Source organism: Rhinichthys klamathensis, unplaced genomic scaffold (assembly GCF_029890125.1).
Source record: "Rhinichthys klamathensis goyatoka isolate OS25496 unplaced genomic scaffold, OSU_Roscu_1.1 h1tg000104l_1, whole genome shotgun sequence".
Taxonomy (NCBI): Eukaryota; Metazoa; Chordata; class Actinopteri; order Cypriniformes; family Leuciscidae; genus Rhinichthys; species Rhinichthys klamathensis.
The window spans coordinates 739,343-862,100 of NW_026606643.1; the positions used below are offsets into that span (position 1 = coordinate 739,343).

The 122,758-nt window shown below is 38.1% G+C and overlaps 4 protein-coding genes across 7 annotated transcripts; 1 reads left to right on the forward strand and 3 right to left on the reverse strand.

Moving 5' to 3' along the window:
* Positions 1 to 33,920: 33,920 nt before the first annotated feature.
* On the reverse strand, positions 33,921 to 63,703 carry igsf9a (immunoglobulin superfamily, member 9a). Of its 2 annotated transcripts, none has more exons than XM_056253258.1 (21): positions 63,445 to 63,703; positions 58,117 to 58,201; positions 57,178 to 57,372; positions 48,787 to 48,936; positions 47,619 to 47,770; positions 46,935 to 47,052; positions 46,097 to 46,238; positions 45,857 to 46,002; positions 45,319 to 45,461; positions 44,908 to 45,048; positions 44,419 to 44,535; positions 43,767 to 43,917; positions 43,300 to 43,411; positions 42,782 to 42,969; positions 40,455 to 40,672; positions 40,247 to 40,331; positions 39,899 to 40,066; positions 39,713 to 39,749; positions 37,409 to 39,613; positions 35,805 to 35,986; positions 33,921 to 35,472 (listed from the first exon to the last, which is right to left on the reverse strand). In XM_056253258.1, exons 2-21 carry the CDS (start codon positions 58,172 to 58,174, stop codon positions 35,315 to 35,317), a joined length of 4,866 nt encoding a protein of 1,621 aa, XP_056109233.1. In that variant the 5' UTR covers positions 58,175 to 58,201; positions 63,445 to 63,703; the 3' UTR covers positions 33,921 to 35,314. The 2 variants fall into 2 exon arrangements, with proteins under 2 accessions (XP_056109233.1, XP_056109232.1); XM_056253257.1 differs by having other exon boundaries at positions 37,409 to 39,616.
* A 5,279-nt stretch (positions 63,704 to 68,982) lies between these two features.
* Positions 68,983 to 72,179, reverse strand: tmem230a (transmembrane protein 230a). Its single transcript, XM_056253238.1, has 4 exons — positions 72,022 to 72,179; positions 71,305 to 71,505; positions 69,642 to 69,764; positions 68,983 to 69,563 (listed from the first exon to the last, which is right to left on the reverse strand). Exons 2-4 carry the CDS (start codon positions 71,401 to 71,403, stop codon positions 69,423 to 69,425), a joined length of 363 nt encoding a protein of 120 aa, XP_056109213.1. The 5' UTR covers positions 71,404 to 71,505; positions 72,022 to 72,179; the 3' UTR covers positions 68,983 to 69,422.
* A 5,159-nt stretch (positions 72,180 to 77,338) lies between these two features.
* Positions 77,339 to 83,486, forward strand: adra1ab (adrenoceptor alpha 1Ab). Its single transcript, XM_056253259.1, has 2 exons — positions 77,339 to 78,273; positions 83,017 to 83,486. The coding sequence occupies exons 1-2, from the start codon at positions 77,382 to 77,384 to the stop codon at positions 83,433 to 83,435; spliced, it is 1,311 nt and encodes a 436-aa protein (XP_056109234.1). The 5' UTR covers positions 77,339 to 77,381; the 3' UTR covers positions 83,436 to 83,486.
* An 8,156-nt stretch (positions 83,487 to 91,642) lies between these two features.
* On the reverse strand, positions 91,643 to 118,759 carry dpysl2b (dihydropyrimidinase like 2b). Of its 3 annotated transcripts, XM_056253260.1 has the most exons (15): positions 118,706 to 118,759; positions 117,868 to 118,136; positions 106,941 to 107,029; positions 105,903 to 106,087; positions 103,852 to 104,016; positions 103,625 to 103,686; positions 101,250 to 101,330; positions 100,698 to 100,766; positions 100,467 to 100,587; positions 99,910 to 100,066; positions 97,679 to 97,820; positions 97,313 to 97,483; positions 93,895 to 94,074; positions 92,629 to 92,794; positions 91,643 to 92,386 (listed from the first exon to the last, which is right to left on the reverse strand). In XM_056253260.1, the coding sequence occupies exons 2-15, from the start codon at positions 118,117 to 118,119 to the stop codon at positions 92,295 to 92,297; spliced, it is 1,932 nt and encodes a 643-aa protein (XP_056109235.1). In that variant the 5' UTR covers positions 118,120 to 118,136; positions 118,706 to 118,759; the 3' UTR covers positions 91,643 to 92,294. The 3 variants fall into 3 exon arrangements, with proteins under 3 accessions (XP_056109235.1, XP_056109237.1, XP_056109238.1); XM_056253262.1 differs by lacking the exon at positions 118,706 to 118,759 and having other exon boundaries at positions 117,868 to 118,180; XM_056253263.1 differs by lacking the exons at positions 117,868 to 118,136; positions 118,706 to 118,759 and adding an exon at positions 114,243 to 114,529.
* Between the last annotated feature and the right edge of the window lie 3,999 nt (positions 118,760 to 122,758).

Here is a 122,758-nt window from a genome sequence, read left to right on the forward strand (position 1 = left end):
TTAAAATGTTTACCCTATTCACCTGTAGTGTCTCGCCTTAAACATGCATAATTCATGTAACATGTACAGACATTTTTCAGGGACTGTTGAATTGTCTGACATGCTCTGGTTCCCATGACAACAACCTGTCACAGGAAGTGCTAACTTGTGATGTCACTTTGTAAACAAACCAGCCTAGGTGGCTACGTTAACCTAGCATCCCTCCAGCTTACGCTAAGCTACGCTAAGCTAACCTAGCATCCATCCAGCTTAGGCTAAGCTAAATAATAACTTCTACAGTTAGCAGTTAGCATAATTTTCTTGAGCCCTTAATCACCGCTTGTGTTCACACAAGGCAAAGTATTCTAAAATACTTTCCGTAACACCAGTTAGGGTTTCTAATTATTCACTTCCCATGGTTTTGATCACGTTTATCCCCTTCTGCTTTAAAAAAAAAAAAAAAAAAAAAAATATTTGCTCTTCTTTAAGTTTTTTTTTTGTTGTTCATTTCTTCGACTTGAATAATAATAGCAGTCAGTTATTCCGTCATCTATATGCTTTAATTTAATTTCCTCTCTTATTCAAATGTGGTTCCAGTCCCCATAGGGCCCAGAAAGGAAACAGAGACACCTGTACTTGTGATTGTGTTTATTTTCAACAAGCGCACTCATTTTTGTGACCCTGAAACACAAGTATTTCAGCACTTCACTAGGGCACAACTATAGTCCAGAGAATTGATAATAAGCATTATTCGAATAGGACAGCTGTCCTTTTTCCCCCTATCATTCACTTCGTCAAGCCGTAGTGACCCACTAGTTAAGTCCAGAGAAATAATTTCGTCTTAAGACAATTAAGTCTTGGCCTCCTAACATCCACAGCTAAGATAAGGATACAAGACACACTTCACTAGCTAGCCACACGTGAAACGCCTAGCTTTATGCTACATACCTAGTGAACCCGTTAAACCGTGGTTCTGAACTTTTAGGGTCATGCATTAGTCTCTCCCCACAAGTGTGACAAAAGTCACAGAGCCCCTGCTTCACCTGACCTTAACCTTTCAGCTTACCAAAGACTATGACAAAACAATGGACACTATGAGAAACCACCTCTTATCCCCTCCAACCACCCACGGACGCCGTCTGCAAAAACCGACGACCGGTGCTTCAGCCAACCTGCGTCAACAAGCACATGCTGCGTGCACTAAACAACATTCAGCGTTCTGCACCTGATGCCATCACCGCGCCACAGCTTGTGATGCCACAGTGCAAAAGGGGGGTAATGCCAATGTATGCCGCTGCACGCCGCAGCACCAGAGACACTTGCAAGACACCGAAGCAAGTGGCATACCGGCGAAATTTTTCCTCCCTTTCTCTCTTTCTCTCTCCCTTTCACTTTTACCAGGATGCTGCTGTGCCTCCAGCCAACCAGAGGGCAACCGCACTCGGACATCTCACCAGGTCTGGCACCAGGACTCCTTTTCTGCCGGACCCGCACTCAGAAAGTGAATGTGCCACCTGATCCTTACAACGCCTACAGAACACACTACCCCAGCGTAACAACACAATACAGCTGGGTAGGTGCCGATGGACAAAGGACTCCCGCACTCACGCTGAGACCGTGGTTGAACACATGCTCAAGCAACTTGAGAAAATGACTGTCACGAGCACTCACAACAGAGTGCATCCCTGCAGACCATCGACAAGACACTGAAGGGAACTGTGGTAACTTTCAACACTCACAGCGTTGAACCCCATGCACTCCAACACTCACTCCATGAAACAGCTGTTTACTGTCTTCCAGAATGACTTTGCTCAAACTCAGCTGGTAACAGCCCTGATGACAAACCTGCTGCAGGGGGTGAACTCCTCCATCGACAGCCTCGCCAGGGGTAGAATTCCACCGCACCTGATACCCTTAAGCCTCGTGAAAACCGTGCTGGCGTCCGCCATCACCACGCCACGAGTACAAATACACCTTTCCTACTCTCTGGGTAGTGCCATCCCTCTCTGCGCCGACTACAAGCAGAGAAGTTGGGGGGTTTTCTCTTGAACTTGCCCATCATAGAGTCAAGCCGAATCTACCGGCTCAAGAACATTGTCAAGGTCAGATTTTGAAAAGTAACATTCACATCAAGATCCACACGCCGGACGGGGTTGACTGCAACGACGGCAACACAAAGCCGTCCTAAGCTCCGAACCCGTACGTGTGCACATTGACCAAAGAAATTCACTATCTCTGCCCTAACAAGCCTCTCCTCAGAGACAACACTGACGGAATCTGCGGGCTGCAGATCAGCGACACCCGCTGCCCTGCCGAAGCCAAGCTACGCACTCAAGGCATCAAGACCCAAGCAGAGAGTGTAAGTGACAGGCGGCTCGCTAACACTCCTGTGCGCACAGCTGCACTCACTTACGACCAGAATGACACCGACACCTGTGTCACCTCGCTCCACTAGAGCCTGTGAATCCAAGCACCGGAAAGTGCCATCCTTCACCTTGACGACCTGGCATGGTACCATCTTCCATGCAAAGAGTACAAATTAAAACTGGAAATCCCATCCTTCTCCAGGTACCACACTTTCACCCTAACTCCAGAACGGGAGTTGTGGTTTGCGAAAGGGGGGTGATCCCAGCTAATTGACATTGCTCCTATCGACACAGCTCTCCAAGCTTTGTCTCGACTACCCATTCTGACTACCTCACCTGTTGTCCAAGCCTGGACCGCAGCCGACACTGCACGGTGTACCTCTATGGTAGTCAGACACACCCTGACACTGGGCTTGACCTTCATCCTATACAGGAGACTCAACGAGATACAAACATCTTCAGCCAAGCTCACGAAAGGTTTCGGACGAAACCCGCAAAAAGGGGGTGCCAAGTCAGAGACCAGGCCAGAGGCAGCTTCGAACCTCATAGAGCTGAATCCTCAGCCCTAATAACCACCTGCTGCATGAGTCATGATTCACCTGCCATCCGTCCATTGTGATGATTGTTGTCCGATTAAGTCCACACAGGGACTTCATCAGACAAAAAGGGGGACTGTAAGGACTGGGCTAAAAGGGTGAATCTGAATAACTAAATACATCCTGCTAAAGACCCAAAAAGACTGAATGCAACACACACACACACACTCTCTCTCTCAGGAATGGCCAGAGTCATAAAATGCTTGAAACATTCCATGCCCTCCCCCATCTCTGCAAGAGAGATAACAGAACTCTAACACACACACACACGAACCAACACACACACACACATAATGGACCTTTACATTACACGCATAAAACGAGCCATTACCAATTGTATACGATATATTCCTGTATGTCTGTGTGTTTCCCAGTCCATGGTAGTTTAGAAATGATCTCCTAGCGTATCAGTGAAACTCTTGAGAGTTTAAAAGTTATGTATTAAGATGTATCTTCATATTCCAATTATGTGTAAATGTTGTGTTTGGTACCGTTTTAATTATCTCGTTCCAACTGATTTGGTCAGATACAGAAGATTACAGTAAAATGTATGTTTTCTATGTTTTTATCATCTTGTGGAATGATTCTGACAAATTCTGACTGGTCATAAAAGAGGCGGACACGGCCATAGTTTAACTTTGACAAGACAAAGAGAATTTGGCCGCCAAAAGTTTCGTTGAATGTCATTGGCCAGTTCGCACCTCAGAGGTGTGGACTCCAGTTCCTCTAAAGAGGACTGAACCTCCCTCTGGATTCTCTCTTCCTCCCGTGTCCTTGTGTCATGATGTAACGTCTCGCCTCCGGGCGAGTTCTTCGCCTTTCTTTTATTTGTTTCTAGTTTAGTTTGTGTTTTTCAGTTGTAGATAAGTCTCTGTGTTTAATTCCAATCGATGATTGAAAAGAAAACCCCGTGACATATCTCTTCAGCAAATCCATCTACAAGGGACCTTTAAACGAGCGCGCGCTCGCTTTGAAGGAGAAACACGCGCACGTGACCGCGTGACGCGCCGGACCGAGCGAAGCACGCGCTTCTTCGCCAGCCATGCACAGATGGAACATTAACTCCTCGTGATTCCTCCGTTCTACGAAGTGAAACGAACTCAGCCGAACTATTTTCCTTTGGTAATGTTACCCCAAAGACTGTGAACCTCCGTTCAACACGCGCGCCAAGCAGCCCACGTGACGCTTCCTCACACACAAAGGACTCAGCTCACGCGGCCGGACAGGGCCGTACAGGAATGCCTCGACACAGAGAGAGACCATAACATAAGTTGATTGCAAGTATAATCTCTTTATAGAGCTTCTAAGAAGTTTTAAGATGATGTTTCGTGTTGTAATCGGAGAGGTGAATGTCTTCCTGCCAATGAAATTCTCCCAATTTCTCTGTTCTCTCTCTCCCCATCCCCTTTCCTCTCTCTCTTACTCGCTCACGCGTGTACGTTATCCATTGTCCAAACTTTATGCATTTCTCGTTCATTGATGTCTTATTGTATTGTTCATTGTTGTCTATGTGTTTGTAAATACATATATCCCATGTAACCGTAGTAAATACATAAGTAGTCATGCCTCTATTAAATTAATTATATATTCATTAGATTGATGTGCTGTCTCTTTGCTCAATTTCAAGTCACTTAAGTGCCAAAGGTCTAACTTATGCTACAAGCTTTACGAATTAAAGATACTTTAAAGAGTAACGTTATGTGTTGATAGGGCGGGAAACCCAATTCTTCTGGCCAGAGAATTGCGTTTCCTGAAATCCTATAAAGTAAGATGATATTGTGGATCCCACAAATATTATCCTGACAATTGAGCTAATTCATTTTACCTGTTTGTGAAACATGGTCCGTGTAATTAACTACAATCAACTTGTGGTTAATTTCCGGGATTCACACGTATGCATGCAGGTAAAATGACAGATCCTCCCTTAGAGGGAGATTAAATTTAATGTAAGACTGATCTAATCCAAGCATGTATGAATAATTATTAATTACCAATTATTAATTATGATATGCAAATTCCCCACGGATTAGATCCGCCCTGAATCCTTACAACGTGATCATCGCGATCATTTGTCGTTAGAAAAAAATAAAACCCATGAAATTATATTCATATGACATGCTGAAATATATGTGACCGATCACGGAAACTAGGGACACAAGTCGGTTCTTCGGCATTTTGAGTTATTCATAGATTCTGAAAGTGTAGTCTCCAAGCTTTCCAACGATGTGTAACACGTGGAAATCTGATAATATTTGGAGAAGTTGTGGCCATTTGAAGGTAGGAACTCAAAAAAGGTAAAATGGGAGAAAACGGCCTCAAAAGATTGTGCATTCTCACCTCTCTCTCCTGCTGGGAGTGACAATAGGGCTCATTTACATCTCATTTAGATAAGCCATACCCCCTGTAAAGCTCCCCCTGTGCTTTACAGCTTTTTTTTCTTTCCTGAGCTAGCTAATAACAATAGGTAGGTATGGGAAGGTCTAAACAGACTAAACATGAGATAACATGTACGTGTTCTTAGAATTAAAACAAAACGACAAACTTTAATGCTTAATGCAAACTCACCCCCAGGACCGGCGAATGCACTTCTGCCGCTCTAGGCGAAAAACAATTGTGCTGCCCCTCTATTTGCAACGTTTACCAGCAACAACACACAAAGACCAATATGCCATATACATATAACGCAAAACCAGCAACAACACACAAAGACCAATAAGCCATAGGCCTACATATAACGCAAATAGTGCGCAACGCGCGTGTGCCCAAAATGTCAACAATATTAAAGTTTATGCAGGAGGTAAATGCCTGCTGGCATTTTTCTTTAAGCAGTCATTACAGGAATTTTCCAAATAATCATATTTCCTCCTCAGATTACTGTTGCAAATCTCTTTACACCACTTTCTTATGTGCGTATACACACACAAATGAAATGTCCGCAAGCACATTATATCATCAGCAGGTTCAGCATCTTAAATAACGACTAGAGAGCAAATGAAGCTCAACTTACGTTTCAGAAACGCGCACGGCAGGCCTTCATCGCAGCAAAGGTCTTAACTGCATCCTCTATTTCGATTCTCTGTGCCAGTTCATGTTCTATGGAGATTGTTGCCAGTCCATTAAGTCTGTTCCCTGTTCACAAAACGTTCCCCATTCAAAGCAATCGGGACATCACATATGAAACAGTTAGCCACCGCTGTCAGCGAGCCGAGCCGCCGTATTCAAGCACCGAGGGCGCGCGCGCCGCGCCCATACCTCCGGTTCAGTTTCCCGAGCCCACAAAGTGCGGCGAAAACATTTTCGGTGTAACTGCCACGCTTCAGCTCGTCTGCGACAATCTTTGCGGCGTCCATCTTCATTGAATTTTGATATCAGATAGAGCCGGCCAGAGCGCTGCATATTAAGTAGCCACGCTGTTGGGGGGCGGGGGCAAAAGCGCCGGCGGCTATTCAGTATGGAAATACACACAGACAATGACACGCCCCTACTGCATGCTAGAATCTCCGAAAAACAAGCCGATTTCAACCTCAAAATGTACGCTTTTAAATATACCAATACTGTTATCTCAAACATGTAGAGGCTTCTTCATGATCTCAACTAACAGATTCTGCAAAAAAGCGGAAATCACCAATTTTGGAAAAAAACGCTTCTTTCTCATTTTGCTCGCAAGTTGTGCTGCCGACTTGTGTCCCTGGTTTCCGTGACGGGTCACATATGCCACTGTACCTGGGATGAAGACATTTCAGACAAGACGCAAGCAGAACACCTGCATGTGACCTCCTCCTACAGTGTTCAGGGCTATCGTGGTTGTCAACAATTGCACGTGCATGTAGGATGACAGAGTTTACGACAGTAGTAGAGGTCTAGAGGACAATACTGTTTCCCAACTGTAGGGGGACCCCACCCCGAGAGCAAAAGTAACCTGGTGTTACTTTAAAAGCTGCCGCATGCCTCCCAAGACAAAGTAAAACAATTAGAATCATTGACGTTGTTATTGTTTGTAAATATTTCTACAATGGATCTTTGTCTCTCCTTTAATTAAATAACTTAGTTGAAGTTCTCCTAATGACTGCTACTAGACACACCATGAATCATAAAATAAAAAATCAAGTAAATCAGTAATATTGTGAAATTATTTTACAATTTAAAAGAAGTGTGTTTAAAAGAACACGCCACCGTTTTTTGAAATAGGGGTTAATCATCATCTCCTCTACATTTAGATAGGTGGGCAAACGCATTTTTGTCTCACTGCATGCATTGTCTCACGGCACGGATCCACTTTTGCTACACAACTGAAGCGTGGTGTTGCGGCGCCTCCCCTCATTTGTACGTTGATGGGCGTTCCTCAAGTTTAACGCAATGGGCGTGGTTTTGAGCCAGCGGGGAATGTTGTGTTTTTAAAACATTTGCTCGAAACCAACCTATCTTCTTCCCTCTTGAATTTTGAAATTTGTGATGTGTATAAATATGGATTTCGTTGAGCAGTCATTAATCGAAAACAGAGAAGGATGTACCTATAGGACAACAAAGATGGGTCATATAGATTTGGAAATGCTGCAACCGCCACAATTAATTTCTCCTCCATTTTCGCTACTCAGAACTAAAGTTTCCTGAGCATTTTTGATGTAGGACGTCTAGAACAAAGGACCCAGCGAGAGACTTTCAGGGGCTGTAAAACCTCTTAACCGGCATGGGCCCGCCGGCGGGCCCATTTGCCATTGCATGTTTAAAACAATAATATCTTAGTAAAAACCTAAAGTAATATTGCCAAACTATATATCATTTGAAAGCTTAAAATCTCTAGTTTTCATATTTGGTGGCTGTTATCTAAAATATATTACAGAGGAGCAGAAATTTATCAATTTGCAACAAGAATATTTCATATTCATTAGGAGTATTTAGGCCTTTATTTTGAAATAACAATAAACATGAAAAATCATGAAAGATTGGTAGAAACCTCAGTTTGTTTTCATGCCATGAGTTCAAAAGATAACACTAATTCCATTTTATGAGAAAAAAAGGTCTGAAAATGTTTTAAATATAAAGAAAAATGTATGGATTCTCAATTTGTAATGCGGCTGCGAGCTATAACGCTATAACGTAGTCTTTATGCATTTATTAGAGGTTTAATTCAAATCAAATACTGCCAAACCACCCATACTACTTCTGAATAGGATGTCTACTTCATAAATTGTATGAAAATTATGGAAATACATTGTTCAGATCACTCAAAACATATGAAAATGGAGGCGCCCTTATATGGGCAGTAATGGAGTCTGGTGTTCACCTAGTGAAAAAGTTGGGTACTGCGCCCGAATAAAATCTTACTGAAAGCTCATTTTTTGAGATATCAAGCTAAAATTTGGAATACAACTTGTTCAGATATTTGACTTTAATTTTCTTGCAGTTTTAGAGTAAAATATATTTTGTAATATATATATTTTATATAAAATATTAATCATTATATTTTTACATTACACAATTTCATAAACTCAAACTTATATAACTTTTTTTCTGTTTCATTTTTTACAATTTCTAGACTTCTACAATAATCTGGAAAATGTCTTCTTTAAAACAAGACCAGCCATAGGTCTATATTCCAAAGCATTCCTGAATTACAACCATTTAAGTTTGGATAGTGATTTTTATGTCTATGCAAAAAAAGGGGGGGTGCCAGTTAACAGGCTAACACAACACCATTTTCAACTAAAAACGGAAAACTTTTTTTTGATGGCCGTTCATTTACACGACAATGGCGTTTTGGGAGCCTAAAAATGCAAACTTTTGAAAACATGTTTCAAAGTGCAAGTTTAAAAAAAAAACGTATATTTGTGAAAACGGAGACAGAGGCGCATGCATATCACGTGTTCAATCTAAAGGCACTTAGTGTATCTTAAAGTGACATCGCCAACTACTGGCCTGGCATGAATACAGTGTTTTTAGTTGTTCTGGCGGATCCATGTGAACGGGGATCGCTTTGACAGCATTCTCATAAGAAAAACTTGCATCGATGTCGTGTAAACGTACCCTCAGTCTAATTCTCCACTTTTATTCAAAACGATTTGCAGAATGGACCTTGTTTGTATCATCAAATAACTTTTTAGCATTATCATTATCAGAAAGCACTCCTTGGGAGGAGTAAAAGTGCAGTGCTGGGATTTCTTGTCCATTAGCATAACTAGTGATTTTATTTATGATATGATGAAGTAGTCAATTTATCTCATAAGAATATACTGTAAGTGTAAGCACTAAAAATTACCAGTGATAAAATTAGCCCTTAGCAGAGGAGTTTCACTTAATGAATAGGCTTACGATACAGAGCTTTCTTCCAGCTATCTTTAAAGAATGTACTGCACTTTGCCTCAAGCAATTATTTTTCCCAAGATGCTGCCATCTAGAATTGCACTCCAAATTACAGGTATGCATTCGGAGGTTAAAGTGTATCCCATCATTCAACCCTTACACACACTGAGTTAAATTAACAACTACGCAGACAACAGCGCCGTAAACTCACATCTGCTGTAGTTCTTCTCCAACCGCAAACTCCATTGCCCCATATGCAAATGACTCCGATTATGTAAATGTTTCTAAATATGACAACTATTCAGAGAAGAGACAATTAAAGTAGCATCGCTTTATGGAATCAAGCTCTGTGTAACTGGAGCCAAGACACACGGGGAACGTTTTACTCTGCGTGGGCCTTCCTGTTATTTAATGCATCGTTCTCTGCATGAGACTAGGTTTATGTTACTTCACACAATTTATAATAATGTCAAATGAGATTGTTGAAGAAAACAAAGAAGAGGTCAGCCAATGTCATTTTAAAAGGTGGGGGGAAAATTCAGTGTTTGTGAGAATATTATAGTCCTTGCATTCTTTTGAAAAAAATAATCCATTTAATCATACTGTAGATATATCACTCTCCCACATGTAGTGGAAAGATATTTTATTAATCAAAAAAGGTTTAGCAACATCTCACTATTAAAATTAGATGCTGACAATTAACAGCTGGTGTTACCGTGGTAACAAGTGGGGGAATAGAGTGTAACTTTGCTGCAGACTTTCTGGAAAAGCACTACTACCCAAATGTTTCGTTGTACATATACAGTTTCATAATATGGACAGAGATTATCGCTGCAGAGAGCTAAAGCTGTAAATGTCAACACAAACACAAGCAGCTTCACAGAGAAGACAACGTTTTGCCTTGTGGCTTTAAAGTTTCAAGTGCAGAGAAGACTGGGGGGTTTTGTCACATTGGGGAATTGTCACAAGAACTAGCCTATATCTTTAAGCATCTAGTTGGAAAAAAAAGATATTTATCCATTATGTCATCCAAATTAAAACTTAAGTGTCATGTTTTTGATCTTGGATGAACACAATAAAACCACACTGATACATTCAGAAAAGCCACATAGGCTAAATAAAGTAATTATGGTAGATTTTCATGCGCGAGCAGTCGGTGTTTGTGTTTGAAAGCTCCGTCGAATCAATTCATTAATCCTTGATTTTCTTTTTTACCACTCATTTATAAACAAGCACTTTCTATTTTTATATCATGGGAACTTATCCTCGATACTATTCCTTATAAAAAACAATCGGATTGCTTTGATATCGCTACTTAGACCCAACTTTGCGAATCTCGGCTACTAGCCTTTAGTCCGCTAGCATTTCACGCGTGGCCTCGCGCCTATTGACCGTCTGATTTACACCCGTTTCACTGAAAGGATACAGGTTATATCCAGCATTTCAGTCCTAAATTACTAGTGATATTGGTAGTATCACTACTAATCTACTGTTCATCTGTTATGGCGAACATATCAGATGTGTGTCTAACGTTACCTCTGAGTGCAGGTGAGGACACATTCGAACTCATTTCGGTACGATTGGAGCTTGAATCGGTGGAGAAACAGATCCGTGGTCTGCTAGAGAGGCAAGCCGAGCTGCGGGATCGGCGATCAGCGCTTGAAACGTCACGCGCCGATGCACACAAGTCAGTGGTTAGTAACTTTTTGACTCCGACTTCGTCCACTCCGTGCGTTTCTCTGCCCAGGAGGACGCGATCATCTCTGGCATCATTCACTCCGGCACCAACCCAACACCATGGACCCTGGGTGATCCCACAGCGGAAGACACGAGCCAGGACCAGAGCAAGAACCTCTCCGCCCCTCCCGGTCTTCGAGATCTCCACCCGGAACCGCTTCTCCCCTCTTCGCGAGTCGGAACGCGACGACGCCGTGATCATCGGCACTTCCATGGTCCGTCATGTCCGTGCTACCTCAGGTAAGGGTAAGGTGCGCACTCACTGCCTTCCTGGTGCTCGTGTACTTGATGTCGCCGCACAGGTTCCCGAGATCCTGAACGGTGAAGAGCGCGTCGGAGCTGTGGTGCTTCACGCTGGAACAAACGATATCAGGCTGCGGCAGACGGAGGTTCTGAAGAAGGACTACAGGAGCCTGATCGAGGCGGTACGCAGCACAGCGCCTGAGGCAACGATCATCGTGTCTGGACCGCTTCCCACGTACCGACAAGGACAGGAAAGGTTCAGTAGATTATTTGCACTTAATGAATGGTTAATGTCATTGTGTAATGAACAAAAACTGCTCTTTGTAAATAATTGGAATCTGTTCTGGGAGCGACCTAGGCTCTACCGTGCTGATGGCCTGCACCCCAGCAGAATCGGAGCGGCTGTTCTGTCGGACAACATCTCCAAGACGTTACACACCGTATGACTAGAAAATCAAATTCCAAATCACAGTCTTTGCTGTGCCAATTTAATTGATATAAGTAGTGTAGAATATTATATAGAAACTGTGTCTATTCCTCGTTTAGTGAGGCCAAATAATAAATCCACTGTAGGATCTAGGAAAAATCTTATTGTAATTAAACCTGAAAATCTAAATATCAGTGAACAAAAACAATTTCTAAAACTAGGTCTTCTAAACATTAGATCGCTCACACCTAAGGCGGTTATTGTAAATGAAATGGTCACAGATAATAGCTTCGATGTACTTTGCCTTACTGAAACCTGGCTTAAACCAAACGAGTATTTCGGTCTAAATGAGTCTACCCCGCCAGGATACTGTTATAAGCATGAGCCCCGTCTGATCGGTCGTGGCGGCGGTGTTGCAACAATCTATAGAGATATTCTTAATGTAACTCAGAAAACAGGTCACAGGTTTAATTCGTTTGAAGTACTGATGCTAAACGTTGCGCTCTTAGATGTAAGAAATAAATCCCTATTATCTCTAGCCTTGGCTACTGTATATAGACCTCCAGGACCATATGCTGATTTTCTAAAAGAGTTTGCAGACTTTCTCTCAGATCTATTGGTCAATGCCGATAAAGCAATAATTGTTGGAGATTTTAACATACACGTAGATAACACAAACGATGCGTTAGGGACTGCGTTTACAGATTTATTAAACTCCTTTGGGGTCAAGCAGAATGTCAGTGGTCCCACTCATCGTCTAAATCATACACTAGATTTAATTATATCATACGGAACCAATCCAACCGATATAGATATTATACCGCAAAGTGACGATCTCACCGATCATCACATGGTAACTTGTATAATACGCACTGCTGAAATTTGTCATGTTGCGCCACGTTATAGACCAGGCAGAACAATCCTTCCGACCACTATAGACAGATTCTCAAATAGCCTACCTGATCTATCTCAGCTGCTCAGTGAACCCAAACAAACAGATGAACTAGAGGAAATGACTAGCAGTTTGAGCACCATTTTCTCTAGTACATTAGATATTGTTGCACCAATTAGATCAAAAAAGGTTAGAGAGAAAACTAAAGCACCATGGTACAACAGTGCTACGCATGCTATCAAGAGAGAAACTCGTAACCTAGAGCGTAAATGGAAACAAACTAATTTAGAGGTCTTTAGAATCGCGTGGAAAGACAGTATGTCTCGTTATAAAAAAGCTCTAAAAGCAGCCAGGGCTGAGCATCCCCGCAAACTAATAGAAAATAACCAAAATAATCCAAGGTTTTTATTTAACACCGTGGCTAGACTAACAAATAAACAGACATCACCCGAGCAAATTATTCCGTTACAGTATAGCTGTAATGATTTTATGAACTACTTCAATGAGAAAATAGAAAGCATCCGAAACACAATTGTAAATGTACAATCCTCTATGCTGTCTTATGATTCAGCCTCAATTATCGCCCCTCAAGAACAACTACACCGCTTTACAACTATAGGACAGGAAGAGCTAAATAAACTTATCATTGTATCTAAACCAACAACATGTTTATTAGATCCAATACCAACTAAATTTCTGAAAGAAGTGTTACCTGTAGTGGAAGAGCCTCTTCTTAATATTATTAACTCGTCTTTATCTTTAGGTCATGTTCCAAAAATATTCAAGCTGGCAGTAATAAAACCTCTCATTAAGAAACCGCAATTAGATCCAAATAACTTAGCAAATTACAGACCGATTTCAAATCTTCCATTTATGTCTAAAATACTAGAAAAGATTGTGTCCGCTCAATTGTGCTCTTTCATGCAAGAAAATGAGATATATGAAAAATTTCAGTCAGGATTCAGACCGCATCATAGCACAGAAACTGCGCTAGTTAAAATTACAAATGATTTACTTTTAGCTTCTGACCAAGGCTGCATCTCAATACTAGTTCTACTCGATCTTAGTGCTGCGTTTGACACTATCGATCATAAAATACTCTTGGATCGACTACAAAACTACACTGGTGTTCAGGGACAGGCATTAAGCTGGTTCAGATCGTATTTATCAGACCGTTACCATTTTGTTTGTTTAAATGGGGAAAAATCGAAGATAACGTCAGTAGACTATGGAGTGCCGCAAGGATCGGTGTTAGGCCCTCTGCTATTCTCAATATATATGCTGCCACTTGGTAATATTATAAGAAAACATGGAATTAATTTCCACTGTTATGCCGATGACACTCAATTATATATTTCATCACGGCCAGATGAAAACACTAACTCATCAAAATTGACAGAGTGTCTTAAAGATATAAAATGCTGGATGACGCATAATTTCCTGCTACTAAATCCAGATAAAACGGAGGTATTACTTGTTGGTCCAAAAAACTATCCACAAAACCACTTACAATACAACTTTAATATAGAAGGATGTCCTGTTACTTTATCCTCTACGGTAAAAGACCTGGGAGTTATACTAGACCACAACTTGTCTTTCGAAAATCATATTTCATATGTTACAAGAACGGCCTTTTTCCATCTTAGAAACATTGCTAAATTACGTAACATGCTATCTGTTTCCGATGCAGAAAAGTTAGTTCATGCATTCATGACCTCGAGACTAGATTACTGTAATGCTTTATTAGCCGGTTGTCCTGCATCCTCAATAAACAAGCTACAGTTAGTGCAAAATGCAGCCGCTAGAGTTCTTACTAGGTCAAGAAAATATGATCATATAACACCAATTTTATCATCTCTACACTGGTTACCTATCAAGTTCCGTATCAATTACAAAGTACTATTACTGACATATAAAGCCCTAAATGGTTTAGCTCCTGTGTATTTAATGGACCTTCTATCGCCCTACAATCCATCGCGTTCTTTAAGATCACTAAATTCGAGGCTTCTAGTCATTCCTAGGATATCTAAGTCCACTAAAGGAGGGAGGGCGTTCTCACATTTAGCTCCTAAACTCTGGAATAGCCTTCCTGATATTGTTCGAGGCTCAGACTCGCTGTCCCAGTTTAAAACTAGATTAAAGACGCATCTCTTTAGCCAAGCATTCACATAATGCTTACCTTTTATTATACTGCTGAATCAGATCAAATGCATTTAATACTATAAAACTTGAAGAGACTGTAGGTTATCTGTATAGGTTGCATAGTATTTGCAGTCATTACGTTCCTGTGTATATTGCGTGAATGACGGGTGGTTGGGCAGATATTGTGTTGCGGTAGGTAGTATGCCATACGGAACCGTTGTCCACTGAAACTGCCTATTCACGCACCAGTGGGGCTCGACAGCCTTAGTCAACGGGTTGGCGCGTATGGTTGGGTTGCGGAGAGATTGTGAGATTGTGGTTAGGTCTCAGCAGCAGGAGGGACGTAGAGGTCAGTAAGCTGGGCTGAGTTGAGTGGGGGGACGGAGGGGGGTGATTTTGGGACGCAAGAGTCACTGTCTTCATGTTTTGTCTTTTACGCCTGTGTTATGGAAATCATCATTATGAACAGCAGCTACGCTAATTATTTTCCCTTTGCTTTTCTGCTGTTATCTCGGGACGCGAGTCCCGAGAAAATGGCGTTCGTCAGCTCCAGTTTGTATCCAGCCTCTCACCGAGACTTCAGATGCTCCAATCACAAAGCCTATGAAGTGACGACTCAACACGGGCGATATGGACTCTCTATGGTGGACGGCACTGATCCTCAACAACTCGTCTTAAGACCGGCGTGCATACTTGGACTTCCAAAAAATACTCTAAATGTTCCAATCCAATCTGACTTGTAATGCTGCCCGAATCATGCACTGTTCCTTCATTGGCCAGAGGAGAACTGTCCCCCCGACTGAGTCTGGTTTCTCCCAAGGTTTTTTTCTCCATTCTGTCACCTGATGGAGTTTTGGTTCCTTGCCACTGTTGCCTTGGCTTTTGGCTTGCTTAGTTGGGGACATTTAATATTCAATAATATTATTGATCTGCCTTACTTAAGGTGGACGTTGACGCAATTTCTTTTAGAAACAAACTTTGTTATATTGTTTTTGTTATATTGTTTTCATGTTATCACTGTGAAGCGCTTTGATACAATCTGTATTGTAAAAAGCGCTATATAAATAAAGGTGACTTGACTTGACTTGACTAGATTTTAACCGAAAGTTTGAAGTAGCCTGTTTAACAGGACAAGGGTATTTCCATGTTAAAGTTGTTTTACTTTTGAATTTGTCCTGAAAAGCCATAAACTGTCTTTAATAAGCTGTTCAATGGCTGGGCCTCTTTGTGACAACATGCCCCTTACAAGTCATGTTCACACAGCAGCGGAATATGGTTGTCAGACCAGAGTAGCCTAGGCTACTTTATGGCTACATTTACGTTGACACACATTTTGGTTTTTAACGAGATTAACAATTGGATTTTATAACCGAAGTGAGTGACATTTCCAGTAAACCTGTGGCCGCCTTTCCACTATCTCCGACAAACGAAGCCGCGTGGAGTTCTGACCATAGGCCTATACGTTTGCGGAAATTTCGGATACGATCTGAGCTTCGGATGCGTTGAAATATTTGAACTGCAATCAGTAATGCGAAAGTCACTCTTCCCTGTTCACCCGCGTGTCTCGTGTGTGTTGCGTCATCTTTAGTTTCGGTAACTCACAGAAACAAAGTGCAATATAACTGTATGTGTACTTTCTTACCTGTCGATTAAAACACATGCGAGAGTCTCTGTCAAGTCCAGGTTTGTCGCGAAGCTCTCTCCATCCTGAAAACGTCACAGCAATATTGATCCTTCTCTGTTTTTCCCAAAGCCCGCTTACCTCAGTTGATGGATGGTGAACCATGATGACTGAACGACACAACAGCGGCGGTGCTACTATCATAGAAATATATATATATATATATTTTTTTTTTAAGTAAATAAATAAACATGTATTTTTATTCGTTTTAATATATATTTTTTTACAGTCTATGGTTTTAATCATGGTTTTTTTTATTTATTTATTTTTTATTTATTTTTTTTTATTGAAGAAATGTTTTACAGTAGTGCAAATATACATTTCTTAGAAATATAGAACATTTCCAAAAAAGCATCTATTATACATTCAAAGGATACAGAACAAAAAAAAAAAAAAAAAAAAAAACACAATACATAAATAAATTAAAATAAATTTAAATTAAAAAAAAAACGGCAGAGATATAGCTCATGGAACATGAAGGATCTGATCATATTTTTTCAGAAAAGACGTACATTTTCTATTATCGATTGTTCTTAATGATTTGATTAAATAATTGACTTCACAAAGGAAATCATTAAAAGAAGGAATTTTCTTACGAAACTTTTGCTTGTGAAAGTAAAATTTTGCCACAATGATAAGAAAGTTAACAGTAGACTCTAAAGATTTGTTAGGGTTTTCAAAACGACAAATTACATCCTTTAACCCTTTAAGTGTCACCCCCCTTTTTTTGAATATACATGAAAATGCACATTTCGAACTTAAATGGTTGTAATTCAAGAATGCTTTGGAATATAGACGTAAGATTGGTCTTGTTTTAAAGAAGACATTTGGCAGATTCTTGTAGAAGTGAAATAAATTAAGAAAGTGAAATAGAAAAAAAGTTATAGAAGTTTGAGTTTATGAAAATGTACAATGTAAAAAATTTAATTATTCATATTTTATATAAAATATATATTTTCAAAACCTGGGCGACTCTAAAACTGCAAAAAAAATCAAAGCCAAAAATCTGAACAAGTTGTGTTTCAAATTTTAGGTTGATATCTCAAAAAATGAGCTTTCAGTAAGATTTTGTTTGGGCGCAGTACCAAACTTTTTCACTAGATGACAACCAGACTCCATTACTGCCCATATAAGGGCGCCTCCATTTCCATATGTGTTTTGAATGATATGAACCATTATTTCCACAATTTTCATACAATTTATGAAGTAGACATCCTATTCAGAAGTAATATGAGAAGTTTGGCAGATTTTGATATGATTTCAACCTCTAAGAAACATAAAAAGAACACGCATGTGCGTTTTAGCTTCCTGCCACATCATATAATTTTTTTCTTTATATATAAAAAAAAATTCAGACCTTTTTTTTTTAATAATTGAATGGATGCTATCTTTTGAACTCTTGGAATGAAAACAAACTGAGGTTTCTACCCTTCTTTCATGATTTTTCATGTTCATCACTATTTCAAAATAAAGGTCTAAGAGTATGAAAATATTATTGTTGCAAATTGATAAATTACGGCTCCTCTGTAATTTATTTTGAAAATCAATCACCAAATATGGAAACTAGAGATTGTAAGCTTTCAAATGATATATAGTTTGTCAAGATTAGTTTAGGTTTAGTATAGGATATTACTGTTTTAAAAATGTAAAGGATTTGGGCCCACCGGTGGGCCCGTGACACTTAAGGGGTTAAGCATAGATTACTAATCACATTAACTTTCGAAAAACAATAAGTACTTAAATCATTCCAGAAAATTGAAGAAACATTACAAGAAAAAAACAAATGACAGACGTCTTCAACTTCATTATTACAGAAGGTGCATACCTCAGCTACATCACAGTATTTGGATAAATGCGCGTTACAAGGGTATATATTATGCAAAATTTTAAAGTGCACTTCTCTCATTTTATTGGGTATACAATATTTAAATGGTAGTAACCATGTTTTCCTCCACTGAATGTTATCTATTATAGAATTCCAAAAGAATTTTCCTTTTGGAGTACATAGATTTCTAGATTGAGAGAGTTGACGAATACGTTTATTATTACAATCTTTACTTAAAAGTGAAACACCACCCAAAAATAACAAGGATAAATGTTTAGAACATGCCTCATAGGTAAGGGAAGCTTTCATCAGACATAATAAACCACTCGGAATAGCCTTTGTAACAGAGTTAAATTCTTTAAACGGGACAGGATATTGGTAGATATTCATAAAACTCTCATAGGATAACAAATCACCGTTAGAGTTGAATAGATCTGCAATAAAAATTATGTTTTTATTAAACCATTTCTCAAGAAAGAGTGATCTATTTCTAATTTTAACATCTGAATTATTCCATAAGATGGTTTTATGGGGGGAAAAGTTGTGGTTGTAAACCAATTTCCAGGCTAACAGAGCTTGTTGATGAAAACTAGCCAATTTAATGGGTAATTTACCAGTGGAGTAATTACATTTCATCAAAAAAGAAAGGCCACTATCATAGAAATAGACATAGATTCTCTTTGATGGCTTATGTATATAGCGCCGCCCGCTAATGAGAGATCTATGTACATATCTATGGTTTACTCAAGCGGAAACCAAGGATAGCGCGGATATTAGGCTACGTCACCAAAGGCGACAATGACAAGGGACGAGCCATTATTTAAAACTGGAATTTCTCTGGATTTACAAATCCTTGGGAACATTTGGGATAATGTAAGTGCACAACTGTGTGAAATATATCACACTGTGAAAGTGTTTTTTATATATATATTTTATTACAAAAATCTTAAAGGCACAATATGTACGATTTTTTCGCCACAAGAGGGCGCAGTTTTCAACAATAACAAAGACGTAGGTTGATGACGCAGTGATGAGCTGAATGATGGGACTTGCTGTCAAGCTGATGGATCTAATAAATGTTTATGGATAAGTGCAAACATTCATCTTTTTTAACATTACTGTGGTATGAAGCAGGTCTTGATTGCTAAAGAGACAGATATCCCACGCGAGTCCCGCAGATATAAAGGAATAAGGACATTTAATTCTACCGAACTACCCACAAGTGCTGGATTACTCACACAGGTCAGTTTATTAGACGAATTAAACTTGTGAGGTAACGCAGCGCTGCTTCACTTGGTCTACGTTACACTATCACACTAAACGTCATGTGTGTTGAAAGTTATAATGTTATGTTATACTACGTGTTAGTTCGTTTGCTATACGAAATGTCTGGTTACGTATGTAACCCTCGTTCCCTGAAAGGAGGGAACGGAGAAGTAGTCGACGTGTCTACTGATTGGCATCTTCGAGTATTGTTAAAACGAGCCAATGCACATTGGCGTGCGTGATCTGCATCTCACACTCCGCCCCGCGGGTATAAATACGGAAGTGGATGCACGCACCAGTTGTTTTTCACTGAGGAGCCGAGTGAAGCCCGGAGTCAGCGGTGGTCCAGCAATAGTGGCGACGGGACTACGTCAGGGAGATACATACGTAACCGAGACGTTCCCTTTCAGTCGCTCACGTTCGACGTAGTCGACGTGTCGACTGATTGGGATCCCAATAAAAACGCCACCTAGTGCTGCCACCTTCCAGTGCCTAGACAAAGCCTTCTGATCCCCCCGCATTATTGAGGCGGAGAAGGGATAGGGCTTAGGCCAGGGAAGTCACTGCTGTTCCGCAAGACCCACTCAGTTAGACTTGGAACGCTGGGAAAGCGTGCCCTATCGAAGGAGGGAGGGACGCTACGGAAGCCACATCCTGCCCGAAGGGAGGTAACGTGGAAATACACATATGAACTGAGCAGAGACCGGGCAGTACAACATATGGAATGTCACTGGGATGGCTCCAGCCTATAACAGGGGGGAGACTCAGCCGGACAGTGATGGCAGAAGAACTCTGCCAAGGGAAAGACACGGGCTCGCCGCAGGGAGCCGTACCGTGGAAGAATACACATTTGGGATCGCCGTAGGGATCACAACATATGGACCCAGCCTAGCACAAGTTCCACCAGTGCATACGAGTGGTAGGCCTAGCATCGGACGCTCCGCCACGTCCAATGCCGCAGGGGTGTGGAGGAACTCAACAGGGTTCGGTAAGGGGAACTCAACTGGAGCAAGAATGGCGCACGTATCCAGTCCATAGGAGGGGAGTGGCGCAGCAAGCCGACACTTCGAGCAGGGCTTACGGTGTTGACTGGCTTCTATGTGAAGAGAGCACATGGGAAGCACCTGGCTCGACACGTAGGCTATAGAATCTAGCGAACGTGTTAGGTGTCGCCCAGCCCGCAGCTCTACAAACATCTGTCAGCGAGGCACCCTGCGCCAACGCCCAGGAAGCGGCTACACTCCGAGTGTAGTGAGCTCGCAGTCTGGGGGGACAAGGTTCACCTTGGGAGTAGGGGTGGGAATCTTTGGTCACCTCACGATCCGATCCGATTCCGATTCCGATTCTGGGAGTCACGATCCGATTCCAGAACGATTCTTTATCTACCTTCCAAATTATTAATTCATTAGTTTACATAAGTAATTAAGTACTTTTTAAAAAATAATTACAAATTAATTTGTTTTTATTAAAACAGTTGTATGTTAAGAATGTTAAACTAATATAACTAATATAACAAATAATAAAGAGGAGCATAGAAAAATATAAAAAACAACAAACAAAAAGTGCTTTCAGTAGCCTATAGATGATCTGAACGTTTTCCATTCAAGAACTGTGAGTGATTTTTCTTCATCTTTACTGTTGTTTTTTACTATGACATCATAGACTGCGGGAGATCTATTAAGCTGCATTCACGCACGCATCTCTTTTGAAGTAAAAGAAGTAATGCGGTGTGTCCTGTCCGTTTAATCCCTTAAGACATAACTGGCTGTGTTTACGTTAATTTTGCACAAGTACATTAAACCACTACACGGAGTCGCACAGCCGCATGCGCGAGCAGTCTCACAAACAAAGCGCGCGTCAGCATTTGAAATTGAAAGCAGCCTTCTGTTAGTGAGGTTCATATTTTAAATATATAAGTCCACTGCATTCCAAACCACATAAATGATGACTTCGTAGAGCATTTGTAAGGAAAATACCGACGGGCGAGACAGCACACTTCAAGTGTAACATCAAAGAAAGCGCGCGTCTCTCACAGCGTATCCTGTGCAATGAAGCCTGTGAATGTCCTTGTAATTCGCTTCAACCTATCCGAACTTTATGAAAGATTATTTTACGGAAGGTTCGAGTGGTGTATGTGTGTGAGGAATTGGAAGCAAATACGGGTGTTTCTAAAGTCAACTCAACGTCATCGCACATCTGGTTAAAAACTAAGCTCAGAATCGATTCTGGAATTCTCAGAATCGATTCAGAATCGTTGGAGAGAGAATCGCGATGCATCGATGGATCGATTTTTTCTCCCACCCCTACTTGGGAGTCATACGCCAAGATGATGGCATCCACTATCCAGTGGGCCAACCTCTGCTTGGAGACAGCCTTTCCCTTCTGCTGGCCTCTGTAACAGACGAAGAGCTGATCTGAGGACCTGAGGCTTTGCATTCTGTCCACATATAACTGCAAGGAGCGGACGGGACAGAGAAAAGCCAGGGCTGGGTCTGCCTCCTCCGGGGGCAGCGCTTGCAGATTCACTACCTGGTCCCGGAAGGGAGTGGTAGGAACCTTGGGCACATATCCAGGCCGGGGTCTCAGAACAACGTGAGAGTTAGCCGGCCCGAATTCCAGGCACGATTCGTCGACCGAAAATGTGTGCAGGTCCCCTACCCTCTTGATGGAGGCCAACGCAAGCAGGAGAACTGTTTTTAAAGATAGGATTTTTAACTCAGCTGCCTGCAGAGGCTCAAAGGGAGGTCTCTGCAGTGCGGTCAGCACCAGAGAAAGGTCCCAAGAGGGTACAGAGGGGGGGCGAGGTGGATTCAGTCTCCTCGCTCCCCTCAGGAACCTGACGACCAGGTCGTGCTTTCCCATGGATCTCCCATCCACTGCATCGTGATGTGCGGCAATAGAGTCAACAAACACTTTGAGGGTGGAGGGAGACAGCCCTCGCTCCAACCCATCTTGCAGGAAAGAAAGCACAGAACCGATCGAACACCTTCGGGGGTCTTCTCGGTGAGAAGAACACCAGTCAACAAACAGGTTCCACTTCAGTGCGTAAGCATGCCTCGTAGAGGGTGCTCTCGCAGAAGCGATGGTGTCTACGACAGATTGAGGTAGACCACCTAGAACCTCCGCGTCCCGTCCAGGGACCAGCATGGAGTCTCCAGAGGTCTGGACGCGGGTGCCATACGGTGCCCTGTCCCTGAGAGAGAAGGTCCTCCCTCAGAGGAATGGGCCAGGGAGGGGCTGTCGAGAGGAGCACAAGTTCGGAGAACCAGGTCCGGTTGGGCCAATAAGGGGCAACTAGCAAGACCTGCTCCTCTTCCTCCCTGACTTTGCACAGTAGCTGTGCAATAAGGCTCACTGGGGGAAACGCATACTTGCGGAGGCCCCGGGGCCAGCTGTGTGCCAGTGCATACGAGCCGAGGGTGCCCTCGGTCAGGGAGTAAAACAACTGGCAATGGGACGAGTCCGGAGAGGCAAACAGATCTATCTGTGCGGCCCCGAAGTAGTCCCAGATCAGCTGGACCGCCTGGGGATGGAGTCTCCACTCTCCCTGGGCCACAGGCTGTCGTGAGAGCTCGTCGGCGGCACGATTGAGCAGGCCGGGAATATAAGTGGCGCAAAGCGACCTCAGATGATTCTGATTCCATAGGAGGAGATGGCAGGCGAGTTGCGATATACGACTGGAGCGTAGACCACCTTGATGGTTGATGTACGCAACGGTCGCAGTGTTGTCCGAACGGACCAGTACATGCTTGCCGAGCAGCGGCATTTTGAGGCATTTCAAAGCAAGGTGTACTGCAAACAACTCGAGGCAATTGATGTGCCAATGCACATGGGGGCCCGTCCAGATCCCCGCTACTGCATGCCCGTTGTACGTGGCCCCCCTGCCGGTGCTGGAGGCATCTGTGGAGACCACAGCATGCCTGAAAGACAAGGACCCGGCTCGGAAGGCCCAGGGGCGGCCCGAAGCAGGGTCTGAGTGAGCGGAGCAACACACAAGGCAACAGGGGATGCGTGGGAAGGCGGATGGCCGGGTCCTCGAACGCATCATGCTGCCAGCTGGCGAACAAGAGGGGGCTGAGGGTTGCAAGGCTGATCCACAGGGTCGCACACCGCCAGCCTCACTCTCTTGGGACCCAGGAATGGAGGTATTTGCTCTTCTGACAATTTGGGTACCACTGGACTCTGGGGAGCCAGTGGCGGAACGGCAACCATCTGAAGAGCTCGTCCCCCCATCCCTGGCTGGCCTGTCTCAGGGACGCTTTGTCTTACGCTTGCCACCTGGTTCGGCAGCGCCTGAGACAGGCTGGGTCGGCATGCCTGCGGCTTGCTCCATGCTGAGGCCTGGGTGAAGGCTGCTGCGGGACCTCAGCAGGAGCAGAAGCAGCGGCAGGGGGACGCCCTCGGTGACGAGCAGGCAGAGGAACTGCCACCGGTGGCGGGGTGAAGGCAGCAGCTGGCCGCCGGGGCAGGATGTGTCGGATGGCCTCCGTCTGCGCTTGAGCAGCAGAGAACTGTTGGGCGTAGTTCTCCACCGCGTCGCCGAAAAGCCCAACCTGGGAAATTGGGGAGTCCAGGAACCGAACCCTGTCCGCATCCGCCATATCAACCAGGCTGAGCCAACGATGGCGCTCCTGGCCCACCAGGGTGGACATCGGTAGACCGATCGCGCAGGCCGCAACGCTCGTGCTCCGGAGAGCCAAGTCGGTTGCGGTGCGGAGCTCACTCATGAGCGCACGGTCTAGGCTACCCTCTTGCATGTCCATGAGTACTTTGGCCTGATAGACCTGTAGCAACGCCATGGCATGCAAAGAGGAAGCGGCTTTCCCACAAGCTTTGTAAGCTCTGTCCATAAGAACAGACGAGAGCTCACAGGCCTGGGGGGGGGGACGAGGATGTAGCGGCCATAGATATATGGTGTGCCATATACACAGGTGTGCCACGACAGACCGCTCCACAGGAGGGATCACCTCGTAACCCTTCACCACTCCTCTGTCAAGGGTAGTGAGGGGGGAGGGGCTCTCTAGGCAGTTTTCGGCAGTGAAAGGTGTGGTCCACGACCTAGTAAGCTCTCCATGCATTTCAGGAAAGAAAGGAACTGGGGCGGCGGGCTGAGAACAGCACGGCCCGCCCCGAGAAACCAATCATCCAACCGAGACTGAGCGGGACACGGTGGAGGGTTCCACTCGAGCCCGACAGCCTCAGCGGCCCGTTTCAGCATAGCTGACAGCTCTGGATCTGGCTTGGGCAACATTACACTCCCCAAAAGGGAAATAACGCAGCGAGTCGTCATCTCCATAGATCAGCTCACCCTCCGATGCTGCAATCGACATCCTGTCCTCTGGAGAAACCCTGGATGAAACGTCTGGTCGATCCATTACAGATGGACCAGCGCGCTCAACAGAGCACTCCACCGGCTGCGGTGTAATGGAGGAGTGAGGAGCCCACAGGGAAAGAGACCTCCATCACTATCCTCCGATCCCCCATCCCACACGGCACCCGGGGGTGGGTCATGGTAATTGGGACTCGCGCTTCGTGGACGAAGGCGAGTCTCGATCTTAACACTGAGACAGTCATATTCCCGCAATGAGAACATGAGCCATCCACAAAAGCTGCTTCAGCGTGCTGTAAGCCCAAACAACATGATGCAACAATTGTGACCGTCAGAGGGGGACAGGGAACGACTGCATCCAGAAACGTACGGGTGGAATGACATCTTGAAAAAGATGCAAACGCACCCGTGTTTGCTTTTTCAGGATTTGAAAACTCTCACCAGTGCCGGAGCACACAGGGGAATGAGCGTGGCAACACTGACAGGGATGGTGCAGCCTGTACCAGTGAAGCACTCACTCTCTTTGCCCTCAACCGGCCGTCAGACAAACAAACACACAAACAGAAATTTGATGCTGTTAAAACAGCAGTTGAGAGCTCAGAGAGCTCGCGACCACCGCTGTACTCGCGCTGTAAACCACCAGCACCGGGCGAGCCTTCCTGAAGAAGCGCCGACACACTCGCTCGTTGTAATAAACAACACTCTTCAGAGACTTCGACATGAAGACCGATCGGCTCCGAAGCGAAAGACAACTGGTGCGTGCATCCACTTCCGTATTTATACCCGCGGCGCGGGGCGGAGTGTGAGATGCAGATCTCGCACGCCAATGTCGTTTTAACAATACTCGAAGATGAAAGGCTCCCTAAGCGTGATCCCAATCAGTCAACACGTCGACTACGTCGAACGTGAGTGACTGAAAGGGAACTAGCAGTAAGCTAGATCAACATTAGAATAACATACTGACCATATTCTAACATTTCATCATGTTGAGCTAACGTTATATAACATTGATTTGTTTTATGTACATTTGCTCACCTGTCTAATAAAGCTGTCAAGTCGTGACTCGTGAAGCTCTGTCAAGTCCAAGTTAGTCGCGGACCTGGAGCTCTCGGCATCTCAAAAACGGCACGCTGATATTGATCCTCATTTTAGTTCTCCTTGTTTGTCCCAAAGTCTGCTTGTCATGGTCTATGTTTGAAAGAAACAAGAACTGCGTGCCCCTAAACGTTACTCACTACGCAGTTGTCCACGTCTGTCGCCATGGTTACGTCATGGCTATGGCAGTATGAACGGAAACCGAGGATAGCGCGGATATTGCGTCATTGACAGGCGACATTTTTTTTACGGGACGGCCACTTATTTAAAATTGGAATTTCTCTGAAATAAAAAATCTTTGGAGACTTTTGGGATATTGTAAGTACACAACTGCAGGAAATATCACACTGTGCAAGTGAGTTTTGGATATTTTATCAAATTCTTACATATTGTACCTTTAAATCTATGTTACTCATGCAGGTGTTATGGAGTTGCTATACGCGGTGGAAGCCCATTTACGACAAATAAGAAAACAAAATCATGCTTTTGGTAAATAATTATTATTTTATGTCATAATTATGACCTTTCTAATCGACTTAGTGTGTAATAATTATGACTAGGGCTGTCAAATGATTAATCGTGATTAATCACATCCAAAATAAAAGTTTTTTTTACATAATATATGTGGGTGCACTGTGTATAATTATTTTATATATATAAATACACACACATGCTTGTATATATTTAAGAAATATTTTCATGTATATACTGTATATAGATTTATATATAATTTATATTATATATAAATATAAATATTTTATATATAAATAATATTTTTTTCTTAAATATACATGCATGTGTGTGTATTTATATATATACAAAATAATTATACACAGTGCACCCACATATATTATGTAAAAAAAACTTTTATTTTGGATGTGATTAATCACGATTAATCATTTGACAGCCCTAATTATGACCTTTGTTAATATTCATCTACGTAAACATAATGTGTAGATGTGATATGATATGATGTAAAATTTCCTCTCGAGACCCACTCTCTTGTTTGTGATCCATTTCTAATTATTTTATTGTAGAATGTATGCATAAAGTAGTTGACATGAGCACAGTAAATGCATAAATTGAACACGCAAGTCACAAGTGCACGACCACAATCTAACTGGTATAACTTCTCCAGGGACGAGGTCACTCGTGATGAGATCAATCACAGCACATGCACTGCGACGGCCAAACAAGGGGCGAGGGGGGCTTTGCATTGAGATCCCACTCAGAAGACATGTAGGCCAACCTCTCTCTGAAACAATCCGGCTGTGGGACCGAAATAGAGAAAAGACTGGAGGGAAAGGTACACCCACAGGATAGTAGGCTATTGTCGCTTACTTTTTGGGCTGGCATGTGTGCCAGTCCCTTGTGGCTCCGTGGGAAATGATGGGTAAAGAATGGAGGTGACAGAGAGGACTATGGTGGTACGCAATAGCCATCCGTCATGTGTGCCAGTAGATCTGACGTGCAGCGGAGGAATCATGGACAGCATTGGGATGTCAACAGACTGAGAAAACAACAGCGATAATGAGATATCATTGTTCACCGACAGGCTAAGACTTGTGTAGGAGTGCAGGCGACTTATTTCTAGTAGCCAAATCTCTATTCAAATCATCTGTATTTTTAATTCTCACGTTACTATGGGGACCTAGACATAAAGAGAGAATAAAAGGTTTTTATTTTTTTTTACAGCATATCACTCCATGAAGGAAGCTGAAGCATGAGGTGTCAATGAACTAACAAGATATATATATATTTTTTGGTTAAAATTATTAGCTAACATATAAGCCTATATATGTATGCATGTATGTGTGTGCGGGTGTGTGTGTGTGTGTGTGTGTGTGTGTGTGTATATATATATAAGGTCTACTGTCAATAATTATAGTTTTCTTTTAGTTCATTCTGCAAAGCCTTCAATGTAGCAAGCAATATAAAATTAAATCCAAAAGCACCTCTGTCTAGGGCTGAATGTATAATGTATTTTGCAGACTGTATTTACTTTAGTTTTAATTAGTCTGAATTTGTGTGTTCTGTTCATTTGTTTGTGTAATGCATGTAGTCTAAAACATCTGTGGTTCTCCTAAAAGTAAAACTTTTTTGGAAGGTGATAGAGAATGTGCCGGAAACAAATGGATCAGTTTATTTTACTGCACCGATTAACCAAAGATTTTACAATCCCTTTGGAAATGAAGCTCAACTCATTAGCATAAAAAAACATTCACCTTCATATGTCCATTCAGACACCGGCTGTCATTTCAGGTCTTCTCAACTTCTTCTTCAATCAAGATGCTATAATAATTGATTATATTATATATTATAATAAAAGTTGACACTTTATTTTACAGTGTGTTACATGTGCTGTAAATTATGCATAATTACATGCAACTAACCCTAAACCAAACCCTATTGCAATTAAAATAATACAATTATTATTATATTGCATCTTGATTATACATGAACTGAAAGATTTTCCACTATTCCTTCAAGAGAGTTCATAACACAAACTGACTTCATGCATTCATAATTTCAGTCTTCATTTTGTAGAATTCTGTTACACTGTACTTACAGCTGTGAACTTAATGTATATATATAACAATATACATAATCAAGATGGAATAATAGTAGTGGCATTGACTAAGACTTACACTTTTTCCCTTAAAATAATAATATAAAAAGACTATACAGGTACATGCCGTTTTGAAGAAGAGTGTTCAAATAACACAAACTGACTTCATAAATTCATCATTTCTCAGTTCCAAATCTGTATAATATTCTGTCACACTACACTTACAGCCTGTGAACTTAATTTACCTCTGTTATGAATTTCTCATATTTCTAGGCATATCTCAATATGCACCTGTTCTCACTCCTCAAGATTATGATTGTTACCAAAAATTAAGGTCAACTTGAAAAGAACCGAATAACCTTTAAATAATTTGGCCTCGATTCTTGCTGCAATTTAATACAGTGAAAAAAGATTCATTGCAACAGAGCAACCGACCTTCCTCCAGCAATATACTCACATACTCCGCTCACTTAAAAAGTATATAGTCTGTCTTTACTTATTTATATGCAGTACCAATTCATTCTTTCAACCCTTTGCAAGCAGTCAGGATCTCAATAAGTTATCAGAGGTGCGTCTGGATCTGCTAGATGTATATGTGATGCAGTTTCTGTATTTCTGTGAATCAAATAGTCATTGAATAAGGTTTGTTATCATCAGAAACAGACGGACTGTCATTCTCCAACCCTATTTAATCAGCCAAGCCACAGGATACCAGGACCCGGATGCCCCATACTGGGAGCCAATCTTTTCCAGCTTTAGCTACAAAACTCAGGAAGGAGAATATTGACATGGAAGTAACTATATTTGGATTTATAGAGGCAGTTTCACAGACTTCCGCAAGTCTGGCTCTTGACCAGAGTTACAATAGAGTCGCACTGCAAAGTTCTTCACAGCCTTGAAATAAACTTCACGTAAGTATGCGAGGAAATTATGCCTCAAGATATTCATAGCTGTTCATCTGTTCATTCATACATACTTCACTCAACATAATCAACATGAAGACGCACTTACAGTACAGAGGCAATTCTGCATGAAAAGTGAATAAAAATAAATAAATATAACAGAATGTTAATTCACACTGCTCAGACTATATTTTATGTCTTACAATATACCATATGCATACTTGACACAAGATGATTTAGAAAAGACCCAAGGCAGCTCTGAAAAGAATAATTACAATGAGCCATATGGTGAACGGTTCTACACCTCGGCGAACACTTTCACAAAGGCAAAAAATGGAGAGACAGCAAGACATTTTCCCAATCAAAATGTTTAATGAAGGTCTGACCTGATTTCACGCTGTCTTTTTGTGGTTGGACTATAAAATCTGCCTATTCCTGCTGCGGTAGCTACTTACCTGACAGCTTTTAAGAATGATTGACATAATCACACTTAGCTGTCTCAGTCAATCAAACGATCTGTCTGGAGACATCATACTAAGTGGTACAATTCAAGCTTTTGTTCCTGTTTCTAATTTGGTCTCTTTGCTTATGAAGTCAGGAGGTATGTCAAGATCAATGGAATGGATTGGGCTGGAACGTTATTACGTTTAAGGCAAGGATGCTAGATATTCACCAGGATTATCATATTTAACTAAAACTAAAACCATTAAAAAATGTTAGTTTAAAAAAAAAATGAAGGTACATTATGTAACTTTTGGCCATCTAGGGGTTAAAAAAACTACATGCATTGCGGAAAAAACAAACATTGTTTTGGTTGTGCTTCGGCTCTGCGTGACTGTGTGGATGAATATGGTTATGCTTATTAAACATTCAATATTGGCTTAGGAGATTGTAGCTGCGTCCCAAATCAGAGGCTGCATCCTTCGAAGGCAGCATTGTGTCACAGTGGCGCGACGAAGGCTGTCCCAATTCGAAGGCTCCTCCGTAGGCTAGAACATCTCACTAAACCACGCGCTGTCCGACATTCGCAGCCTTTGAAGTCCACGTCCTTCATCTCCTTCTTCCACGTCCTTCATCTACAAAAAGCCAATCCCATGTTGATTCTCAACGAGCACTGTCGCATTCTCTTTTTCTCAACAGATTCTCCTCTGTTCAGTATTTTTTTTTTTAAACAGGCGGTTCCAGGAGGTTCGAAATTTAGCTGGTCCATGTCAACCTTTCTCGCTAACTAACCTATGCCCCTCCCACACCATACACGTGTCAAAGTAGCCGGAGCAACTTCTCTCTATTTACGCAAGGGACAGTAACGTATGTACGCAATTTCCCGCGAAAACCATCCCGACAGGTCTAAAATATAAACGCTAGGCTTACCATAGTGAATCAGGGTAAGACAAAAACACGTTTTGGAAGAAGGATTGATGATATATTTACTCATTGTTTGAATTTTGTAAATTTTGAACAAAAAAAGTTACATAGTGTACCTTTAACTGAAATAAAATTAAGGGCCCTATCATACACCCGGTGCAATGCGGCACCTGGCGTTGACGCAAGTGTTTTTTTGCTAGTTTCAGCCTGACGCAGTTATCATTTTCACATCCTGCGCCACGTTGTTTAAATAGCAAATGCATTTGTGTCTATTTGTGCACCCATGGGCGTGCTGGTCTAAAAACGTGGTGTGTTCAGGGGCATTGTTGGTGCATTGCTATTTTGAGTCAACTGAAAAAGACTGCGCCATTGACCATCTGAAACCTGGTCTAAAGTCAATGGCGCAGTACTATTATTTTTTTGTTATTTAAAGGGCGCATTAGTTATATGCTTATTACACACACAGGGCCGTGCAGCAGCACACAAACTAGCCAAATATTAAAATAAAAAGATTACAATGTAAAAGATTATTATTGTGTACATAAAGATATGGTGGAATCCGACTTGTCCCATAGATGGTTTAAGACGCACACGAGCAGATCCGTTTCCTCTCTGGAGACGCATTCAGTCTTTCCGCTTGCAAATTCTGCCATGTAAATAGCAACCCGCCATGACGCGAGCGCAACTGGCTTTTAAAGGGAATGGGAGATGAGACTCGGATTGGTTTACTGCACATTCCGCCCAAAACACACCCATTACTCATTAAGAGAAAAGAGACAACCCCGCCGACCATTTTTCCCGTCGTTAAATAGCAAAAGTGGTTTCGGACATGCCCTAAGTGCTTTAGACTATGCGCTTAGATCGTTAAAATAGGGTCCAAAATATTAAAAAACTTTCACTTTAAAAATGTATTTAAAAAAACTTAGACATAATTTTATTTTATTTTTTATTTATTATCTTCATGATAAGTAACACTGCTATAACTGTATAATCTGCTCAGCTAGAGAATACACTAAAGTGTACATAAAAAATAAAACAAATTGCTTTACAAGTTAGTCAGATAGTCTTTTCCTGTCTAAGTGGGCAGTTCTTGTCCAAAAGAAGCCGTAAAGTAGACTAAACTATGCCTTAGGTCTAAAGTCTGGCAGCGCAGAACTTTTTCTGGATATGACCCAATACAAAGTCGCCACAGTAATTTATTCTGCACTGGATCAATATGTGAATGGCCAGAGGGAAAGAAACAACTTCCTGAACACCTTGATTGCTTTCTTTTTTTCCTGATGCAGGCAGAAAGACCCACTCTAGAGCCACTTACAGTCTGCCTATGAATGATGTGTCACAATGTGATTGGATAATCAGTAAGGGCTATTAGGGCACAGAGAGGAAATGGCAAATGGCCCCTTTAGTGACATATTGCATTTAGGTCAACATGACCGCAAAAGGCCAGGGTAAGAACAAATCAAATCTCACATAAGAATTTGTGAATGCGTCATGTCACTGGAAGGATCTCTACATACTGAAATGAGATGATCTTTGAAACTTGCAAATAATGCAGCATTTTAAATGGATAGTTCACCCAAAAACGAAAACTCTATGTACTCGCAGCATGTTGTTCCAAACACGTATAACTTTAATTTTTTTGCAGGACAACAAAAATAAATTGTTGAAGACGATTTTTTATTCTCTTATCCATGGAATAACAATGAGGACAGAAGTTTTAATAAAAAGGAACAAAAAGTTCCATTTAAAAAAACAATTAAATTAGACTTGGAAATAGATCAAAATTAAGTTTTATTTACTGATTCTCGAATTCAACTCACTGATTAAGTGATCTGGAGAGGAAGATTATCAATGAATAGAGATTATAAAGGTATAGTTCACCCAAAAATTCTGTCATTATTTACTCACCCTCATGTTGTTCCAAACCTGTATAGATTTATTTCTTCTGCTGAACTCAAAAGAAGATATTTTGAAGAATCTTGGTAACCAAACAGTTGATGGACCCCATTGGCTTCCATAGTATGGTAAAGAAAAAAAAATACTATGGAAGTCAATGGGGTCCATTAATTGTTTGGTTACCAAGATTCTTCAAAATATCTTCTTTTGTGTTCACCAGAAGAAATAAACTCATAGAGGTTTGGAACAACTTGAATTTTTGGGTGAACTATCCCTCTCGGAAAACCTTGACTTCAGAAGACTTGACATACAGTATAACAGCTCATTTATGGAACATTTTAAGATAATTTTATGACTTTTTTGCATCATTTGTGAAGATTGAAAGCTTCAGTCCCCATTTGTTGTAATTGCACAGAAAATATCGATCAGCACAGAATTTATCCTTTTTGTGTTTCACTGAAAAAAAGTCAAAGTGGTTTAACGACATGAGGGTGAGTAAATAATGACTGCATTTTTATGTTTGGGTGATGTAGTGCAATATGCATGTGTGAAGTACGTGAATGGAAAAGTATTCCTTTCACAATGACTCTTTTTAGATGGTGTTTCTGGCACACGTTTGAAGGAGAGGTCTTTAGTCATTTTGTGTGTGGTTAATTATTAATGTTATATACAAGTCATGCATACTAATTATGAGTGCCATATTACACTGAATATAGACAAAGATGGACTAGAAGAAGTGGAAAAGTTGTTTGAGAGAAATGCAGTATGCATGTTTTTTTTGGACACATCTCTGCTTTTCACCTCAGCTGTGATTAATGCAGCATGTGGCATTGCTAGAAGCTTTAGATAATGATGGAGGCTGTGCACCTTATGTTCAGTGCACATGCTAATGTGACCGCCTGTAACCTGTCAGGATTTCACAGTCCACTCAATCACTAAACGAGAGTTCACAAATGGAAAAAAGTGCATATCTTGCTGCTCAACGGAAAAAGAAAAAAAATAGAGAGAAATAAAGTGATTTGGCTTCCACAGCTCACAACATTCAGATGAAAAGTTGTGGTCAGAATTATCAATAATGGCAATAACTCTTCCTTTCCTTAAATGTCAGAATTTCCTACAGAGGCTTATATATATATATATATAAAGAATTATATAATAAAAATTAAATGTTTAAAGAACGCTTGCATTGCTTTTAAGTTTTTTAATTCAGAAAAAAGAGGCTATTTGTGAAAGTGCAGCACATCCTAGTGGATATAGAGGAACTCAACTCACTTTTGGCTTTGTAGTATCTACACACCAACAAAAAAATATATATTTTGTTGTCTTTAATCAATATATAAATCCACATACATGAAATAAAACACATAATTTGATAAAGTAACAAAAATGTAAGTACAAATTGTTTCCAAAAACATAATAATAGGGTTGCAAACAATTGGACCAATCCTCATTTTCTACAAAGAAAAGGACCTTTATTTGTACAGTCTTGTTTGAATAGGCTTTGATTAAAAAGCTAAAAGATAGCAATTAATTACATATAGACATATTTGGAAAGATACCATATTCAATGAATTTTCTCAGTAGGCAGTAGAGGCAAAGACATTTCATACTGGCAGAAAATTAAGACTAGTGGAATTTATGTCAGTGCAATTACTGTATAGTGTTTTCTAGCATGCTGACCAATAAAAGCATATAGAGTAGAATTTAATTGCTCTAAAATATTTTGATTATTTAAAAAAAGTGGATCTGTGAAATGTTTGGTTAAACTGTAAACAGTTCAGCTCTGTTTGTTAATGTAACTTTGTATTGGCAGACTCATTAGCGGCCAGACTACAGGGCGCAGTTATACGTAATTAACTCCTGTGACCTGCAGTGAATTTAATAATTTCTTCAGTTGCACTCTGAAAGAGAATCCGTTTATTAGGTTCCTCCATGTATGAGGTAGGTATGAGTGGGTGGAGTATGCATGCATGCAGGACCAATGATTGTCAAGAAAACAGTTTCTCCCAAAGCATTACTCCAATCACATTTAAATGCATCTCCAATTTGCTTGACAACTTGAAGGTATAGCTAACAATTATACTTTTTTCAGCATTCTGTTTCACATGATAAAATATTCCTATAACCGTGCATAAAAGGGCTTTGATGAGGTTTTTAAATCATAATGTGCTCTTACTGTCAAAATAGGAATTAAAGAACAATCAAACGGCACTCCAAAAATAAAATTTGAAAGGGGCTCATTGTAACAGCTTTAACATTTTTATTTCAAATTCAGTTTCATCAGCAACAGAGAGTCCTGTATTATTTATTTCCCCTTTGATTTGCAACTCCAGCACATAATATAAGATTTTTAGACTACATTTCTCTTGACTGGGGTCTGGTCCATCCTTCAGATAATGTAATTTCCATTAGTTGGAGATAGGAGTGTGCGTTCTTAGGTTCCAGTGTGCTTGAGTGGTCCTGAGACGTCTAATTAATTGTGACACCCTGTGTCCCCTGTTATTCTGACCATTAAGATCTGTGTTGAGGGGAACCATGCTGTGTCCAATCCAGATTCGAGAACATACAAACATTTGGCTACAGTTTTGACAAACAAATCTAAACATCTTAAGTGTATCAACACAATTTCGGACTACTTAAGTCTGGGGCTAAAATAAAAACAGTGCAGGCTGATCAGCATGAATGGTGTACCTACTGTTAGTAATCAGAAAAGCACAGTGTTGGGCTCTGGGTTTGGGAATGATGTGAAGCTCTTCCGAATCTCATGAGCAAGGAGTGATTCTTGTTCACAGTGAGGAGGAAGAATCCTTGGAAGTTCAAAGAGTGGAACAGATTCCTTCAAACCAGCCGGAGGGTAAAGACCTTGGGTCAAAAAGACAATGGAGATGAATGAAACCATAAAGAACAATTTTTTTCCGATTTTTTGAACTGGTCTTCATAATTTGACTTTCACAGTCAAAAAGAGTTGCATTATTTCCAAGGTACAGTTATGTTGTATTATATAATGATTAGCATATTCATATAACATTGTATTTGCATGGTACACCAAGGTGTGTTAAAGAACACCATGGTAGTGCCATGGTACATGCCCACAAAACCATGGTATTGCCAATGTAACATGTCCAACAAAAAATGTAGTTAGTGAAGGAACAACTTTTTACCAAGTTACAATACAAAACAAGCATTTCTCTTACTTTTTTGTTTCAGGCCTAAATCTGGCCTGCCATCATCTTTGGTAGTTCTGCCCAGCTTCCCTTGACCTTGAAGATCTCTTCGAAGACCTGCCTTGCTCATGGACACTTTGGGGTCCACAGGATGCATTTGGACGTAAGTAGAGTCCCACTCATAAATCTCATCCACAGAGCCTCTTCTAGATCTAAAGTCAGAAGATAAAGTAATGTGCAATGTCGTTGAGTCTAATGTGACACATGAATTCCCTTGCATAAATCCACTGGGGCATTGGGACAAGTGCATGGTACCATGTCAAAAAACATATTATTACTATTGAAAATCCCCCCCATGGTATTACCATGGTCTTGCCGGTCCCACTTTATATTAAGTGGCCCTAATACCAGTGAACTTACATGGTTACTAGATATGTACTTAGTATGTAACTACAGTGTAAATACACATTGGTACATAGTATTTACAACTGTAATATTTGTGTAACTACACATATGTAACAACCCACGGAAAGGTATGTGTAAGTACAAATGTGTAACAGGACATTGGTAACAACACTTTTTCCACTACAGTAAGTACACATGTGTAACAGGCATTATGTAACTACATTTTGTAACAATTGTATTCACACAAGTTGTTCCACTTCCACACGCAGTCTTCCATACTGTAGTTACCAGTTAAGAACACACTGAAACCATGATGATTCCTATGTGTATACCATGTATACTATATGACCGGCAGGACTTATGTTGAATTACAGCTAAAGTTTTCCCTTGTGGTACCAGTGTACTTACATGGTAACTCCTCAGGAACTCTGCACTTGATACAATGTGTTAAACTGTCATAACTTACATGTATTATGCAAAACCCAAACCTCTGTGCAACTGTACTAACAGTGTACTTACATGGTAACTCCTCAGGAACTGCCCACTTAATATAAAGTGTAAAATGGTCATAACTTACTGTGTATTATGCAAAACCCAAACCTCTGTGCAACTGTACTAACAGTGTACTTACATGGTAACTCCTCAGGAACTGTCCACTTAATATAAAGTGTAAAATGGTCATAACTTACTGTGTATTATGCAAGTATATGGTAAAAAATGTATATAGTAAATACATGGTATACACATAGGAATCATCATGGTTTCAGTGTGTTCTTAACTGGTAACTACAGTATGGAAGACTGCGTGTGGAAGTGGAACAACTTGTGTGAATACATATTGTTGTTACAAAATGTAGTTACATAATGCCTGTTACACATGTGTACTTACTGTAGTGGAAAAAGTGTTGTTACCAATGTCCTGTTACACATTTGTACTTACACATACCTTTCCGTGGGTTGTTACATATGTGTAGTTACACAAATATTACAGTTGTAAATACTATGTACCAATGTGTATTTACACTGTAGTTACATACTAAGTACATATCTAGTAACCATGTAAGTTCACAGGTATTAGGGCCACTTAATATAAAGTGGGACCAAAAAGACTGTTATCATTGCAGATCCCATGGTACTTTTTGTAATAAAATTACCCATTATAATCTAAAATCCTTCAAAACCACTTTTAAGATAAATATATAAAGAAAGAAAAAGAAAAGCCAGTATCACCTTTCAGGCCCCTGTAGAGCTGCCTCATCTCTGTCACTGTCCTCTGTGGTCTCTGGTGAGCTGGTGAGAGGGGGGCTGAGAGAAAACTGCCTGCTGTTAGGGGTATCCATGCTGCCTCTGCCACTGCTTTGGCTTGCATAACTTCTATAACTTCCCTCTGTCTCTGAACTCTTCCTGTATCTGTTAATTTCCACATCCACCTCCTGCCCATTTTCAACTTCCTCCCCTCTTTCCACCTCTTGGCTCTGGCTCTGTCTTCCAGATGGCAAGGCTGACAGAGAGGGGCCATAAGACAGAGGCCGGCTAGAACCCCCTGGAGATAATAAGGCAGTATGGGTGCTATGTCCTGATACTAGGTTTTTGCTGGATTTTGAGTCATTGATGGAGCCATCATGAGATTTAGAGGCCGGAAGATGGTGATCTTGCGTTTGACTTTCTGAAGGCACAGATGAATCTGTTTGCAATTTGGGACTTTTAGGCTTATCTGCCACAGAGTTGGGTCTGCACGGAAAGGGGGACATTGTAGAATCTCGACTAAGTATCAGCGAATCTACCCAGGCATCAGGGGTCAAAAAATGGTCCTTGAATAATTTAGAGTCTAAACTATGCATGCTCTTGTGCCGATTCCAATTGTTTGGCCCAGGACTCTTTGTCTTCCTAGGCATTGTTCCAGAGACATTCATTGTAGATACAGTTTTGCTTGACCAATTGTTCAACTTCTCCTGCTTTCTTGTTCTCACATGTCCTGACTCTTCTGATCTGTCCTTTTCAAGCTCTGATAACCTGGGTCTGTCATAGTCTAGAGTCTCATAACTGTGGTCCAACCCCAGTATGGACCTTGAATATGGAGACTGGCTCTCAAGATCGGGTCCATCCACACTCATCTCTGAATTATCAGTAATTGGAATCATCTGTCTAGTGCTTCTTTCTATAGCCCGCTCCTGCTGATCATCTAAGGATGAACAAAAATGTGTGTCAAAATAATGTTGCCTTCTGCTAGAGGTCCTATGGGCTCTATGTTCTACAGCAGTTTGGGTCTTTTCCAAATTGTAGTTTAAGGGTTCATCCATTACACGACCAAAACTTGAATCAACAGGCGTCCTGCTTCGTCTTCGGTCCCATGTTTGGGATTTTTGGTGTTCCCCTCTGTCTAGACTTCGAGACCGTTGGTAGTTGGATCTCTGGATGGAATGATAACCTTGTTGATTCTGCCTATACTTGCTATCCTTTCCATAAGAGGTATGTAGGGGCACCAAGCTTGCAGAAGAAATCCTGTGTCTTTCTTCCCACGGAATGCAAGAGGCAGCTCTTCCCTTCAAAATGCTGGTTTTCTCAGATAAAATGCCTTGTCTTATGGCTTGGTAGTTAATCTGAGGTGTTGAAGTTTCTTGAGTTTTCCAGATTTTTCCATACTCATCATCTGTCTCATTTTCAGATGGATTTCGATCAACAGTGAACTTGCGCAGTTCTCTTTCAAGCTCCTCTCTCTCACGAGCCAAAGTCAAACAGCGACTTAGGTTTCCTTGTTCCCTCTCGTGCTCCATCTGCAAAACGAGGGTACTGGCCGCAGAGTGGTTGGTACCTTGTTTCAGGGACCGTTGACCCAGAGTACTTTCTGAATGGGGATAGAGAAAAGATCCACTGCTATCTGACGAAAGACTTGTCTGGTCTGGTCCATTCAAGATCTCTTGCTCCCGAATGGGCATGTAATGGCCATTTAACGAAAGGTGCTTAGCCATAGCTCGTGTTCTGCTGGAAGAAGGAATATCTGATCTAAAAGGTGGAAGATCCACCGAAAGGACAAAGGGTGGCTTTTTTCTTTCATCTATGTAGGATCTCAAAGACTGGGATTTCTGAATTTTGAAGCTCTTGTTTCCATCTGATGACCGATGGGAGTTTTGACTTGGGTTTCTCTTAATCTGAGAACTGACAATGTTGTCATCTTCAAGAGCATGGACAATAAAGCGTCCATCTGGGCCTCTGTGGATGAACTCCACAGAGGACACAGGGGCAAGCGATGCCCGTTGGAGATGGCTCTCAGGGAGGGAATGGTGGGATGGAGGGTTAGCTTGAGGCAGGAGATGTTGGCGCTGGGCATGACAATCACTGCGACTGGACTTGTCAAGGGAGGAGTGATTGGAAGAGGAGGAAGTGTAGGAGAGTGGACGAGCTGGTAGGAGCCTTTGCTTCATGGTGTTGTCTGGGCTGCTAAGGTCACGGATAAGAATTTAGTACATTCTACAATGAATGGAAACATTTTGGACAAAGAAAAAGGGTTTTGAGAGGTGATTGTGGTGCACTTACTTTACAGAAGGGTTGTTTTTTATTGCAGGAGGGAGATCTGATAAGGGAACCAATTTTACAATGGAATGAGTGTCAGGATAATTGAACATGCATGAAAGGTAATTTCAGGAGTGAGAGCATCCTCTAAGGAGGATTGAGGCAGACTTTAAAAACAGTTCTAAGCGGTTCAAAGTGTTGTTTCTTTACCCTTGATATTCTGCCTGCGCCTTCGGCCCCTTTTGTAAAAAATGAAACAAACTATTGCCAGGGTCAGGATAAGGGCAAGGCAAAGTAGTCCCACTCCACCCATGACACCAGCCATTAGCCTATCAGGAAAGTCTAGGAGGCGGGAACTGGCTGGGTGCTTATTCATTCCTGTGGAGCCCAAAGAAAGTGTAACATTTAATGGTTGGATGGGTTGAAACAGTTCCAGGTTTTCTTGAAAATAGTTTGTGTAAATAGTGTTGTGTAAATTGCAATTATTAAATTCTAACATTTTCTTTAGAAAATATAACAGGCCGGGGAACAAAACATGGGAATGTGTGAAGCACTGACCGATGGTGGAGACACTGATTGATGGACCGGGCATGCTCAGCTGATCTCCATGCCGAGAAAGAAGCCTCAGTTCATACTTGCAGTCCTTCAGAGAGTAATACACCATGAGGAAATGACAAAATAAGGATGAAAGAAAAGGAAGAAAGGGTTGCATTTATCAAAAATGACAAGCTGACTGATTCATGAAAATGTCTTCGAGAATATTTACCTTACATAACCCCTGAAGAAAGATCTGACTCTCAACTGGGCTAATGTCCTCTTTCAGATTAACCCATTCCCCACCCTCAAGGCGTGACTGTATGATAAAACTGTCAATGGGTGGAGACTGGGACTGTGGTGCTGACCACCACAGAAAAATTCCCTCTGAACTCTTATTGACTGAGAGATTTGTAGGGGGTTCCAGCTTGGCCACAACAGGAAGTGCATCTGTAGAAAAATATTAAATAAGGGAGAGATTGAAATGAATAGCTTGTTTTTATTCAATTATCCACAGTGGGTAACATAAACACAGATGGTGTATTAATTTAAGTCGCCATGAGGTAGCCAACACACAGGCTAATTGTTTTAAAGATTAATAAAATCAAAAATAGATTTTTTTGGCTTTTATACCATATCTATTCGCTTTGATTATGCTAATGTACTCCTAAAAGTTGACTAAATTAATAAAAAAATGAGGAGGTAGTCATATTAAAATTTGCAGGCTTTCTCTTCTTTCTATAAACAATATTTGTCCAACAAAATGCCATTCCCTAATGCCACATGCCACCTAATAGCAACATAATTTAGCAAATCATGGTCATAAAAAGTAGGCTGGTTAAAGGGGTCATATAATGGTACATGCACTTTTAAGTTGATTGTACTGAAATGTGTGTTGGCAGTGCCTGTACACAACCATCATATAATGATAAAAATCCATCCAGTGTTTTTTTTTTAATCTCCTTATATGTTATCCCGCCTCAAATCAAGCCGTTCGACCGTGTGACGTCACACGCTCGGACGCCCCTCCCACGATTGTTGATTGACAGCAGCGTTTCAACACAGACCCTCCTTCGCTCGTGAGCGAGCTGTCAATCATAGTCTGCGCGGACCGGCGCAGTCATTGTTGATATGCTGGAGCACTGTCTATGAGCAGAATGGCGTCTAAGTTTAGTTTAGTTTAGTTTAGTTCCTTTGTTGTCCACAAGTGGAAATTTGTCTTTGGCTTACACCACACACAAGGACATCACAAACATAAAAATATACATAAAATAAAAACAGTAACATTCCCATGCAGCTATACATAGCTTACATATCCACCCCTACTCATATTCATATCTTCTCAGCATTTAAAATTCGAATAGCAGTTGGCACAAATGACATCTGGTGCACATTTTTACTCGCCCTAGGTTGTCTAAACCTTCTCCTCGATGGAAGCAACTGAAAGCTAGAGTGTAAGGGATGAGAGGAATCCTCTATAATAACCCATGCCTTTTCTTTAACTTTCAATAAATATATCTCATTCAATTGTCTTTGTGTCTTACCTACGATTGCGCTAGCTACGTTAACCACCCTAGACAATTTCTGCTTGGATTTAACAGTCAGAACTCCATACCACATAGTCATATTAAAAGACATAACACTCTCTACAAGATTCTTATAAACCATTTCTAAAATATTTTTGCTCACACTAAAGTGTTTTAGCCTCCGAATAAGATGCAATCTCTGCATTGCCTTTTTAAAAACATGATCCACATTTACAGCAAAACTCAAATTACTATCTATGAATGTTCCCAGGTAAGCGATTGTGGTGTTCTGTTCTTGGGTGCAATAACGAACACAGCAGTCATTTTAATGTTCCTAAATCCGAACCGCTGAAGACGCAGTGGCTGAGTTTGTTTTCGAAGGGAATATTCCCCACGAGCAACGTCAATGCTTTCATGTTTGCGCGAATCATTTCTCAGCAGACTGCTTCATAAACGAGGGTCAGTATGAGCTGGTTTTGCTAAGAAGCTGCACCTGAATAAAGGATCAGTACCAACTATTCATGTTCCTGCTGAACCTCCAGAAGAACTGAAGTGAGTGTAACGTTTTATTAATCTTTATATGAATATTTATATTAATCTTTGCAAATCGCTTGCACGCTTCACAATGAATGCGTCTAAGGTTTACACTCAGGGTACATTACGGCATGTTTTCTATGTACGACGTTCTCAATATAATTCATAATCCCACGTTTATAATGAACAACGCGTTATGGTTATTGTGTTATTGTGTTACAAACGGTGTACGCACAGAACAGAGGGGCGGAGTGAGCAAAGCTCATTATCATTTAAAGTCATATGCACTGAAACGGCGTGCTGAAAACTGAGCTTTTTTTGACCAGGTAAAATAAGTGTTTTCTTGCAATACTAATGAGAATTTTTAATTAAAGTATATTACAAACTTTTAATTTAGACCCTAAAGAATCATATTAGCTTGTACAAAAATGGCATTATATGACCCCTTTAACTCATTTCATAGGGTTTTTAGAGTTTCTTATACACAGCTAATGTTTACCCATAGTTGTGATGGTGGTGATCTCACTGAAGGGTCCAGTGCCAATTTTGTTTTGAGCCATGACACTGAACTGGTACTCAGTGGCAGGAAGAAGATTGGTGACCAACAGACTATTCTCAGTAGAGAGGTCTGAGAAAGACAACCACTCTTGCTTTTCCTCTATCCTTACTGCTGACACCTGCTTATACCTGGAAAAAGAATGCTCTCATGAGTTTTTCAAAACAGACTTATGAAGACAGACAGGCATAAACCATCCAGTGAAAACTTGGCTACTAACTTAGCTAAAAAAAATTCTGAAGCATGGAATTATCTCAACTATTTTTACAGTACAATTCTAGCAAACAAATAGCAATGTAGCATGACAAAATGCTACATGACTTTTGTATTGTGCATGCAGCTTTGCAACTTTGCATTGTATAAATTTAACAGACAAATACTGCTCTTATTACAATATTATCTGAAAGACTACATTTCAATTTTTTTCTTCCCAACATTTACAATGATAAACAAACACCAACCAGACAGTGAATTTCTGGGTATATCCTCCATCAAAGCCAGCCACCCAGGAGACATTGGCCTGGTTAATTCCTGGGATCACAGATACTGACGACACTGCATGAGGACTTGTACCTGTGAAACAGAACGATGAGCATAAAACAAGATATGTGTGACATGAAGTGTGACAAATGTGTGACACATGACGACAGCAAGTTCAGAACTACTCAGGACTACTCAGCTACAAGGCAAGATTCCCTTTAGGGCTTTTATTTGGCTGAAATGTAATGCTTTGTATTCTTCTTAACCATGTAATAATTCCTGTGTTTTAATATTTCTTGTGATGTAAACACTTTCTTTGTTCTTTTTTTTTTTTACAATTAGAAGAAGTCTGTGAGTAATTCTTACTGTTACAGTAAACATCACACGAGCATAAGAATGGCCTAAGGGTTGCATGTGGTAGTGCTGACCCAGATGCTTCTAGACTTACCGAGCACAAAGACCGTTGTTCTGATGGATACAGTAGCCACTCGGTTGGTGGAGCTGCACTCCCACTCCCCCTGGTGGTCTTTACTGAGAGGATGTAAAATGAGGGAGCCATTCACTGCTACAGTGAACAGTGAGCGAGAGGCTGTACCAACCTAAGAGGAGCAGTGCCATAATCAAGCATATAATAAGATTAAACACCCATTTTAATGAAAAAATTATTTCCAGCTGTAATGGGGTGCATTATAATATTTGTAGAAAATTTAAATTCTCAGTTTTTGTGAATAGGATTTATGCTATGATTTTACATGTTAATCAACACAGTTTCATATAAGCAATTGTAATATATTGCTGCTGAACATTATATTATACCTTTCAACATGACATAAATGTTCTGGGTTAAATGTGTTTAGCTCAATCAACAACATCTGTGGTACATTGATACTGTAAACAGTCTTTCTACTGATTAGAAATTATCACAGATGTACTTATTTTACTTTAATTACACATATAATATAAATAACTGAAAAAGGGTAACATTTGTTTATTGTAAATACTGTTCTTTTGTGTGTGATCAAAAAATATGGTATCATATCTTCACTCTGACAGGCGATGGCCATGGGATTTGTGCTAGAGAAGATTGTAATGACAATCACCTTTTTCCAGCTGACTTTTGGAGCAGGGCTACCATCCATCTGGCATGGAATAACAAGCATTCTCCCCACATCCTGTCTGTACTCCTTACGAGGTGAAACTTTAAATGACGGAGGATCCTAAAAGATGAAAACACAAAGTTTAAGGCTCCTAAATTATAGCTCAAAAACTCACACTGACCATATTTCATTTTATTTCCATAGCATTCCACCACTGTTTTTCCCCCAACAACAATGTAAGACAGCTGTCTAATTTGTATTTGTAAAAACTGTTTATATATACATATATATACATATATATATAAAACACTAGAGGAGGACATTCGGCCCTCACAAGTATAGCCATTCCTGTACACACACACACACACACACACACACACAAACATACATGTGTGTGGTTCAGGTAAACCCTACATTATGGGGACAAAATGTCAAAGATGGTGATGCTTGTGATTTGAAGAAAAAAAATGACAACACTCAGTAAAGCCCCACCTGTAGTATAACAGTGCTGGGCTCAGACTGGCCCATTGTCCCAAAGCTATTGTAGGGTGTACACGCGTATACACCTGCAGCGTCATCATTAGCTGTTGCTATGACGATAGAGCCTTCTGAGGTCAGTGTCCATCCAGGATACTGTTGAAAGAATTTCACAGAGTAATTTTTTTAAATAATGTTCTGGAGAGATGTGAGGTCTTTCTAAAGTACGTCATTAAGTGTAAGTATAAGTGTAAGCACAGCTTGGTGTCACCAAATCAAAATCAATATGTCAAGCATTAGTGGTTCAGAGAGAAAAAGCACTTTGGGAAGCACTTAGAAGTAGCAGTGTGCTTATACAAATGTACATATAAAAGGTTAAAAAGTTTTTTGTATGTATAGTGAAAAAAGCAACTAACAGTTACTCACCATGTCTAAGTCAACCGGTTTGCCATCTTTGATCCAGTCTACATGTGATAATGGTGGTTCAGCTCTGACGGGGCACGCAATGACACCCCTCATGCCAGTGGGGAGGAAGGTCAGACTGGGCATCTGCATCACCTGTGCTGGGTCTGTTAAACAAGAACACAGTTATCAATAAGAATTACTATAGGGTCATATGTACCCAAGTATTCATATATATATATATTATTTTTAAGAATGGGGTTGGTAAGATTGATTAATGCTTTTGAAAGAAGCACCAAGGGGGCACGTGGTTGTGGTTTAAACTAAATGTTTGTCATTTTTCACAAAATATTGCACATGTGAAATGAAGATGAAAATTCAAATTCAATAACATCACCTGGATGTGCTACATCTCATGTATACATCATTTTGAGTATAATCGTTGAATTTAGTGCACTTTATAGTTAAATTAGGGTTATACTAGTGTAGGAAATATTATACAAGTGCAGGCAAATCCACATTCATTATTCTCATTTTGCAGCATGACATTTGAAACACTTACGCTGCACAGTGAGTATGGCTGAGGCAGAGGGGGACACATGAAGTCCATTAGTGGGCATGCAGGTGTAGTTCCCTGAATCCGCTGGAGTCAAACGTGATATGAGTAGTGTACCGTCCACTATGATCTTAACACGAGACTTCAGAGACCTAAAACGAACACACAGATGAATAATACATAAGCTACCCGTTTCCGTAAATATTAAGAGAAATGTTGACAGTTTTAGAACAGAACAGAACTCACTCAATGTGGTGAATGTCTTCTCCTTGTCTTTGCCACACATAGGTCATGTTGGGTGGGTCAGCCTCAGCCTGGCACTTCAACTTGGCATCCTGGGACATGTTGAGAACAGTGTCGGTTGGAGGGATTACGATCACCGGAGGGCCTATTGTTAGAAAAATACATAACATTACATAATTCAAAATGAAGAAAAATACTTTCACCTGCTTCTCCTTGTGATAAAAAGTACATTTTAGCATGCTTTTAAACAGAGTCTTTAATATTGAAATAATATACTTAAGTGCAAACTGAATGTAATGTTTCTGAATGTTTCCAGACAATAATGTTTTATCACTTTATTTCCTGGTAATTAAACCCATGACTTGGCACCATACTGTACTCTTTGAGCTACAGACCCTTGTGACAGAGAAGTGCACTTAAATGTAATATAATGCAACAGCACCACTAGATGGCAGAGATTGCACATTCATTTAGAAAAGCTTACAGTTGACATTTAGAAAATAATGGAATGAGCCAAGGGGCTTAGAAACCATCATAATTAAGGAGAAACTAAACCCCTCCCTCTTTTTTGGGCAATAGTCATATTTTTAAATGCTCCAAACAAACCTCTGCCAATCAGTTACATGGCAGTCGATCAAATAAATGTACGATCTGTAAGAAGTAATCCTATCATGGCTTGCGTTCACTTACCTGATTTCCTCCAAATCAGTTACTATCACTGGGCAAATGTTATGCCACGTAATCAATATTAATAATAATGATAAAGATTGATGACAAAGATTTATTCTGGTCTTCCCAACACTTTTCAGATTGTTCTAATCAAACATCAATGCTGACTTACCAATGACTTTGACCTTTGTGATGTGAGTTACATTTCCTTCAGTGTTGGAGGCGTGACACTGATACTGGCCAGATGTTTCTCTGCTTAGAGCCTGGAAAGACACACTTCCATTCATGATCTGTAGGATTAAAATAAGAGATATCAATCAATCAATCAAGATATATGTTGAGATATGAGAGAGTTTGGGAAAGCCTGGAAGAGAGAGTAGAGTGTAACCGTATTCTAGATTTTATCCATTGCATTTAGGAATTTAAGCCAATGAAATCAAAATGTAAGTTTTGTGGTTCTTAATCCATGTCCGTTAAAAAAAAGGTCAAAGTGAATATAGTTTTAAAAGTTGACAAAACAAACTTCTTTCTTTTCCACAAAATAGATAAAAAATGCAGATGACTCATGTTGTCTGCAAGGGTGTATACATATTTTTGTCCAATCAAATGCACTATAGAATGAGCAATAGCAAGTAGCAAATCATAATTTTTTCCCAGGCTGTTATGTGAAGTAAAGGTTATTGGCAATTTAAAAAAAAAAAAAAGGACAGGCATTTTGATATGTCCCCACCCCAACTTTCAGTAGGAAATACATCAACACAGGGAAGATAACAGCATTCATGTCAACCTTTTTCATGGACATTTTTAAGTGCAAAATCAGATCATGTGATCATGTTAACTAGTTAGAAATTCCCACCTTTACTTTGTTTTGAGGTTTTATTGGTCCTCCATCTTTAGACCAGGTTATTGTAGGCTGTGGATTCCCCCGGGCAGCACACTTCAGGGTTACTGATCTTCCTACAAATACTTCAATGGCAGGAGGTGAGGTTTCCGTAAGCACAGGAGGTGCTAGACATGAAAGTAAGCAAAACAGTCACAACCTTTCAAAGGATGGCGAAGTTTCATTAATGATCAAATGTGATGCTATGAAGAGCGAAAATATTCTCCAAGACAGAATATATTTTAAAATGTAATTTATTCCTGTGATCAAAGGTGAATTTTCAGCATCATTAGTCCAGTCTTCAGTAGCACATGATCCTTCAGAAATAATTCTAATATTCTGAGTTGATGGTCAAGAAATATTTCTTATTATTATCAATGTTAAAATCAGTAGTGCTTCCAAATATTTTTTATTTTTTTATTTTTTTAGAAACCATTATACTTTTTTCAGGATTCTTTGATCAATAGAAAGTTAAAAGAAAAAATATTTATTTAAAAATAGAAATCTGCTGTAAGATTCTAAATGTGTTACATATTTTAAGAAAAAAATATATTACCGGTACCCCTTTTTATTAGCAGTTCGTAGCTAAGTACCAATTCAAAATGCTAATCTGATTAAACTAATTAAAATTATGAGTAGCTTGTAGCTTGGTAAAGTTTTAAAGTACAGTCCTCAGCGCTAGTCATACTTTATCAACTTTTTCTTTTTTTGCTTTAATGAAAGGCACAGTGTAGTCAAGCCAGGCCTGTAAGATATGCTCTTTCTGCTTGGCGTCCTGTGGCTCAAACAATTGACAAGTTGAAAACCGAGCCGAATATGAGCACAGGCCTCAGATGGCTTGTTTAATCTGGTCTGAGTGTCAGAGAACGGCCTTAAGGTGTGGCGACAGAGACCGAGCTGCTTCTGGAACAGGTGCACAGAGCACTGTCTGTAACAGGTGCATGAAAAGAGGCTGGGTTGTGTATTCATTCATTGTTCACTGCATGTTTGAATGAAGTCATGGGATGAGCATAATGGCATTGTGTCACTGGTCTGACATAAAGAGAAATGCTTTGATGGTTCAGATTCAGACTGCTTGTAAAATTGGATATCCTTTCTTACAATAAATAATTCAGGCCTTCTCACTGGATATGGTGAGTCTCACCTGTAACGAAGAGTAGAGTCCAGCTCCCGTTGCTTCCAGCCTCATCTGTGGTTTTGTCTAGCGGGAGGATCCGGCACTCATACCAGCCTTCATCCTCTAGGAAAAGCCCTGTGATCTGCAGTGATGTTCCCCTGATAAGTGACACTCGACCTGGGCATGATCAGGAGAGGGAAGGGTCCGAGAACCAATGACAAACTTGTACAAAACAAAAGTAGTGCATATTTGTTGCAGACAATATTTTTCAAATATTATTTCAATTATCAACAAGCTACAAGGAAAGCTAAATATAAAATTAAAAAATAAAAATAAAATGAAAGTGAGTGCATTTGTGCATTCGTGTTTGATTTTTTTAATTAGTTTATTTTTATGAGTATTATTAGTTTTCATATTATTATTTTTATTTGGATATATTAAAAGTAAATTGAAATTAAGTTCACAATTAAAAAGAAAAAATACACTTGCCATTTTGAGTTTGTACAAAAATGCAAAGCATATACGCTGTAGATATAATATTATACACTATTTTAATAATTCAGCAAGCTACAAGAAAACAAGCTAAATATAAAATAGGTAGATTTAAAGTGAGTACATTTTAAATGTGATTTTAATGATGTTTATATATGAGCATTATTAGTTTTTATGTTAGTATTATTTTTATTCATATTCATTATAAGTACATTTAAATTAAGTTCACAATTGTATTATCAATTTAAATGAAACATGTAACATACACTTGGTATTTGTGAGTTTGTACAAAACAAATGCAACGCGTACATATTCTGTAGTAGACATAATATCAATTATACTATTTATTTCAACAATTATTTATTTCAACAATTACCACAAGCTACAAGAAAAAATATAAATATTAAACAAAATTTGCAACTGTTGAAGTGTAAGCACATGTAAATGCTTTTGCTTTTAACTAAACAAAGTTTGAATATTTTATTATTTTGTTGTAGTCCATTTAAATGAAGTTTACAATTTAATTTTCAATTTAAATAAAAAAATGTACAACTATTAAAAACACAAGTCATTGAGAGTTTGAACAAATGAAGTATATTGGTTTCAGACTTAAGATTTTTAAATTAAATCAAATTTATTTCAATAAAATATAATAGTTTTACAGAAAATGTTGTTTAAATATAATAAACAAATTAAAAATCTAAAATACCCGTTGAACATTTAAGTGTTCAATATAGAACCTATTTCAGTTGGACAAGGCTCGGATAGACTGAGTGTTTAGTCTAGATCTTTTTAGCATTTGAAACTCTATCTCTCAGTTGCCAGGTGACTGCGCCCCATAGCGACGGTGTTTGCTGACTCACCCCTCCCTCCCTCCTCTTTCTTCTCTCTCTCTTTATCTCGCTTTCATTCAACCAAATGAGCTTTTCAAAGACTTGTTTGTTTCTCAAAATCTATAATCATTTAAAGAGACCAGCGGTCAAAATCTTCACCACAGGAGCCACATCAAAGATAAAACTGACTTAAACTGAAAATCCATCATCTGCAAACACGTGTGCGGCCGATGCATGGTGTACAGCTATGATGTATTTATGAAAATAGGCGGTGACAGCGATCATTAACTGAGCTCCCAAGAGGAGAGACTGTGGAAACAGAACTGGGCATGAGATAACAGCTGAGAGCATCATGGTCCATCCGCGCCTGTTTATTTTACCCACATGGAAGCCAGAGGTCACGGAAAAAGGGACACGGACACCGTCACAAGGGATTTGGGATATATAACCTGTTCCTGTCCAGCCCAAACACCCACAAGCCAGAACTAAAATGCTGCCATGGTACCTGCTGCCAGTGGTGTGGATTTGAATTTAGTTGCCGTGGTGACAGGGATTAAAATCAGTTCGGGGGCGGAGCTTAGAAGGAATTTAAATTCTCAAGTTACTCAATACTACTGAAAAAAAGCTGAGGAGAAAAGCTGAGTTTAATTTCAAAATTTAAGACAACAATGTGACGAAAAACAGCTATAATAGTATTGAATTCCAAAGCTGCCAAAATAATAAATAAATAAATACATAAAATATATAACATATTTATTGATAATAAAATTGATAATAACATATTTATTTATGTTTTTTACATTTCTTTGTATATTTTATGTATTTATTATTTTGGCAGCTTCCATATAGTAGCAGGGAAATCACAAATGGAAAGACAAAATAACTTGAATGAGATCATTTTAGTATCTCTATGTTTCTCCAAGAGAGCAATGAGGTTAAATGGAGAGCAAACTGAGACGTCTCTCGCTTCACAGATTTGTCTCCTGAGAAAAAGATCATGGGTAAACACTCCTTCTCTAGATAAACAAGTCTCCTCTAGACTTTCTGAAGAGATCTTAATAATGTCTCACACTCTTTGCATTCGAAAAAAGATTTTAATATGAACTCAAATATTTCTCCTCAAATTCTTTCCAGATTAAATGTTCAGTTATGCTATCCATATATGTTATAGCGCTACACTTAATGTCAATTTATGTCATTTTTATTTCTCCTAAGCAACTAATGGGGGGAAATCTGATACTTACATAAAACATAATAGAGAACTTAGTCCTCACCTCTGAAAAGGCAAAAAAATATTATCTGTGTGTTTTCACCTGTTTCCTGGTTCAGCAAAGATTCATTTGGAGTTTCACATGCAAGTATTAACTCACTTGTTTACTTATGACTTACTAACCATTTCCCACTAAGCAGATCACAGCCGAACAAACACACGCTCGCTCCGTTGCTTAGTCGACGCCGAGTCAAATCTCAGGAGAAACTAATATTAGACTCCTTATTGTATGTAGCAACATATGCTGTCATTTGTATCTATTTGCTTTATCATCTGAAACCAATGTTAGAACAGGTTTATGCTGTAGAAATACAATTATTTTAAGAGGTTTAAGAAAAATAATGTTTAAAAAGAAATACGCTGGCCTGGAAGAATGACCTGTAATAAAGTCCATTTGAGTAACACTAGTCACCAATTCCACCTATTCAAATTTAAAAAGGTTTGCTAGTTGCAGGTTCAATTCAACCAGTCTAATGACTTGAGGCTATGAAACTTGGAGTCTAAATCCTATCCGCTGCCTTGTATCCCAGAGACATTGTGTCACCTCTTGGCACAGGTTTCCCAGGTAGGGACTCTCCAGTTTCAGCTCAGGAAAGCGAGGGTCGGGTTTCACACCATAGTCATCGTCTGTTTTCTTTTTATTGTGTTTCAAGACACTGTTATCTTTTGAAATTTGAATCATCATGACAGGCTACTGGGAAGCTGCTTGGTTTGATCCAGCCAATGGGCTTTGGAAATAGCGTGCTGCTCATTAGGAAGGTTTTTGAATGCTAGTAGACGAGGGGGATGGGTGGTCATTTGGAATAGAGAGCTTCACTCTTCACTGCAATCTGTAGATCTCGTCTACTTCGTGAAGTAATCTTATGATATCACAAATTCCACCACTGCAAGAGGCCAACGCAATTTTAGGTTTCTAGAAAGATGAGTGTTTTGTTGAGTGTGCCAATTTTACACAGAGTGGACACATGAGACACTATCCCAGCCAACAAAAACATGTTCTAAGAACGTTTTGCTAAGGTCTGTTATTTCTGTTCTCTGAACGTTTAAAACGTTGAGTTTTTAAATTATTCTAAAAATGTTTGTTTTTTCTTGGTTATACGAAGGTTAAAGGTACAATGTGTAGGATTTTTGCAGTAAATATCCAAAAACCACTAGGCCAATGTTATATATTTTGTTTAGTTGATTACTTACAATATCCCCAATGTTTCCAACTATTTGTAAATCGTGAGAAAATTGCGATTTTAACCAAGGAAACGGGACGTGTGACCAGGGGTGAGGAGTCGCCAGTCAATGGCGTCATATCCACGTTACCCTCGGTTTCCGCTCATACTGCCATAGTAACCATGGCGACATACGTGGACAACAGGGTTATGCTTATCAGGACGCTCATGCTGTTGTTGTTTTGTTCAAACATTATGGACCATGGCAAGCAGACTTTGAGACAAAAAGAGGACTAAAACGAAGATCAAAATCTTTCGAGATGCCGAGAGCTCCACGTCCGCGACTAACTTGCATGTACTTTATTAGACAGGTGATTAAATGTACATAAAACTAATCAATGTTATTTAGTTCAACATGATGAAATGTTAGAATATGATCCATACAAACTACTGACAGCCGACAAACAACCTAACTAACAACATTCAACACACTCAAATGCCGTTTAGTGTGATAGTGTAACTGTTAGAGCAAGTGAAACAGCGCTGCGTTACCTCAAGTTTAATTCGTCTAATAAACTGACCTGTGTGAGTATTAATTCAGCACTTGCGTGTAGTTCGGTAGAATGAAATGTCCCTATTCCTTAATATCCGCGGGACTCGCATTGCGTGACGCTGGTATACGTCTCTTATTAGCAACCGCACCCTGCTTCACACCACAGTCATGTTAAAAACATCACTGTATTCACGCATCCATAAAAGATCCATCGGCTTGACGACAAGATTCATAATTCCGCTTAATGCTTTGCGTCATCGATATACGCCTTTGTTATTGTAAGAGGTTAGCTACCCCTGGTGGCGAAAAATCCTACATATTGTACCTTTAAGGGAACATTCCATTTTATCATTTTGCAAACATTATGGGAACGTTACATTTGAACGTTCTCTGAACATTCTGTGACATTTAAAAGAAATTATAAATAATGATTTTGTGCTAAAGATTTGAGAACATTATTAAAGACCAGATAACTATCTATTAACGTTACTGGAAGAACGTTTGTTCATAACTTTGGGAGAACCTTGCAGGAATGATCTCTGTTAGCTGGGATATAGCCTAAGGCAATGAAATTCACTCCAAGCTCACCCTTCACCTCTTCCCATGCTTCCCCCTCAACCCCACCTGCGGTTTGGCACCGCTCAAAAAGTCCCGGCTTTACACCTTTTGTTTCTTTTCTTTGTTCCACATCACATAAAGCGACATTTGTGACGCCCTCTAACCTTTATTCGGCTGTTGGTATACATGAAGCCATTCATTCCCGCCTTTAGTTTACTTGAACAAATGTGAATAAAATGATATTCAGTGGCGTTCAGTCTCATATGAGCAACAAAACACTAAAACATGCTAAAAATGTGGAGTCGTTATTAATCGAGCATTTGCCTATAAACAATAGCTTGTTTTTTTGTTTTTTGTTGTTGCTTAAAATTAGATACAATTTGCTTACAAATCATTGCTCGTCACACAAGAAAATGAGTTTGAAAACAAATCTCTTTGTAATCCATTGCTTGTCACATAATTCACTAATAAACAATTGATTATTGCAAGAGCAAATTCATGTATCAAAACTATTGCTTGTTAAATTTGCTTATTGTCACAGTCAGTTCAGTTTGTTTTGTTTTCATTCAGTCACATGTGTTTCCTTTGTCTAGTTTCCCGCCAATTATGTGTTGTCATGGTTATTGATATGATTAGTACTCTTAGTTCAGCTGTGTCTCCTTATTAACCTTGTTTTTTACCACTACTTAAGTTCCGTTGGTCCCTCAGTTCATTGTCGGTTGTTGTCTGTGCACTAGCACACTGTTTCGTATGTTGGCTTGTTATTCTCAGTTCATAATAAATCTTATGTTCTTTTATAATCATCTTCGTCTTCTGTGGATCTAAGCGTTACACTTATTAAGTGTTGCAAATTCATTTAAAAGATGTTGTTTGTTGTTGCACATCACATTTGAGCATGAACTGTTGCATTTTGCACAAGTAAACAAATCCACTTAGAAACTTTTGCTGGTCGCACAAATAAATTATTTTTAAAAATCACTAAACTGTTAATCAATTATTATTGTCGCACAAATATATATTTTTTAAATCACTTATAAACTGTTGCTTGTTGCACACATAAAAAAAATCACTTATAAACTGTTGCTTGTTGCACAAATAAAAAATCACTTATGAACTGTTGCTTGTCATACAAGTAAACAAATTTACTTATGAATTGTTGCTTTTCACACATGTAAAATGATTCACAATTCTTTATACATTAGCATATAATCCATTGCTTGTTGCATAGTTAAATGAATTTGGTTATAAACCAAGTTATAAGTTGACTTTTTCAGGTTTTGCTGATGCTCAATAGGTTTGCATTCCATCGCCTGGGCAACATCGCGATGAACAGGTGCAGTGCTGTCTTCGAGAATTTGTTTAATTGCAAAGGGACACACTGCGTTCATGCATAAACTGCAGGGTTGAACCTGTCATCCGTGGAAGGTGAGGACTAATCCAAGCACAGAAACTTGCAGTGTTACCGAGGCAGCCTCTTTCTTTCTATGTTAGAGCCATTATCTTTTAAAGAACGGGGGGAAAAAGGTATTTTCAGCCATTGAAAGACTTTTCCCTGTAGACACCCTTTGTATTCCAGCTCCAAAAGACACAATAGGGACTTCTGCAATGAGAGGGGGAGAAACTAGCAGGTCCCACAGAACACACAAAAGAGCAGAGTTACTGTAAGATGAGACACGCTATGACCGAAGTGGCACTCAGGAGTACAAATTACGAAAGAGGTGAGAGACACCGCATTGTGGATAGTAGGATGTGGTTTGCAATACGGCAAGTCCGGTTCAGTAGCCGTTTCGAAATTCAATTTTCACACGATATTTATCCACTGTTCCATACCTGTCCCAATTCAGAGGTCTTAAAAGTTTTGATTAACAACATAAAAATTAAAATCTAACATCAAAATGTCAATAAAATCAGGTGAACTGATATTCAATTAATTATAGAAATGAATCCAGTCCAGTCCAGTATATATATATATATATATATACTGTATATATAATTGTTTGTACAATAAGACTTCTAGGGCCAGATTTACTAAACAGGTAAATTAAAACATGCGAATTAAATAACACGCAGCCGGATAATTTCCATAATGACCAACACAATCTACCAGTTAGCGTCTGGTTTTAGACATGCTTTTTTTGGGGCGTTACATAATGCCGCAAATACCAGTACATTAACGAGCGCAAACCTTAGTAAATCATTTAAATACTCTCCTCCCATAAATTCTGCATCTGACTGGGAAACTCCTACAAATGCATATGCCATAAAGTCAGCCGCAAAAATAACCCTATCCACACCCTTTCATCGCTAATTTTTCACTGCGTGTCTTTAGTTTGTAACGCCCAAAGAGGACCATAGAGTATTTAAGCTAGCAAAGCTTAATGAATATGATACTGATGTCTCTATAATTTTTTTTTTTTAATTCTCAATTTTAGCCATTAAGTATAAGCATTCAGCATTAGAGTATAATTGAAAGCCATCATTTTTTTTACATTTATTAGGCATCAAATAATATAACAACTTTTTAAGTGAACTTAAAACAATCTTCACATAAACCCATTACAATAAATTTCACATTTACCTGCCCTCCAATATATCGGGGCTATTTTTTTTTCTATTGACCCAGTCAGACCGGTTCAGATTTTTACTTACCCAGTCAAAATGCACTTTTGTTTTCATTGTTTCATAAAAAAGTTATTGTTTTCATTGTTTTTGACCCATGTCACCTTGTAAATAGTGCTTTAAGATTTTCAGACAGGTCTAACAGGTAGGATATATACAGAAATTGAATAAAATTATCAAGCACTTCACTGTCTTCACTGCATAAATTATGAATTAAATATAGATTCATCCTGATAGGTTTATTAGGCTGCTATCACTTTACGACCTGAAGCACATGATGGATCTGACGCACATCCTATTTTCTCACAAGTCTTTACGTACATTTAAACCTTCATTTAACCCATTTAACTGTGCTTGCGAGGATACATTTTTGCATAATTATGTGTTTTTGTCCATTCAAGCGCTGCCTCAAGCCGCTTTCTGTGCGCACGTGTGTGTGTGTGTGTGATGATTAACACGACAATTTTGACAGCACTAGTTAAAACATGCTAGCAATGTGCTAAAACATGCTAGCAACATGGTAAAACATGTTAGCAATGTTTTAATTGATGCTAGCAACATGCTAAAACATGCTAATTCATGTTACTAACATGCTAAAACATGCAATCAAAATGTAAAATAATGCTAGACACATGCTAAGACATGCTAACAACATGATAAACATGTTAGGAAGCGTATAAAACATTCTAACTTTCAGACAAGGCTTTGTCAAGCCAACATCAATATATATCTTTATATCTCATAATTTGGACTTGTCTTCTCAAAATTACAAAAAATAGTCAGAATTATGACATAAAAAGTCACAATTACCCTTTTTCTTTTCTTTTACCAACTTCGAAATATTTTTGATGCATGGTTGCAAAAATGCCAACCTTTTTCATATGCCTAAGGTTGCTGACCCCTGCAATAAGCTCTCAGCATTAAGGCACTTACCATCATAGTTGGGATGCACTCGAAGATTGTTCACTCCGAAGTGCATGAGGATGGGGATATCGTAGTCCTGACGCACCCACTCTATGACGTGCTGAGGGGCAGTGCTGCCCTTGTCCGGGGCTGGTAGACTGCATGTCAACACAGCAGTGTCCCCTTTCTTGGCACGGACGTGGGCTTCAGCTGCACTTGTGTGAACTAAAATGATGAGAAAATATTTGTACATTTTGTAAGTAAAAATACAAGTTGTGACTATTGTAAGTATAATATATACAACATATTATTTAGATACAGAAATATACTAATATATACTAATACAAATAAATATAGTGCTCTTCACGTGTCGGTCAAATTTTTTAAAAATGTTTTGTTTCAATGAAATGAATTTACTATATTTTAGTTTGATGATGTTTTTATTTAATATTTTGTATTTTTAGGGGATTTTATGGTACTAAATTAGATACAATCCATTTATTCACTTTTTAAGACCAGACCTGAAAACATTCACGTTTTACTCTAAAAGTGCAAGAAAATCAAAGCCTTATATCAAAGCAAGTTGTGTTCCATATTTGATTTTGTTTGGCCACAGTACCAAAAGTTTGCACTATATGAAATTTATCTCCCATTAATTTCCAATGCTGTCACAAGGAGTACACGCGAGGAGTACAAGTGTGACAATTTTTTTCAGGACCATTTAACCTTTTTTAATCATGTCCATGATTATTTTTGTGTGTGTGTGTGTGTGTTCACATACTAACTGTCAAAACCTTTACCAAGTTTCGTACCACTCTGATAAAGTAAATTATTCTAAAAAAAAAAAAAAAAAAAAAAAAACGTAACATTTTTCAATCAAAAATGACCAAAGAACACCAGAGGTTTAAACCAGTGACTTTGATCCTGCATGTTTGTGCGTATATCAAGTAGTTACTGTAAAATACTCACTGAATAGGGACAGTACTGCAACAATGACTTCCAATAGAGGAAGGTTCTTCAGTAGCATGATGGGTATTCATACAGATTCACATACCTACAAAACATCAAACATACAAGATCAGACAACAGGCAAACAAACCTCAACCACCGTGAAAGCATACAGTATGTCACAAAAATCACCACACCTCTTTTGCTTTGCCTGTTTCTATAATCTCAGAGGACACAGGAGGATTATGGGATCTTATGGACGGATTATATTGTATATATAACCACAGTAAATTAGCGCAACAACACATCTGCATTGAACTAATTAATTCATTAATAAACTTAAACTGAAAAATGAGATCCATACGCTATGACTCAATCTCCAGTATGACATGTGAGGCCTTCAGCTCTAGAGAGATTAAATACACTGTAACTACTGAAACAGCCTCTCGTTTATTACCAATCTATGCTAAATTAAACATTTGCATTGTTTAATTTTAAAACCACTTTGAATCTTTGAAACTATTCGGTAATCTTAATGAATTTATTAACTTATTAAAGTAAATGTATATTTATAATACATTTCTGACGCAATATTTTTTTTATCTGATGGTGTTGACTGATATTCTAAACATACAAATGCATGTCACACACACTGCAGGAAACTGGTCACTGCTTAACATGTCATGTCAACTTTTATATATATATATATATATATATATATATATATATATATAGTTAACCTGTGCAAAGATGACTTTACAGTATACCATCAATAATGGCTATGTGGGTAGACAGGAAGTTGCAAGACGACTGATAAAACGCCTTCAGAGAACATACACAACTGCAGCCGAATGTCATTGAGTCATCAGTCTAACATTTGGTAAATCATTAACACATCAGGAAGCATTAGGTCTGTTAGGTGCCTCTGTAAATACTAAAGCGTGTGATTCGTGCGAAGGGTAAAGCTAGCACTCCACTTAGCTCACTGTGAGCCTGTGCTACGTACCAGCGCACAATGCAAACTCCCGCTCATTACCCCCTGTGTGCAATGAGCGAGAGCCATTCTTAAAGACTGCTGAATGGGGTCCAAAGACAATCCCACAGGTCACACGTTTCTCACCGCACACTCAGCTACCAGTCTGTTCACTATTCAGCGTCTATTCAGCGATTCAGAAACCTTGTGGAACAAAAATCTGAGAACTTAAGTAATTAAGTCGTACGTTTTTGTACATTGCAAAATGAATGCACCACATAAGCTCTATGGGATGCTGATAAACCGGTTCTTCTCTGACTGGTAGGCTGGTAAAAGCTGGTAGGTCAGCGTTCTTCTGCTATGGTTTGCTGCCTTCTAAGGGTAGACACCCAGCTAACAGGGAACGGTTCTCACAACTTAGGCTAATGTCCTAGCAAGGTTCTCTCAAAGTTTTGAACGTTCTTCCAGTAATGTTAATAGAACATTTGTTCAAAGTTATCTGGCCTTTAATAACATTCTCAAAACATAAGCGCAAACGTTGTTCATGGGACGTTTTTTCTGAAATATTTTAGTTGGACGTTCATCTAAGACATTTGTTTAAATATTAAATAAATGTTGATGCTACTTACTACTTGTTTCAGAACGTTCAGAAACGATCCCATGTTTGAAAAATGATAAAATGGAACATTCCCATTCATGTTTTCTCTAAGGTTCACGTAACCAAGAAAAGACGTTTTTAAAATATTTCAAATCTTGTCGTTTTGAACATTCAGAAAACACTTAGAAATACCGTTTTCATATCTTCATGGGAGCATTAGCAACTCCTTCTAAGAACATATTTTTGTTAGCTGGGCAACACCATCCCAGCTAGACCAAAGTCCTACATAAATTACCAAGCACACAAAAGCTGTCTTTTTGATTTACTGTTTTACTGTAGTTTCAATAACCAACAGTAAAATCCTATTTATTAACCTTTGGGGGCAAGGGTTAGAGTACTTGGCCATTAAAAATAACCAGGAAACAAACGTTGTATTATACTGTTTTATGTCTATAAAGACACCAAACTGGGACCATATTGTGGGTTATGCTAATTCCAGGCACTGAAAGAGTTGAGTCGTCCATTCATTCTTGGCTTTTACAAAGGATGGGTGAAACTCACGTCACATATTTCTCTCAGTCCATAAATCTGGCTGTGTTGTGAAGGAACTGGGCCAAATCGAGCGTGAAAGCTAAATATAGTCCACTCATTCTAAGCTTAACCTTAATGTGAAAGGATAAGCAGTCATTTGATTATTCATATCTGACCTATTCTGCAAACAAGTAAATGAAGATGACAATAACACTCAGAAATTTAGTTTAATCAAGTTGGCTGTAAATATGTTATAACATCAGATAAAGGAGTGTTAGGCCAAATTTTTATTGTATGACTGGGGTCAATTTGATCTTAAGTCAACAAGAAATCAAAATTGACACTTTTGTAACTTGTGTTTTCCAGTCTTATTGTGTAAAGTTTATTTATCTTACGTTATTACAAATAAATAACACAAATGTTTTTTTTAATGGGTTTTTGGTTAAATTACTGAACTAAGGTTTGTGGTGAGCACAGGTTCAAGATATTTTCACACTTTATTCTACAACATAAAAATACATCGGTAATACCTCTTTTTTGAAGATTTTACTTGTCTTGTAAAATAAGGTTGCTGATGAGAGGTTAAATGGGAGAGTACAAAGATTGTCAGAACATCAAACGTCATCAGGACGAACAGGTAAACTCATCTACACAATACAGTCCGCTTTCATAGCCTCATTGTGCTTATAATCACACTTGACTATTTACTTGAACTTTCAGTGAAAATGCTTTTAAACAAAGAGCGAAAGAGTTGTCAGAAACTTAGTGATGGTGACGTCATGCGACCGTGGTGTAGTTCGCTTATAGTCTACGTTTAGCTTTTGACGTCTGCTGATTGTTTTTACAATTCAAAATTCATAAAAGCTGTCTTATCATAATGAACAAACATGTAAGAATCATAAACTTTTGTTGGTCGTAGAGCATATTTTCTGCAATAATCCAAAACTCTTATTGGGTTTTAGTCGTGGGAAATCAGGGTGATGCGAACTTCTAGGATGGTCTATTGTCATCACTCTAGCGCTCTACATAACGCCCAATTTTGACATTTAAATTCCCAATTTATATCCCATATTATGAAAGTAAAATGAGATTCAAAGGGTGATTCATCATGACTTTAAATGAGGCCAAAGATGCAACAAAACCTCACATGATTGTGCTCCTTTGAGATGTGGCAAAGCAATAAACTAACTCGAGCTTCAAAGAAGCAAAGCAAACATTGTAAAGGACGAAACAAACAAGAGACGTTCACACTAGTAACCTGCAAGAGAACTACTAAAGCCTTTAAAACAGTAGTCATGTCATACTGTGAAAGTGAGCTCTATATTTACAAAAGCATTTGTTCATTAGAGCAAATAAACAGATCAGCTGTAGCAGCTGGAGCTGAAACTCCGAGGCTCAGAGCAGATTCCCTGCTGACGAACTCACGGATTTAATCAGACAAATGGACTAACATCGATTTGTAGAGGTCAGAAATGTTAACCCACTTTCCTTATTTTACAAAGCTACCAACAATACCCCTTTTATGAACCGAACAGATGATGTAGCCAGATGTGCACTTTAAAAACAATTGCAAACTCATTTTAGAATGATAATAGAGATTTAGCTGCCATAGATGGATTGTTTTGGTTGTATTATAAACCAGTTAAAATGATCTAAAAATGAAAGAAATGAGATCACTGTTTGTGTAAGGAAACATTTTCAGTGAAGCCAAAAGTTGACCATGAATTTGTCAGTCACCAACATGCAAATGTCCCACCGTGGCGCCAACACAAACAAAACCTTTCCAGTGACAGGAAAAAAGCATGCAGATTGTTAATGTGTCAAACAATCAGCCATTTGGTGAAGAGAGAAAGCGCCATATCCATGACAGTGTTGATTACAGATTATCATTTTCCAAAAAAGTGATAGTCATTTACAACATTGTGTATGCAAGGAAGCATCATAATCCATACATTGCATGGTGCTGTGCATGAAAGCTCAGTGATTCATGAGAACTGGGATCCGAGTGTAATCCAGGATAATCTGGCTGCAGTGAGCCTGGGATAAAGTGACTGATTAATATCACAGTAAATAAAAGCGATGCCTCTCTGACCGGTGTATATACTCTGTGGTATACTGGTGAATTTGACTACATTAAGCATGTGACTCACTCTGAATCTACGCGTGAGTCACACTGGGCTAACTCTGACAAAAAGGAAAATCCATTGTCACAACCTTTGTTTACACTCAATATTGATTATTTACACTCAGGAAAGTTTGATCAATAGACGCTTAATGAACTTCAGTAATGGCAATACAAGAGGGGAAAGTGATTAAATGTCTATAGTATGGTGTGTTGTAGAAGAACAGGTCAGAAATGTAAGGTTCATTAGATTTACAGATTTCTAGCCTAAGCCTGTTTTGGATTTTGTAAGACTCCATGTTGGGAAGATAATGGCATTTTGTTTGCCCTAACTTGACCTGCCCCCACACTTGGACCCTTGCAGGGGCAACAAACCACTTTCATTCCTCCACGCTGAACTGCAACTGGCAGTCAACTGCTAGATAAATACCCCACTTTTTAAACAAACACAAATAGCATAGCCAATGCAGCATAAAAATATTGCAGGCAATGTACACACATCTTAAGTTTGGCAAATGAACATGATCCTGTGCATAAGGCTATATAAAAATAGACAGACAGACAGACAGACAGACAGATAGATAGATAGATAGATAGATAGATAGATAGATAGATAGATAGATAGATAGATAGATAGATAGATAGATAGATAGATAGATAGATAGATAGATAGATAGATAGATAAACTGATTGATTGATTGATTGATTATTTGGATGTTCATCTGTTTTTTTTAAATGTTAGACTTTATTTTTTTTTTTAAGTTAACTTAACATTCTGAAACGTTCCCATAATGTTGACTGTTCCCGTAACGTTCGCATAACCAAGAAAAAAATATTGGACGTTTTAAATTCAGGGAACATTTAAAAAATAACGCTTTTATAACTTATTGTGAACATGAGCAAAACATTATTTGAACATATTTTTGTTAGCTGTGTAAGCGCTTAAAGATACAGCGATTCTTAGGCTATAGGCTACTCTGAATTAAATAACGCTGTTGCCACTTATTACACAAACACCACAATTATGTCAATTACATTTTAATCTAGAAATGTTTCTTCTTTCCTATCTATCTTAGAAAATGAAACTTGTAACAAACTAAACTGTTTTGTGTATAGGCTACTCACCTGTATCACTTCATGTATCAGCTGTAAGCAGCGCTGTTTTGCCTTGATGACGGAAAATACCACGAAGACAATTATTCCAAAAGTAAGAAATTATATTCTCTCATGCGTTAATTCCACATCACAATCAATTCTCAAGTGCAATTTAAGAAACTCTGCGAGTAGTATATTATCTTCCTCTTATTTCTATGAATGAGGTGAAGAAAACAAGAGCATAAACTTTGTCTCTATGGGAGGTTTGAGCTCGCGCATCAGCGCACCTCTCGCGTTGAGTTCACTCCTCCCGCTGCTGTTTAATCAAACTAATGCTGTGCGCATGCGCAGAGAGCACGCGGTCCAGCAGGAACAAAAAAAAATGGGAAATGGGAAATGGGAAATGGGAAAAAGGAAAGGGGGGGGAGGGGGGGGGGGGGACGTTTTAATTGCTCTAAAGGAACTCTTCAAATGTTTTTAACTTTTAATACAGAAATAAAAAACTAGTGATGTGTGCAATTATTCATGAGCCATACATTTATAGCCTACTGACATAAGGTATTTCACTAGATAACTCTCATAATACCGAGGTGTGTCTGTTGTACTTTGGTCCAGATTCTGATCTTGTTTGTCATCTGGGCACACGTAAATCACTCCCGAGCCTGCAAGCACCCAGGAAACTGATGAACAATGACGGTGACAATGAACGATGTTTGTAGTGTGGGTTGGATCAAATATGGCCTATTAGTGAAAAAAATGCAATTTGTGTTGCCATGAATTTCAGTGATGATAATGTATAGAGTTGTATGAATAATACAAACATACCCAACACTTTATGCTTTACCTGCATTGAAAATCATAGGATCATAACCCAATAAATGTTGTCTACTTATGAACAATGTTTAATTATTACCATTATTAATTATCATCACCATCAATATTAATAGGCTAATCCTTATTATTGTTGTTATTAATATCATTATTATTATTATTAGATTATGTCAAATTTCTTAAAGGGAGAGGGCCAATTAACTGTTTGGTTACGGACGTTCTTCAAAATATCTTCTTTTGTGTTCAGCAGGAGAAAGAAGCTCGCACAGGTTTGGAACAACTTGAGGGTGAGTAAATGATGACAGAAATGTTCATTTTTGGGTGAACTATACCTTTAAAATCATTTACTTTATATGCGCCTTGACGAGCTCACTACCCCCAAGGGCCTTTAAATTTGACCAGGCCAAATGCTCCTTGTTACATGCGGTATAAAAATTAGTTTTTTAAACCTGGTATTTTAAATCGTCTATTGTGGAGAGCAGGGACAGTTGCAACATGGCTTATTTCTCCAATCAGGAATGACATCAAATATTAATGTTACACATGCTCAGTTAGCCTCTTCCTTCCTGGAAGAAAGCTGCCACATGTGACTATTCCTTCTGCAAAACAAATACATTTAAAGTTAAAAAAGTATTTTTTAATGATCAGAATGTTTTGTCATACTGTCTAAACTGTTTGCGTGAAGCATTAAAAGTCATATTTTAATCTGTGTTTTCTTAGCTTCTAGGGATAGCTAGTATGTGTCAAAGCTGTTGTGTCGAGCTAACATAGCAAGTTTTATCATGGCTGTCAGTACTGGGACAGTTGCAACATCAATGTAAAACCTTGCCATAACATAAAATGATAATTTTATGTATTAATAAAGAATCCCTTTTAATTGTCAGGTATCTCCCCCTTTTATTTTAGCAAACAGTTTTTATTTAAGTACCAATTTTTCGGCACAACAAGTAGCCTTATTTGTCAAGGTCTGTTTTCAGTATGACACAAGAGAGGAAATGCACAACAGATAGGAGTGTCCTGTCCTGATGGTAGCAGAAAACACAGCGAAGCATAAAGGCACGACACTATGACTTTGCCATTTGTCAAATAACCTTGCATATAACACACACATATATATATATATATGTATATATATATATATATATATATATATATATATATATATATATATATATCCGTAAAAAAATAGGGCACAATGTAGGCCTACTGTATTAATTTAAAAGAATTTTTCATAGTTATTTTTTACTAGTGTTTTACCTGTTTTTGACTTTTGAACTTCATTGCGTTGTATTATAGGGTTAACGGAAATGTATGTAAATTATTGGACAATGTCCGGGTATAAGCTGCCAGTATTTTTTTTTTTTACGGATTTAATATATACATATAGCCTATATAAATAATATATTCCACCATTCACTTAAACACATAAGTTCACAAAGCTTTCACAGAAGTATTATTAAAAGTTAATGTTGATTTTGTTTTAATATATATATTGTAGTTTAAATGTATTGTAATAATCTACCAAAACCTGATTGTTACTTTTCACTATTCACCCTTTTAGTCTTTGGCTTTATACAGCCAATTTAACTTAGTGAAGTTAAACAAGACTGTATGTGCACAAGTAAAATTAATATATTTTAAAATGATGTTAAAGAAAGATTTTATTACATTTTAATGAATGTTACAACTGCCCATTTGGGTGTACTGCAACCTGTTATTGGGTGAGTAGCAGCAATTTCCCTCAGTCTATTGAAGTAGGCTATACATTGTACAGCAGTGTGGGTGGGTAGCTGATATGTGGGTATATTGTATTCAAATTTCGGCTTTCCAAAACAAACAGTCTTTGAGAAAGTCAAGGAAACTCAAATCCACACTGTACGCTTTATGAGATGAAACACTATTTTGAAGGCCCCCTAGCGGTAGACAGCTTGATATGCCGTAAAAACACTTGAACCTATTTACCAGTAGAGGACAGTAAAGTTCTTGTTTTTTCTCTTCAGGACAGTGCAGCGACATTACTACTATTGCAGCGGCGCTACACTACTGCATAAACGTTTTTATATTAGTACGCAACAACGTTTCGAACAGGAGTATTCTACATTGATGTCCCCATTACATTGTTGAATTCAGCAAGTCACAGAACCGAAAGTAGGGTACAGCTCATTTCATTGTGGGATATACAGGCAGGACCCATTTCCTTATCTTCTGTTAGCCTACTTCACATTGTGGCAAATGCAGAAAGTCATCCATATATTCTATGGATAGAAAAATACTATATACTGCAAGAATACAATAAGACCAAAAGGGAAGGTAGTAGCCTACACCACAGTGTTATTAAAGTTAACAAACTAAAACTGAAACAAATGTCAATAACTGTTAATAATAAATGTTAACTGAAATAAAATATATATATAAATTATAATAATATATACTATATACTAAAAATAATACTAAATTACTAATACTAAAATTAAAATGTAAAATATAAAAATCGAATTCATAATATTAATAAAAAATACAATAATGATAATAAAATAACACTGGTACACCATTCTAACCTACCTATACCTATGAGCCAAAACATCATGACCACCTGCCTAAAATGCTGTTGGTCTTCTGCATGCTGCCAAAACCACGCCGACCCGCCAAGGCGGACTCTACAAGATCCCTGAAGGTGTATCTGGCATCAAGACGTTCAGCAGCAGATCCTTCAAGTCCTGTAGGTTGTGAGGTGGAGCTGTTGTGGATCAAACTTGTTGGTCCAGCACATCCCACAGATCAATTGGATTTAGATCTGGGGAATTAGGAGGCCAGGGCAAAACCTTGAACTCTTCATTATGTTCCTCAAACCAATCCTGAACAATGAGTGTCAGGTTGAAAAAAGGGCCACCAGGGAACACCCTTGCACAGAGCATCACACTCCCTCCATCCACCGATTTGTCGTGATCCCACAGTGTATCACTTTCCCAGGTAAACGGTGCACACGTACACGGCTGTCCACTTGATGTAAAAGAAAACAAGACTCGTTGGACCAGACGACTGCTCCGAGGTCCAGTTCTGATGCTGGCATGCTCATTGTAGGCGCTTTCGACGGTGGACAAGGGTCATCACCTGATTGGTCTGAAGCTATGCAGCCCCATACACAGCAGAGTGAGACATTCTGTGTGTTGTGACACATTCCTCCCATAACCTTCATTCACATTTTGTGTACATTTGACCCAGTCACCTTGCCATAAAAATTGCCCTTGTCAAAGTCATTATATCTTTATTACTGTCTCCTGCATCCAACAAGATTACAAAGACTGATTGTTTACTTACCATCTAATCTGCCCAGACCTTATTATGTGGCCTTGTTAGGAGATGATCAATGATTACCAGTCAAAAGTTTGGAAATATTACTATTTGTAATGTTTTTGAAATTAGTCTTTTATGCTCATCAAAGCTGCATTTATTTGATCAAAAATACAGAAAAAATTAATATTGCGAAATATTATTTCAATTTAAAATAATGGTTTTGTATTTTAATATAGCCTACTTTAAAATATAATTTATTTATGTGATGCAAAGCTGAATATTTATCAGCCATTCAGTGTCACACGATCCTTCAGAAATCCTTCTAATATGATGATTTGCTGCTCAGTTATTATCAATGTTGGAAACAGTTGTGTGGTATTTTTTTTGGAACCTGTGATACTTGTTTCAGGATTCGTTGATGAATAAAAAGTTAACAAGAACCGCATTTATTCAAAATAGAAATATTTTCTAACAATATAAATCTTCACTATCACTTTTTATCCATTTAAATCATCCTTGCTGAATAAAATCAGTAATTTCTTTTAAAAAAAAAAATTAAAATCACTGACCCCAAACTTTTGAACGGTTGTTACAAAATGTGTCTTGTAAATAAATGCTGTTCTTTATTATTTATTTATTTATTTTACTTTATATTCATCAAAGAATCCTGCAGGTTATAAAAAAAATATTAAGCAGCACAACTGTTTCCAATATTAATAATAAATCATCATATTAGAATTATTTCTGAAGGATCATGTGACACTGAATGGCAGATAAAAATGCAGCTTTGCATCACAGACATACATACTTTAAAGTATATTAAAATAGAAAAACTATTTTAAATTGTAATAATATTTCACATTACTGTTTTTTCAAATAAATGCAGGATTGATGAGTAATATATATATATATATACAGTATACAGACTGTAATTCTGTCACTTTCAACCTTTTCAAAGAATATTAATATTTGAATTTAAAATATTGAATTACTTTATCCTTCTAATTTACCTTCTGATGTCCTCACAACACTTTTTGCTCCCTCAAAATAAAGCAGCACAAGAAGGTGAACATCAATACTTCATTCAGTCATTTTCAAACCAAATAGATGGCTGAATAAAACCAGTTTATTCCACAAAACAATACTACCACAGCAACTTAACTACACTGCAGCAAAACCTTGGACACATGACCTCCGTCTTTATTTTTACTATTATCCACATTTTAAAATAATGGCAAAGTAAGTTAAAACTACAAATTAATACGTGGAAGTATGGGAACACAAACAGAAGTGGAAAATGTAAGCAAAAAAGTGAAACAAATCATGATTATGTTTAATTATTGCAGCTACTACACTGTTGTGAATATGTAGATGTATATTAGATGCTTTTTGAATGATTTTCTTCACTTCCCAGGCTAAACTTATCCAGGTAAAAAAAAGAAAAAAAGAAAAAGAAAATGTGTATATTTTTATCAATTTACATTTGTGTACAAAATTATCTCATTTAAAATATAAATTGTGTCCAACCGTTTCACTGATAGTGTATATACAGTAAATAACAGATTCTCCATTACAGGAAACATACATTTCTAGTTTTTAAAATTATACTTCTTTAAACAGTTGTACAAAAGCTAGGAAAATATCAGCATATTTCTTGTTGGCCTTTTACGTATTTAGCTAAATAAATACTCTTAATATTGCACTTCATTTTTTTCTTTTGGTAAAATAAAGATATTCAGCTCAATAAAGCTCAGCCAAGCCACTGTGTGCCACGGTTTCTCTCCTAGAGAGACTTATAGTCAATGAATGTCTGAAGGCAAATCATGCATAACAGCAGCAGAAAAACACACAGAAGTAACAGCATTTAGTATGACTAGATCCGTTTAGTTATCAAAGTCTGGGATGTCATCGTAAGAATAACCACGGTAACCCTTGGAAGCATAATAAGCGATCCGCAAATGATAGAATCCAGGAAGAAAGATCAGTACGCCGATGATGAGGACTGGAATTGTGCGATCTGGGTGCTACAAAAACACCATAAATTACTGTCAAACATAGCGACTGACAGATACAATTACAATACCGCAGTTTTGTCTACTCACCGTGACATTAATGTATCCCGCCAAAAGAAGTGATCCAATAATTATCAATACAGAGCCAATCAGAAATAGGAATGTTGCCAGGGCAATGGCCTTGTAGGGGACTTTAGGTGGGGTTTTCTTGAACTATAAAACAGTGTTTCATTTAATACAACATGACACAATAGTATGTAATACCATTTACAGTCATGTGAAAAAGAAATTATATGGTTTTACATACCAGGGCAGAATACCAATCAGCTGGTAGCAGGTCTTAAAATTAGGTAAATACAACCCAGATGAACAACAACTTGATATATTACACCTTGTCATTATTTATTTAGCAAAAACTAGGCCAAAATGGAGAAGCCATGTGTGACAAACTAACTTTGTTAACCTTACAGCTTCCATAGGAATTAAGAGTGTAAGTAGCAGTCAGGAGCTGATAATCAAAGGTCTTTGATTTATTGATAATCAGCAAGTGTGATCAACTCTATAAGTTTTTTCAGTTTGCTGGTCTGGAGCCTCCAGGTGTGTATTAAAACACAATGCCAAGGAGGAAAGACCTTAGCAATGATCTTAGAGAAGCTATTGTTGCTGCCATCAATCTGGGAAGGGTTATACGGCCATTTCCAAACAATTTGAAGTCCATTATTCTACAGTGAGGAAGATAATTCACAAGTGGAAAACATTCAAGACAGTTGCCAATCTTCCCTGTTGTGGACGTCCCAGCAAATTCACCCCAGGGTCATGACAGTGCAATGCTTAGAGAAACTGCAAAAAACCCAAGAGCTACACCTCAGACTCTACAGGCCTCAGTTAACATGTTAAATGTTAAAGTTCATGGCAGTAGAATTAGAAAAAGACTGAACTAAAACCACAAGACTTGTGAAACAATGTCTTTTAGACAGACGAGACCAAAGTGGAGATGTTAAGCTACAATGCACAGCGCCACATTTGGCAAAAACCAAACAGAGCATATCAGCACAAACACCTCATTCCAACTGTCCATCATGCTGATGGAGGGATGATGATTTTTGGCTTGTTTTGCAGCCACAGGACCAGGGCACCTTGCAGTCATTGAGTCGACCATTAACTCCTCTGTATGCCAAAGTATTCAAGAGTCAAATGTGAGGCCATCTGTCCGACAGCTAAAGCTTGGCCGATATTGGGTCATGCAACAATGATCAAAAACACACTAGCACAATGGCTGAAGAAAAAAGAATCAAGGTGTTTGAATGGCCTAGTCAAAGTCCAGACGTCACCGGGCTGAAATGTAGCGGCAGGACCTTAAGAGAGCTGCATAAACAAATTTCCCGCAAACATCAATGAACTGAAGCAACGTTGTAAAGAAGTGTGGGCCAGAATTCTTCCACAACGATGTGAGAGAAAATGATTACTTCAACTTATTGCTGCTAAAAGTGGCTCTACAAGCTATTAAATCATGGGGTGTTCTTAGTTTTTCACACATGGCTTCTCCATTTCGTCTTTATTTTTGTAAAATAAATAATGACACAGTGTAATATGTCATGTGTTGTTGTTCATCTGAGGCTGTGTTTACCTGATTTAAAGACCTGCTAACGACCAGATGGTTTTTTTATGCCCTAATCCGCAAATCAAAAATTCAAAGAGGGTGTACTTTCTTTTTCACATGACTGTAGATATTTTCTGCATCAAGTTTTCTCACCTGTAGATCAATGTAGCCTTCATCACTATCTGCCAGCTTGGAGTATTTCACCTTATTGTTCGGAGCAGCACTGGCTGTGTTGTTTCGTGTCGCAATCATGATGTATAGATTTGTTGGCACTTGAGGATGATGATGAGGATGAAAAGCAGCAAACTATACTGAGACTATCTGAGAGTGCATCCGCTCCTGGCGTGGTTTATTCTGGGAGACCAGAAAGAATGTTCTAACTCTCATAACAAATGCAACACATTTAGTTCAGCATAAAAGTCATGTTGGATTAGCTTCCTTTCATTTGAAATTACACATAAATTCAAATACACAACAGTCATTTGATAGCATCCTGGTGATATAGTCTATTATCTCAAGATAGATAATAATTTAATACCAGCTATTATATGGTTATTTAATAACCCCAAAGGGTTATTTATGCAGTCTGTGTAATCTTGTATTGCGGTTTCAGACTTCATCTGCGTTATACTCTGAAAAAAATTATAATGTGTAGGATTCACTTTAAGCAATTCTTACAAAATAAAATGCTAGTAAATTTCACAAACAGACAGCAAGTAACACGTTGAATTAAACGTGAAATTTTGAAGTAGAAAGACTGACATTGCATTTTCTTGTAAAATGTACTCCAATAATCTTTGTTTCATGTACAACTTCGAAAAATATTTTTTTACAGTGTTGATCAGTTTGTAGAAACGTTCATGTACTCACCAGCTAATACAAAGTCGTGCCTATAGGCCTATATTATTTCACTAAAGACAAAATAACCAAAGACACTGCGTTGTTTTATGTCGTTTCGAATAGACGACCTGAATTTTGATCTGCTACTGCCACAGCACAACAGAAACTTAGTTTTTTCCCCCTGAACACACTAACTACTTGTCCCTCTGTGGACATTGTTTACTTCCTTATTCCCATTCCAACATGCGCGCGCGCAGGAAAGAAGACCAGCGGCAGCCAATAGCAACTGGTCTTCTGCAAATGACAGAATATCAACGAGTAAAATAATTAAGTTACAGATTTTGCCATTTACTTTAAAAGAACGACATATGAAATCGATTTTAAACATTATATTATTGAAATAAATAATTACAATTAATAAATAGGCATGCATCAGACGTGAAATAAATAAACAAATGAATGAATAGGATAAATGGCTAACGTTAAATGAATTTAAATTTGAATACAGTGCATCAGTAAAACAACTAAATTTAAAACCAGTCAATAAATGTGCATCAATTATATTTATTTTGACTGTTAAAATACTTCAAAGACAAACATACACAAAACAAAACATAAACAAACAAATAAAATAAAATAAATGACTCAGTTATTACTCAAAATGACCTGTTTTTATCTAGATTAGATTTAATAATAATAATGATAATAATATATTAATAATAATAATAAATTACATTGATCAAATTAAATTTACCACACACTGCTCGTCAGATTAAATTAATTGAAATTTGAAGTGCTTTGAAAATCAGTGCAGTTCTCCACAAACACCAGCTCCCAGTAGGCTACACTAAATTACCAATAAGTCACGCTTTTTTGTCCATTTGGAATAATTTGACATTACCTGCTGGTTCAGAATGATATTGCTGAGCAGAGTTCAGTGAGTTCAACGAGACTCTCAGTGCTCAAGTACCAATTCATCTTCACAGAGGTGGAACTTGCTTTTTCAAATCAGTCAGGAATTGCTTGTGACATATTTATTTATTTAGATATTTTTCCCAAATATTATTTATTTAATTTTATATTCATAAACATAACTTTTATGATATTAACAGTGATATGATATTACAGTGACAATAAGCACTATGACAGCAATGTGCTGGTATTTTTTGATTATTCTAATATTCTGTAATGGATCCGTTGGATTGGATTTGTGTTCTACAGGCCAATACACTTTTCAAGTGCTAAACCTCATTCATCTGATCTGTTGGTTGTTAGCTTCCTTTTCCCCTCCATATTCTTTATGGTTTTTGCAACTGCTGACGTTGGCTGGCTTCCAGAGTAACCCTACAACAAAACAATGAAGAACCCTTAACATTCGCAGCACGTCTTGAGACTGCAGCTTTGAGGCAAGTGCTTCAATAGCTTAAAGTGACAACAAAGGAGGATATGAACGCCAACATATTTAAATTCAATGCAAGCAATCCATCATGCTTGCATTAAACTTTTGCATAAAGTTCTGTTTTTAATGCACGACAAGGGGAATATGAAGAACATAAGAAAGAAAACAAACAATTGATTCATGCTATTGATCAAAAGCTCATGGACATTAGATGAATAAGAGTTGCTCTATGATGTATGTAGCCAATAAATAAATAAATCTCATTCTTCTGAGAAAGAAGGTGCACATGTTCATTTCTTTGTTTTTGGAGAGAAATATTAAATTAAAATTGTGTTCTTATTTACTCTTTCTCCCATGTCATTCTAAACCATGATATTCTGTCTTTTGTGGGACACAAAAGTAGATGTTTTGAAGAATGTTCATTCTGCCCTTTTCCAATCAATGAAAGTGGATGTGCACCAGGAGCTGGCAATGGACAGTTTTAATCACACAGTTTTTTGTTGTTGTTGACATTCACTTTCATTACCAATGCTGATGAATTGCACCTTCACAAATTGCTCAGTTTCATATCAAACCAACATCTAGTCTTAAAGGCCCACCAAAAAAAAGTAGTTTTTAGTTTTAATACTTTTTTTTTGTCAGTTCAGATCTATTGTTATTAAAAAATAAATGAACATGTACAAAAATACTTTGACTTAGTGAGAAATGTCTAAGTAGAAAGCACAAAAAAAAAATCATAATTAGTAGCCTACATTGATTATTATTTAATTAAAAAACTTTTTATAGTTTGAAAATACAAATAATGATTGTATAGTAGGCTACTTTGTAATTGATGTTTACACAATTTGAAGTTTTTAGAATCATTAAATCTAAATTTGTGAGGAAAATAGTAGGCTATAGCAGATTTTTTTCCCAAACATTTTTAAAACAACGATACAGAGAGTATATTAAGGGTACATTCCTCCTTTTTACCATCTGTTAATGAGAGAGAGCGAGAGAGAGAGAGAGAGAGAGAGAGAGAGAGAGAGAGAGAGAGAGAGAGAGAGAGAGAGAGAGAGAGAGAGAGAGGTATGGTGGAAGTGAGTAGCCTGGGATGTTGGCACAAACAGTATTGCATCCCATCAGATTCCTCATCAGACTCGTGTTATTTGTTTTCTCAAAGATCACGAAACGAATGGAAATAAAACTCAATCATTTTTTCCAATGTTGCTCTGGATGATGGTAAGTGTGTACATTTTTTAAAGGATGTTTAGTCGGAATGATGAAACCTCAGCAATAAAAAAAAAGTTAATGTATTGATTATAATTGCGAACGCAGCATGCGATTGACAGACGCAATTATTATTATGGAATCATAAGAACATGTTTCTCTTACCGAAGAGCTTTTAATTAATCGATTTAAAAGTGAAATTGTTGTCTATTAAGCTATTTAGTGTAGCAGTGTGTTGGTGTATAATTTGCCGAATTTCCGAGACAATTAGGCTAGCCTTGAAGTTTTAAGTCATAGTCTAATTACACAAATGCTGTAATGTTGTAGCCAGGCTATATACATCAAGCGTCTCGTTCAAACGGTCTTAACTAATTGAATCCCCATATTTTCCCAGATGAGTGAGAGAACATGTATTTCACTCCTTGAATAGTCGAAGTTTATTCCTGGTCAATTGAAAAAAGTTGCCCAATAAAGAAAGTTTCAAACAACAAAGTAATAATTTAATAGTTGCCTATCAGACATATAAGAAACCAAAATTAATGAATATTTCATTTTTCATTTCATTTTGCTATTTAATGATTTTATAACGTGTGTCAATCCATTATTCAAAATGGGGCTCACACAAATGTGACTGATATGTCTTGTGATCATGAGCAATGCAACTTATTTTATTCAATATTACACATGTAGCCTATCATATGGTATTGTGTGTGTGTATACTATCCTGTTTTATGGAGCTTTAACACAGACATCGTCTTTCAGAGGCGCCAACTGGAATCATGTGACTTTACAGCAGTCATGTACAAATGTTGACATCAAATCAAGTCAATCTGAATTGTGTTACCATGTTTTTTGGTGTAGCTTTTGTGTAACAATTGAACACAAAAAAGCTGACATACATTTAGACAAGGGTCAACTACAACAACTTACCTTTTACAGTTATGTTGTTCTTGCTCCATTAATTCTTTTTAAATTTAGCTTCAGTGTCAGTTTCCATTGTGACAACTTACCCCCTTAAATGTCTTTGATTCTAACAAAAATACAGGAAGCGGTTTGCTCCAGTTACATAATTTGCCATTCATTACACTGTATAATAATAAAACCATTATCCATAAGATTTTGGGCACTGTATATTTTGGCCCATAGCCAGTGGATCACCAGATGATATACAAACTCTGAGTCAGCACACACCCAAATGAAAAAAAAAAAAGAAATACCTTGAGTCTTTTGTTTTATCATACATTTATAGTTTTAATGTATTTATCTAGGTTTTGTTTGTACGCACAAGGCATATTTATTTCCAACATGCCATGGGTTGTTGAAATATTGCTCTTGCCAAGATATGGATGTCAGTATTGCTGTGTCTATAAATCTATCCATACATTTCCTCAAGCTTTACTTAATCAACTTGAAAGCCTTTTTTTATATCAGTTTTGGCATCTCACCTTGAATTGCATTTCTTAAGGTTTTTTGAACAGGAAAAGAATCACTACCGCATGAAATGCTTTTGAGACATAGCTCTGCTTCAGTGAAAGATTTGGCCTGTATGTGAGCTTCTGCAGTTATAGTTCACTAGAACAAATTGACAAATAGATGAGTCCTAAAAGGCTTTTGTGAATTGAGTCTGCATTGTGGCAAAACTACTACACCAAAACAATTCACAGAATACTAACTTGAAGAACCAAGCACTTTTCCATCTCATTACATAATGCATTATGAATCAGTCATACAGAGCCGTAAGTGGTTCACAGCCAGATACTGAGATATGTTTTATGATAACATTTATTTTAGCTGAATTGTGAGGCCATGCAGCTGAATTGTGATCCCCTCACTGACTGCATGCAAAAGCAAACATACCGTACACAATCTGCCCCAGTCAATCTATATGGTTCATTTGAATGAGCCAGTGAATCAGTCTGAACAGAACATACTAATTAAGATATCGACTGAATGATATGTCATTATTGAAGCCATAAACTCAATAAGAACCATAATTGCTCATTAAGAATTACAAATTTGCAAACAATAAAACTGAAATGTGGTTCTTATGAATCAATCAGTCAAATTGAATCATTAAAACTGACTGGTGAATCTGAATAGAACACAATTGGTCTCAATCTTGGACTGAATCATTCACACTGATTAGTGAATAATTCTGAATGAATCACGTCTGAACCCGTGTCCGAAATCGCATAGCTACTGTCTGAGGTACTACATTTGAATAAGAATTTCTTCTTCAGGTTATTCTGCCTGACTCAAGCCAAGAACCATTACTGTTTTATTTGTACTTTTGGAAAGCAATGCTAAAATGCTAATTCATAAGTTTAGTGAAACTGAAATCACTTTAGTTATACTTATGGGTTGTTAATATCAACTTGTAGTTAAGGATAGATACAGAACATGTATGCACAAAAAATGGTGGAGATAAAAATGGTAAAAAATAAAAATAGAATTGATTTAAGATGGGTTAGCATAAGTCAGATTGCTTGCTGGGGCTGGTGCAAAAACAAAATCATGTCAGAAACACTGCTTATAATCTGTTTTTTTCTTTTTAAGGTTGCAAGATCATAAAAACTATGATGGCTGATGGCTAAGATCAAAAGTCATACCTGAGAAACTTAAATGGCACACGAATGTCCTCAAGTGTGACTGCTATGGCTACTGAAGCATGTTGGAGTTGAAACCACAAAACATGTTAAAAGTCATGGATGGTTATCATCTGCACAACATGTTACTGCAGTTTGCTACTCAAACTTAACTTCGTAACTTGCATAGAGACGTCATGACCAACGTGTTTCCAGCAGAAGATAACATAAGTTCAACCTTTTTTCCTGAGAATTGTCCCAACTGCACTGCGATACCTTCGTTTGAAATAGATCTCACAAAGACACTGGCTTTGGGCCTGGTGCTGATGCTCTTCATAATTTTCGGTGTGATGGGTAACATCCTGGTCATCCTCTCCGTGGCCTGCCATCGCAACTTTCGTTCCGTGACGCATTATTTTATCGCCAATCTGGCCGTTGCAGACCTGCTTCTGAGCTCTGTGGTGATCCCGTTCTCCGCTGCATCTGAAGCCTTGGGACGCTGGGTATTCGGCCGCCATTTCTGTAATGCCTGGACCGCGCTTGACGTGCTTTGCTGTACGGCGTCCATCCTCAGCCTCTGCGTGATCTCTGTGGATCGCTACATCGCCGTCAGTTACCCACTGCAGTACCCTTCCTGGGCTACGAGTCGAAGGGCACTGGCGGCAGTGGCGGCTCTCTGGGCCCTTTCGGCTGCCATCTCTGTAGGCCCACTGTTTGGATGGAGGGATCCAATGCCGGAGGACGAGTCCGTGTGCAGAGTTAACGAAGAGCCGGGGTACGCCATCTTCTCCGCTGCATGCTCTTTCTACGTGCCGTTGGCGGTGATTTTGGCAATGTACTGTAGGGTGTACGTGGTGGCCCGGCGGAAGACTCGTTCCATGAGTAAGAGCAGGCAGAAGAATGGGTTGACGGAGCACGGAGTAACCCTGCGGATTCACTGTCGTAAGGAGGAACCCGTCCACTTGAAGCACTCGCACTTCACCTTCATGATTAAGTTCTTCCAGGAGAAGAAGGCGGCCAAGACTCTGGGGATTGTGGTGGGCTGTTTCGTGCTCTGCTGGCTGCCTTTTTTCCTAGTGTTGCCCATAAGTGAGTACTTGACATGTATGTGAACACACAGCAAAGCCCATCCAAAAAACAAAAACAAATCTTAAATATAATTTAAATTAAAGTGCCCCAATTATGCATTTTTAAAGGTTTCTAAATTTGCTTTGGAAGTCTTCTACAACAGCATTCAAGTTAAAAAAACACTTTCATTTTCTCATAATATACACTGTAGCATCACTTTGTTTCTCACAGTGTCTGAAACGGTTCGATAAAGGATTCAGTCTTTCTAAACCCCTCCTTTCCGAGAGCTTCCTCTGCTCTGATTGGTCAGATGGACCAGTCTGTTGTTATTGGTCTACCGCTTACAATGAAATCAGAAACAAAAAATCCATTACCATGTCTAAATTTCAGCTCCAGAGCTTCCTCAGCACTTGATGCACAGTGATAAGTAGGCAAGTTTTATTTTAAGTACAACAATGGTGTCGGTTTTACCATATCAATTTAAGTCCGTGTCCTCATCCTTTGGAAGTGCAAAGTGGATTTGCTTTCGCAGCGTGTTTTAACATGTCGACAACATGAACCAAACTCTTCGAGGCCTCAGCTACAACTACAGTGTTTGAGGGACGGTCCTTCCAGTTAGTAAAGACCATAGGCGAGCATTATGCAAATTTGTTACAAACCTACAGTATGTAGGTTAGACTTAAAGGGATAGTTCACCCAAAAATGAAAATTAAGTCATTAATTACTCACCCTCATGTTGTTCCAACCCCGTAAGACCTTCGTTCATCTTCGGAACACAAATGAAGATATTTGTGATTAAATTTGAGAGCTGGATCACTGCTACATAGGCTTCCTAAGGGAGTGAAACTTGACGGCCCAGAAAGTCATTGAAGAAAATGTTTAAATATTCCTTGTGACTACAGTGGCTCAACTATAAGTTTATCAAGCGACGAGAATACTTTTTGTGCGGAAAAAACAACAAAAATAACGACTTTATTCGACTATTCCTTTTCTTCCTTGTGGGCCTGAGACGAGAGTTCAAGAGATTTCCACGACGCATGCGCGAGAACTGAACAAGAAGTAGTAGAAGAAGAACGTCCTCTTCTCAGTTCTCGCGCATGCGTCGTGGAAATCTCTTGAACTCTCGAAAAAAATAAATACAAACTCATGCTGTGTCAATCACGTTTACACACTGCCTCCGAAACTATTGTCCGTCATACAAAATATTTGAATCGGTCTAATTTTCTGCGTTTTTTCGCGTTTGTTGCAAGAATTTTGAGAGGTGTTTTGACAATTTAGAGCCACCGAATGACGAATACGGAAAAAACGGACCTTTAGACTTCTTAATTGCCCTCAAAGTCTAAATCCCGTCTGGCTAGCGATCTTACCATAATGTTTATGCGTTAGGTCAGTAGGCGGAGAGCAGGGGTTCTTTTGCGGCTGTTCGACCACTTTCACCCATATGAGTGTTTACGCTACGAAAGCAATCCGGTTGAATGCGTTTTCGACTACCTCTGGAAGTGGTCGAAAGTGGACAAGCTCAAACCGTTTTAGACCCCGTTTACACCTGTATTTAGCTTCGTGCACTTGTGATCCGATCGACAAAAACACATCTTAATACCAGATGTAAACAGGGCCTATATGCCAGGACTGATGCGGCATATTCCTCTAAACTAGCTCCTTGTGCAAGGGTGTCCCATTCAGAGCTGAGATACTGTTCTCCCTCCATACTTGCACAGACTTTATCTCCGACTTAATTCCACTGATCTATGGTTTGTAAGATGGAATAAGAATCCAAGGTGTGGAGATGGTGAGGCTTTAGGGTATATGCATTTGAAAAGTTGGTATAAAACTTGATCTAAAGTGTTCTCCCCTCTTGTAGCAAAATGCACATTGTTATAAAACGACCCGATGCCCCCATTGGGTAAATGTTATCTTGCTGGGCACTGGGCATGGAAACAATATCACCGGTGGAGTGGCGTTTGATTTGTAAGCTCTGATGGTTAACAGTTCCAGTCGATCGTAGGATTTCCGTGCATCGGTTCCACACATATACGAAAACACAAGTAAGCATAATAGATAAAAAAGACTGCTGCTACTAGGAAAGCGCCAAGCCGCTGCATGTGTATGCGCCGCCATCTTCATTCGGTTCATGCAGGAAGTAATGCTGCATCCCAATTCACCTACTTATAGTACGCTCTAAAAGTATGTACTCTTTTTGTCAAGAAAAAGTAGATACTTTTGAGTGTGTTGCAGAAGAGTAGATAAGCTTTGGGACATACTATCACGTCATACAATTGCGTCTTTAACGGTTGCTCTCCGTCGCAGTAAACCGACCTGTCAATCATCTTTTCAAAGTTAAAATCCTCCACATTTCATTTAATTTCCTACCGTATCAGAGAGAAATGCAGTAGCACAAAGATCTGCAGTCGCGGGTCTTTCATGCGGAGAATTAATGCATAATGATAAGGATCTTTATACAAGTCCACATTGTTATTGCAGATGAAATATAACACGGATGACATTAAACAAATATTTTTTTTACTGTTGGTTGCGCATATCTGCCATGTTTTGTAGTTTTGTAACACTTTTTACTCGTGTTTGTAGTTCTCCAAAGCGCAATGGGTCATGGGCAATATTAGCCTTTTTAGTGAGCACGGATCCACACTTCGAAAATTTACCGGAAAAAGTAGACCATCCGGGGACTTTTGACATACTCTTTTCAACATACTATGCTTTGGGACACACTTATTCTAATCTCACATACTATTTAGGATGGATAGTACATTGGGATGCAGGGTAAGACTGGAATTACTGGTGACTCATTTCAGGCAGTTCTTCTTCCTCTTCTTCTTCTTTTGGTTTTAATCAAGGGGGTAATCCATCGACCGGAAGTTGAAGCCGGCCGGGTGCCGCCATGTTGTAGCAGAACTTCACTTGCGTTAGCATTTCCATTGACTCCCATTCATTTTTGCGTCACTTTGACAGCGAATAACTTTACATCTGAGGCGTTTAAAGACTCCATTTGTCCATCATTTATTTCTAAAGAAACACGACAATGTATAAAGGGCTCCATTACCTTCTATGTTACATTATGGCCCCGTAGAAACAGATTTAGTAAAAATAGGCTAACGATTGCGTCATAACCACTCGACTCTCTGTCGCGCTGTACAGAAGTTACCGTACAGACAGGAGGAGAAGCTCGCAGGCAATCGGGGGGACGTCCCGTCAAGGGAGAAGCCCATAGATAATGAGTCCATAAAAGCAACGGAATTCTTACTCCTGCTCACTCACGCCAAAGAACTCTTTGCTCAAGTTCCCCGTCTCTGCAAGATTAACGTTGGCAGTTTTCACGCACAGCTACTAGAAGATTAACGTCTGTCAGACAGGTTGCTCACGTCATCAAGCTTAGTTTGAGTCGGTCTGAGTCTGCGCGTCAGGAACGGAAGTTCTCAAAAATCGCTAAAAGTGGGCTTCAACTGTCTCAACTGAGTTCCAATGAGATCGCTCTGTCCATTTCTTTTACTGTCTATGGTTTTAATGACAGTTGGCAAACCAAACTTTAAGGTGCATTACCGCCATCTACTGGACTGGAGCGTTGGCAGCAGATTGACATGGGGAAAAATCATAAGAAAAAGCATAATAGGGGCACTTTAAGGTAAAATGTTCTTATTTTGTTTTGTTTTTGCATTTTGGTCACAACACACGACTTTGATTTGGTTGGACAATTTTTTTTCAATGTTTTGTTTAAATAATTTGTTTTACTTCAAAATAATGATAAAAGATTATGCCAAACTACTTAATTGAATGTGCCCATTTGAATATGTGAAAGTACGAATGAGATTTGAGAGCTAATGCAGAGGGGAGATTATCGTAAATATACACGGCCGAAAATGAGATTATTTGAATAACTTAAATCTTGGTCTATTTCTGACACAAATGTGTTGTATGGCTTCAGCAGAAATGTAATACATTAGTGTCATTTTTAGTGCTCGGCTGCTTCATCCTCATTCATTTTCATTACTCTGAAAAGAAAAGGTTTCAAAATAAAGTACATATTTATAACAACATATGGGCGAGTAAATGATGACACAACTTTTGGGTGAACCCAACTTGCAATAACTCAGAGAACATATATGTGCTAACTAATGCTCTGAATAAGGCATGTGTAACGAGCGTATTTGATAGACACGTTGGTTTCAAGCGAAACACATTTTAGATGTTATGCTTTCATTTATATTTTATTATTCTCACACGTTTCAAAACAACCCAAGGTTCTCCCACACTATGACTCTATGCATAAACAACATTGACATAATTCTTGCAGGTCCCTTTGAAATTGCTTTTAAATGAGCTTGTTTACAACGAAAGAATGAATCATGAAAGAAAGAGAAAGTATTGCAGACTGTTTTGACCCTGATAGTCATAGAACACACTTATGCTAAACAGCAGTTCAGAAAACGAAATATTTTGAATGTATTCCAAATGTATTTGCAGGCGAATCTGTAGCATTTGCTCTTACATTTAATGTTTTATGGAAATACAGCTTATTTATCTGCCTTTCTGCTTAGTAATTGGACAGCTAAGACGCTATTATCATTTGTGCGTCTGGTTCAAAGCTTTCAGAATACTAAGAAATGCGCACATCAAAGCAAAGCCATTGGAAATATGAAACACCCGAAACCATTTGACCTGCCGTCTTGGAGTGACCTTATGAATGAAGCTGGAGGTCTCTTGCCGCATAGCCTATAGTAATTTTGTCTTTTCTTATTTGTGTCCCCAAAGGCTCAATTTTCCCATCTCACAGACCCCCGGACACTGTCTTCAAAATTACTTTCTGGCTGGGCTACTTCAACAGCTGCCTCAACCCCATCATCTACCCGTGTTTCAGCCAGGAGTTCAATAAGGCATTCCAGAACGTTCTCCGTGGCCGCTGCCTCAGCAGAACGCACAAGACCTGGAGCCCTCCGGCCTCTTGTCGAGACCCTACGAACCTGCATGGACCCAAATCTCCACAGGGTTTACCATCTAGATTTACTGACTCCTGGAGGACTACTAATGAATCTCCTTCTGCTGTGATACTGAATGAGTCCTCATTTACTGAACATGCACATAGCAACAGTGCTCTGAATTCACCTGACACATCTCTGACTCTGAAAGTTCATCAAGTTTCCATTTGCAAGATGGAAGGTGAGGCTCTATGAAATATTTCTGAAAGAATGAAAAGGCAACCTTTGTACGGTATTTTACAAAGACATTACTGTGGAATTGAACAAGACATTGCCAAGGATCTGGCAAGATTTTGTATACAGGAGCGCCACCTTGTGGCAACATCTATAATATGCAGCTGCACTTCTGTTAAGTGTAAAACTGTGAGGATTCATACATTTGGAGTGTAAAAATCCAGCTTGGTAAATGCAATGATTGTTGACAGAGCCATTTGAAACAGCTTATTTTTGTTGTTGTTAGGGGGGGTTTTTTTGTATTGTTTTGTAAAAAAAATTCATAAAACTTGTGAAGGTCTTCAAAACTTGTGCTTTTAAAAATACAAATACACACATTTGAGTTAAAGAAAATGTGAAAAAATTTGTGTTTTGCATTGTTTTTCATAAAATCTTAAAAAACTGAACATTTAAATCTAAAAAAAGTTCATAAAGTCTTAAAGGTTTCTTCAAATGGTTGGTTAACACTTTACAATAAGGTTTCATTTGTTAGCATTAGTTAACAGCCTACATTAGTTAGCATGAACTATCTCTAAATATGATACTTATACAGCATTGTTAAACCCTTTCATGCATGAACCACAGTCATGTTTTTTCCCCCAGTGTTTTTATTGCTCTAATCATGAAAAACAAGATTTTATTTTTTTAATACACATATTTTTCAAAGAGATTTTCAGATGTCCACTTGAGTGGACTGTATTGGTTTTATCTGAAGAGAAACTGTATAATACAGTAATAGCACAGTTATACTGTGTGGATTTAACAAAGCAATGAATAAAATGTTATAAAATCATGTGAAAACTATCAAATATATACAAAAAACTGAAAACTGGCAATCAGGTGTTTTCAAAAGTCATCTGAAGTGAGCAGTGTGTAGTAGCGCTTTGCAAGTAACATGCATTACATGATCAGATTATCAGAGCTCTGCCCTGGCAGCTTTGTCTGTTCTGTCTTTGTTAACCCTCTGGGGTCCTTCATTTCAGAGTCACACTCAGGACCTTCGGGTCCAAATGCGCCGGAAGGGTGGGATTAATATTTATTAAAAAAAAATCATCTTTTTTTTTTTTTACTTGTTTTTTATAATATTTTTTCTTTTCTTTTTTGGTGTTTTGAGATAATTTCAAAAATAAAAATGATTTATAATTAATATTAATGCAATAATTATGACCCATTTTTTCCCCATTGAATATAATAGAAATTAAAAAAATATATATATTTTTTTTTTTTTTTTTTTTTAAAGCTGTATTTCATTTTAGAGTCAAGCCTAGGCCTCATGAAAGCAATTTTTGAAATGAGATGGATGCCATCTGGTGGACAAACTGAGCATTTTAAAAATTCAAAAACCCATATGTAATCTGAATTTATTAGTGTGTATGTGTATAAAAGTGTGTTTGTGTGTGTGTGTGTGTGTGTGTGTGTGTGTGTGTGTGTGTGTGTGTGTGTGTGGATGTGTCTGTTTTGCACTCTTGATGTTTTATAGATTCACCCCTTCACTGTTGTGTGCTTTTTTTCTGGATCGTGGCTGATTTGTAGTTTGTACGCACAAAATAACTCTGTATTTTCACATTTTTGCCAATTTCCCATTCATTTCCTATGCGGGTCCATTTGGACCCGAAGGTCCTGAGTGTGACTATTTTTTTTACAACCACTTAGACTATTCAAATCCTGTCCCCAATTTTTTGGGGTGTTCATATGCCAAGTACCAACAAAGTCACCAAATTTCGGACCATTCCGATAAAGCAATGATTTAAAAATAAAAAAAAATTAAATGCTTCGGGTCCATTTGGGCCGAAGGACCCCAGAGGGTTAAATGTTTCCATGTGTTTTGTGCTTGAGCACATGGCTTATTCTCTGTTTATATTGGCCATGTGCTCCCCTTGTCTTGCCTCCTTGTTTCCCTTTACCACAGGGGCGTAATTTGTGGGGGGGATGGGGGGGATATAACCCCCCCAATATTTAAATCTATGCATTACAACCCCCCCCATTATTTATACCATGATCCCAATATCAGGAGGCATACCCAAACTTCAACCCCCCCAATGTTCAAACCAAATCTACGCCCTTGGGGCGCACACTCGTTTAGTCCTTGTCTAGACCTCGTTTCTCTAATTGTACTCACCTGGTCCTCGTGTGCTCTACTCCCTTTATATTGTGCTTCCTTGCTTCATGTCTCTGCTGGATTGTGATGCGTTTATGTCATAGACTTGTCTCAATTCTTATCCGGATGTTGTTGTCTCTAGAGTTCTCAGTAGTTACTGGTATCCTTGCAGTTCTTGCTTTTGGTTAACTTTTTAGTTAGTTACCTTGGCTTTTTCTTTGATTTTATTATTTAGCCTGGGTTTACACTGATTTATGCTTAGCTTTCTCTAGTTATTTGTTTTGGCTGTTGTTTTGTTCTTTTCCTTAGATTTTATAGGAGTAGTTTATCAGTAACTTTATTCTAGTTTTTTGCTCTGCCTTGTACGTATTTGACGTTTGAGTGTCTTGAATGTTCTTGTTGTGTCTTGTTTCTCCCGTGTGTTGGAGTCCCACCCTGTCCAGCCCGAGACTCCACAGACTGCTGGTATGCTGGCTTGCTGGCTGCTTAATCTTGTGCCCATCTCCTTTCCAAACATTTGTTGTGGGACTGTTCACCTGTTGCACATTGATTCCCGTTTTGTCAAATAAACATTCACTGCTCATCTCTGCGCTTGGGTCCTATTATTACCAGTGACTCCCTGACACTTACTTTTTAGATGTAACGAGTAAAGTAATGCATTACAAGTAACGCGCATTAAGTAATCAGATTTTTGATGGAACGAGTAAAGTAACGCATTACAAGTCGTGCATTATGTAATCAGATGTCTTTTTGATGATACAAGTAAAACAATGCACTACAGGTAACATGGATTATGTAATTGGATTACATTTTGATGATATGAGTAAAGTAATGCATTACAAGTAACATGGATTATGTAATCAGATTACTTTTTGACGATATGCGTAAACGCATTACAAGTAACATGCATTATGTAATCCGATTTCTTTTTTGATGATATGAGTAAAGTAATGCATTACAAGTAACATGCATTATGTAATCGGATTACTTTTTGATGTAACTGCAAATTACAATCTAATGAAACAAATACATTTACTTACAGCCAAAAAAAAGTTACTGCAGATAAAGTATTTTCTAGAACAACAGTCACAGTAATAGTACAAATAGCTGAAATATAGCTTGATGCATGATGCCCAATTTAGTGGACATATGATTAATCAGACTTTGTTCCCAAACTTGATGTTACACTTTTTTCTTTTTTTTTTACCTGCATTAATCTCAGAAATTCTGAGTCAGAATGGATGGATATTCCGTAGCAACTTGGCATTTCTGACTGGAAGTCGGCCATCTTGGTTTGGAGAAAACAAAAATTCCACATACAGAGGCTTGCCACTTGGTGACAGTGTGTAGGATGATGCACTAGTGTCCACTATAGAGGTTGATGTGCAACTGTGCCATCAAAACCCGTGCATATGCAAAAAATGGCTTTTTAATTAGCTGTCCACTAGTGACCTCTATGCGTCAAAGGCTTAATCTTAGGTAATGTTAATTTCATTTACAAATACATTATTAAAATAAAAAGTTGTATCTGTTAACATTAATTAATGCACTGTGAGCTAACATGAACAAACAATAATTGATTGTATTTTAACTAACATCAAAAAAGGTTAATAAGTAATGTAACATAATGCTCTAATGTTAACTGAGACCCCAGAATTCTTTTTTTAATATTTTTTTTATATTGTGTTTTAATTGGAAACTTTTGAACCCACTGTATATAGGCTATATATATATATATATATATATATATATATATGACGATGATGTTGAATCACTAGTAGTGTTTCTGCAGTTTACAACAATACTTGGATTGAAATATTAGCCTATGCCTTTGGTCATATTGATGATAATATTAAAAGACTCAGTAATGTTAGATTCATTTGTCTGCTTTAACATGGTCTTTGCTGGTTTCCTGATATGTTTCATATTGTGCATATTGCTGAAAATCAAAGAAAGAGTAGAGAAAATATTTCCTTTCTCCCCCTTTTATTAATTTTCCATTTTTGTAACATCACCATCCAAGGGATTAGACACTTTTCAGCGCAAGCGAACATCCTCAAACAGCACAGCCAACAGTATAAACACCAGTACACAACAGATTCACTTCTGGACTGGGGTTAATGGGGAAAGAGAGGGGCGGGACTAGAAATCATTGGCAACCTCAGACTGAACCATCTTTCAGCTCCCATCTGCATTTTACATAGATTACATACCACGCATAGAAGAACATTCAAGCACACATAGCAAAGTGTGTGTGTGTGTGTGTGTGTGTATTAGTGCCAACAGCTGCTCTGGGATCAGAGGAAATGCTCATGGCATGTTTTATTTGAACTCTTGCATATGTTCAAGATGTCTCAAGGAAAAGACTTGCAAAACTCACATAGGACAATTCTGTTCTCAATTTATGCCATATTTCCACACCATACAAATAAAATAATTAGCTTAATATGTTTGTCTTGTTTTTTTTTAAATAAACATCATTAATTAAACTAGCCATTAAGTTCAATTGAGAAGCAAAATTGTGGAAAAATAATAAAGTACGCTTGAATGTGAAAAATACACACTGGCAAACCATACACATAACATTGTTCAGGTTAAAAACGAAATAAAAACGGTCCATGATGTGTGGAGGAAAAAAAAAAAACTTAATTCAATACTCCCTTATAACTTTAGCCTAACTCAGTTTTCCTTCTCCAATATTTGTGCTCCTGTGTAACAGATGTTTAACAAGAGAAAAATACCAAATAGGATTTTTTTTTTTTGCTGTCTCTCAAACTATCAATCCAGAGAAAAACGTGCCACCAAGAAAGGCACACAACAGATTCTGACAGCTTCTCTTTTGGAAAAGTGGGTACTACTGTACATATAATGGTTTGTGTTGCACTGTAATCACAACATAGTTGAAGTGTCCAGCCATTCGATGTTGTTTTAATAGCACCAAGCTCAGAAGGGTTGCTATAGGGCATATGCTTCCGATGTGTAATGTGTTGCCATCACAAATAAAAGAGTCGTCATAGTAACAGTAGAAAGGCAATGAGGTCAGCAAGAAACGAACAAGAAACAGGAAGAGCGAAAACAATAATAACAGTCATGAGGTGATGACTAGCAGATATACTTTATGAGGCCAGTGACCCCTCTCACCGCCATCATTAATACATAAGTCCATGTGAACAGAATGAATCATTAACCTCGCGTCACCCTCTATTTGAGATACACATTCATTCCAACAGAAAGACAGTCTCGCGGTGCAACAACAACGCTTTTTTTGCCAAACATTTGTGTTCTTTCGTAAAAAGTATTGTGTTCCCCTAGATACTTTCAAGGAGAAACACAAGTTTTGTTAGCAAATTTTCTTGGGGGAACGCAAAATTTTCAGTTTTCCCTCGTACTTCATATTATTAATATTACTAAGTTTTCTCTGAGGAACAAAAGTTTTGCAAAAATGAATTCAAAAGCATTGAACATATTTTGCCTCCCATGTCCCTTTAGGCCGGGGCTCAGTAGTTCCCTCACTTTGGAACAAACAATTGTGTGTCTTTGAGTACACACTAAGCATATAACAACTAAGCAGCAGTGAATATGCAAGGTTAGACCTTGCCAGTGCTGGAATGAAGTGGAGCTTGTGTGTGTCTGTGTGTGTTTCTCTGTGTTGAGTCATAGAGGAAAAGGCAAGCAATGGAGAATGATGATACAGGCCAAGATTTTGCTGATGTGCATGAGGGAAAAGAAAACAGCTGGAGGACAGGTTTAGTAAATGAAAAAACAGATTATACAAGAAAAGTTCCGCCATTGCGTGTCGAGATTTAAGAAAGGCACATTAAAACCAATTAAAGCCTTTTTATTACTGCGTTTTACTTGTATACTATGCCTCCTTCGTCTGGGCTGAACAAGGTTCAGCACCATCCACAAAAAGTGGATTATCGTTACGGTTAAAAAACCCATAAAATTAAAATGACAGTTTTGTGGTGTTTAGTGTTCATTCTAATGTACTCATATGTTAGCAGATAAACATTTAAAATGTACAGTCTTTCTCTTCATATAAAATTATCCAGAAATATTGATGACTCATCTTGCACTACACATTTGTGTCCTATATCAAATGCACTCTAGAATGAGAATGTCCCTCCCACAATACCACACAACCGACTAGCATTAGCAAATACCATAAGTAATGGCTGTGATGTACCCTAAAGCCATTTAAAATAAAATAAAAACATGATATTTCCATGTGTTAAGCCAAACTTCATGTTTCAATAGGAAATGTCAAACACAGGAAAAGAAAACTGATAACACAAGGCTATCAGCTAACCTAGCGAGCTAGCTTCTTAATGCATTGCCCTTTGTGCTTTTAGGGCATGTTTTCAGACCAACTTGAATGAAAAACAAACAGATTAACAGAAAATTTCTTTCATTCTTTGATAAAAAAAAAAAAACCAACAACACTAAAACATGGAGCTGCCATGTTCAACACAGCTGTTGAAAATCACTTTTAACTTACTCGGTTTTATTTTAATGATATTATGACAGTATGTAGCATTTTACTACAGCACTAAAATGGATGTCGACATGAAGAATGGCGCTGACAACTCGTACTCAGAAAAGCCTTTCAAAAGCACTATGACGAGTTAAGAGAAAAAACCTGGCACCTTTTCATCGGTTTAACCGGCTATTTTACATTTAAGAGTTCAGAGAAAAATCTGGCACCTTTGTATCGGTTAACCGGCTATTTTACATTTAACAGCCTTTCAGTTGTTTCAAACAAAAAACACGAACAAGCTCTTGCAGCAGCACTCGGCGTTATAAGTCCATCTCCGGCACAGCTTGGAGTTAAAGATACAAAAAAGACACATTAGCGTAAGGTCTGCGATATCACATTTGTTGACATAAGACATTTGCGGCATAACCACTCAATATCGTAAAATCTAACGACGCACAAGGCGTATTCGTACTGCGCAGCAACCAAACCTACAGAAACATCCGTCTGGGTTTTTCTGGCCCTCAAGCCAAAAGTATACTTCGGTTTTTACGCATAAGCATAGGTAAATATCATCACATAAACGTCAGCAGCATAGTACGCGAGCAGCTTGATTTTTGTAAACTATAGTGTACTCTATAAGCTCAGCTAGCATGGGTTTTGATTTTAAAAAAAAAAGATGATTAATTTGTCCACAAGGTGGCAACACTGGCCCTCGTCGTTGTTTCATAGCGGAAAAAGAAACGTGCATGGGGATTAAGCGTTTGTGAGAGAGATTAAGAAATTCTACTTTAAACGAGTGAAAAAAAAACGTTTTTAATAACATTTACGTTCATAACTTCGATGAGAAATAGCAGACACTGGACAAGGATGACACATTCTAAGTGGCCGTTCACACAGAACGCGTTTTTCCATTCCACTGCGCTATTTTTCTTAGTTTTTCTATGTAAACAAGTGCTAGACGGAGTGTTTGACCGTTTTGCTCGCGTCTCGCACACGACACTGCGTTTTAAAAACACGCCGCTTAAGTTAAAAGAAGTTCAACTTTTAAAAAACAAGTCTTGAGACCTTGCGGGTTTTTTTTACCATTCAACTGCCGGCGTCTCACGTTTTTCAAAGCAGTGAACCGGCCCTAATGCGCATGTATATTCGCGCACACTCGCTACTTGTTCGGCTGTACGCATGTCAAAAATGTAAGTATACTTTAGGCTCTAGTGCATTAGGAAATTGTTACTAATTTCACAGCGCCACATCCACTTTGTTGTTTATAAGAGATGTAACAGCCTTAACCCCAACACCTGCTAAATTCTCAATAATCCTCAGAGAAACAGCCCTCTATTTCTTCACGGCCAAATACAACCTTGACTTTATCCTATTCTTAACCTTTTAGAATTAAAGCAGCTTGTGCACAAAAAAAAAAGAGAAAAGATTGAGTTTCTTTTGGAATGAGGACAAGACAAGGAACATTTCCAGCTAGAATAACTTGTGGTCCTCTCTTATTTTCTCTAACATTGCTAAGATGCTTGTTTTTTACATGGGGTTTCTTCTTCAATAACATTAACATTGTTAATTAAATATCTCTGGTTGTAGAACAAAACATGGTTTTTAATTAGCAACCACTGGAAAAGCTTTCTTTTATTGACTGGTACAGAAATTAATCGCATTGAATGCCACGGAAAGGGCGGAATACGGTCAGGTGTTCATTGATGTAAACTGATTGTTTGAGTTAAAAAAAAAAACTTAATAAAAAAAAGCCTAAAAATATAGACATTCCTAATGTAATAAAAGTCCTTATAGACTTTTTGCCACAAACAATGACACAAGAAACCCAGTACTCTAACCCTTGCCTTGTTAATAAGTAACAATGATAAACAGCTTCTCTAGTACACACACTTGATCCCTCCGATTTCAAAAAGCAAATAAAGTTAAATACAAAAATAATAACATGACTCATGGTGGGTAGAAAGTACAGTATAAAAATCATACAATCAGAAGTGCTCAAATGTGGATGTTACATGTTTCCTTTCTTCACATGAGGCAAATACTTTTTTTTTTTTTGAATACTTTTTCTTTAGGAAGTGGTGTAGGGTTGGGAAAAGAATAGGGAAAAGGGCGAGAGCTCGGGGGTTGGGAGAGTAGGGAGTGAAGAATCATGGGCCCTGTGGAGGGTTCGGTTCTTGATTTGACACGGTGGTTTCAGCAAACCCCTCCGTTTATAGACATCCCTCCCCCCAACCCACTGTTCTCCTGTCGGCTGGAGGACAGGGGTCTAGCCCAGGCTGGTGATGTTGGCCCTGCCACCAGGGGGCGCAACGATGCGCTGGGTGTTGCGGCGGGGGAGGTTGTCGTCAACCTGAGCGCCTGAAACGGATAAATCAAAAGGAAATCACCTTATGATGCATATATATTTTACATGATGACACTGTTCCTGTGAAAAAGTGGATAATATATTTAAGTAAATTATATAAAACAACAAGTATCTCGCTAATATTAAAATTTAAAATAAAATAATAAAACTTAAAATAGAATACTACAAGTGAATTTAGGTACTGATATGTCATGCATCTCAATTGATTTCTAATTGATAACCTTGCGATGCTCACCAGAGAGACTGAAGCCAGACTGGTGCAGGTTGCGGACCGGTTGACCGGGCTGCTTGGCAGGAGAGGTCTTGGCAGAGGAAGCAGGGGTCACAGCTTTGGGCGTCACTGAGACTTCACAGACCGGCCCGTCGTAGAGACCCCGTGGGACGCCCCTCAGTTCAGCAAGCTAAGAAACAATGGTGCATGATAATATAGGTAAAACACTGATAACCTAAAACATTTAGAAAACCACAAACAGTTAACCTTTAATAAGCATAAGTGGCATTTATATTGAAAGGCAAAATATACTAATTTATGAATAAGTATATTTACAGAATAAGCATATAGGTAATGTATGTAGGTAATCACTGCGTGCTGATATATGCCATATATGTACGGCTACGAGTGTGATATTGTTTGACGGCACAAGTGAGTAAATAATTAAGAAACAACAACGGAGTGTCTTTAAAAACCCTCTTTTGTGCAGAACTACTTCCTTCCGCCACGGATTCAAATCTCAAAAATTCAGATTTTCATCACAGGAATAAATTACATTTTAAAATATATTAAAATAGAAATCAGTCATTTTAAATTGTAAAAAGAATTCACAATATTACTTTTAAATAAATGCATACATAATGCATAGATGCTCTCTCTCTCTATATATATATACACACACACACATATATATATATATATATATATATATATATATATATACGTATACTGTATATGCCATACACCCACTGCGGGTCAAAACTTTGAAATAATTACAATGTTTTTAATGTTTTACAAAGAAGTCTTTTATGAATACCAAGGGTGTATTTAATTGATCAAAAACACAGTAGACAATTAATATTGTGAAATATTATTACAATTTAAATTAATGTAAATATTACAAATTAATGTAAATATAAACATTTTCCTTATTATCAATGTTGAAGACATCGATGCTAGAATATTTTTATGGTATAATATTCTATAAAAATTATATTGTAATATTTTAAAAAATCATATAATAATAATAATAATAATGATGGATGCATATTAATCACACACACACACACATATATATATATATATATATATATATATATATACACAAACACACACACACACACACACACACACACACAGAAAATCAATAATTATAATAATTGTATACAATTAATAACAATAAAAGTAATAATAATAATAAACGGTATCAATATGGTCACCGGCAGATTGTGTATCTATAGATTTCAGATTAGAAAACCTGATTAAAAAACACGTTGACCAAAAACTCACCCTGCTGCGAGCCTTTATCCTCTTGTAGACATAGTCAGGGAAAGGCTTACGGCTCACGTAGCGTCCAGATCCCTCTGTGGTGTGGAGATTTCCCTCCTCCAGTACGATCTTTCCCTGGCTGATGACCACCAGGGGCACCCCGCGCACCTCGGTTCCCTCGAAGATGTTGTACTCCACTGCCTGGAAAACAAGAAGCAACGGCATGACACTGCATGTCGAAACGCCGTTTCGGGATCAGGATCAGCACACAAATTAAAACCATGCTGATGATTTGAAGACATTCCCGACGTCATTTGCACAAACTCTGCTCTCCTTGAGGGATAGTTATGTTGCATTGCTCTAAAATTCCTTCCACATACTAAAGCATGATATTCCGGTAAAAATGGAGGTGATTATGATATCCCATGTTTGAAATCATTATTGATCCTTTCAGAAAGCTATTTAAAACAATATGTTGAGGACAAGATGTCAGAACTCAGAACAGACCATATTTGCAGCCCACCTGTTTAGAACGGTTGAAGAAATACAGTACAAAGAAAACGCAGAATGTTGGAAATGAGAGGGAGTGAATGAGGGAGGAAGTACTGTATATTAAAGTTTACAGGGTGTGTGTGTGTGTGTGTGTGCTGGCACGTGTGAACACCCTTCGGAAGGCTACTGGCGCTTTGCTAAAAGCAATACAGAATGTCCCACAAGACCTAAAAACAGCATGAGGTTATTCAGTGAATCTGATAATCAACACACACACATGCTCAAACACCAAGCGGTTGCCTACGGTCCAGAATACACACACACACACTCAGGATTTTGTCTTGTTTTCCAGTACTGTCCCTGAGAAGCAGAACTGTGTAAATATTAAGCGGTCACCACCATTCAAAAGTTCAGGGTCTGTAAGATTTTAAAAGTTTTTAGAACTTGAAGTCTCTAATGCTCACAAAGATTTATTTGAATTATAAATCTTTTGTAACACTGTAAAAAAAGCTTTACTTTTATTCCATTTGACGCGTCCTTGCTGAATAAAAGTAAATATTTCTTTATAACAATCGTACTGACCCCAAACTTTTGAATGGTAGCGTTTTTTTTAGCAAATATATATCTTAAATTAAATTCTATTATTTTTCTGTTTTTGCCATTGGGAAAAAATTCGTACAATATTTAGTGAGGTTTAGGCTTAAAACAAGAAAAAAAAATCTATTCACAAATTAAAATAAAGCTAGCTTGAAGTCCAGATTTTTTTTTCTAAAACAAGTATATTTTATATTATTAAATAGTATATATTAAATTACATATTGTTCATTTATTAATAATATAAAATAAATATATTAAACTATAAATTAAATGTATTAATATATTATTAATGTTATTATTAATTATACCTATAATATATATATATATATATATATATATAAAATGTATATTACATGCATATAATATATTTAAAAATTTAACACAAATCTTTATTTTAGGATGTTTAGATATATTGTTAAATATAAATTCCACTAGACAAAAGAACACAACCCTCTAAGGTCAATGTGTTTTAAGCTCATGAACACAAATAGAAGACGTTAAAAAAGATCCTCATGGCATCCTGCACACTGTTACGCCTCCAAACCAGGAGGGAGACATCAATTACCCAGGCAGAGCTCAGGATGACATCACTCGCATGAGTAACATGCCCACGCCCAACATTTGGTCAGCACAACCAATGTTCTACGGTCAGGACTGCAAACCAAATCCTTAAAAACACAACTTTGCTCACTGGTTAACTATACTGAGGCACATACATTTGATGCCATCAAATCACATAAACACAATCAATCAATAATGTGCATTAATGAGTCACAGTAAGACCAGGAACATGTGTTAGGAAAGTAAATAGGGTCTATTTTGATGTCTAAAACTTTCTGAGTGTTTGGCATGGAAATGGATATGACAATGTTGTTATGTTTGGTCTTGGCGGAATAGATCTGCTACGCTGCTGCTGTTATTATTGCTGCTGCTGCAGAGCAAATACAGGACTTGCTACTGCCAATACATTCACGACACGCTGCTGTTAGACATGCTGCTGCTGTACAATATAGCATATATGAATTACCCGTAGCAGATTTATACAGGTGGAGCTGGGGAAGGTGGAGGGTTTCTGAAAGCATGCTGCAACTGCTACAGCAAATGCTGACCAAGTATTTGAAGGTTGAGCAGCGAGTTCATTGGCTGCTGATACAGCAGGAACCAATCATCTGTGCCCTATAATCAGGGTGCGATTTGCCGGGGGGGATGCGTGGGATTTCCCCCTTTCTGGTCAAAGTATCCCTGCCTCTGCTTAATTATTTTTATCCCCGGTGGGGATAAATTTATCCCCCCCTCAAAGTGATCAGTGCTACTACACTAATGGCGAGACGGATCACAAAACTTATCACGGGTCCGTGGTTTGATTAAAGTCAATTTTATTTTAAAATGCGCTCCTTCGGCTGGCTCTGGTATAGCGGCCGCAGCCTCTCTGTAATCACCTCTCTGCAGACTTGCTCAATGTCCCGCCCACGGCGCGATCTGATTGGTTACTCCTCACGAGTAATAGCCTATCAACACTTGCGAGAATGGGCAGTAGAGCTGTGTGTCGGAGGCGTTTAGCGCGGTAGACGCGAACTGACACAGATGATGCATCTGTCTTTTCTATCATTTCACTGTAGCTCAGCATCGCGATGTAACGTTAACGTTGTTACTTTAACAGTTGTACAACTTTTCTACTGTGATGGTTTAACTTTGCAATCGATCCATGGTTCAGCAGACTGATAGAAGTAGCCTAGCCTAAACTAAGTAAAGCGCTGTAATGTGAACTGTCAGTGCGATAGAACAATAAAATTCGAAATGGACCACCCACTGGAAAGCTGCGGATTTTCCCACAGGAAAGCAGAAAAAGACTGTTTTCCTAGTATGACGAGGCCTACACTATAGCCTATTTATGTTTAAGTTGACACTACGTTGTGCCATTTAATTTTGCCATTCATAAATAAGTCTTTTGACATGTCAAGCCGAGTGGCACTATCCATGGTACTGGGAGGGGGATTTAATTCTTAGGCTACGTGTTTTTCGTTGTGCGTGATCACAGTTCATATATAAGCTATTAGAGTAAAACATATTGCGATAGGCTACTTCATGAGTTAATAAGAAAAAAGATTTTACAATTCCTGCAAATGCAGTGATGAAGTTCATGTTCTCATGATTTATTTTTATGAATAAAACTTTTTCAAAACATCCCCCCCTCTGTTTTTTTCACAAATCGCACCCTGCCTATAATGATGTGATTGCAAGCAGATTGAGTTAAGGACCTATCAGCCTGCGCCAACCACCATTTCATGACCGAACTTTGTATTTCACGTTGGTTTTAAACACACATGACATTGCTGACAGCAGAACTCACCAGATTGTGGCTCTTCGCGGAGATGATTTTTGTCACATCAGGCTCCCACAGAACCAGATCAGCATCTGAGCCCACAGCAATGCGGCCCTTACGTGGGTACAAGTTGAAGATTTTAGCGGCGTTGGTGCTGGTGACGGCCACAAACTGATTTTCATCCATTTTTCCAGTTACCTACGAAGGACAGGGACCACAGGGAGAGATTTGTCTTGTTTGTGTCCACTTGAGTGTGCTTGTCTGCTCAGCTCGGACTATTTAGACTCACATGACTACTGACTGATTTTGTTTATATGATGGAAGGAAGAGTAGATGCTGCACTGTGGAAGCTTGTAACTCCTTACTGTTTGCAGACTAGTATTTCTGTCTCACCACACATTTGTCCCAGATGATGGACATCCTTTCCTCAGTGCCGTTGGTTCCTTCAGGGATGAGGGTGAAGTCGTCTTTACCCACAGCTCTCTGGGCGGTGTTAAAGGTGCAGTGAGCGCTTCCTGTTACCTGCAGATCCCCACTATAAAGAAACAAATTCTGTTAGGACAAAACAAATGGGTCTCTTCTACAAACAGTTCCATTTATATACTAAGCAAACCCTTTCCACACTTGAGTTGTCTTTAAAGACCCCCTGTGGTGAAAATCAAGTTTTGAATGTTGTTTATGTGTCTATGTGGTGTTTTTAATATGCTTTAAAGAGTCATGAAACCATAAACAACATTTTCTGATATTTTAACAGAGGTATGTGTGTTGAACATCATTGAAGACTATGTTAGCATCTGTTAGATTTAATTGTAGGGGATATATTTTTTTTTAGTTTCTTAACGGTATTTTCATCTTCCGGGTTTAAAATGTACATTGTGTCCACGCCACAGGTTGTAACTGGCAGTGCACTATAGAGCTTCGATGGCGCATCGGTGTCTCATAATTATTCACCAGACTGAGTTTTGTGGGGCTAATTAGCATATTCATTATTCTTCATATAAATGAAGCAAGGGTGTACAGTTACACTCAAGCTATTTTAAGGCATGAAGACATTTTTTTTTCACAGGAAAAAAAAATGTTTAAATATGTCATTTTGGTGATCAAAGAGGAGTTTTAAAGGATAAAATGATTCACTACAGAGGGACTTTAAAAAAATCTGTCTAAAAAACGGACTAAAAAACCCACCAGAGTGAAAAAAATTACATTGTTTTGTCCTCAGTGCCTCAGAACTAATTTAGATACTTTTTAGTTGTGATCATGTCTCAATCCACATTCTATTCACCATTATTCACCATATAGTTTTTTTATTAAAAAAAAAATTGGTGCTTTGACCACTACAGTATATTACTATTTTTATAATTATTATTATATTGCTAACAATAAATATTAATTTAATAATAATAATAATAATATGTGATTTATTATTTTATCATTTATTATCTTCTTCTTATTATTATTATTATTATTGTTATCATTTGTATCATTAAACTATATCAATAATAATAATAATAATGTGACTAAGAATTATTATATATTTATTATTATTATTATTTTTAAACATTTATAAAATATAATAATAATTCTTAGTCACATTATTATTATTTATTATTATTTTAATATGATCTTTATAATAAAACAAAATAATTTAATAATAATAATTAGTATTATTGTTATTTAATTAACAAAAAATCTTATAATTTATTATATTGTTATTATTGTTATTATTATCATTTGCATCATTATATTTGTAACAATAACAATTAAATGATACAATATGAATTGTATAATATAGCATATAATAATTCATTCCTTACTTTAAATATTTTTAGTAGTTTTGGTATTCAATATTATCATTATTATTAGTAGTATAATTATTATTATTATTAATGATGCTGATTGTTATTATTATTTTAATAAATATTTAAAATGATACAATTATTGTGTCCTTTTATAATCACTTTGAATATAAACTTTTATATACATTTTGTATATTCAATTTAATAATTTAAAATAATGATAATGGTAACACTTTACAATAAGGTTCATTGTTTAACATTAGTAAAAGTATTGACTAACAATGAGCAATACATTTGTTGCTGTATTTGTTCATCTTTGTTAATGTTAGTTTACAGCTGTTCATTGTTTGTTCATGTTAGTTCATAGTGCATTAACTATTGTTAACATATACAACCTTTGATTTTAATAACGTATTAGTAAATGTTGGAATTAATATTAACGAAGATTAATAAATGCTGAATAAGTATTGTTCATTCTTAGTTCATGTTAACTAATGTAGTTAACTAATGTTAGCCAATGAACCTCATTGTAAAGTGTTACCATGATAATTATAATAATGTAATAATTTTATTATTATTTCTAAAATTTGATGCAGCATTAAAAGTAAACCACACTGCAGACTTAAACTGAACTGTACTCAGGCCACTTTCTGAGTTGGTCTGAGTTCAGTTCGCTTCATTTGGAACTTACACACAGTTTTTTTAACCGCTCTCAGACCCAATAAATGAAGTTAATTTCTCAAGGTACACTTAGGGCTTTACAACCAAAACAAAACAAATCAAATCATAAATCCATCCTAAAAATGAACAGACATTAAGTGATCTTACCATGACAGCAGTGAGTTGAGATAGTCCGGTGTGGTGGGATCTGGACTCAAGGGTGGGGACGTGACATAGGCGGCGGCCTTGGCCCAGTTCTTGCTCCAATAGTGTGAGCCGTCCGTGCCAAGACTTGCTGTGATTGGCTCTCCATAGACTACGGTGCCTAAATGGTTCAAAGATACTGATTTAGGAACAGCATATATAATTTCACTCTAATTCCCTTGCCTAATTCTGGAGCCTAACCACTATGATGTCATTTCTAGCGGTCTAGCCAAGAACAGCTGAGTCATAGCATACTGATTTTTCTTTTTTTTTATTGCACTACTGCAGTGCATCCCTGCTCATAAAACCTGCCTTGCTTGTCCAGTCTAATAATACCTCATTTTAATGGCGCGGACAGAGTGGGATTAGATCAAACCACCTCAGAATGTTCTTCCATTTTGGTAATTCAACCTTGAATGTTTCAGAATGGGTCAGTTGATAACTTGATTAAATCAAAGGCAGCCCAATCCTTGAGTCGCCATATTTAGTTTTATATTGCGGTATATTATTTTGCATCACACCTTTTTTCCTGGCCTGGGCGATGACATCAGCAGCACTTTTGCTCATCACCTTGGTGACGTAAAGAGGGCAGTTGGTCTGATTGGCCACTGTTACAGAGCGGTTGACTGCTTCCGCCTCCACCTAAATGATCCATAAAACCAGTTCAATACAAAGGTTTTCTTCTACGAAACTATGTTTCCTTCTGATGACAAAATGGAAAATATCTGTTCCCAGTATTCACTGCCATTCACCTCCTCTGGACGACTGAGGACATGTCCCTCAGGTCCAGTGATCCCCAACTCGAAGATCCTGCGCTGCTCCTGTTGAAAGAAAGAAAGAAAGAAAGAAAGAAAGAAAGAAAGAAAGAAAGAAAGAAAGAAAGAAAGAAAGAAAGAAAGAAAAAAAAAAAGAAAGAAAGAAAGAAAGAAAGAAAGAAAGAGAGCGGGATGGGGAGATAAGAGTAGCATGAGATCACCGAATCTTTAAATAATCATGTCATAGTCTCAATGTATACTGTATACATTAAAAAACAATACATTTTATCTCCACAACCAAACTTTGTCCTCATTACAAAGAGTTTGCTTATCTTCATAATGATAAATACACACAACCCTGAGCCAAAAGTCATCTGCAATTAATTATATCGACCTCATGTAGGAATATTTGCTTTGGGTTTGCTCGCCAATATAAAGTCTGAGTGTTCATTGTGGAACATATGTTTTGATTTAACATCGCCAAGCAGTTTATTGTTGATAGTAACTCTGAGTAATGGAGCTCAGTGCTGGACTCTCTGAAGATCTCACCTCGGCTATGATGTCTCCGTTCTCAGCATGGACCTGAGCGATGGCCCCGAGGTCCCGAATCACACTCAACACTTCGTAGATCTGCACAGAAACACACATTTGACCTCACTCAAGAATGAACGCCAAATATGACAGAAGCATGCTTAAAACTAGATTATTAGTTTTAAGATTATTAAAAGATAATTCAAGCATCATTTGTTTATAAATTGCCAAGGGACTCTATTTAGACATACTTTTCTAATTTTTGCACAATTCTCAATGAGAATTAGAACATAAACACCCAACCCCAAGAAACTTGGCACTGTGCCCCCTAAAACTGTGATGGTAACAGATGGAAGACTTTTTTTTTTTCATTTTTAAAAACATTTTAAATGCATAATTCCATGATTTATCAACCCTGAGAGAAATCATGGCATCTGTGGCACATCATGCTTCAACGTACTTCAAAAATACTATGGTTTTACTATGGTACATGTCCAAAATCGTGGTAATACCTAGTGCATAGTTAGGGTTAAACTACAAAAGTCACATTAAACGGCAAAATAAACTAATAAAATCCAATGTAATTCAAAACCTTAGTAATACCATGGTATATTTTGTAAGTGTATAGTCAGGATTTTCCAAAAGACTAAAAGTCACATTAAACTGAACGAATGAATGAATGAATGAACGAATGAATGATTGAACGAACGAATGAACGAACGAACTTTAAAATACCATGGTTTATGGTATGTTTAAACTTTAAAGTATGTCCAAAACCATAGAAATAGTAATGCCATGGTCACATTAAACTGCAAACTTAAAAATAAATGAAATGAATAAATGAACAAACAAATGTGCTTAAAAAAATACTATGGTTTGACCATGGTACATTTATAATGCATAGTCAGGCTTTTTATCCAGAAAAGAAAAGTCAAGTTAAACTGCACACTCAAAAAACAAACAAACAAACAAATAAATAAATGAACCAATGTACTTAAAGCTGCAGTCCGTATCTTTTCCTCTTTGTCGCCATCTCTCTGTTCGAAATCTGTAACTGCAGTGATTCGCGGAATTATCATCTTTACGTGGGTTGTAAATCGGCATGAAACAGCGCGGATGAACACAGTGTTTTGAGGCGAGTGCTGCTGTCAGTCACCGCGCTGTGTGGATACTGTCATACAGAATCTCAGATTCACTTTTTGAAAGTTTGACCAACATAAGAATTTTCATAAGAAAATGTCTTCTGAACAAGTAAGTAACATCCATTTTTGTGCTGACCAACTAAGGGGGAAAAAGCATTCGACATGATAAGCTTCGTTAGATTTAATCAACGCGATTTAACGTTACAGCAACCGTGCAAATTATAGCCTACTTTGTTCTCAAATTGTTCATGTTAACAATATCAGCATTGCGTGACTAATGTTAAATTTAATGTGTTTTATGGTTACCTGCGTAGTTCAGAATTCATATTCTCCATAATAGCAAAACGAGAAAGGCACAACAAAGGAAACTCCATAACTGTGTGAATTAAGAAAACGTACTGTTACACGATTGAACTATTGAAATGTCTTACTTGTTCAGCAGAAAAAAGCCGTCTCTTCTTCCGTTTTGAACCCCTTCAAAACACGGAGTTCACGCACTTTTCAAAAGCCCCGCCGATGTTTAAATCCTTGTGTTCGCATGAGACGGTTTCTTTCTCTTTCTCTAGCCACCTTAAATCCGAAGTACGAAGTCTTTTGGGTTTTATAACTGCTGAATCTCCAGTTGACACTGATGATTGTTGTTTGGATCTTTCTGGATGCCATAAGTTTAATCATGTAAAGTGCTGCGAGAAAAGCCTATACATCTAAACATCTCGTCACGCGCAGTATAGCCGGCTAGCCGAAACTCCTTCTTTATGTGTACGGATGTGACGTAATGACGCAAAGACATGCTCGAATTTCCCGCGGAAACCCACCAGTACCACTGGAATTAAAATCATTATTACAAGCTAACCGTTTTGAATCTAGCTATGGCAAGCAGATAGTTTTGACCACTGGCAGAATAAGTTTTTTTTAATATAATTATTTTGGATTATTTTTAACTTAAAAAAGTTACGGACTGGAGCTTTAAAACAATACCATGATACCATAGTATATTTACAAAACAATGCTAATACCATCCTTTCTTTGGGCCATTAAGGTGTTTTGCATTTTAAAAACGTTCCTGACAATTTAGCAACATTGTCTTTATGTTCCTGTATCTTATTGGTCCAAAAAAAAAGTAACTTTCTTATCTTTAAATTCTCTCTTTTTTTTATTCCGTGGTTTTATATGACCTGGGTATGTTTTTGACAGGTTTCATGAGATCCTACAAGACAAGTAAATATGTGCAACTCACGGAGGAAGTCATACCTGGGAATCAGTGAGCTGGAAAACGTCTTTGTAAGCCAGGTAGACGAGGAAAGAGTTAATGCCTGCACACAAAGACGGGGTATGAAATTACAGAGGGAAATGTCGGTGAGACATTAGGTGAAACAGCGCAGCAGCAGAATTCCTGACCGATGGAGTAAACGCTAACTCTGGTGGGTTTGTACAGCAGATACAGATGTTCACATAAGGGATTTCTGGCAGTGCTTTACCGTGATCTTTGACGAGCGTCTCCATGTCCTCTTGAATACCCTTGTGCCATTCGGTGATGTCCACGTGAAGGGAATAGTCGCAGCACGCTTTGCTGTCCGCCCATTCCCGCCACTGATTGAAGGCTGAGATCAAACTCGTCCCGGGTTCAGGCACCACATGATCGACTGTTCACAAACACACAGTGGTAAGGCAGATATTAAAGAGCTCCTACAGAATCAGATTAAAGAGCACTTTAATCAGTTAAGTAATGCCGCTCTGAGCTGAAATGAGGACAAACAGAGACATGAAAACAATCTCTTGTACTATTTTAAGCACACTGTCTCCATCCGGTCTGCCATTCTGACACACACTAAATGATGGCTGCATCATAAACGATACAGCGACTCTTTGATAACACTAATGAAAAAGTATAACAAAGTTATTGGATAGCAGGTCTAACCAAAGCTTAACTGTGTTAATCTGTATTAAGACCATAGGAACCACAGGCAAATTGGAGAAAGTGTGAGTGGTGCTTGCTAGAGCATTACTAGATGGTTGCTATGGCACTGTCATGGTTGCTAGGGTGTTGCTTACTGGCCCAAGTTTCTGCGATTTTCTGGTCCCTGAATATTAGCAGTTGCTAAGGTGTTCTAAGTAGTGTTTAAAGGATTACTATGCATTTGCTCAGGGGTTGTAGGTGGTTGCTATGGTTTTGTGGGTGGTTGCTATTGTATTGTTGGTTGCTTCAAGGGCAGTGATAAGGCATTACTATACATTTGCTCAGGTGTTATGGGTGGTTGCCAGGGTGTTGCTATGGTGTTGTGGGTGATTGCTAGGCATTTGTTGGCGGTTGTTATGGGATTGGGCCTTAAACAATCTTGTCCCTAGATATTAGCAGTTGCTAAGGTGTTTTGAGTAGTGTTTAAAGCATTACCATGCATTTGCTCAGGAGCTGTGGGTGGTTGCCAGGGTGTTGCTAGGTGGTTGCTATGATAAGGTTATGTTGGTGGTTGCTAAAGTATTAATATGTGGTTGATAGGTGTATGCTATTGGATTGTTGGTGTCTTCCAGGGCAGTGATAGGTCATTCCTATGCATTTGCTCATGTGTTGTGGGTGGTTTCCAGTATGGTGTATAGTGGTTGCTGTGGTATTGTGGGTGGTTGCCAGGGCGCTGCTAAGTGGTTACTTTAGTGTTGTGGGTGGTTTCTAGAGTGTTGGTAGGTCATTAAGGGTGGTTGATTTAGGGCATTGTTTACTAGCCCAAGTCGCTTAGATTTTCGGGTCCATAGATATTAGTGGTTGCTAAGGTGTTTTGAGTAGTGCTAAAAGTGTTAAAGTGATGATACACAGGGCAACTTTTTGAGCAATGTTGCGGGGTAATCTTGCCGAGTGATTGTTGCTTGGGCACTTTCATGTTGAAAATGGGCAATAAATTTCTATCTGGATAATTTAAATCGGTCGTGGGCCCTGTGTCTCATCTGGTTGCCCGTTGACGCCAACATTGCCCAGCAATATTGCTCAAAAAGTTGTCCTGCGTATCATCACCTTTACTATTTGTTTGCTCGCGTGTTGTGGGTGGTCGCCAGGGCATTGCTAATGAATTACTACATAGTTGTTATGATGTTGTGGGCAGTAATGTGTTACTAACACGTTACAATAATAACATTACATTTTGCAGTGACAAACGAATTACTAATATGATTACTGGAATGATATTACAGTTACCATCCATAAAACAGCTTGTTTCCTTCAATGGCGGGGAAATAGTTAATGAGGCGGGGGTGGGGGATGGCGTGGGTTGGCTTAAGGCCCTGCAACCGACCAAAGGGGATGGAGTATAAATAAACTAATATTACTTTTAAAAAGAGTAATGAGAAATAAACAAAGTTTTTGGGGAACAAGCCCAACAATGGTTGTAGGTTATTGTTGGGGCATTTCTTGTTGGTTGCTATGGCATCGCTAAGTGGTTGCTATGATGTTCTATATGGTTACTATGCACACAGTATGCAGTCTGATCTCAAGTCAGTTTCTCTGTCAAACTCAGCATACTGAGGACAGTTTGACACGTACTGATCATGGTGGTTCCTCCAGCCAGAGCAGCGCGGGTGCCTTGGTAGAAGTCATCTGCAGAAGTCATGCCCCTGTCAGGCATCTGGAAGCGTGTGTGCACATCAATGCCACCTGGCATCACCATACGCCCATGGGCATCGATGGTTTTCACCCCACCGGGCACTATCAGATTTTCTCCAATTTGCCTGTGAGTGAGAGTGAGATATGAAAAGTTATACAATTGGATGAATCTTAATTTAATTTCAAAACCCAAATTTAAAGAGCTATTTCATTATCTCATTATGTGTCATGTGATATAAAGGCACATTTTGTACACACTAACCTCATAACCTCAGACTGCTGAAAGATCTATCTATCTATCTATCTATCTATCTATCTATCTATCTATCTATCTATCTATCTATCTATCTATCTATCTATCTATCTATCTATCTATCTATCTATCTGTCTATCTATCTATCTGTCTGTCTGTCTGTCTGTCTGTCTATCTATATGTATGTCTGTCTGTCTGTCTGTCTGTCTGTCTGTCTTTCTATCTGTCTGTCTGTCTATCTATCTATCTATCTATCTATCTATCTATCTATCTATCTATCTATCTATCTATCTATCTATCTATCTATCTATCTATCTATCTGTCTGTCTGTCTGTCTGTCTGTCTGTCTATTTATTCAATTTTCAATTTCAAATTAGCTTTATTAGCATGACTGTGTAACACAATGTTGCCAAAGCATCAACATATTATATATAAATAATAAAACAAACAGTAAACATATATGTATAAATCATGTCATATGTAGCATTGTAAATATATAGATAAATAAACACAATCTATCTTAATAAATAGATAAATAAATACATTTGATCTATCTATCTATCTATCTATCTATCTATCTATCTATCTATCTATCTATCTATCTATCTATATTTCTCTCTCTCTCTCTCTCTCTCTCTCTCTCTCTCTGTCTGTCTGTCTGTCTGTCTTCCTCGCATCTGATTAGCAATCTGTAATATATTAATTTAAGAATCTCTCATACTCACTTGATCAGGCCATCCTCTATATAGATGTCGGCACAGAACGACTGATCATCATTCACAATCTTAGCCCCTTTAATCAAGAGACGGTCACTCTGTAAAGACAGATAAAAGTCGCCTTAGTATCCCATCGAAGTACATGTGTAAACTGTCTATTCACCTGAAGAACACTGCTGCAAGGTGAAGATGGTGTTAGAAGCATTCATTAAATATACACTCAACATCAGTCAGGGGGACTGATAAGTATAAAACATAATATACTACAAATACAAATTTAACAGGAGCCAGTAAATCAGAGCTTATAAGGAACCAGTATAGTGTCGCCCGCATTCTTTATAAGGAGCATCACTCAATTCTGTGGCCTTCACAATTATAAACACATGTTCACCATGGAACATTTACAATGTGCTTTGTTAAACATTGAAGACACTGATTCACTCTTACAACCTGAGCTGAAACTGTTATTTCTAGTCCAGTGTGTACTGAATCAGTCCTGGGGATTTTTAATTAATCTCAGTGACTCGTAATCTTTGAAGCCATTCACCAAAATGATTAGTTCCTATTCACTCACTGATTTGTTTAGTGACCTTCCAACAGGTTATATAGTTACACTAGTAGGTTGGTTAATACTTTTGTGTGTTATGAGTGAGTCAATTAATAATTCACTCAACCAATTTGATAAAAACTCTAGACTTAAAAAAATGCTAGAAGTCTTATTACAATATGCTTGTCTACAAAACTACTACAGTTAGTTTTATATCCAATTTTATACACATTCATAATTCATCACATTTATCTCCTTTTAGTGAACAAGACTGACTCACACACAGAGCTGAAGGAACTACAAGCAGAAACTCATTCTCAATGTTTCAATTGTTCAGTTCGTTTGCGAACGAGATGTCTCAGTTCATTCAGCAGTCTCGATCAGACTAAAAACAGACTCATTCTGTGAAGGGGGCGTGTTCCTTCAGCAGCTAAACCAATGAAATGCTCCTTCACAGCCTGCACTCGAATTCTATTGGTTTGCACTTTAGGTCAGTCTTTTCGCTTCAGTGAATGAAAAATATGAGACAGTACAAGAAAGTGAACAAGAATGAATTGTTACTTATTAATGAAAATTTATTTTACAAACAGATTATATATTTGTATTTAAAATAAATATTTATTAATTTATTTGCTTCAAGTTTTTGTAGTAATTCAATAAATAATTACTTGAAAGATTACACATTTATAAATTAATAAGAAAAAAACTTTATTTAGTAAATAAATAATGAAAAAATATTTTTCTTTTAAAAAATATATATATATTTATTTATTTACTCCCTGATGTATTTATTTTTTGTATTTTACAGTCGGTCTATAGAAACTGCAAACAACAATGTAACAGAAGACCGTCAAGTCAGTTATTAATAAGTGATTATGCAATCATTTTAGTAACTGATAACATGAAAATAAGTTAATTTACCTGATATTTTATTTTAAAATATATTTATTTATTTGGATTACTTAAGTATTTTTTTATTTATTAAATTAGTCATTTATTTATTTATTTATTAATTAATTAGATTATTAAAATAATCTTTCTGTAATTGATTACATAAATAATTGCTTGAGTAATGTAAAAATAAATATATACATAAATATTAACATAAAACTATCATCTGTAAAAAGCATAAACACTGCATGTTTGTTCATTAGGTCCAACCAATAAAATGCTGCAGGAAAGTTAGTCCTGCATTAAACAAAACAAAACATTACCCACAGTTTAATAAAGTGAATGAGAATGAATTGTTTATTACAAAGATGTGTTCGCTCGAGTTATCTTAATGTCAAAAAGTGTCCCAAATTTGTACTTTATACATTTCCCAAGCAATGAATGAATAACAGCATCATAACTCCCAACAGTACGAAGGGTGAAGTTTGGCTCGACACCCCGGTACGGACACCGTCCGCCACCCAGGATTCTCTTTACATTCAGAGCCCCAGAAGAACGTTCATTTTTCTGAAAGGGGAGCAGTGGAACAATTCCAGTCACAAGGCCCTCGGCATCGTACGGGGACAAAGGCGGCTCTGTCTGCGTTTCTGCCTCTTTGCGTGCTTGTTGGCAACCCAGCAACATGAGGCCCTCGGTGGCTTCCCAAGCCTTGCCCTGATTCACTTAGTGATGCAAGAAAATACTCCACTGACCTGACATGTCCTACTATACATATCTCAGAGCACCATTAAAGAGGAAAACAACGCCAGATACAGTACTGTAAATACAGTACAGTAAACCAACACTGTAAACCCTAATGCTCAAAATAATTATTTGGTTCAATCCAATTAACTTTTATGAGTTTTTGGAACTTTCTTTTTCTTCTGAGTTCACAAAACTGACACATTTTAAGTAATCTGAATTGTTTCATTGTTTTGAGTTTTATGAACTTGTATATTTTAATTTAGACAAACTTGCATTTAGCTGAACCTGGGCTGGGATTTCTATGTCATGCTTTGCCATGGCACTCGAAAAGGAATAGCAAATGCTAAAATTAAGCGTTATATAATGTTTTTTGTGCAAGATTAATGTTAAGTGGGGGATTTAGTCGTGTTTAATCCTCTGCTATGCTAATTTAGAAGAGTTTCTGTTATGTTGCGTTTTTTGGAGTTACCATCATGGCGACAAGTGGAGCATGAGTCTGGTATGTTAACTGTTCTATAACACCATACTCATTCAGCACTTGTTATGCTATACTAATGCTATCAAAGCATTGTATTACCATTTAGCAAGTTAGCATTATTGAATTAGCTAGTTAAAGCTAGACAAGTTTCCTCTACTTAACATATTTAAATTGAGATTACATGATGATTTTAAGTTCAATGAATGAATGAATTAGCTTACTCAAAATATTTCAAATTAAGAGCAATTAAAATGTCCAAGTACAAAATAAAAGTTTTGCTTAAAGTCCCCGTGAACCGGAAGTTGCAAACGACTTTTCTCCAGTGTTGTGACGTATTTCCGAGAGAAACGGAATACTAAATGAGGCAAAATGGTGGGCGTGGCTTTTTCCCCAACTAGCACCTGATTGGATCTAGAAAAGTAGGTGTTTTCATTCAGCCTGTCTACTGTCAGTTGGAGGGGCGTGATTACGGATGTTAAGAAGACGCCCAAACCGTGAAACCTACGTCATCAGGCAAGGTCCTCCAACGCAGAAGGGAGGGGAAATTTCAGATTTTGATTAAAGATTACGAAGCCAAAAAAGTTTTTTTTGTAGTTTTTTGTGTAGATTGACTTGCATGGATGAATTGTTCACCACAAAACAATCAATTTAGGCAAACAAAGTAAGTATGGTCAATTTTGAATTCATGGGGACTTTAAACTTTTCTTAACTTAAAAAATTTGATGTAACAGATGTGATTACCTCAAATTATTTGTGTTTTGCCAACTTATTCAGGTTTACAGTGAAACAGTGCTTCATTTCCTTTAGTATTTAGTGAGTTTAAATTATACAAACCACCAGTGTCTACGAATGCCTTCTACTCTGAATGTCCAGATCTTCGCAGAGGGGCTTCTGGGACCGTGCGATTGGCTTTGGCGGTCAGCCACACTGAACAGCTGCTTCATAACATGCATTACATAACCACGGCAATCACTGCAATCCATTTCCTCAGTCTCTGTGCACAAATCAACCAATCACAGCCGTCAATGCTGGGCTAAAGCACGATGACATCATCAGAAAGGCCATAATGTTAATTAGAGGAAGTCTGAAAAAACAGGGACTTTATGATCTGAACTGGTGCTTGTTTTGGACCTTTTCCAGAGTCACAGTGCTAGATATTTAGTGCATGAGAACGCTCACAGGAAGTCTTCTGCTCTGTATGTTTATAATAATGACCACTGCTTGCCATAAATGATAACGTGAGTTTGAACAGACATGCTAACATAACATTATAATGTCACATGAACACCTACAGTATGGTATGAACTATAAAGGACATTACATTTTAGACCAGAAGACGACTAATTTAGTCAGTTGACTGACTTCCAGTCTCAGGGTTTAACTTGAAGTTCCATCCCTCACTTATTTAGAAACAGATTTAGTTGAGTCAAAATCTAGTTGCCAGCTTAATCCGCATATGATCCTCTTTAAAAGAAAACTGAAAGTGTGCCTTGCATGTTTGCGTCCTCTGAAGTCATTATGAATGAGGAATCCTGTATGTTATTTGGCCGGTACGAGTCAGAGTCGAGATTGTGCGTTGCGATGGGGACACAACAGCAGAGCATTCTGGGACAGATCACTGGGTTGCACTGGAGCTGCTGCGGTTGCCATGGTAACCAGATGACGGCTCAGGAGGGCTTTTATTGGAATCACTTTTACACTGTATTAGATTTAACAACTGCAAAATTCAACTACATGCAAGAAAGATGATACAGTCTTATTTGTAATATCTATTTAATTCCTTTTGCATTTATTTACATAAGAATTTATATATAAATAAAATTATTAATATATAAATTTTATATTTTTATATAAATAAAATTCTATATATAAATATAGAATTTGTTTTTATACATTTCTTATGCATGTTTATTCATTCAGTACTTATTTACTTATGTATTTCTTGATTTACTAAATACAGATAATAGCTTTGTTTTAAAATATTTACACATTTATTTACTAAAGAAAAATATTTTATTTGAATAAATGTGTATTTATTTCCTTTACTAAAGTAAATTATTTAATTACTACAGAACCATCATACATATTTAAAATAAAACTATCACCTTTATTTAGTAAATAAATGGATAAATATTGCATGTTTACATGTTACATGTTTAGTTACTAAATACAGATCATAGTCGTATTTTAAATAAAAAATCGATTTATTTACTAAAATGTTTTTTATTGTAATAAATATGTATTTATTTCCTTTACCAAGGTCATTTATGGAACTACTACTAATATTTAAAACAAGACGTATCTTTCTGTAATTAAATAAGTACCGTATGCACAAAGTAAATAAATAAATATTACAATAAACTATTTTCTTTATTTAGTAAATAAATATTGTAAATGCATGGCTTATTTACAAAATATGTATGCATTTACTTGCAGATAAATTTTATTTTAAATAAACATTTATTTACAAAAAATATATATATATTTTACTGTAATATTTATTTCTATATTTATTTTATAAATAATTGAGTAAAGCAAAACCAATACATAGTAAACTATCAAACTTCCATCTTTAGTAAATAAATGAATAACTATTGAAGCAAATATTGAATATAAATATTTACTCACACTATTTATTTTTGTCTTTTACAGTAGGTCTGATGCTGAAAAATCTAGAAACAGCTAACAACAATGTAACAGAACTATCATCCATCCATAAGTTAATAATATGTGATTATGTAACAATGCCAGTAAGTTATTACAATGAAAATAAAAGAATTTGCAGAATTCTGCTTTGATGTCTGACCTCATAACTACGGCTAAAAGTGACCAGGCATGTGGTGAATTAAAGCTAACATTCATCTTTAATAAGGCACAAGAAGAGGTCAGTCCTCCGCCTGTCTGCGCAGCTGACCAATGCAGCTGGTCCTCCCAGTCCCAGACCCACCCGTCAACCATTCCAGCCAGCCCACATATGCCTGTGTGTCAAATATGTGTGCATCAAACCACGCCTGTGGCTATTTATGACAGGAAATACAGATCTAATAAGGTCAATCTGAGTTTGCGTCTGTCATTTGCATGGCCATTTCAACTGCTTTTAAATATCCGCTCTACAACTTGCACCAGAACAATCCGCCCGATTGTGCTGACGCTTTAATGAAGACAATATTTATGCACAGGGTTTTATGTCACAGTGTGCTTGGGAGGTCTCCGCAGTGAGCAAATTTCGGGTCGAGAGACTGCACATGAATTCCACTACAGTAGTACAGGGAAAACAAGAGGTGATGACTGATGGGGCCAAGCTGTGACTACAGTTAACCGACGCAACAAGTAAATCCAAACCGAGAGCCCTTTGCACTAAGATATGTCACTCGACAGATCTGTTTTAAAGCGTTTAATTCCCATTCTTTCCGATGTGCCATAGACGCAACACTAAAAGACTGTATAGGGGTGTGGCACAGACAGCTTTAGGCCACTCCACAAGCATTTCTCTCCATGAGGCTTCAGACAGGACATTCTTCTCACAACATTTCCCCTTGTTTCTTATCTGAATGCATTCCTTTCTGCATATTTGAATCTTTTTTGCATGCATGCAATCCCGCACGTGCTATAGGGATGGAGTCTCGGACTGGCTGTTCTCCAACCTCTTAGATCTTAGTAAGAGCTGGATGTGGTTTCTCTAACATGCTGGATGGAAACCACAGCCCACCTACTTCTCATTCAACATAGCTAAGAGAAGCTAAAAGGGTGTCCTAAAGCTCTCCCCCAAAACCTCAGCTGAAAGTGCTTCCTTTGAAAAGAAACAAAGGCACACCCGCCACCAGCCGAGCCGAGCCGAGTGGGAGCTCCATTCGACCGTCTCCGAACAGCTATTTGCAGCATGTTTTACAATAAGACAGATCAAATTAGGTGCATTGCGATGTCATAAATGTAGGCTATGTTATAATCAAAGGGGTGGGGATGCATGATAATGTCTATTCTATTGTGACTCTACAGACAAATATTTCAATGCATGGCTTGTCCAAATGCAAAAAATGCATAGACATGGGCCATGAAGTGCACCTATTATAAATCAAGCCCACTTTACATGAGGAAGGAAATATGATAATTTCCTCCCGGTTTGCCATGCGTTTTTCCATTATCCTGTACCGCTCCCTCAAACACGTTTGTGTGCGTTTTGTTCGCGTAAAAGTCACATTGGTCAAATACAGATTTGATCACTGCAATTATTAGATACACCGTGGAATGCTGTGCTCGTTACACATTGTAACAGTCCGTGTAGTAACGCGACGCAAAGTTAACGGCGCAAACAGCTTCATTCATTATAAAGGGAACGTTTCTGTTTTGTTGCGTCGTGTAGATTGGGGTGTGAATCACAAAACCAGTCTTAGAAATGCTGCAGTAGCTATGTTATAGACTTTGACAGCTGAATTTCGCTTTAAAAAAATCACACAAGTTAACCGGCTAAGCACCTGAGTAACGTAACATAATGTAGCGGAGCAGGGGATCAGCGTTCGCGAGCGTTGCGTTTAGTTCGGATCAGCGTTCATTAGCATTGCAAATCAAACACATTCATTTCTCACAGGATTTTAAATATGTCTAAACATGCTTTATGCTTAGTAATAATTAAAGAAGATATTCCATAACTCACGGTTATGCGGGGAATATTCTTCTTGCCCTGATAGCCAGACATCTTCGTTCTGCTCTATTCCCTTTGATGAACCGTTATCACTGTAATAATGGATGCAACGATCTGTTTGGGAGGGGAAATGGCTTGGTTTAGGACAATTTTTGTAGTCCTCGAGAAATTGGGAGGCGAACGGAGGAGGCAAAAGCGCTAGAAATGTAAAGGACAAAAGACCTGTGCCCAATATCTCCTCTCCACTGATGCACCAAGTCCACCCAGACTGTCTGAGACAAAACGAGAGATTTTCACAGCGGAGAGCAGCGCGCATGCGCACAACCCCGCCCTGGATAGCCGGCAGCTCCTCCTCTGAGTCCAGAGAGGGTGACCAGTGTTTCAGACAATGGTGTTTTGCATAATCTGATCGAAACTGATGGAAAAAATAAAACTGTTTTAGAAATGATTATTCAATTTGATTGTATGCTAACGATTATGCAGTTTATTATGGATTTTTTTTTTTTTTTTCTGGGGCAATTAATTAACTATAGTTAATTAATTAATTAATTAAAATATATATATTGATAAGGATAACACACCTCAACATTGTGTATAGGCTACATACATACAAAAAAAATAAATAAAAACATTTTCTTTTTCTGATTTAGAATTCATGTTGGCTTGGATACTTTGGATACTCCAAAAAGGTCTAAGCGGTGTAACTATCCGGACAATGTGGGATAATAATAATAATAATAATAATAATAATAATAATAAATATCTTATTAGAAGGCAGAATTTATTGTAGAAAAATTGAGAAATATTGGCATCATTATGGAGAAAAATAGCAGTAAACAGTAAAACTGTGTGTGTGTGTGTGTTTTATGGACATTTCTTGACCATTTTATGAAAAGGCTTGTTTTATTCATGTCAAACCCCTAAAATGACTATTCATGACTCAAACATTCATGATTTTTTTAATTAATATTTTGTACTTTTGAATATTATGTTAATAAAATGCTTGGAAAATAAATGGTTTGATAATAAAGTTGTGTGCACAGTAAGCAAATAAAATAAAAGTGATTGCCTCAGAAGTAGCAAAACAATATGTTTGCACAGTTTTAGCTCAGGCAATTCAGAACATTGTATAATAACACCACACTTAATGCCTTCTTAACATGAATCTTTTGATCTAGTGTATGTGCACAAAGTCTATAGCTCAACATCCGGGTCCTTCAGGCTACTTTGGTCTCAATGCAGTAGATTTAAACACGCTATTGATCTCTGCAGTCATTCAGGCCTGTCATGAGGGGGAAAAGCATGGGAGTGGCTTTAAATCACACTTGCCAAACATAGAACAACTTCCTGTTCGGTATGGGTGACATAGCGCTTTTCGTATAGTCTCATGTACAACAGTAACAGCATTCAGTGAAACAACCATACCGTTTTCTCTTCCATGGTTTATGTGAATAAGGTGGGTAATTCTGAAGAGGGAAAACAGGCATATGAGCTTTAACAGTTGCCAAGTTATTGCTCTTAAAGCCCAATCGGGACATACTTCAATCATCGTTCAGCATCATTGTATCTGTAGCTATGGTTACCGCATCCAGATACCAAGGCCCACACATACTTGAATTATTGAGCTCTTGGGAACAATAACTGGACTGTAAAGTCATCTTATTTTGTAGGGGTTGAACATTTTCTTATTAAAAATTTTAAGGGCTGCACCTTTTTCTAAATGCACAAACCATTGCAAGGTATAGACCTTATGCGCCAGATAAACAAACATTCAGACATATTTAGCATTTTGTATTTGAACTTCCATTTTTGCGATAGCCGTGTATATTTCGGCTAGAGAAGTCAACTGATTAAGTGGATTTACTTATTGTAGAGTTAACAGAAGTTATCATCAGCATTGTGGTGTTTGAAGCGGACGTCATTACAGATATCCAGGGAGATTTTAAAACGAGAAGATCTTACCTTCATGCTGTGGAAATACAAACTGGAAGAGTGAAAAAGGGGGCGGGGCTACATAAGCTCTATAATGACCTCTGAAGTTGTATGCATCCTTGACCTTTTTACTGTGAGAACAACAGAAAATATTCAAGCCTTAAAAGAATTCATGGTTTTATTCACCCGCAACAACCTTAAAAATAAGTAGTGGATATTGTACAGTCAGCTGGTTGCAAGTGCAAATCAAACCCAGACAGGGTGATCAGATTTTGTATCATGCTGATTCTGAAGGAATGCATTTTACGATATTGCATATTACTACTTGCTAAATAAGTAAATCAATGGACATTGAGCTGAAATTATTTGTTCATATAAGATTAGCAGTGTAGGAGATTGGTTGCCAGGGAAAATGTCAAATATACTGTTCAAAGGTTATTATACAAAAATATCTGACAACAGGATGCTGCAATTGACCAATCAGAATCAAGTATTCCAGAGAACAGCGTAATAGAGTGCAACAGTGCAACCCACCCACTTTTTCAGCGACGCTGGTTCCGGAGGTTTTTTTCCATTCAATTCTCCCATGGGGATTAAAAAAAAAAGTTTTCTTGAAAGCATTATAGGCCAAGAACCAAGCCAACCAGCTACGAGGTGAATCACAACATTACAAATTTTCATTTGAAGCAAAAAAGTATTTGAAAATCAGACAAAAATAAAAGGTGAAGGAAAGAACTACAATCCCATGAGGCATTGTGAACAGCATAATAGAATTAAAAATAGTATTAGGGAGACCGACTTGATTATGTCATTTGCAGTGAGACTGGGCGAAGCTAAAGAGATCTATAGTGGCACGTTTTACTTGTTTCGACTCACAGATTGGTGTAATTTTCTGTACAGCATCATGGGTAATGTAGTTCTTCACCATGAATTCTGCTGTTAAACACGATCATTTTAAAACTAAGTTTAAATAATGTGGGCGACGGCTTCAACAGAAGCAAATACTATCAATTAACAACCTCGTAGCTCAGAGTAAGGCTGTCTGTAAAGGTTATCGTTGAAGATTAATTTCCCTATGGAGAAAATGAATTGAGTTTTTGCTCCTGTAACCCGACTGTTGCACTCTATAGAGTGGTGCAGGGATGAGGTCACAAACCAATATGGGTGTGTGTAATTTACACTGTACAGCAAAACGTCCAAACGTTGTGGAGCAAAAAGTATCAAGTTATGTTTGCCACAGACTTTATTTTACTCATAAACCGAAAACCCCCATTATAAAAACCCATAGAAAACTCTTGAGGGAACCAGCAACAAATTAGACTTCAGGGTTTTGATGTCATCCTTGCACCATGCTATAAGTTCACATATGGACATATGCAAATTAATAGATCTGTATCAAAAATCATGTAATAAAAAAAAGAATCGAGGAATTTTACTTGTAAGAATAAAAGAAACCATTCACAAACCACTTAGGGGGTTGACTTTAAAAACATATTTCAATTGTTTTAATGATTTTAAACAGTATATGTAATGAATTGGATTCTAACCATCTTACCTTATTAGCTACAATATAGAAACACTTTTCATATCTGTAGGCCTAAATAAATAAACTGGTTGATTGTTATTATAAGCAAGGCTTCATCTGAATGCATGATATATGTAATCCGACTGATTCCCCCACATGCACAATCCCTGCAGCTCTTACCTCGTCCTTCAGGTTCTGCAGATTCTCTTTCCCGGCACTTCTTCTGATCTCCACTTTTCGTGGTTTGGAGATATCCTTCTGCCTCTCGATCACCCGACCTTTCCCTGAGGACAGCGAGTCAAAGTCCAGCGTCTTGTTCTCGGACGAACCCTCCACCGGGCAGAACATGCCACAGAATTTCTGCCGTGGCTGGTTGGGGCTGGAGCTTCCCATGTTCTGGAAGAACCCAGGCACATCTCCGACAGCAGACATTTCTCTCAGTGAACACTGTCAGATGGATGCAAAGGCATGTAAACCGGTTAGCGAGCAGGAGGTTGCTCTGTGGACACTAAATGTTAGTTTTTTCCATTGGGAGGTGAGAAACAGCATCACATGTGAGGCGAGGAGGTTCCTACAAATCCTAAAGGAATCCTAATGTATGGGGTTTTTTTTCCACTAATGAGATCATTCAAATAAGAATCCTCTAAGAATAAAATAAAAACCTATTGCGTTAAATATCAGTAATTAAATAAATTAAAAAATGATAGAAACTTCATTAGCATTTCTTCAGGCTGTTTGACTAAATGAGTTGTCAAAACAATGAATTGCATTATCCACAGCATTCAGCCCTGCAAATAACATTCAATTGATCGCAAATGGCACACACTTAAATGAAAATCCCTTTAGAAAAGATGCCTACTCATCTAGAACAATCTGTTGAACAATGCAATGTAGAATGCATGCAAATAACTGTAAACCATGCAAATTATGGCATGTCATGTTATTTAACGCAACACATCGAACATTATATCGCGAAGACACAGTTAGAGAAAAATCCAGGGATGTTACCGTACAGTAGACGTGAGACCGACTGAGGATGAGGTGACGCTCTGCTGGAGAGACGAGAGGAGAAATAGCGGAAGCGATGCGGTTTTTTGAGGGTTAAAGATGTAATGTGTCCATATCTGAGGGCTCTTTCCCCGGATGACTTGTCACTTAACGCTCATTGTGTGGTAGCTTACCATTGTTAGCGTTCTCGCCGTTTGTTTGGTGAACACGCGTGTGGTGTGGTAAATGAAGAGAAATGTATGTTAGGTTTAGTCATAGAATGGATAATGATTTTGAATGTTTCTTATTTTCTTCTGAAGAGTCGTTGCTCTGTTGATAGTTGAAGCGCCACGCCCATGCAGGTTAAAGTTAAGGGCGCTGTCCTTTCAGCACCACATGAAGACGAATCACGGAGGGTAATGCACTCTTTACATGACTTGCGTTATGAGTGGACGAGGACTTGTGTTCTTCTGTCTGAGCTGTTCTTATGCACACATGTGTCAGATTGGCCGGTGTGTTACGTATCGCGAAACGTGTAAGAATTGTATAAGATTCCACTTCCATTTCAGTATTTTTGAGGAATAAATATTTGGGGGGAAAAGTAGGCCTAATTCTTATTGCTTTTAGTAGGCTACTGTCTATAGCCACAGGATGAGATCATTTTCAGATTCCAGCTAAATAATTATAAATACAAAATATTAGTATAAAATATATATTTATTTATTTTTGCAATAAAGGTAAATCAGTCACATATGACACAATTCTGAATTAAATTAGTAATTTAATAAATTAGATTTTTGTTATTTATTTTATAAAATACCACTGGCTATAACAAAACTCAATGTCTAATTAATTTATATCTACATGCTGTCCTTTACAAAAATTGACATTTACAATCTGCCAATAACTATACTGATTTAAATCTCATCTTTAAGACAGTAAAGTCTGGTTTCACAAACAGGATTTAGATTAAGCCAGGATTACGCCTTAGTTCAATTATAGTGCATCTTGAGACAAAACAATCGCACTGACATATTTTAAGATATGCCAGTGCAAGTTGCTTTCAGTTAAAACAGCTCAAACATGCTTTTTAGTCTGGGACTATAGCCTTGTCTGTGAAACCAGGGGTAACATTTCTTGGTTAATTTTGAGTTGGACGACATTACGCTACAAAATAATAATCTGCGGTTCAGAAACTGATCCAACTGATACATGGAGGTTTTGAATAGCTACAAAGAACCGGAGAACTCATAAGAGTCAGTCGTTTATCGGAACCCACTGTTAGCATTGTGTTTTAAATCACTAAAAAGATGTGACTCATTAGTCTGGGAATCGGACTGCACTGCTTCTGATGAACGGCTAACACGAGTCATTTGTTCCGGATGGGGCGGGTTTGAGCTGTATGTTTTAAAGGATATTTCCCTAAAAATTAAAATTCTTTCATCAATTACTCACCCTCATGTCGTTCCAAACCCGTAAGTCTTCGTTCATCTTCTGAACACAAATAAAGATCTTCTTGATGAAATCTGAACTATTTCTAACCCTTCACAGAGAGCTACACAATTACCACTCCGATGCTTCAAAAAGTTCATAAAGAGATCGTAAAACTAATCCATATGAATGAAGCGGTTATTTAGTCCAAATTTTCTGACAAGACACGATCGCTTTATATGGTGAACAGATTGAATTTAGGCTTTTATTCACATATAAACATTCATCAACTCACACATCAGTTGCGGTAAATGGAGGCTAAAGCATGTTCGCTTGACGAGAACCAATGAGATTCATTCCCGTGTTACGGATCACGTTTGAGCTTCAGCAAGAACCAATGAGGTTTGTTCTCACGTGTGTCAAGCAGGTTCGGTTCAGCTTCTGTTTATGTTCACTGATCAATGTTTATATGTGAATAAAAGCCTAAATTAAATCTGTTCATCATATAAAGTGATCATGTCTCTTCAGAAAAATTGGACTAAACCGCTCAATTCATATGAATTAGTTTTACGATCTCTTTTGAACATTTTGAAGCGTCCAATAGCTTAGCTGTCTATGGAGTGACAGAAAGCTCTCAGATTTGATTAAAAATGTCTTCATCTGTGTTCCGAAGATGAACGAAAGTCTTACGGACTTGGAACAACAACGAGGGTGAGTAATTAATGACAGAATTTTCATTTTTGGGTGAATTATCCTTTTAATCCATTATAAAGAACCACATCCCAAGGGCCCTCATCCGTTTGAGAATTGAACTATTCTGATCGCTTTTTTTCCGCGCTGTATTTCTCAGCAGCAGCAGCAGCGCCATCTTTGATTTTTAATGGAAATGAAAGCAAGTCTGTGATGGATAGAAGTCCATCGCTTCAGTGGGTTCTACTGTTATTAAATGTGTTTTTAGATTGTGCTGACGAAAAACAGCAACATATCTTTCCAAGAAATTTCAGTAGACACAAAAACTCCAGACAACAAGAGGTGTAGAAAATTATAGGTGATCTAGGAGCTTTATAGCTTTTTTACAGCGGACGCCATTGAAAACATCTCAGCCTCACTTTCATTAGGCCTACTCACCATGACACTGCTCTGAATAAAGTCTATAGCAACACATAGTAGCCTAATTATCTATGCTTTCAAAGTTTCAAGCAATAAAAGCCAATATATTTTGCTCATACGTTTCTCTTTTTGCAGATTTTGCTGAGTATGTTGGCCAGTGGAACAATTTGGCGGAGAGTCGCTCATTGGAGACACATTCTGTTCTGCCCTCACAATAATAGCTCCGAGAGCCCAGTTTCCATAACAACAACAGGCTACCCGCTCAAAAGAGTTGCTGCATTAGCTACTGTCTTTGCAGGCTGTTTGACTGAGGGGGGAAGAGTGAGACAGTTTGTGACACAAAAGGAACAAAGGACCAACTCTTTTCATTTAATTCCCCCAAATCAAACATCAGACATGCATGCATAAAACTGATGCTGCAAAGAGAAAAACTTCTTAGACATTTCCAAAACACTCCTCTGGTTAAGGAGTCATTGATAATGAACACTAGCATGCATGCTTCAGTCATCATTCATTACGGAACCTCAGAACACCTGTTTCAGCCAATCACAAGACTGGGAATTTAATTACAGCTCCTCCTCCTACATCCTATGCGGTTGCCATGGGTTACTGCGAGTAACACGAGACTAATTCAAACAGGAATGCACAGGAACTAATTTTAGAGTCTAATATACAATATATATATGTCAATATTCAGTACATTTAATCTCAAATAATTCTACAGTGTGAATGCGGCACAGATAACAAAAGAATGCAATGAATTATGTCAAAACCACAATAATAGCGATTCATGTCGACGTCACCGAAAGGAACGTGTCATCTGTATTCTGAGTCGCTTTGTGTCGTGCTGAAGAAAATGCCCTGCAGGTTGCTGCAATTGCTGACTCATCAATCATTCGGCAGGGGCAAACTGTGAAAAAAAGATCTGTAATTGCAACTGTATCCATAAGAAAGATATTGGAATACAGATATAATATCCTTCTCGGTTAGAATGAGGCACACCCTTAATTTCCCATCTGCGCCACTAGAGGGCAGTTGAGTAACGCTTTAGATTGCTAACTCCATCTAAACTGATTTATTTTGAATTAAATTAAAACCATGTGAACTCACAAAGGTAGTTTGGGGAAATTGGGTTTAGCCTCTTAGCTGTGGGCAAATGCACGTAGCACCCCTCGAGATTATAGTACAAATGAATTTGTGTAGCATTTCACACAAAATTTCACACAAAATCAATGGATACAATGGATTCAGTGCTAATAGCTTTTCTGAATCTGCACACTGCTGTAAAACCAATCAAAGGACAGATGAAGGATTTCGACCACAGATATCATAAGTGGCCCTCATAACTGGCACGCACTGTGGGGCTCTTTCAACCCTGGGTGATCCTTAAGGAACTTAAGCAAGGAACTGTGAAAGCCCACAAACTATCTCAGACAGAAAAAAATGACAGAGCAAAAATATGACAGGCATTTCGTATTCACAGTTAGGATGAGGGCATGAACTTGTAGGCTTCAAGAAACATGAGTCAGATGTAAGATGTGCC

Bases quoted from the DNA above. Each gene is read 5' to 3' on its own strand.
- igsf9a (XM_056253257.1), bottom strand. From the start codon at position 58,174: ATGCTACTGAAGAACCTTCCTCTATTGGAAGTCATTGTTGCAGTACTG. The intron at 40,067-40,246 runs GTCAGTGCTTCA...TGGGCTCCACAG, and splicing joins AATCAGTGTCTCCACCATCG to GAATGAATAAGCACCCAGCC. The intron at 39,750-39,898 runs GTAAAGAAACAA...TTCCCTTATCAG, and splicing joins GCGCAGGCAGAATATCAAGG to ATCTCCCTCCTGCAATAAAA.
- tmem230a (XM_056253238.1), bottom strand. From the start codon at position 71,403: ATGATTGCGACACGAAACAACACAGCCAGTGCTGCTCCGAACAATAAG. The intron at 69,765-71,304 runs GTGAGAAAACTT...ACTGTTTTATAG, and splicing joins AAGGCTACATTGATCTACAG to TTCAAGAAAACCCCACCTAA. The intron at 69,564-69,641 runs GTGAGTAGACAA...GTGTTTTTGTAG, and splicing joins CGGGATACATTAATGTCACG to CACCCAGATCGCACAATTCC.
- adra1ab (XM_056253259.1), top strand. From the start codon at position 77,382: ATGACCAACGTGTTTCCAGCAGAAGATAACATAAGTTCAACCTTTTTT. The intron at 78,274-83,016 runs GTGAGTACTTGA...GTGTCCCCAAAG, and splicing joins TTTCCTAGTGTTGCCCATAA to GCTCAATTTTCCCATCTCAC.
- dpysl2b (XM_056253260.1), bottom strand. From the start codon at position 118,119: ATGTCTGCTGTCGGAGATGTGCCTGGGTTCTTCCAGAACATGGGAAGC. The intron at 107,030-117,867 runs GTAAGAGCTGCA...CTGTCTTTACAG, and splicing joins TGCAGAACCTGAAGGACGAG to AGTGACCGTCTCTTGATTAA. The intron at 104,017-105,902 runs GTACGTGTCAAA...GTTTGTGAACAG, and splicing joins TGGAGGAACCACCATGATCA to TCGATCATGTGGTGCCTGAA.